This window comes from Gorilla gorilla, chromosome 8, assembly GCF_029281585.2.
Source record: "Gorilla gorilla gorilla isolate KB3781 chromosome 8, NHGRI_mGorGor1-v2.1_pri, whole genome shotgun sequence".
Taxonomy (NCBI): domain Eukaryota; kingdom Metazoa; phylum Chordata; class Mammalia; order Primates; family Hominidae; genus Gorilla; species Gorilla gorilla.
The window spans coordinates 68,582,057-68,725,914 of NC_073232.2; the positions used below are offsets into that span (position 1 = coordinate 68,582,057).

The 143,858-nt window shown below is 44.4% G+C and overlaps 2 protein-coding genes, 1 non-coding gene and 3 pseudogenes across 4 annotated transcripts; 3 read left to right on the forward strand and 3 right to left on the reverse strand.

Annotated features, from left to right (window-relative positions):
* Positions 1 to 8,101: 8,101 nt before the first annotated feature.
* On the reverse strand, positions 8,102 to 8,205 carry LOC129525196 (U6 spliceosomal RNA). Its single transcript, XR_008669321.1, has one exon. It is a non-coding gene; the product is annotated as a U6 spliceosomal RNA (small nuclear RNA).
* A 13,823-nt stretch (positions 8,206 to 22,028) lies between these two features.
* On the reverse strand, positions 22,029 to 23,118 carry LOC109028465 (uncharacterized; annotated as a pseudogene).
* A 539-nt stretch (positions 23,119 to 23,657) lies between these two features.
* Positions 23,658 to 25,507, reverse strand: LOC129524818 (dual specificity protein phosphatase 8-like; annotated as a pseudogene).
* A 10,039-nt stretch (positions 25,508 to 35,546) lies between these two features.
* On the forward strand, positions 35,547 to 94,454 carry LOC101143406 (arf-GAP with GTPase, ANK repeat and PH domain-containing protein 5). The gene is given in 16 exon segments (XM_063710104.1): positions 35,547 to 36,260; positions 37,787 to 37,990; positions 38,889 to 39,084; positions 40,357 to 40,436; positions 47,398 to 47,537; positions 59,169 to 66,254; positions 66,624 to 66,692; positions 68,991 to 69,059; positions 71,702 to 71,736; positions 79,283 to 79,383; positions 81,974 to 82,009; positions 85,302 to 85,353; positions 85,995 to 86,155; positions 86,157 to 87,458; positions 90,323 to 90,385; positions 92,557 to 94,454. Coding segments are annotated over 11 exon segments (2,121 nt in total). The 5' UTR covers positions 35,547 to 36,260; positions 37,787 to 37,990; positions 38,889 to 39,084; positions 40,357 to 40,436; positions 47,398 to 47,537; positions 59,169 to 66,031; the 3' UTR covers positions 92,567 to 94,454.
* Positions 94,455 to 94,510: 56 nt separating this feature from the next.
* Positions 94,511 to 111,961, forward strand: LOC101143885 (annexin A8). Of its 2 annotated transcripts, XR_010135215.1 has the most exons (14): positions 94,511 to 94,667; positions 95,943 to 96,050; positions 100,067 to 100,157; positions 101,328 to 101,422; positions 102,760 to 102,873; positions 103,637 to 103,727; positions 104,387 to 104,466; positions 104,955 to 105,014; positions 105,561 to 105,654; positions 105,894 to 105,989; positions 107,765 to 107,823; positions 108,572 to 108,694; positions 111,047 to 111,183; positions 111,564 to 111,961. XR_010135215.1 is itself a non-coding variant. In XM_055353063.2 (13 exons), exons 2-13 carry the CDS (start codon positions 96,030 to 96,032, stop codon positions 111,104 to 111,106), a joined length of 984 nt encoding a protein of 327 aa, XP_055209038.2. In that variant the 5' UTR covers positions 94,511 to 94,667; positions 95,943 to 96,029; the 3' UTR covers positions 111,107 to 111,961. The 2 variants fall into 2 exon arrangements, 1 of the variants encoding a protein (XP_055209038.2); XM_055353063.2 differs by having other exon boundaries at positions 111,047 to 111,961.
* A 24,556-nt stretch (positions 111,962 to 136,517) lies between these two features.
* Positions 136,518 to 137,085, forward strand: LOC109028466 (heterogeneous nuclear ribonucleoprotein A1-like; annotated as a pseudogene).
* Positions 137,086 to 143,858: the final 6,773 nt, after the last annotated feature.

The following is a 143,858-nucleotide window of genomic DNA, read 5'->3' on the forward strand; positions in this document are numbered from 1 at the left end:
ATCCTTGAGCATGAAATTTTTTCCATTTGTTTGTGTCATCTCTGATTTCTATGAGCAGTGTTTTGTAGCTCTCATTGTAGAGATCTTTCACTTACCTGGTTAACAGTATTCCCAGGTATTTTATTCTTTTTGTGGCAAGTGGAATGGGATTGCATTCCTGATTTGGGTCTTGGCTTCACTGTTGTTGGTGTATAGGAATGTTAGTGATTTTTGTACATTGATTTTGTATCCTGAGCCTGCTGAACGTATCAGTGTAAAGAGCTTTTGGGCCGAGACTATGGGGTTTTCTAGATATAGGATGATCTGCCAGCAGGAATAGTTTGACTTCCTCTCTCTTGATTTTTATGCCCTTTCTTTCTTGCCCTTGCTTGATTTCTCTGGCTAGGACTTCCAATATTTTGTTGAATAGAATTGGTGAGATAGGGCATGCTTGTCTTGTGCCAATTTTCAATGGGAATGCTTCCAGCTTTTGCCCATTCAGTATGATGTTGGCTGTGGGTTTGTCATACACAGCTCTTGTTATTTTGAGGTATGTTCCTTCAATACCTAGTTTATTGAGAATTTTTAAGGTGAATGGATGTTGACTTTTATCAAAAGCCTTTTCTGCATCTATTGAGATAATCATGTGGTTTTTGTCTTTAGTTCTCTTTATGTGACAAATCACATGTATTGATTTGTGTATGTTGAACCAACCTTGCGTCCCAGGGATAAAGCCTACTTAACTGTGATGGGTAAGCTTTTTGATGTGCTGCTGGATTCAGTTTGCTGAGTTTTGTTGAGAATTTTTGCATTGATGTTCACCAAGGATATTTGCCTGAAGTTTCTTTTTTTTGTTGTGTCTCTGCCAGGTTTTGATATCAAGATGATGCTGGCCTCACAGAATGAGTTATGAAGGAGAAGGAGTCCCTCCTCCTCAATTTTCTGGAATAGTTTCAGCAGGAATGGTACTAGCTCTTCTTTGTACATCTGGTAGAATTCAGCTGTGAATCTGTCTGGTCTTGGTAGGCTATTTGTTACTAATTAAATTTCAGAGCTCATTCATTATTGGTCTGTTCAGGGATTCAGTTTTTTCCTGGCTGTCTCGGGAGGGTGTATGTGTCCAGGAATTTACCCATTTCTTCTAGATTTTCTTGTGTGTGCATAGAGGTATTCATAATATTCTCTGATGGTTATTTGTATTTCTTTGGAGTCAGTGCTAATATCTTCTCCATTGTTCCTTATTGTGTGTATATGGATTTTCTCTCTTATTACTCTAGCTAGCAGTCTTTCTATTTTATTCATTTTTTTTCAAAAAAAATCAACTCCTGGATTCATTGATCTTCTAAATACTTTCGTGTTTCAATCTCCTTCAGTTCAGTTCTGATTTTGGTTATTTATCATCTTCTGCTGGCTTTGGGGCTGGTTTTCTCTTGGTTCTTTTATTATTTTAGTTGTGATGTCAGGTTGTTAAATTTAGATATTTCTAACTTTTTGATGTGGGTATTTAGTGCTGTAAATTTCCATCTTAACACCGCCTTGGTTGTGTCCCAGAGATTCTAGTATGTTATATCTTTTTTTCTCATTAGTTTCAAAGAACTTCTTAATTTTGGCCTTAAGTTCATCATTTACCCAAAAGTCATTTAGGAGCAGGTTATTCAATTTCCATGTAATTGTATGATTTTGAGTGAATTTCTTAGTCTTGATTTCTAATTTGATTGCACTATGTGCTGAGAGGTTGGTTGTTATGGTTTCCACTCTTTTGCATTTGCTGAGGAGTGTTTTCTGTACGATTCTGTGACCGATTTTGGAGTATGTGCCATGTGATGATGAGAATATATATTCTGTTATTTTTGTGAGGAGAGTTCTGTAGATGTCTATCAAGTCCATTTGATCCAGTGCTGAGTTGAAGTCTTGAATATCATTGTTAATTTTCTGCCCCAATGATGTATCTTTTATTGTCAGTGAGATGTTAAAATTTCCCACTGCTATTGTGTGGGAGTCTAAGTCTCTTTGAAGGTCTCTAAGAACTTGCTTTATGAATCTGGGTGCTCGTGTTTTGGATGCATAAATACTAATATTTAGAACAGTTCAGTTTTCTTGTTCAATTCAACACTTTACCATTACGTAATGCCCTTCTTTGTGTTCTTTGATCTTTGTTGGTTTATAAAGTTTGGTTTGTCTGAAATTAGGATTGCAACCCCTGATTTTTTTCCATTTTCCATTTGCTTGGCAGATTTTTCTCCATCCCTTTATTTTGATCCAATGGGTGTCATTACATGTGAGAAGAGTCTCTTAAAGATAGCATACCAATGAGTCTTTTTTTTTTTTTTTTTTTTTTTGAGATGGAGTCTTGCTCTGTCGCCCAGGCTGGAGTGCAGTGGCATGATCTCGGCTCACTGCAAGCTCCGCCTCCCGGGTTCACGCCATTCTCCTGCCTCAGCCTCCTGAGTAGCTGGGACTACAGGTGCCCACCACCGCGCCCAGCTAATTTTTTTTTTGTATTTTTATTAGAGACGGGGTTTCAACATGGTCTTGATCTCCTGACCTCATGATCCACCCACCTCGGCCTCCCAAAGTGCTGGGATTACAGGCGTGAGCCACCACACCCGGCCAATGAGTCTTAATTCTTTATCCAGATTGCCATGGTGTGCCTTTTAATTGGGGCATTTAGCCCATTTACATTCAAGGTTAGTATTGATATGTGTGGATTTGATCTTGTCATCCTGATGTTAGCTGGTTATTACACAGTCTTGTTTGTGTGGCACATTCAAGATTAGTATTGATATGTGTGGATTTGATCTTGTCATCCTGATGTTAGCTGGTTATTATGCAGTCTTGTTTGTGTGGTTGCTTTATGCTATCACTGCTCTGCATACTTCAGGATGTTTTTGTAGTGGCTGGTATGGTCTTTCCCTTTCACATTTAGTGCTTCCTTCAGAGCTTTTGTAAGGCAGGTCTTGTTGTAACAACTTCTCCCAGCATTTGCTTCTCTGAAAAGGATCTTATTCCTCTTTCACTTATGGAGCTTAATTTGGCCGGAAGTGAAATTCTCAGTTGGAATTTCTTTTTATTAAGAATGTTGAAGATAGGCCGCCAATCTCTCCTGGCTTGTAGGGGTTCTACTGAGAGGTCTACTGTTAGCCTGATGGGGTTCCTTTTGTAAGTGACCTGACCTTTCTCTCTAGCTGCCTTTAACATTTTTTTTTTTCATTTTGACCTTGGAGAATCTAATGAGTGTGTGTCTTGGGGATGATCTTCTTGTGAAATATCTTACTAGGGTTCTCTGCATTTCCTGAACTTGAATGTCGGTCTCTCTAGCTAGGTCAGGGAAGTTCTCATAAATGATATCCTGGAATATATTTCCCAAGTTGCTTATACTCTCTCCATCTCTTTCAGGGACACCAATAAGTCATAGGTCTGGTCTCTTTACATAATCCTTTATTTCTCAGAGGTTTTGTTCCTTATTTTTTTTCTCTTCATTCTTGTCTGCCTGTCTTCTTTCAGAAAGCCAGTCTTCAACCCCTGAGATACTTTCTTCCACTTGGTCTATTCTGCTATTAATGAAATTCTTGTAGTGTGTTTTTTAGCTCTATCAAGTTGGCTACATTCTTTTTTGCACTGGCTATTTTGTCTGTTGGCTCCTGCATTGTTTTATCATGATTCTTAGCTTCCTTAGATTGGCCTTCAACATACTCCTGCATCTTGATGATCTTCATTCCTATCCATATTCTGAATTCTATTTCTGTCATTTCAGTCATCTCAGACTGGTTCAGACCCCTTGCTGGAGAGGTGGTGTGGCTGTTTGGAGGAAAGAAGGCACTCTGGTTTTTTGAGTTTCAGAGTTCTTGCACTGATTCTTTTTTATCTTTGCAGGGTTATTTTCCTTCAATCTCTGAAGTTGCTGACCTTTGGATGGTTTTTTTTTCATTTTATCCTATTTGACGACCTTGAGGATTTCACTGTGTATAAGGTGGATTCAGTCAACTGGCTTCATTTCTGGAAGATTTTAGAGGGCCAACACTCAGCTCCCAACTCCTGGACTGTGTGCTGTAACGCTGGAGGACTTGTATTGAGCCCCAACTTTGTTCTGTCCGCTCGAGGTTAAGAATCCACTGCACTGGGTGAGCCAAGATGCTCTCAGACTGCTGGTCACTACACTCTAGTGGGTGGTGTCACCCAAAGCATTTAGTAGTGCAGAGACAGTGGAATCCATCCTCGTTTGCATGTGCCAGCAGTGGCAGCAGCAGCACGGCTGCAGTAGGGTGCTAGTGGGTCTTGGCATGCCTGCCTCTGTGCCAGCATTTACCACAGCAGCAAAGGGAACACAGCTGGAAGGTGGGAGCCCCTGCTGGTGACTGTGCACATGGTTGCACCGGTAGTGGTGTTGGCATGGGAGCAGGGTGCTGGAAAGCACTCAGGGTGGGGGAGAGTCAGCTGTTCTCTGTGCCTAGTTTCACTTGCGGCAGTGCTGGCAAATGGGTGAGGCACTGGCAGGGGCGGGGTTGGGGTTGGCTGGCTCTGTGCCCACCAAGGCTCTGACTACAGTGGTGGGCAGAGGGGAGAGTGGAGCAGACTGTACTCCTGTTGCAGCAGTTGCAGGGCAGGGTGTCCACATACACGCAGGCTGGCAGGGCAAGATAAGCAAAACCTGCCCATGCACACACGTGCTGGCAAAGCCATGTGGGGTGTTGCCATGGGCCTGGGGGAAGATGCAGTGTGGAATGAGTGTGCGGGCTGGTGTGTGGCCCTGGAGGCTGGCCCAAGGGAGCTCTTCGCAGGTCAGGCATGGTCCACCAGCACTGGAGCTATGATATGGGCCCCTAGTGCGCTCAAGGTTTCCCTGCAATCAGGCATGGCCAGGCTGGGCCCTGAGAGAGGCCAGAGAATCAAGGAGTGCTCAGGTAGGACCAGCCCTGCCTGATGAGTAAGACTACCCTGCGAAGTTCAGGCCCAACGGTTCCCCTAGGGCGAGAGTCTCCTATGGGAGCAAGTTGAGCCTAGGGCTGTGGCCATCCCTGGCTGTGCTCCACTACAGCTGCTCCCACACCAAACCCTCTGGGTTCATCAGCTGGCTGCTGCCCTGGCTGCTTCTCCAAGTGTCTCTCCCTTACAAATCCACTGTCGGTGGTGGTCAAAGGATCTTCTGCCAGGATTCCAGAGGCTGGTCGTAAGAAGCATTGCCCCTTGCCAATTCAACTCACCCCTTCCCCCAGAGTCATTGGGGGCCAGGAATGAGTTGCGGGGTGCAGTAGCCCCATGCAGGCCTCCCAGCTTCCTCCCCCCTTAGCCTAGCTTCTGTGTCTTCCCTTCATCCATTCTCAGTGCCTTCCCTCTGAAGATCCGTTAGGAGTGCACCAGTCAAATCAGTCCCTCGGTGGCAGCTGTTGCACCTGACTGCATCTACTTGGCCATGTTACATGTATATTTCCATAACTGATTTTTGTGTGTTGATTTTGTACCCTGAAATTTTGTTGAATTAAAATTAGCTCTAGTAGGTTTATTTATTTGTTTGTTTTTTTGACACTGGGTCTGGCTCTGTCACCCAGGCTGGAGTACAGCAGTGCAATCTTAACTCACTATAACCTCCACCTTCTGACTCAAGTGATCTTCCCACCTCAGCCTACTGAGTAGCTGGGACTACAGGTGTGAGCCACCACACCTTGCTAGTTTTTGTACTTTTTGTAGAGATGGGGTTTTGCCATGTTGCCCAGGCTGGTCTTGAACTCCTGGGCTCAAGCAACCTGCCTGCGTTAACATCCCAAAGTGTTGGGATGACAGGTGTGAGCCACCATGCCTGGCTAGTAGGTTTATGTATGTGTATATGTGTGTGTATGTATTCTATGGGATTTTCTAAATATAGAATCATGTCATCTGACAGTAGAGTTTCACATCTTCCTTTCCAATTTAGATGCTTTTATATCTTTTTCTTGTCCAATTTTCTTGCCTGGGACTTCCAGTACAACATTGACTAGTAGCGGTGAAAGTGAGAATCCTTGTTTTGTTCCTGTACTTAAGGGGAACGCTTCCCATTTTTCACCAATAAATATGTTAGCTGTGGATTTTTTCATAAATGCTCTTTACTATTTTTGAGAAGTTCCTTCTATTCCTAGCTGAATGTTTTTGTTATGAAAGGGTGTTGAATTTTGTCAACTACTTTCTCTGCATCTATTGAGATGATAATATGTTTTCCCCCTTTGTTTCACTAATGTGGTGCATTACATCGATTGATCTCTTATGCTGAACTCCTCTTGCATTCCTGGGATAAGTCCCACCTGCTCATGGTGTATATCACTTTTAGTGAGCTGCTGGTTTTGGTTTGCTAATATTTTGTTCAGTATTTTTGTGTGTATATTCATAAAGGATATTGGTGTGTAGTTTCTTTTTTTTTTTCTTTTATTTTTATTTTTTTGAGATGGAGTTTAGCTCTTGTCATCTAGGCTGGAGTGTAATGGCATGATCTTGGCTCACTGCAACCTCTGCCTCCCAGGTTCAAATGATTCTCCTGCCTCAGCCTCCCAAGTAGCTGGGATTACAGGCACCTGCCACCACACCTGGCTAATGTTTGTATTTTTAGTAGAGATGGGGTTTCACCATGTTGGCCAGGCTGGTCTCGAACTCCTGAACTCATGATCTACCCACCTCAGCCTCCCAAAGTGCTGGGAGTACAGGCACGAGCCACTGTGCCTGGTCCCCAGGTGTGTAGTTTTCTTTGCTTGTAGATGTCTTTGTCTGGTTTTGGTATCAGGGTAATACTGGCCTCGTGGAAAGTATTAGAAGTATTCTCTCATCTTCTATTTTTTGGAAGGGTTTGTGAAGGATTGTTGTTAATTTTCCTTTAAGTATTTGTTAGAATTCATCAATGAAGTCACCAGGGTCTGGACTTTTGTTGTTGTTGCTGTTGTTGTTTGTTTTTATTGTGGTAAAATATACATAACATAAAATTTATAATTTTAACCACTTTTAAGTGTACAGTTCAGGGCCATTAAGTATATTCTTATTGTTGTACAACTGTCACCACTATCCATCTCTGGAACATTTTCATTATTCCATACTGAAACTCTGTACCCACTAAACAGTAACTGCCCATTCGCCCTCCCCCAGCCCCTGGTATCCGTTGTTCCACTGTCTGTGTGTATGTGTTGGGAGGTTTTTGATTACTGATTAATCTCTGTACTTGTTATAGGTCTATTGAGATTTTCTATTTCTTCTTAAGTCATATTTGGTAATTTGTGTGTTTCTAGGAATCTGTACATTTTATCTAGACGTCTAATTTGTTGGAATACAATTTTTCATAGTATTGTCTTAAAAATCTTTAAAATTTCTGTAAGGTCAGTAATAATGTCTCCATTTTCTTTCTGATTTTAGTTATTTGCTATTCTCTTTTTTTTCTGAGTCAGTCTAACTAAAGGTTCATCAAATTTGTTGTTTTTTTCATGAACCAACTTTTTGTTTTGACAATTCTTTTTCCCCTATTCTCTATTTTGTTCTGCTCTAATCGCTAGTATTTCCTTCCTTCAGCTGGCTGTAGGTTTAGTTAGCTCTTCTTTTACACCTTAGGTCAAGCTTGTCCACCATGCAGCCTAGGACAGTTTTGAATGCAGCCCAACACAAATTCATAAACTTTATGAATAACTGAAAACATTATGAGATTTTCTTGCAATTTTTTTTTTTCAGTTCATCAGCTATTGTTAGGGTTAGTGTATTTTATGTGTGGCCCAAGAAAATTCTTCTTCCAATGTGGCCAGGGAAACCAAAAGATTAAACACCCCTTGGTGTAAAGTAAGGTTGTTAATTTGAAAGTTCATTTTTCCTTTTTTTTTTTTTTTGAGACAGAGTCTTGCTCTGTCACCAGGCTTGAGTGCAGTGGCAAATGTCTGCTCACTGCAACCTCCATCTCCTGGGTTCAGGTGATTCCCCTGCCTCAGCCTCCCAAGTAGCTGGAAATACAGGTGTGCACCACCATGCCCAGCTAATTTTTTGTATTTTAGTAGAGACGGGGTTTCACCATGTTGGCCAGGATGGTCTCGATCTCCTGACCTCGTGATCCACCCACCTTGGCCTCCCAAAGTGCTGGGATTACACGCGTGAGCCACTGCGCCCGGACTTTTTTTTTTTTTTTTTATAAAATCTGAAACACTTCACGAATTTGCATGTCATCTTTGCACAGGGGCCAGGCTAATCTCTGTATTGTTTCAATTTTAGTATATGTGCTGACGAAGTGAGCATGAGATTGTTCTTTTTTAATGTAAGCATTTAAAGCTATACATTTCACTGAGTACCACTGTCACACCATCTCATAAATTTTGGTATCTTGCATTTTATTTTGATTCATCTGAAAGTATTTCAATTTCTCTAGTCATTTCTTCATTGAGCCACTGGTTGTTTAAGAATGTTGTTTAACTTTCACTTATTTGCAAATTCTCCAGGTTTTCCTGTTATTGACTTCTAGCTTCATTACACTTTTGTTGGAAAAGACACTTTGTATAATTTTTTGTTTGTTTGTTTTGAGACAGAGCCTCACTCTGTTGCTCAAGGTTGAGTGCAGCGGCGTGATCTCGCCTCACTGAAACCTCTGTCTCCCAGATTCAAGCGATTATCCTGGCTCAGCCTCCCAAGTAGCTGGGATTACAGGTGCCTGCCTCCCCTTCCAGCTAATTTTTTGTATTTTTAGTAGAGATGGGGTTTTGCCATGTTGGTCAGGCTGGTCTTGAGCTCCTGACCACAGGTCATCCACCTGCCTCGGCCTCCTAAATTGCTGGGATTACAGGCATGAGCCACCAAGCCTGGCCTGTTTTTTTTTTTTTTTGTTTTTTTTTTTTTTGAGACAGGTCCTGCTCTGTCCTGCAGGCTGGAGTGTAGTGGTATGATCTCGGGTCACTGCAGCCTCTGCCTCCCAAGCTGAAGCCATCCTCCTGCCTCAGCCTCCTGAGTAGCTGGGGCTACAGGTATTCACCACCACTACACCCAGCTGATTTTTAAATTTTTTTTTCTTAGAGACAGGGTTTTATCATGTTGCCCAGCCTGGTCTTGAACTTCTGGGCTCAAGTGATCCGCCTGTCTCAGCCTCACTAAGTGCTGGGATTACAGCTGTGAGCCACCACATGTGGCCCTTCGTATAATTTTGACCTTTTAAAATGTATTGAGAATTGTTTTGTGACCTAACATATGATTTATCATGGGGAATGTTCCATATGCGCTTGAGAGGAATATATATTCTGCACTTGTTAGATGGAGAGCTTTCTATATGTCTGTTAGGTCTAGTTGGTTTAGTGTGTTGTTCAATTCCTCTAGTTCCTTATTGATTTTGTCTAGATGTTCTATTTACTGTTGAAGGTGGGGTGTTGACTGGGCGCAGTAGGTCAGGCCTGTAATCCCAGCACTTTGGGAGGCTGAGGTGGGTGAATTGCTTGAGCTTGGGCATTTGAGACCAGCCTGGGCAACATGGTGAAACCCCGTCTCCACAAAAAAATACACAAATTGGCTGGGTGTGGTGCTGTGTGCCTATAGTTCCAGCTACTGGGGAGGCTGAGGCTGGAGAATTGCTTGAGTCTGGGAGGCAGAGATTGCGGTGAGCTGTGATAGAGCCACTGCATTGAGGCCTCCATTATTGTAAAATTGTTTCTTCCTTCAATTTTATTAGTTTGCTTTGTGCATTTTGGAGCCCTTTTTTTTTTTTTGGTTCATATGTGTTTATAATTGTTACATCTTCTTGTGATTTGACTCTCTTACGAACATAAAATGTTTTTCTGTAACAGTTTTTGGCTTAAAATCTATTTTGTGTGGTATTATTAGTATAGCCACCCTGGCTCTCTTTTGGTTACTATTTGCGTGGATTATCTCTTTCCATCTTTTCACTTTCAACAAATTTGTGTCTTTGGGTCTACAGTGAGTATTTTGTAAGTTGCATATTTGGATTATGTATTACATTATTAAAAAAATTGATTCTGCCGATCTTTCCATTGATGAGATTATTTACATTGAAGTGATTACTGAAACAGAAAAGTTACTTGACCAAGCACAGTGGCTCCCGCCTGGAGGTGAGGCTGCAGTAAGCCATGATCGCACCACTGCTCTTCAGCCTGGGGGACAGAGTGAGATTGACTCAAAAACAAAAAACAGAAACTTACTTATGGTTGGACTCACGCCTGTAATCCTATCACTTTGGGATGCTGAGGTGGGCAGATTGCTTGAGCCCGGGAGTTTGAGACCAGGCTGGGTGACATAGCAAGACTCCTGTCTCTACAAACAATAGAAAAATAAGCTGGGCATGGTGGTGCACACCTGTAGTTCCAGCTACTCAGGAGGCTGAGGTGGGAGGATCAGCTGAGCCTGCGGAGGTCAAGGTTGTAGTGAGCCGTGATTGTGCCACTGCACTCCAGCCTGGGCAACAGAGCCAGACCCTGTCTCAAAAAAAAAAAAACAAAAACAGGCTGGATGCAGTGGCTCATGGCTGTACCCAGCACTTTGGGAGGCCGAGGCGGGTGGATCACTAGAGGCCAGGAGCTCGAGACTAGCCTGGCCAATGTAGTGAAACCTCATCTCTACTAAAAATACAAAAAATTAGCTGGGTCTGGTGGTGGGCGCCTGCAATCTCAGCTACTCAGGAGGCTGAGAATCACTTGAACCTGGGAGGCAAAGGCTGCACTGAGCTGAGAATGAAACACTGCACTCCAGCCTGAGTTACAGAGCAAGACTCTGTCTCAAAGAAACCCCAAAAAAGAAAAACAGAAAAACCCACACACCAAAGAACTTACCTATGTCATCCCGCTGTTTAGTTTCTACATAAAGTGTTTTGCTCCTCAGTACCTTCTTTTGTGTTTGGTTAATGATTTATCCTGTAATATTTTGATCCTTTCTTAGTTCCTTTTCTGTATATTTTTAAAGTTTTTTTTTTAGTGGATACTATGAAGATTTCAGTTAACATGCTGAGTTCTAAGTCTAGTTCAGACTGATACCAACTCAGCTTCAATAGCATACATTAACTCTGCTCCTTTCTCTGTCCCCTAGCTATATTGTTACAAATTATGTCTTTAAACAATTAGTGCCTATTAACATAGATGCATATTATTTCATGCATGTTTTTAAATCATAAAGGAGAAAGAGGAATAACATACCCAAAATACAATAATACTAGCTTTTATATTTAGCTATATATATATAGTTGCCTTTACCAGTGATTTTTATTTTTTCATATAGCTCTGAGTTATTATCTTGTATCTTTTCATTTTAGCCTGAAGGACTCACTTCAGCTTTTTTTTTTTAGCCCGAGTCTTGCTCTGTTGCCCAGGCTGCAGTGCAGTGGTGCAATCTCTGCTCACTGCAACCTCTGCCTTCTGGGTTCAAGTGATTCTCCTGCCTGAGCCTCCCAAGTAGCTGGGATTACAGGCACTTGCCACCACACACAGCTAATTTTTGTATTTTTAGTAGAGATGGGGTTTCACCATATTGGCCAGGCTGGTCTCGAACTCCTGACCTCAGGTGATCCGCCTGCCTCGGCCTCCCAAAGTGCCGGGATTACAGGCATGAGCCACTGCGCCCAGCCAAGCATTCTTTTTTTTTTTTTTTTTTTTTTTTTTTTTGAGATGGAGTTTCCCTCTTTTTGCCCAGGCTGGAGTGCAATCAGGTGTGACCTCGGCTTACTGCAACCTCTGCCTCCCAGGTTCAAGCAATTCTCCTGCCTCAGCCTCCCGAGTAGCTGGGATTACAGGCATGTGCCACCATGCCTGGCTAATTTTGTATTTTTTTAGTAGAGACAGGGTTTCTCCATGTTGGCCAGGCTGGTCTCAAACTCCCGACCTCAGGTGATCCACCCGCCTCGGCCTCCCAAAGTGCTGGGATTACAGGCGTGAGCCACCATGCCCAGACCAGGCCAAGCATTCTTATATTTTTATTCATTTATTATTTTTTTAGTGACAGGTTCTTGCTCTGTCAACCAGGCTGGAGTGCAGTGGTACGATCATACCTCACTGTAACCTCCAGCTTCTGGTCTCAAACAATCCTCCTGTCTCAGCCTCATGAGTAGTTGGAACTACAGATGCACACCACCATGCCCAGCTAATTTTTTAAATTTATATTTTGTAGAGACGGGGTCTCACTATGTTGTCCAGGCTAGTCTTAAACTGCTGGCTGCAAGCAATCCTCCTGTCTCAGCCTCCTGAGTAGCTAGGGCCACAGGCCTGAGCCACCTTGTCTGGCTAATTATTTTTATTTTGTAGAGATGGGGTCTCCTTATGTCGCCCAGGCTGGTTGTGGACTCCTGGCCTCAGGTGATCCCACTTCAGTCTCCAAAAGTGCTGAAATTACAGGCATGAGCCACCATGCTGAGCTTCCCCAACCCTGTTTTTGTTTGTTTTTTTTTTGAGATGGAGTCTTGCTCTGTCGCCCAGGCTGGAGTGCAATGGCGCCATCTCGGCTCACTGCAACTTCCACCTCCCAGGCTCAAGCAATTCTCCTGTCTCAGCCTCAGTCAGCTGGGACTACAGGTACATGCCACCATGCCCAGCACACCACCACTGCCTTCTGTACTCCGTGATTTCTGATAAGCAACTGTTAGTCTTACTGAAGATCCCTTGTACAGGATGAATCACTTATTTCTTGCTGCTTTTCTGTCTTTAGCTTTCTACAATTTGATTATAATGTGTGTCAGTGTGGATCTCTTTGAGTTTATCCTGCTTTGAATTTGTTGAGCATCTTCAATGTGTAGATTCACAACTCCCATCAAATGTGGGATATTTTTGGTCACTATTTCTTAAAAAAATCTCTCTAGGCCAGGCACAGTGGCTCACACCTGTAATCCTGCACTTTGGGAGGCCGAGGTGGGAGGATTGTTTGAGCCTGGGAGTTCAAGACTGGCCTGGGCAACATGGTGAGACCTTGTCTCTCCAAAAAATACAGAAATTAGCTGTGCTTAGTGGTGGTATGTGCTATAGTCCTGGTGCCATATTCCCAGCTACCTGGGAGGCTGACTATAGCTGGTGCTATAGTCCCAGCTACTTGGGAGGCTGAAGGGGGAGGATTGCTTGAGCCTAGGAGGTAGAGGCTGCAGTTATCAATGAGCCGTGAGATCACACCACTGCACTCCAATCTGGACGACAGAGCGAGACCATCTCAAAAAAAAAAAAAGATAGGGATATATCTGCATGACTATGGATTAGGCAATGGTTTCTTACATACAACCTAAAGCACACCAACCACAGGAAAAATAAATTATGCTTTCTCAAGATTGAAAAGGAGACTATCAAGAAAGCACAATGACAACTAATAGATTGAGAGGAAATATTTACAAATTATATACATGATAAAGGTCAATTATCTGGAATATATATACTTCAAAGACTCATTTAGAGACAGGGTCATGCTCTGCTGCCTAGACTAGTGTTGACCTTCTGGGCTCAAGTTATCCTCCTGCCTCAGCCTTCTGAGTAGCTGGGACCATAGGCCTATACTACCACAACTGGCTGTGGAGTATATAAAGAACTCTTACCACTCAATAATGTGGACAAAACCCAATTTAAAAATGAGCAAAGGCTTTAAATAGAATAAAAATGAAACATTTAAGATTGTTGAAAGTGGTTGCCTCTGGGGAGTGGAATATGGTGAGGCAGATGTCTGGATTGGAGGGGACAAGCTATCGTGAACAATAAACCTTGTATCACTATTTGGCTCTCTGGATCACAGTTCACAACAAGGGATGAATTTGCTCCACAGGGGACATTTGGCAATCTGAATATATTTGTCATTGTTATAACTGAGGGGTCTTCCTGACATCTAATGTGTAGAGGCCAGGGATATTACTAAACATCCTACAAGGCAGAGAGAGCCCCCATAACAAAGAGTTACATAGCCTAAAATGTCAATAGTGCTGAGGTGAAAAATTGTCTAAAGTATGTTTGAGGATGGGTGCGGTGGCTCATGCCGATAATACTAACACTTTGGGAGGCTGAGGCAGGTGGATCACCTGAGGTCAGGAGTTTGAGACCAGCCTGGCCAACATGGTGAAACTCCATCTCTACTAATAATAAAAAAATTAGTTGGGCATGGTAGCTCATGCCTGTAATCCCAGTTACGTGGGAGGCTGGGGCAGGAGAATTGCTTGAACCTGGAAGGCGGAGGTTGCAGTGAGCCAAGATCCCACCACTGCACTCCAGCCTGGGTGACAGAGTGAGATTTCATCTCAAAATAAATAAATAAACAAATGAAGTATGTTTGATAAAAATACAAATACAAGTCAATAAAAGTTACGTTAAAAACATTAAAAAATCATAAAACAATCTTTTGTACAATATCCACAGATTTACTTTTCTTTCTTTCTCTCTCTTTCTTTCCTTCCTTCCTTCTTTCTTTCTTGCTTTCTTTCTTTCTTTCTTTCTTTCTTTCTTGCTTGCTTGCTTGCTTGCTTGCTTTCTTTCTTTTTTTTTGAGTTTCACTCTTGTTGCCCAGGCTGGAGTGCAATGGCACAATATTAGCTCAATGCAACCTCTGCCTCTCAGGTTCAAGCGATTCTCCTGCCTCAGCCTCCTGAGTAGCTGGGATTACAGGCATGTGCCTGCTTAGTGGGGGTATAAGCCCTCCTTACCAAGTAGAGAAAAAGGGGAGAAAATCACATTGCTAAAGCAATTGTGTTAAGCCCCATATTATCTTTACTTGTGGAAGAATGCAGCTTTGACCTATTATTCGACACTTAGCACATACAAAATTTTAGGCCTTAGCTTTCAGTTCCTCAGATCATAGCAAATTGAAGTGTTAGGCTAACAAATTAGCTTACAGGCAATAACAGAAATCACTGACTGCACTACTACTGACGGCTACAGTAAGATCTCTGATAAAAACATGTTAAGTGATGCTCACTCAAATCCGTAAAGGTGCAGAAATACTCCTCTCAAACATAGTAAAAATAAGAACAATCTAATTATCTTGTATGTCAATTAAATGAACTATGGTATACCTATGCAAAGTACTAAACAGCCATTAAAAAGGATAACATATGCATGTAAATTACTTGGAATTATCACAAACATACATATGGAAAAAGGCAGGTTTCATACAACATGTATAACATGTTCCCACTTACAATTTTCTTTCTCTTCCCCATTCTCTCTCCCCACCATATATATATTGTTTATAACTTTCTATATTATTTCAACTGTATAATAGAAACTCATCTTTACAAAAAGAAAAACACAACTTTAAAAACGGTTAAACTATTAGGCTGGATGCTGTGGCTCACACCTGTAATCCCAGCACTTTAGGAGGCTGAGAGTGGATCACAAGGTCAGGAGTTCGAGACCAGCCTGACCAATATGGTGAAACCCTGTCTCTACTAAAAATACAAAAATTAACCAGGCGTGGTAGCAAGTGCCTATAATCCCAGCTACTTGGGAGGCTGAGGCAGGAGAATCACTTGAACCCTGGAGGTGGAGGTTGCAGTGAGCGGAGATTGCGCCAGTGCACTCCAGTCTGGGCGACAAAGCCAGACTCCGTCTCTCAAAAAAAAAAAAAAAAGGTTAAACTATTAAACCCTTATGTCCCCCTATAAAATAATTAAAGTTCTTTCTGAGGACTGTACTCAATTCTTCCTATAAATTTTACTTTTTAGTCGACGGAATCGGTATATTGTAATGTTTTTCTTTAACTCAGGGGCCCAAGGCCTAGATAATCAACTTCTTTGAACAAGTTGTGATATATTGGATACAGGGCTGGTATAAGACAACTTTGAAATGTTCAACGATTACTTTTTATACCCCAACCCTCTCCACCTCCCACCTAATCTGTAACTCTATGTCTTAGCACCCTTCCCTTAGTCACCTTAAAAATCTCATGAAGTCAACAAGGACAACAAAAAACTTAAAAACAGAAAAAATCTCATGAAGTCTAACCTGCCCAAACCTATCCTTCATGAGAAGTCTAATCCTACACAGCACTTGGAAAGATTAATGCCATATTCTAGCCTCATCCACTGACAAAAGGGCTCTCTGGTGCTCTCCAGCTCCTGTTTGCTCACTTTCCATTCCTTTAGTGACATGCCTCTGCTGGAGGTCAGTACAACTTTGTTTAACCACCCTTTTTCTCCCAATGTACAAATGACAAATTGGTCCTGAATCTTTCTAGAGGCATCTACGAAAGTATTATGCTTGCTTTAGGATTAAGTAAGCTTGTTACCTCAAACAACAATTCCAACTAGGCTGGGGCAGTGGCTTACACCTGTAATCCCAGCACTTTGGGAGGCTGAGGCAGGAGGATGGCTTGAGCCCAGGAATTTGATACAAGCCTGGGCAACATAGTGAGATCCCATCTTGATTAAACAATATATTTTAAAAACAAAAAAGCTGGCTGGGCACGGTGGCTCATGCCTGTAATCTCAGCACTTTGGGAGGCCAAGGTGGGTGAATAACAAGGTCAAGAGATCGAGACCATCCTGGCCAACGTGGTGAAACCCCATTGTAGACTAAAAATACAAAAATTAGCTGGGCGTATTGGCACGCGCCTGTAGTGCCAGCTATTCGGGAGGCTGAGGCAGGAGAATTGCTTGAACCTCAGAGGCAGATGTTGCAGTGAGCCGAGATCACGCCACGGTGCACCAGCCTGGCGACAGAGTGAGACTGTCTCAAAAACAAAAAACAATTCCAACTGGAGAAGGGCTCTGGCAAGTGGCCAGTCTGAAGCACACAGTTTGTAAATCACAAACATATAATGATAAAATCCTTCTCAAAAACAGTCTATACATGTTAAACATGAAACAGCTTCACCCACCCAAAACAAAATCACAAGGTTTCAATTATTAGGCTTACTAGTTTTCTGCTCCATACAAAACTAATGTATTGGGATGCACAGATTACAAGTAGTTCCTGAATAACAGATACATTCTTCTTTTTTTTTTTTTTAATTTTTATTTTTTTGAGACGGAGTTTCACTCTTGTTGCCCAGGCTGGAGAACAACGGCATGACGTCAGCTCACTGCAACCTCCGCCTTCCAGGTTCAAGCAATTCTCCTCCCTTAGCCTCCTGAGTAGCTGGGATTACAGGTGCCCACCACCACGCCTGGTTAATTTTTTCTATTTTTAGTGGAGACGGGGTTTCACCATGTTGGCCAGGCTGGTCTCGAACTCCTGACTTTAGGTGATTTGCCTGCCTCGGCCTCCCAAAGTGCTAGGATTACAGGCATGAGCTACCGCGAATGGCCTAACAGGTAAATTCTTATATAGAGAGCAGGGTCTGAGGCAGAAGTTCATCTTTTTTAAAAAAGCAACTTTTCTAACAGCATGTGACTATAGAGTAGGAGATGAAAGGGTAATTTTGGTGCACAGAGATATAAGGGGATGAGAAGGGTGGAGACATCAGGGTCCTGCAGAACTTTACATAGGTGATATTTACACTCACACAAGGGAATGAACACCGACCTTTCAAAAGCTTTTCCAAAAACAGAAGAGGAAGGAACACTCCTCAACTCATTCCATGAGGCTAGAATTGTCTGGATACAAAGACTAGACAAAGACATCATAAGAAAACCATAGATCAATGTCACTTAGAATAGCATTAAAAGGAATACAATACTTAGTTGTAAGACTTCTACAATGAGAACTACAAAACATCATTGAAAGAAATCAGAGACCTAAATAAATGGAAAGACATCTCATATTCAGCATTGGAAGGCTTAATATGGTTAAGATGGCAATACTGGTCAGGTGCAGTGGCTCATGCCCATAATCCCAGAATTTTGGGAAGCTGAGGTGGGAAGATTGCTTGATTCCAGGAGTTCGAGACCAGTCTGGGTTACGTGATGAGACCATGTCTCTACAAAAAATTAAAAGGTTAGGCACAGTTGTGCACGCCTGTGGTTCTAGCTACTTGGGAGGGTGAGGTGAGAGGATTGCTTGAGCCCAGGAGGTCAAGGTTGCAGTGACTGCTGCCTGGTACTCCAGCCTGGGTGAAGGGCAAAACCCTTTTGGGGCAGGTGGGGAAGACGGCAATACTCCACAAATTGGTGTACAGATTCAATGCAATTCCTATCAAAATCCCAGCCTCTTTTTTTTTGTTTTGTTTTGTTTTGCAGAAATTTACAAGCTGATGCTAAACACACATGTGATAGGATCAGGGCTCAGGCTCAGGTCTGAGCCTCAATCTGACACTCTCTGTGGAGTGTCAGGAAATAACAGATACATAACATCAAATTTGAAGGTTTGCCGAGAAGTGAGAGAAAAAACTCCCTTTGCCTGCCTCCTAGGCTTCAAAGCTGTCTGGGCCAAGACGTCAATTTAGCTGCATCATGGGTCAATGAGGCCTTTGCGAATTAGGCAAATAAATCAAGTTACTAGAGTTTAAGCTGTGTTTTCTTTCAGTATTCCAATGAATCACTTTTTGACCCTTGGAATTATTAGGTACTTGTCAAGACTGATAAAATTTAGCTGGAGATATTGCAGATATGGGCGATAAATGTGACTGAATAAAGTCTGAAACCATTCAAGACTATAAAATGTGTTTGAGATTTAGGCGAGGAGGAAAGACCTTTTGAAAATTATGAAGGCTATTAACAGGCTGAATATGACTTCAATTCACCATATCTCAGAATCGGTAGGCACTCCTATAAAAGTGTGAGTGAGATAGTTAACTCATGTTAACAGGCTCCGTGTAATGATGCACCAATTCACAGTAGTGCTGAGTATGTGGCACGTCAAAGGCCCAAATGCGTTTTATTATGAAAGACAGGCCAAATCTAGTCAAGTTTTAGAGTTACCTATACTTACTGTATTTCTATATTAGGTTATTTCATGACATTTATTTCATGGCTTTTTTCCTAAAAATGAATCTGAATAGCTTTATTTCTTTTCTCTTTCTTCTTGAGATGTGGTCTTGTTTTGTCACTTAGGCCAGAGTGCAGTGGCACGATCACAGCTCATGGTAGCCTCAACCTCCCAGGCTTAAGGGATCCTCCCATCTTAGTAGTTGGGACCACAGCCATGCACCATCACGCTTGGATAACGTTTTCATTTTTTGTAGAGACGGGGTCTTGCTATATTGCCTAGGGTGGTCTTGAATTTCCGGGCTCAAGTGATCCTCCCACCTCAGCCTCCAAAACCTCCAAAAATGCTGGGATTACAAGCACCAGCCACCATGCCCAGACTTTATAGCTTAATTTCATAGGCATTTGTCCATGGTGGGGGAAATGCTGAGAAAGAAAGTAGAGAAAAATACACTTTATTTCCTATTTAAGTAGACCTTATTTTGTTTAACTATACTGATACTGATAGGGCAAGTATTATATTATTAAGTTATTATAATATATTTATAATATATATTATAATATATTTATAAATTATAAATATTATAATTTGTAAATATATATATTATAATATATTTATAATATATATTATAAGTTATAATATAACTTATAATGTTATAATATTATAAGTTATATTATATTATTAAGTATTATATTATTAACATTCTATTAACTATACTGATAGGGCAAGCATTTTATTAAATAATTATGTGTATTGTATTCAAACAAATTAGAAGCCTTCTAGATTAAATATATATATATAGAAAGGTTTAAACTGCCTGAAAATTAGAAGGTAAATGACAAATATTTACATATCATAGAAAAGAAGATTCAGATCACACACAAAGAACATATAAACACAGATAATAGTAAGATACGAATACATCAAGCAAACGAAGATTAGTGTCTTCAAAAATGTTGTATGTTTGGCAAAAGCTCCTATAACAAATAGTAGGAGGCTGGGCATAGTGGCTCATGCCTGTAATCCCAGCTCTTTGGGAGTCTGAGATGGGTGGATCACCCGAGGTCAGGAGTTCAAGACCAGCCTGACCAACATGGCGAAACCCCATCTCTACTAAAAATACGAAAATTAGCTGGGTGTGGTGGCACATGCCTGTAGTCTCAGTTACTTGGGAGGCTGAGACAAGAGAATTGCTTGAACCCGGGAGGTGGAGGAGATTGCACCACTGCACTCCAGTCTGGGAGACAGAGTAAGACTCTGTCTCAAAAAAAAAAAAAAAAGATTTTTTTAGGTGTTCCCACTTTATGCCAAAATCTATGTGGCTACACATACCAATAAAGCCCTTCTTTGCTAGCTCCATGGTGAACCTCCTTGTGATCTTTTCCAATTCGTTATCCTGTAAAATAAGAAAACAATAAAAATAAAAAGATATAAAAATCGCTTGAGATTATACCTAGCATCTTATTTTCTATTTATAGTACATTTTCCTGTCTTCTCATCCTTAGAACAACTCATAAAGTAGGCAATGCCATTTTAAAGGTAAGAAAATAAGGGATCAAAAAAGTAGGTTATAAAAACAAGATAGTAGAACTAGGACTCAAATTCCCATTCTATTAATTCCCCACTGAAAAATATACTAAATCTTAATTAAGATTAATTGTAATGTAATTATATTCCATCTAAATGGTGAATTCTAAAGAGAATAAAAATCATATCTATTTATGTTGGTATATAGATAATTTAGTAATATGTAAAGCATTGTGACAACCAGTTTGAATTTACTTGGAACTGACAGGATAAAAAGTAAAGTTTTTATTGGCTTAGTTAAGATATTTGTCACTAGTATGAGATCCTGACCTAAAAACTTCAGATCACAGTAATACTTTTCTTCTTTCTTTTTGAGACAGAGTCTTGCTCTGTTGCCCAGGCTGGAATACAGTGGTGAAATCTCATCTCACTGCAACCTCTGCCTCCTGGGTTCAAGCAGTTCTCATGCCTGAGCCTCCCGAGTAGCTGGGATTACAGGTGTGCATCGCTATGCCTGGCTAATTAGATCACAGTGATTCTTTTTTTTTTTTTTTTTTTTTTTGAGACAAAGTCTCGCTCTGTCGCCCAGGCTGGAGTGCAGTGGCATGATCTCGGCTCACTGCAAACTCCACCTCCGGGGTTTACTCCATTCTCCTGCCTCAGTCTCCTGAGTAGCTGGGACTACAGGCACCCACCAACACGCCCGACTAATTTTTCGTATTTTTGGTAGAGACGGGGTTTCACTGTGTTAACCAGGATGGTCTCGATCTCCTGACCTCGTGATCCGCCTGCCTTGGCCTCCCAAAGTGCTGGGATTACAGGCGTGAGCCACCGCACCCAGCCAGATCACAGTAATTCTTAAATATGGGTATAGGTGTCTAATAATATGAAGATATTAATTACCTTTTAAATAAGAAAATAATAATACAAAAAGCAAAAAAAAAAAAGACTCATAAAAACAAAACCAAACAAAACAGAAAATGATAAAGGATATAGATATTAAGTAGGTGACCTTTATATGGCAAAACACTCAATGAGTTAATTCTTTACTTTTTGCATTCCATTTGAAAAGCAATGGGGAGTATTGATTTCACTGATATGGGGGATACAGAGAAGCCCAGTAATTTCAAGTCCTTCATAAATGCACTGTGTGCACAAATATCACTTTGAGGCCGGGTGCGGTGGCTCATGCCTGTAATCCCAGCACTCTGGGAGGCCAAGGTGGGCAGATCACCTGAGGTCAGGAGTTCAAGACCAGCCTGGCCAACATGGTGAAACTCCCTCTCTACTAAAAATACAAAAATTAGTCAGGCATGGTGGCATGCACCTGTAATCCCAGTTACTGGATCAAGGAGAATCGCCTGAACCCAGGAGGCGGAGGTTGCAGTGAGCCGAGATCGCACCGTTGCACTCCAGCCTGGGCGACAGAGCAAGACTCTGTCTCAAAAAAGCAAAAACAACAACAAAAACAAATGTAACTTTCATACTTACGGTATAGTTCTTGGGATAGATCTTAACACCAGCTTTAGCACCCCCAAACGGCACATCTGAAAGAGAAGGTTGATGGTTGCTATTCCATATAAAGGTTAAAAAAGTAAAATGACAGAAAGCGCCACACGATATTAGAAAAACGTGTGATGCTTTAAGCTTGAATTTCTGAAAGTTCAAGAAAGAAACCTACCATTGTTTTCTCAACTGTACTTTAAACAACATTTATTGAACAGGAATTGTTCAATAAAATTGGCTAGCCAAGTTCTAATATATATATATATAAAACATAATAATAATTAACCAATAATAATAAATACTTAAACCTCTAATCCATAGATTGCAAATGCAACAATGATAGCTTATTTTCTTGGGGAACAAGAGTGGGTGGGGACAGAGGGAATGGGAACAGGACTTTTGCTGAAAGGAGGGGTGACAGGACACAGGGCTGTGGGTGAAAAGAAGAACAAATAGAAGAAACAGCAGAGAAGGCGGCTGGCTGGGGTGGGGCGGGCGCCTCCCTGGCCCTGCTCCAGGACTCAGGACTGGGTCCTGCCTGGGCCGCCCCTCCTGCCAAGCCCCTGGCCTCTTCCCAGGGTGACTGGCCCACTCCTAGACCCTAGGACATCTGAAGGGCAGGGGTCCCAACGGCCTGAGAGGCTATGGGCCAGGAGCAGCAGGCTGACCCATCTGGGCCCAAAAGCCACCTGTGTTTGGGGGCTGGAATGCTGTCTAGAAAGAGGGCGCCCTGGGAAAGGGGCGCACGAGAGTTTCTCTCCTGAGAGGCCCCCATGCAGGTCGGGTCAAACAAGGGGGCTTTATCTGCCTTGAGGCAGCGCTCCCTAAGTGAAGCAGGCCTACCCCAGAAGCACAGGGGCTTGGCTGGCGCCTGAACTCCCTGTGCGAGGCAGCACCTGCTCATGGAGCCCCTCAGCCTGCAGGTGCACACCTGGTTTCCAAGTCCTGCCTGGGGCCTTGTTAGGTGGGGGACGGACCTGGAACAGGACCCTAAGCCCACCCCCTCCTCATACCTGGCGGTCCAGGGCTCCCCGCCCAGTGGAGCCAGCACAGGCTAGCCAGGCCCCCCTCCTGCCTGACCCCCGGAGGCCAAGCTCCTCTCCTGCAGTAGTGCCGCCCTGCCAGTCAGGTAGCTCTGGGGGCAGGGGCAAAGGAGAAGGAAGGGCAGCAGCCCTCTGGGAATGGCTTTTCTGAGGCACTCAGTGGCTGGACTGGGGCACTGGCAGGAGTTGGGGCATTAATAACACCCCCATCCTCCCCTGGGCTCCACCTCATCTGACCCTCCAGAACCCCCTGCCCCAAGCCCCTACACACTCTGTTCTATTCCTCAGCCCCTCTCAACGCCCTGGCACCATGGGGCCCAATGCATGTCCTCCCCTGAGAGGGAACAGCTCTGGGGCAACGGGCAGCGGGGTGCCCTCCCTGCCACCAAGGTTTGGTGCCTAGAGCTGGTGGAGGGCTGGCGGCACCTCTCTGGGGCACACCAGGTCCTGCTCCCCCAGCCTATGGCTTTGGGGCGGAGCCCGAAGGGAGAGAGCAGGGGCGGTGGGTGGGGGAAGAAGGGGTTTCTGCGGCTCAGTTTGTGGCAAGAAAGTTTTTTTTTTTTTTTTTCTCAACTTTTTCTTGTGTAAAAAGTTCACGAAAGCTCGGCAGCCTCTGCAAATGTCAGCAGTGTTTCCTGGGGCGGGGGAACTGGGAGGGGCCCCAGGCCTGGCCTGCAACTTGCGACTGAAGGTGGCCTCTTATTGCTTAGAAACGTGTGTTTCGGTTTAAATACCAGACAGTAAAAATAGAGCTCGAGGACCACCCGCACTGTTGCCAAATCAGTGCCAGAATGAACAGCTTAAATAAATAAAAAATCGAAATATTTACTTCTGGATAAAAATCGCAGTAAAACCATTTGCCTTTCTTTGCATTATATATAATATATATTTATAACTGCCCAGCTGCGGGCGGCGGAGCCGAGGGCAGCGGAGGGGTCAGGACATCTCGATGACCTCCACGCTGCCCAAGAAGCTCCCCTGCTTGCCCAGGGCGGCCAGCTCCTCGCCGCGCGCGCGCCCCTCCACCATGCCCTCCTCGAACTCCATCTGGCAGCTGCAGCACTTGAACTGCGAATCCGGGGCCAGCTCGTCTGACCAGCTGGTCCTCGCGTCCCGGGCTCAGCCCTTGCTGCCTCCCGCCGTGGCAGGTCGCTGCAGCCGTTGTTTTCCGGGGCGCCCGCCCGGCCGAAGGGCGCAAACAGCACCCCGCCCGCCCCTTGCACGCCCTCGGGGCTGAAGCACCAGGGCACGTCGGGCGACGGCGTGCCCGGGGAGTCGAGCGGTGGCGTCCAGGCTCCGGGGCTGGCCGGCTGGCCAGGGCCCGGCAGCCGCGTAGCCGAAGTTCAGGCCGCGCGCGGGGTAGCGCGCCGGGCCGTGGGCATGCCTGGGCGCGGCGTCCGGGCAGGGCGAGGGCAGGCCCAGCGTGGCCCCGACTGGCTGTCCAGCTTTCAGAGAGCTTCGGGGCCTCGCCGGGGTCGCTGGGCCCGGGCCGTCGGGCCGCCTGCTGGGGGCGTAGGCCGACTTGATGTCCAGAGAGAAGGAGGGCTTGAGGCGGCTGGTGTCCGGCAGGTGGTCCGAGGAGAGGTGCAGGCTGCGCAGGCCCTGCTGCAGCGTGCTGGTGGCCGTGGGGGGCGCCGGGGGCTCCCTGCCCGCGCTCGGGCCGCCCTCCCTGGCAGCCGCACTCCTGGTGGCAGCGGTCTCTGAGGTAGGTGGTGGCAGCCATGGCACTGGGGCCCCGGCCGCAGGGCTGGGGGGAGGCTCCGGCATCCCTGAGGGGGTGCCCGCGTCGCCCTGCACGGCGGCCAGCAGCTTCAGGCTGCTCTGGTACTCCAGCAGCTGGCCCAGGAAGTTGAAGTTGGGCGAGATGGACGGGCGCTGGTCCTTCACAAACCTGTAGGCGTCTTCAGAGGACATGCCCATGGTCTTCATGATGTAGGCGATGGCGATGGTGGCACAGCAGGAGATGCCGGCCAGACGGTGGACGATGACTTGGAAGCTGGACAGCTTGGCTTTATCGACGAACTCGATGGACTTGTCCAGCCAGGGCAGCAGCTTTTCACAGTAGTTGTCGTTGATGGGGACCCGCAAGAAGTGGCTCTGGTAGATGAAGTCAGGCTTGGGGCAGGAGTTGCTGGCATAGAGGACGTAGCTTATTCCATTCTGCGTCATCAGATCCTTGTTCAGGACGTCTTCCTGCGAGCCCAGGTAGAGGTGAGGCAGGATGAGGGTCAGGCCCACGCTGGGCACGAGCAGGCAGGACTGGGAGAGGCTCATGGGTAGCAGGGCAGCAGGCTCACCCTCGCAGAGGTCGGGGAAGCAGGAGGAGAAGGTGGCGAAGCCCGCCGTGATGATGGCCATGCTGTGGAAGCAGCCGGCCACGCTGTGGAAGCAGCCATCCAGCTTGCTCAGCAGGATGGAGAGGAAGCTGTCTGCGGCCGCGTGCTCTGGTCATAGACCACCACGTCCTGTGGCTCAGTGGCCTCCACCTGGCTGCGTGCGGCCGGCTGGATGAACTCCGCAATGGTCACCTTGCCCTTCTGCAACCGCCACTTCACCAGCTTGGAGCAGCAGATTTTGACGGAGCTGAGCACATGCCAGCTGTTGTACTCCAGGAAGGAGTGGCTGTCGATGACCAAGCCCCCCAGGCCCGCCCCGCAGCAGGCTGGCCAGCTTCTTGGCGTCCATCACCTTCCTGGGGAGCCGGTCCCCGGCCATGATGGGGCAATGGGTCTTGGGGAGGGTGACCCCTGAAGTGAGGAGGGGCTGCTCCGACGGCCCAAGTGTGGCCTCGCACTGGGAATAACCTAGCACATGGTGCCGGACCTTGCTTGCGCTCACCTCGGGGGTGCTCCGGGGACCCGCACCGCGCTCAAGGCGCCCGCTCGGCTGCGCAGTCCATGGGCCAGGCGGGGGCCCGCGCAGCTGGGGCGGGGGCTGGGGCTCTAATAAATATTTAATCAGTGCTCTTCACCACTTTAAAAAGATAATAGCTTATTTACTCTCCTTCTACTATAATTTGGTCTTATTTATAGAATATATTGAGGAATTGAAAACAAAGATCTAGACTTAAAATCCAATTAGCTCCTATTAAAAAAAAATCCCCCCGTAAAAAAAGGCTATATCTTAATTTAGAGTAATTGAAAAATGATGCAGGTCTTAAAGAGTACAACTTAAAAAAAATAAGTTCTGATAAGGTATATTTCTATAGCATCTTAACAGTAACATGTGTGTAAACATATTTCCCCAGAGTTCTCATTAGGTAGCAAGAAAAGCGATCACCTACCAACCACCGCACACTTGTATGTCATCAGAGAAGCCAAAGCTTTTACTTCATCTACACTCACATCAGTGCTATAACGGATACCTGGTGGTGTTTTTTAAAAAAATGTGTTGGGGTGGGTGAGAAAGAAGGGGATATATTTAGAACAAATTTCAGGAAGTTTCAAAAAAGAAAGCTACAAATTGAAAATATCCACTTTTTACATTTTATACCCAAGCTATGTCCAAAAACACTTGAAGCAGCTCATATGTCAGAACACCATAAAAAATGAATATAAAACGTTTAAAAAAGCTGCTAATAACAGTAACTATGATTTCACAAGACAAAAATCACCCTGCAATGAATTTCTGTACACTTTCCAGAAGGCTTTTTTATGTTCCTTTTACCTTTGGTTTGGGTGACCTGGTTGCAGAGATTTCAAGAATTCAGCTTGCTTTTTTGGGGGGTGGGTAGGGGTGGGAAACAGGGTCTTGCTCTGTTACTCAGGCTGAGCGTAGTGGCACAGACACCGCTTACTGTAGCTTCAACCTCCTGGGCTCAGGTAATCCTTCCACCTCAGCCTCCTGAGTAGCTGGGACCACAAGTGCATGCCACCATGCCCAGCTAATGTTTGAATTTTTTGTAGAGTCAAGATCTCACCATGTTGCCCAGGCTGGTCTCAAACTCCTGGGCTCAAGTGATCCTCCCACCTTGGCTTCCCAAAGTGCTGGGATTACAGGGATGAGCCGCTATGCCCGGCAAGAATTCTGCTTTCTGATAATTCACAAACATGGGCAATGAATAGTCACCAGGTTCAAAATACGGTATGTCTAAACAGAGGTTTTGGCTTCAAATGGGTATATTGAAAGAGATCCTTACCTGTTATTCTCCTCACCCACTGCCAACCTCTTTCAATTTGAAGATGAGAAAGCCATTTTCCCTTCCTGAGGCTGAGTGATTCCCTTCACCACTTCTGCAAGAAGGGGAGGTAGCCAAGCAGACAGGAACTAGTGCCCCTGTATCTAGTAGCCATTACGTGTTGGTATAGTGTATACAGAAAGTGGGGATGCCCACTGCTTTGGCATTGGGGGGTCTTGGTCAATTACCCTTCCAAGTTTTGGAGTGCTAAGCCACCTTTCTTTCTCTATAATCCATTGCTTCTCAATCCCAAGGAGGAAAGTCTGGGCAGGGTTGATGTTTGACTGCACAGTGCTTGGGGCACTGGGTGTTTGTGTGTGAAGTTTACCCACAAGAAGCTGCAGCATTTTTTCTACCCTCCCACTCTCAACAGATTCAGCCCCTCTCGAGGGGCTGGGTATGATTTCCACTGGGAGTCACAGGTAAGTAATGGGAGCCTCAGGGACAGCTCTTTTAAAGAATTCTGAGAATAAAAGTTTTTCAGATAGAAAATATACAATATCTCAGGGACTGGCAGTTTGAGAGAACTTCCCTAGTCAATTTTAAAAGCTAGCTTTTTTATATGTTTCTGAAAACATCAACCTTAATATTAATAATATTTTAAGAGAATGTATTTATTATACAGATCATAAAGAGCATATTCTAAGCTGAACATACTTATTTGGTCTACTGTAAAAACAAATTATATTTACAGGAGTATGTGCTTACAACTATATCTTGTATATAATTGATTCTCAAATTGTGAAATAAATGTACTCATTAAACTTTTAGAATGCAAAATTACAGGTAATTTTTCTAGCACACAGCAGATATCTGTATAGCTCACTCCCCCATTTCATTCAGGTCTCTGTTAAAAACTTCATTCTGAGAGGCTCTCCCTGACCACTGTATTTAAAAGAGCACCTCTTCCTCACTCCCACTTTCCTGCCTCTCCTACCTTGCTTGTTTCTTCATATCATTTATTATTACTGACTTTGCATTATACATGTGTTTAGTATCTGGCTTCCCTACCTGGCAAGTTAGCACCACGAGGGCAGACTTTGTTATGTTCACTGCTTTAATTCCTGGTTCCTAACATAGAAAATGGCATACATTAGGCACTCAAATACATGCTGAATTAATATACGAATATTCTGACTCTTAAAATTTAAAAAAGAAAGAAAAGCTATGGCCACAAAAAATTTTGACATACATGTACTTTTAAATAACTTACCATAAGCCTCCATACATATCATGAAAGGACTCAGTATACAACATTGGGGATGGGGGTGACGGGGAGATGATGGTCAAAGGGCACAAAGCCTCAATTAGACAGGAGGAATAAGTTTCTTTGAGATAAATTGCACAGCATGGTGAATACAGTAAATAATAATAGATTACACATTTGGCCCAACATGGTAGTTCACGCTTGTAATCCCAACACTGGAAGGCTGAGGTGGGAGGATCACTTGAGCTCAGGAGTTTGAAACCAGCCTGGCCAACATAGTGAGACCTCATTTCTACAACAACAACAAAAAGTACTGCACATTTCAAAATCACTGAGTAAATTTCAGATGTTCTCACCAGAAAAAATGATAATTATTTGCAATTGTTTCCAGTGGTGAACAGGTTAATCAGCTTGACTTAATTATGTAATGTTGTATTCATAAATCATAAAATTACTTTGTACCTCATAAATATATATCTACAATTTGTCAATTTACAATTTAAAAAATAAAAAAATTGAAAGGCTTTCCAGTCAGATGAGGCCCACAGAAAAGGAAAAAAAAATTGTAAATAATATTAAGATGAATCCTTTGTATCTTAAAAAAAATTGAGTTGGGTGTGGGGGCATGTGCCCGTAGTCCCAGATGCTCAGGAGGCTGGGGCAGGAGAATCGCTTGAGCCCAGGAGTTGCAGGCTGCAGTGAGCTACGCTCAGGTCACTGCATTCCACCCCAGCAACAGAGCCAGAACTTTTCTCAAAAAAAAATTGTTTTAACACTAAAATGTGCTTTTCAAATTATTCAAAATGCTTCTAAGTAATATCACATATTTAATGATAACTACAGTAAGCCAGGAAAATAGTCAGGTGCTGTGCCCAGGCGACCCAGCCTGCACCATCCGCTTGCATGGAGGGGTGCTAACGCCGCCCTCCTAGGATGGGCGTCACAACTGTGAGGAACATCGCACATGGGGAATCTGGCACGGTGCCCTGCAAGTGGTCAAACAGGCAAATCTCAGCTGTTTCCACTGCTATAACAAGTATTACAAAGCAATGGCATGTAACAAAGCAATTAAAAAGTCTAAACTGACAGGAGTTTGAACAAATGACTTAAACCTTGGTTTCATTACTTCTACATAAATTCACGGGAAGTGGTAAAACGATGTATTAATTAAGAACTAGTATTTCTTCTCCCACACATAAATCACTTTTTTCATTGCTCTTTTAGAGCCTGTGGAAGTCATCACTACATTATTTTTAATTTTCCTTGCTTTCTTAAGTGGAGGAAAAGTTATTTTCTTTTAACTTAGAAACTTAAAAATTTTAACTTGCATTTAGCAGGGAGCTAAAAACTGCTGGAACCAATGATATTCATAAATCAAACAGAAGCATTCAAATGGCAAGCCTAATATTCTAGAAATAGATGTTACTAAAAATTAGAAACCAGACCCCTCCTTCCACACAACAGTGTAAACAGAATGTCCATTTTATCATAAGTCATGGAATGATATGAGTCAGAAACTGTGTGTGTATAACAAAAGACATGTTCCGCTGGATGGAACCCAGGAATTCTTGTTTGTAAAGTTAAATTTTCTTTCCCAGCTACACCCATTTAGAGAGCTCAACCTGCTAAACAGTGAAGAGAAGCAGTTTCACAAATTACCTCTCACACCACAGGCATTTTCTGTAGGCTATGAACCAATAAAGGTTCAGTGAATGGAAGTACAGGAGGAGCTATAAAGAAAGTACCAGCTTAGTGGAAGAAGCCCTGGAGCCAACAGAGTAGGGACAAGGAGGGGATAGAAGTAAATGCAAGTGATATTGCCTGGGCTAAAGAAGAAAGATTTTCATTTTAAATTTCTAGTTAACCAGTGATACACACATGTTTTTAATTCTAGAAATTGGCAAATACCGAGTACTGGGCTACCTAAACTGTTAATCTGAAAAACAAAAAATTTTAAAGTGCACCCATTAATAAAATACTCTTCAGCAATACTTGAGACAAAACAATCTCCAATAAGACACAATGTACCCACACACAGAAAAAGCCGGTTACTCTTCCTTCTCTGGGTTTGGAAACCAAAGATAACTATCAAAAATATACCGTCACCTGAAAATTCTTAACTACATTCTAAGGCACATTAAGAGATTTAAGTAAGGAGGCCGGATGTGGTGGCTCACGCCTATAATCCCAGCACTTTGGGAGGCCGAGCTGGGCAGATCACTTGAGGTCAGGAGTTCGAGACCAGCTTGGCCAACATGGTGAAACCCCCATCTTTACTAAGAATACAAAAATTAGCTGGGTGTGGTGGCATGCTCCTGTATTTCCTAGCTACTCATGACGCTAAGGCGGAGGTTACAGTGAGCTGAGATTGCACTACTGCATTCCAGCCTGGGCAACGGTTTGAGACTCTGCCTCAAAAAAAAAAAAAAAAAAAAAAAAAAAGTAAGACTCCAAAAAGGAAGGTACTCTACTTAATGGATTGGGAAAAAATAGCACAACTGGAGAATGTGAAGGACAAAATGATGTGACATATACATACAAAGTTCTGAAAGGCAGGGAAAGCTTAGCACTTTTTAATGCCCATTCCCATTCAAATATACTCAATTTGAAGTTATTCAATAAAGTCAAATAATAGGTAAATACATACGCATATAAGAAACTCAGAAAATCTTAAAATATTTAATCCAAAATGAAGCAAGAAGGATCTTATGTGGTCTGAATATTGTCACTTTTTATAAAACCAAGCCTTTCCTCCTTCAGCAGAGAAGGCTGAAGGTGAACAGCACCAACAGAGATCAAACAGGGGCACAGAACAGAAACTAGGGGGAGGAAGGAAGAGATGTTTTATTCCAGAAATGGAGGAAAGTAAATTATATTTTTGTATCCCAAAGTCTTAGAGGGTTAGGCATGGTGGCTCATGCCTGTAGTCCTAGCACATTGGGAGGCTGAGGCAGGAGAACTTGAGCTCAGGTGTGCAAGACCAGCCTGGACAACGATAGTGAGATCCCATCTCTACACACACCCACCCACACACACACACACACACACACACACACACACATCTTAAAACTCTGTTAGACTCCATTGATGCATTACTAGTGTTTGGGATCAACTGGGTCTTTGGTCAACTGTGCTAGTAGGAATGAAGGTAAATACTTTTAACAAAGAGCAGGAGTCCACGGCTGGCTAAGCTAGATAGTGAATGGGCTTGGTACACAGGTGTCGGCCACAGAGCTGATGCCATTAGAAACATGGCCTAAAAATCAAGGCCACCCTGCTGACAAAGTAATCTGTGCATCCAGCTCACCAGAGGAAACTAAAGACACACCATCCATGACATTTATTATTTATCAATCTCAGTAAAGCTGGAGGAAGGGCTAGGGACAGAATGATGTATGTACTACAGTGGGAACTTTTAAATCATTCCTTCTATTCTGAACAGAAACCAACTAAACAGTTATTTTATGTTAACTGGTATCCAGATGTTTCCAAAGAATATTAGTGAAATGCAGACATCTGTAACTATATACAGCACAAAGCACTGATCTGATTTTTAACTTAATTACCACAGATATTCCTTAGTATGCTCAAGTCTAATGAGCAGTGCATGCTAAGTTTCTCTAGGAGAAATAAAAATCAAAAGCAGAAACTAGCTTAAGTTGCTACAGTGATGAAGAAAACAAACCAGCTCATTACTTTAAAAAAGATTCAGTGAAAACCACAATTGACTAAGCTTGAATTTTTCTTCCTTTTCCTAGCTGACTCAAAAGCAAACACACAAAAGCCTCCAGCTAGAGTCACTGTTTTTTTTATAATTAATCATTAACAAAACATTGATGAAAATTCAAATGGTTTTAAAATTACTTGAACCTGGTTCTCTTAATACGGTTTGATTTATTCATCAGAAATCTGATTTCCAGCTGTACTCTCTCACTTTTCAGGAACTATTTATAAAATAACCAAGAGTTCTACCACAAGCACAGAACCCCCAGAAAAGCAAAAAGGCCTCAGAACAACTCTTAATATTCATACGTTAACACTCTTGCCACTTACTCATCAGATCATATTTTTTCACTGAATATTAATGTACTTTCTAACCCACAATAATGTAGCGTAACTTAATTTAAAATGAGGAGAGGAAGGTTAGAAGCAGGGAGGAACTCTTAATGACCACCCGTAAGTAATGACCATCTGAAATACTATGTCTCAGATAAAAATTCAGACATTCAGCATGGGGAAGGAGCACTGCATATAGGAGCTAAGAAAAAGTACACACTTTAGGCTGGGTGTAGTGGCTCATGCCTGTAATCCCAGCAGTTTGGGAGGCTGAGGCGGGCAGATCATTTGAGGTCAGGAGTTCGAGACCAGCCTGGCCAACATGGTGAAACCCTGTCTCTACTAAACATACAAAAAAATTAGCTGGGCGTGGTGGTGCATGTTTGTAATCCCAGCTACTGGGGAGGCAGAGGCAGGAGAATTGCTTGAACCCAGGAGACAGAAGTTGCAATGAGCTGAGATTGCACCACTGCACTTCAGCCTGGGTGACAGAGTGAGACTCCATCTCAAAAAAAAAAAAAAAAAAGAAAGAAAATAAAAATTATACTTTAATTGCTTTAGCAGCATCAATGTACTGTTCTGTATAAAGTAGGCAAATACCATCTTAGATTTTTAATTCATTGTCTAAATCTTTTATTTTAACCTGAATAAATTTTGAAAAGACAACTAAGCTTTCTGGGAAGCAAATGTTTAGCTGATATTGGAAAAATATAATGTAGTGACAGATCAAGAAAAAAAAGGAAAAATACTTTTTTTCATTAAAAATTTAAAATTATAATACATATGTATGTATTTCTGTCAAAATTGAAATACAAAAAGAAAGCTGAAGACTCCCTTGACTACCACTTGTGACCCCAGTCTTCTCTAAGTGTATATCCTTCCAAATCATATTCCCTGCAGTTATATATGTACATATCCATAAAACATACAGCTTTCTTTTATGTTAGGTATTTAACTTACAGCCTGATGGATGGAAGATCATGCATTAAAAGGGGGATCTTGTTAATTTTTTTGGTAGATTCTTTTATTCTGATCTTGATTAACAGTAAACTTAGTTGCACTTTCACACCAAATACCTCTTGGAAACGGAAATGATGCTAGTTAAAATGGCGAATATAAAGTTGGACTTAGTAAAAGATAACACTAACTTGTTATTAAAAAGTTTCAAAGGGATAAAGGCTTGAAACCTCAGGTATCCAGTTTCATGTAAATTACTTACAAGTCTAGGTGATATTTGAGATGGGTCTTAAGAGAGGAAGAGGAATCCTAGGGAGGGGGAGGCGAGGCATGGACAGGCAGAAGGACTGCACTGTGCAAGGGCACGATGGAGAGAAGTACATGCCTAGTTTTCCAGTTTTCCTGAGGATAATTTTACACCAGATCTTCTTTATTTTAAAAATCCAATCCTTTTTCTTAATAAACCGTGTCTGTCCCTGATACCACCATTTTTTTTCTACCAGTCTCTCAGGCTAGAAATTTTGTAGTTATCTTTGCCTCTTCTCTCCATCCTGTAAATCCTACCTGTTGGGAATACATTACTGTCCTTTCTTCAAAATGTTCTATCTGTCTTTTCTTTTTCATCCTCTGCTATTAAGTATAACTTCATTCTCAGTTCCACTGCTGCCTAGCTTTCTGTGTCCTGCTAGGTTCATCATTATCCATCCAACAAACATAAAAGGAAAACTGTTTCTACTCACACACTTCTGAAACCAAATGTGTGGGTTTTCCACACTAAGCAGTTCTCCAGTTCTCTGCAGATACAAACTGGGTGTCCTGCAATTCACTTCTGAATTGCCATCAACTAAGATCATAAGACTGCTGAGCAGTTGGTTTGAGAGGGAAGATTCTGAGTTCTGTAGGGCATATCACTTTGGAAATGTCCATTAAACATCCAAATGGATATCTCATGGAGGCAGCTGGAGTTCAGGTTAGAGGTCTGAGTCACTGATAAAACTTTGGGAGTTGTTGGCAAATTATAGCATATTGGTCAGAGTCCAATTAGGAAAGAGAAGCCACACAGTCATTTGAACAGGAAAAGTGTACATAGGGAATTGTTAATTGCAACAGGGAAGTGGAGTAACCAGGCACAGACTAGTAGGAAGTATAGGAGGAGCAGCTACTAGTCTAGGGCTGAGGTAGAGAACTCAGGAGAGTCCTCCCCTCTTAGTGCCCTGCCCCTGCACCTCATCAGAGGACCCAGCCATGGCCCTCTGCTTGTCAGGAGAGTCACCGATGCTATACCACTGGAACTTACTAGAAATACTTCCTTAGGTGCTGGGGAAAGGAGCGGTGTCTCAGAAGAGTTACTCTATAAGAAAACTGCCTGGAGCTGGTGAGAGGAGTGGGACCTGCTGGGCACTGGCCACTGTGTCCCTGGAGAAGTCAACCGCCTGCAGGAGCCAGGCGAGGGAGCATAGGAGAACCGGTAGCAAAGACAGCTTTCACCTACAAAGTCTCTCCATTGCTCTAGATAGGAGGTGGTGGTCAGAGTGGGATACTGTGAGGGTTGCAGTCCTTGGACCTGACAAGGTCTAAGGTCTGATCATGGAGGGAGGGGGAAGCTGAGGTAGGGCATAGGACAAGAATGGGCTTCATGAGACCAAAAGGATGTTAGAAGGATTATTTACCCGGATACTGACATCTCCAAGAAGTAAGAGGCCTAGTGTGAAGAAGTTACAACATCCTAAGCTCTTCAGGGATAAGGGAAGCATGCGCCACGTAGGTAGCCTCCCTAGTCCAGCACCCAGTATATAGCCTATGCAGAGTGAATACCTGGGGGCTGCTGGGGGTGATAACAAGGTCACTGTGACAGGACCTGAAGCCTGGGGGTCTCGGTGACAGGAGTGGGCCTAGTTTTTTGATGTAGAATTCAGCCTTGCATGCACCGGTGGGATCATATTGAAAAGAAACCCTCCAAGACTAGAGGAAGATGCATCCTCTGACAATGTAGTCTCTGTAGGCGTCCCAAGTAGCTGGGCTGGGGATTAGATGGGCTCCAAGGCATTTCCTCAGGTGGCAATGGGTGGATCCCTGGGAAGGCAAAGCTGTGCAGGAAGAAAATGGCAAGATGCTACCTTCCCTCAGGGAAAGCCCCTTTCCCGGGAGCAGGGAAGGCGAGGCAGTTTAGGCTGAGTCAGTTTGTCCCTCCCCTCAGAGTCTGTTGGTCCCGGAAAAAGAGGGCCTTATTTTATTTATTTATTTTTCTTTGAGACAGTGTCTTGCTCTGTCGCCCAGGCTGCAGTGCAGTGGCACGATCTCAGCTCACTACAACTTCTGCCTCCCAGGCTCAAGCGATCGTCCCGCCTCAGCCTCCAGAGTAGCTGGGACCACAGGGACCACAGGCGCCCCGCCACGACGCTGGCTTTATTTTTATTTATTTATTTATTTATTTTTGGAGAGACGTAGCCTCCCTATGTTGCCCAGATTGGTCTTGAACTCCTGGGCTCAAGCAATCCTCCTGCCTCGACCTCCCAAAGGGCTGGGATTACAGGCGTGATCCACCGCTTCTGGCCAAAAGAGGGCTATAGGGCACCCCCAGAACGCGAGATCTCCCTCGTCTGTCATCTTTACAGAGGAGGAAGTGGACTCCCAATCCAGCCATAGTCCATTCGCCCCGGGCACGGTGACTCCGGGGCGGCCAGAACCAAATGTGTCTCCTGGCTTTTGCACGGCATCAAGTAACCCGCGCCAGGCCGCACAGCTGCCCTGGCCTTCAGCAAGGACTCCGCGAGCGAGGTGCAAGCTGCTGGGGAGTGCCACAGCAGGAGCTGAGGCAGCGGATTCCGAGGGCGGGGTGGGGCTGAATCGGGAGGGACGCGGACCCGGTGGAACGCACTGCGCAGACGGCGCCGGCGCCAGCACTCGGCTGTTGACGAGTCTTTCTTCCAGCTGTCCCCTGAAAGTCGTCCAGGCGGCGGTCCCTTTTTTTCTGCCTTTTTGTTTCCCTCCGGCGAGTCGGCGCGAGGGTGAATTTCCGTTTCCGGCGGTGTCCAAGCGGACCTAAGGAGTCGCAGTTGTGAACAGGTTCGGTGCCGCGGGCTGGGGTAGGCGGCGGTTGGGTCCGTGGCTCTGGGGCACTGGGAAGATCGCGAGTCGTGCGCGTGGGAAGGTCCTCCCCCGGTCCTCCGGGTCATCTTTGCTCCCGAGGAGCGGCATATTTCGCATCTGCCTGAGGTGTGCCCCGGGGTCGTTGGGAGAGTGACGGGATGAATCCCTGCGGAGAGCCCGGACTGGGAGGGAAGGTGTCGGGGAGACGTCGTTTCCTGGCGACGTGGTTCCGGCAGGCGACTTAGACCTGAGCCGAATCTGTTGACCCCAAATTGTGCTTTTCCCACCAAGAAGAAAAGGGAGAGAAACAGTACAAGTTCGGCAGTAAAATATAGTAGAGAAGCAATATAACCTCTGAAATCGCACAGCTATTCAGTTTCAAAGCGTTCCTAGTGCCCAGCTCTCCTAACTCCCGGCCAGTGTTCCTTGACATATGGTGATATATAAAGACTTTCTGTTTCCGCTCGTGTGTGTGTCTGTGGGAAGCCTCTGACTCACTTCTGTGCTCCAGTAGCACCCTGTGCAGCCTTGCAATGTAGCCCTTGTTGCATGGCACGGAAGATACTAGTTTGGATTTCCTCTGCCAATCAGACCATAGCTATATCCATTTTCTGGCACAGTGGCTAGCACATCATAGACAGACACAAACGTTTATTAAATGGAATGAATACAGGACCTTAACTGAATGAAATGGCACCCTGCCCCGCTTTTTCTCAATCAAGCTGTCAGATTTTATGCAGCCCGATATTCCAAAAACACTCACAGATTAAGTGACTACCAATTTATTGGCCACAGATTCCCAGGTACCTCAGAAATCACTGGAAGGGTCGCTGTAAGTCCATGGGGTCTCCAGGCATCATCTAGAACCAGTCATATCTCACACATACAGATATTGCTGTTTTTCAAATGTATGTAGATGAGCTGTAATTTAGAAGTTTTAGAGTCAACAGGTACTAAAAGTAATACTGCGATCCTATTGGAAGTTCATAAAAACGTTTTAAATTTTTTATTGAAATTTAAGTTTTAGTTTAAGTTAGGAAACCACTTCGTTAGTCCAGTCGATGTCTAGGTCTGAGCTGTCCAGTATGGTAGCCACATGTGACTATTTAGAGTTAGAATGAAATTAATTAAGAATTCATTTTTTCAGTTTCTCTGAAGTACATTTTAAGTAACCACATGTGGCTAATGGCTAAATGGCTGAAAAGTACAGATATAGAATATTTCCATCCTTGCAGAAATAGGTACTGGTGATGTTGACACTTGATATGAATAAAAAGTAACTTAACCATAGAATGTAACCTTAGCAGAGGTAACTCATCTAATTTATAGCATAACAGAGAGAAATGAAATTGGGGATGGTTAAGCAGTTTCTACCCTTGTTCAGTGAACAAATACATCATGTCTTCATAAAGAAATAAATGAAATTTAATGTTTTTCCCTGGGTATTGCCTGGATTGTAAAATGCTTCTCCCACCTCCTTACCCCAACCTTCTTCCTTGTAGGTTAGAGTTACTTGTTATTGGTAAATAGCCACTATGGAGACTAAGGACCAGAAGAAACACAGAAAGAAAAACAGTGGACCCAAAGCTGCAAAGAAAAAGAAGTGGCATCTGCAGGATCTCCAGCTAGGAGACGAAGAAAATGCCCAGAAGAGAAATGCCAATGCTTTTGCAGTTCAGTCTGCTGTGTGGATGTCGCGATCCTTTCACAGGTGTGTTTAGCTACAGTCTGATGATTCTTCCATTGAATCTTTTTAAATAGTTAGGAGCCTCTCACAGGTGACATTTGGATTCACAAGTCTAGTCCAGCTCCAAAGGACATGGAGATGCATGCTGTGTGGCTTTTACTAAAACGTGAGAAGACTTGCCATAGAAGCTGCCTTGCCTCCAGCATCTGCACACTGGTTGGTGTTTCTTGCCCAAGATACAAGAATTTATAGAATTTGATTCTTCCTAAACTTTAAACTGTTTCTATGGTGATAAGTGTGCTTTTTCCCTCTGGATATGTTTTACAAAGTTGTAATATAAAATACAAAAATTACAATATGTAATACTAACATAGCTTTATTTAGTGAGTCCTTATGATATTCTTAGCAGTGTACTTTAAACGTTATTCAACTAAATCCTTCCAGCAGCCTTACCAGAGTAGGAATCATTCTTGCCCTCATTTTATGGACAAGAAAACTGAGGTCAAGAAAACAAGTTACCTCCAATCATACAACCAGTAAGTCGGAGAGCCAAATTTAACTCCAGAGCCTCTGCTCTTATCTGTTATGATGCACTGCCTCAGTATTTACCTTTTGGTTTTTAAAAAACTATAAAAATCACTCATAAAACAGTCAGATTTAAGGAGTGTTTAATTTTCAACTCTATACTATTGAAGTCATCTTGTTACATCTTTATTGAACAGCAATTGATTTGGATAGGGGTCAGAAGTTAATAATTGACAAGTTACTTATATTTTTATATTGTCTGTTGTACTCTCTATAAAATATACTAAAGTACTCATATCTGTAATTATACTAAAAAAAAGTCTACTTATAAGGTTGATACCTTTTACTCTATTTTAAAAGTGAGTTTACTTTTTTTTTTTCTTTTTTAAATAAATAGGACTCTGGATTTGAAGACACAAAAGCATCATATTCCAGTGGTTGATGGAACTCCACTAGAGCCGCCACCAATAGTGGTAGTGGTAGTGGTGACGGGGCCTCCAAAGTTGGAAAGAGCACTTTGATATAGTGCCTCATTCGGAACTTCACCTGGCAGAAGTTCACCGAGATCAGAGGCCCTGTGACGATCGTGTCAGGTAGGAGATGCCGCCACAGACACAGACTTGGCGTGGCTGTTGTCATCTGAGGGACATGCGTGTGTTTGTTGTTTTCTTGAGTGGAACATGTTAAATATTGTCACATCATGTTACCTCTCTCTTACTTTTACTAAGTTAGCTATAACTTCATAAAAGGATAAGTTCCCAGAGATAAGGATGTGATACATACCTTATCCTGACTGCTCTATGGCTTTGCCAAGCATGTTCCTTGGAAGGGCCTGACAGGCCTGGTCACTGTGAACACACCATTTAACAGACAGCACGTACCTCCTATGTGCCAGGTGCACGTGCTTGCCCTTATGAAGCCACATGCTGGTGGAAGTGCGCGTTTTCTCTTTTTCCTATGAGAATTTGTCTGCTTTGGGAGATGGTGACCTTTCCAAGTTTGAGGGAAGATGAAACAAACATCCAGTGGTAGAATGGCAATGTACACTCGGAAATCTCTTATTATTGCAGTAATATAGTTGGATTGAGGCTTTTCTTTATCTTTGGCGCATCCATATTTTATTTTCCTTTTTTTGAGACAGAGTCTTGCTCTGTGGCACAGGCTGGCATGCAGTGGTGTGATTACAGCTCACTGCAGCCTCAACCTCCCAGGCTCAAGCAATCCTCCTACCTTAGCCTCCTGAGTAGTGTATACCACCATGCCTGGCTAATTTTTCTTTTTTTTCCTTTTTTTTAATTTTTATGTTTTTGTAGAGATGGGATTTCCCCATGTGGCCCAGGCTAGTCTCAAAACTCCTGGGCTCAAGGGATCCACCTGCCCTGGTCTCCCAAGGTGCTGGGACTACAGGCATGAGCCACTGTGCCCCGCCAATCATTTGCTTGATCATTTTCTTATTACCTTAATTTAGAAATAATTATTGTAAATATTCTGTTGCATTATGTTTGAGGATGTTTTTAGCGATAGTGGGAATACAGGAAATTTTGATAGAGGTGAAGACATTGGCCTGCAGCTGAACAGCAAGATCATGGTTATCGTGGAGCCTGTCTAGTCAGAATTTTCCCTGTTTTGAGCACTTTTATTCATCTGGGTAGGCTTTTGATATTATCTAAATTTAGAACACAGGAAGAAAAACAGGATGGAATTTATTTTACCAGTTTTTGCCTATAAAAATGAACTTCTGGTACACTCCTATAAATGTTATGTGGTGTTTTACTGGATGCAATTAAAAAATGAAAATTAAGAGTTGATGGTTAGAGTTTTTTCAGGGTCTTTTTAAAGTAAAACTTTCATCTTTTCACTTATAGGTAAAAAGTGCAGACTCACCATTATTGAATGTGGGTGTGACATTAACATGATGATTGATCTGGCTAAAGTAGCAGATCTGGTAAGTGAGCAGGGGCAGCCTGGGGTGCTGATGGAGACTTACAGCATTGTGATAGGTTATTTACCCTGTGATGAAGGGAAGAGAGTTTTGTGATTATTAAAGGAATCATCGTCATCATCAGAGATATAGTAGATGTGATTGAATTGATGATAATAATAATAGGAATAAATGTTGTCATATTAATAATACAAATGGAATGTGCACCATAAAATGTGTTCCAAAATCTAAAAGCAAATCACAGGATGGAGAAAACCTTTAATGAACACAGCTAATAAGAGCTCATTAACATGCATACATATATATGTACAAATATATCATAGTAAGTACCATTTCTTCTTGGATCCTTCCTGGCACTGTGCTAACTGCTTTCTACAAATTTAGCTTACATAAACCCTTGATACACCCTTGAGGTGAGTAGGCATTATCTATAGTTTACATAAGATGAAATAGAGCCTCCCAGCAGTTAAGTAACTTGTGTGAAGATGGGACCCTTGTTCCTGATGGTTCTAGAACCTTCATCCTTAATGATAATGCTAAAGTAAGTACATGAATTGCCTGAAGAAGTGGTCAGAGTTTATCAATAGAAAATTTAGATAGTACTCAGTGTGTGGAAAATGTACGTGCTCTTACATTTATGGGAATGATAATGTTCACTATTTCTGATATTCTGTGATCTTTTACATTCTCAAAAAAAAAAAAAAAAAAAAGGCCAGACACAGTGGCTCATGCCTGTAATCCCAGCACTTTGGGAGACCGAAGTGGGTGAATCACCTGAGGTCGGGAGTTCGAGACCAGCCTGACCAACATGCAGAAACCCCGTCTCTACTAAAAATATAAAATTAGCCGGGTGAGGTGGTGCATGCCTGTAATCCCAGTTACTTAGGAGGCTGAGGCAGGAGAATCTCTTCAACCCAGGAGATGGAGGTTGCGGTGAGGCGAGATCGCGCCATTGCACTCTAGCCTGGGCAACAAGAGTGAAATTCTGTCTCAAAAAAAAAAAAATTAGCAAAAAAATAAGCCATATTGATTAGGAAGTGTGGAGTGACAGATACCTTGTTTTTTTCATTTTTATTTAGTTTTTTCTAGAGCTACAGATTTTATACTTTGGCCTAGGAAGACTCCTAAAATATAAAGGAAAAAGTAATACAGATTTTAAAGTTGTGCCATTGTAATGTCAGAAAACTAAATAACATTCAAATTTTGAACATGTAATGCTACTATTAGTAAAAATAAGTGTAATTAATGTAAAGTTGTGTAAAGATTACTAAACTTGTATACTTGAAATGATTGAATAGTTCATAGAAGTCATTTGTTTCTCTTTTATTTAAAATGTAGCAAGTTTCTAATTTTAAATACATACATATTAAGAGATGCATTTACATTTTTTTATTTTTAGTTATTATGGATACATAATAGTTGTACATATTTATGGGGTACATGTAGTATTTTGATAGAAGCATACAATGTGTGATGATCAAATCAGGGTAATTCAGAGATCCGTCACTTCAAACATTTATCATTTATTTGTGTTAGGAACATTTTAATTTCATTCTTATAGTTATTCTGAATTATATAATAAATTATAGTCACCCTATTGTGCTGTTGGACACTAGAATTTATTCTATCTAACTGTGTTTTTGTACCTGTTAACCTTTCCCTCTTTGTCCCTCCCTCCCTGCTCCCCTTCCCAGCCTCTTAACCATCATTGAGAGAGATGCCTATGTAAATCTTAAGATTTTCAAAAGGAGCACACACATTTGGTAAAGCACTCTAACTGTAATGCACGGTACACACAATGCGCATTTTCTCTTTCCTTGCTGTAACCTCTGGTCTCTCAGGTCCCTGCAGAGCAGTATCCTTCCAGATACATATAAACACACATGCCACCCTTTAAAAACACAAACGGTAGCTTATTTTACACACTGTTCTATGCTTTGCTTTTTTTTGTGTAATATATCTTGAAGGTATATGATCAGTAAGTACTGTAGCTCTGCCTCCTTCTTTTTAATATAACATTCCATTCTGTGGATGCACCATAATTTATTTAGTCTAGCTTATGTTGATTGCTCTGCTCTGGGTTGTCAAAGCCTCCTGAGTACAGTAGAGGCACACACAATACGTGGATTTGGGTGTGTATGTGCGTGTGTGGATTAGGGGAGTAACACTGGCTTAGATGGCAAAGATTGGCAGCTGAGGGACTGTTTGCTCCCTTTTATTCCTGACCCTACAACCAGCTGCTTGTCCCTTGGCACTCTGGCATCAGATGTGGTGTGAGGATATTCCACCTGTTCTTTGAGCTGGTCCAGTGTTGCTGGAGAGCTCTGCTTGCTGCCTTGGTCTGCAGTGGCAGCTGTGCTTTCCTACAAGCCCAACTTCATATATTCTGTGGTTTTGGGTTTTGAATGTTTCCTAATTTAATCAAAGATGGGCATTTCTGTTTCCATTTTGTGTTATTTTTAGTTATCCATGGAAAGATAGAAACAGAACTATCTTTAATATTAAAATTACAAGTTTCCAGGAATCAGTTCTGAAATTATTTTGCAACTTTGAAGTGTCTTAAATTTTAAAAATTGGTCTTGGCCAGATGCGGTGGCTCACGCCTGTAATCCCAGCACTTCGGAGGCCAAGGCAGGCAGATCACAGGGTCAGGAGATCGAGACCATCCTGGTGAACACTGTGAAACCCCGTCTCTACTAAAAAAATACAAAAAAACTAGCTGGACGTGGTTGTGGGCGCCTGTAGTCCCAGCTACTCAGGAGGCTGAGGCAGAAGAATGGCATGAATCCGGGGGGCGGAGCTTGCACTGAGCCGAGATCGAGCCACTGCACTCCAGCCTGGGCAACAGAGCGAGACTGTGTCTCAAAAAAAAAAAAAAAAAAAATTGGTCTTATCTGCTTATATTTTCTTATAGACTACCATTCATCATAATCTTTCTGTTTTTTTACTTAATTGTAAACTGGTAGCTATTTCAAATATTTCTGAGCAATTGAGTTATACAAATTAACATACAAGATAGAGGTTTCCATTGCATACTTCCCAGCAAAAAAACAGTTTTTTTTTTTTCTGTGAGGAGATTGAAAGAAGAGGTTGGTTTTCTGTACCTATTTAATATATTTCATTGATTATCACTTTCTTCCCATTCTTTGGATGTCAGAGACCTGTTATTTGGCTTAAAAATACATTACAGAAAACTTGATTTCTTTAAATTAGGATTTCTTAGGTAAGGGCCAGGTTAGACCCAGCCTTTTCTGAGTTACTTCTCATGCATTAGAATTCTTAAAATGGATGTTTATATCCTAGTGGCCTTGTCTTATGGTTGCCTTTTAGAGCAAGTCAGAGGGTGGTGGTTTCTCTGTCTGGGTGATGCCTGTGTAGTCATTTGATTTAGTCTGGAGTGGGACTTTTCTGTCGAGGGCCAGATAGTGAATATTTTCGGCTTTGTGGACCATATCTTCTGCAGCTACTTAGCTCTGCAGTTGTAGTGCACAGGCGGCCATAGACAATATGTAAATGAATTAATGTGGCTATGTTCCAATAAAACTTTAGTTACAAACACAGGTGATGGGCTGGATTTGGCCCATGGGCCAGTTGCCAACCCCTAGTGTAGGTGGTCTGTTTTGGTAGTTTCTTCGAGAAATAATGTGTTGTGCTTGTAGGTACTGATGCTTATAGATGCCAGCTTTGGGTTTGAAATGGAAATGTTTGAGTTTCTAAACATCTGTCAAGCACATGGCTTTCCTAAAATTCTGGGAGTTCTCACCCACCTCGACTCCTTCAAGCATAACAAGCAACTGAAGAAGACAAAGAAGCGATTAAAACACAGGTTCTGGACAGAAGTTTACCAGGTAGGAAGAGAAATAATTGTTAGACACTAACAGTATAATCCTTTAAAAACAGACTAAAGAGGCCAGGCACGGTGGCTCACGCCTGTCATCCCAGCACTTTGGGAGGCAGAGTCAGGTGGATCACTTGAGGCCAGGAGTTTCGAGCTCAGGGCAATATGGCCAAACCCTGTCTCTACTCAAAAGGCAAAAATTAGTCGGGTGTGGTGGCATGCACCTGTAATCCCAGCTACTAGGGAAGCTGAGATGTGAGAATTGCTCAAAGCTGGGAGGCAGAGGGTGGAGTGAGCTGAGAGTGCACCACTGCACTCCAGCCTGGGTGACAGAGTGAGACTCCATCTCAAACAAACAAACAAACAAACAAAAAGACTGAAGAGACATTACTAAATGTCTCTCTAGGAATTGCCTCCTGAATTCCCTTTGTGTATGTGTTCCCAGTCTCTGGAAGGTTTCCCTCAAGAGAGTGGTTATTCTGGGCCTCTTGGTGTATCTCATTTGTCTCCGTACCTGCTGCACCAGGCAATGTCTGGGTGTTTTGAGTCGGGACTTAATAGAGTACATCAGAAGTTTCTCCCAGTTACAGGACCAGGCACTGCCCCTTCCTTTCCATACTGCTGTGGTCCATCGGCCACAGAACCGTTTCTGTGCTCAGAGGCCTCACCTCCCTCTCCTCACCATACTTAGACGGATGCCCCGGCTTGGTTGCAGAGCAGTCTGCCTCTGTGTGGTTCTAATAAGTCCTGAAAGAATCCAGCAAGGCTCTGGAAGCCTCAGGACAGTGGCTTTGCTGGAAGTCTCCCTTCTTAGGATTGCTTCTTGTTTAGAGCTTTTATTTTGTTGCAGTATTGACGAGAATTTAATTGAAATTTAATTTTTAATTTTCCTTTAATGTTTAGGTAGCCAAACTGTTCTACCTTTCTGGAATGGTGCATGGAGAATATCAAAACCAAGAAATCCACAATCTGGGCCACTTTATTACAGTTATGAAGTTTAGGCCTCTCATGGCAAACTTTTCACCCTTATATCCTGGCAGACAGGTAAAAAGTGATTGTAAACTTTTTCTTCCTGGGCCATATATTTCAAAGCTAAAAAGGCTAGAAAAAGAACAGTGATAGGATTTATTTTGTGCCTATTTGAATAGTGGGGGTAGAAGTGTAGTTGATGGAAAATGTCTACTTATATCATTGCTCAAAGATGTTGTGCCTTTGGGAGTAAATTAATTATGAGATGTTTAGGAAAATGGGAGGACTTGGAAGCATTTAAGGCTACAGGATGTGGCCCCATCCTACGTTCAGCCTCAGTTTTCAGTGATGCTGCCTTCGTGCCCGGGTGCTGGAGTCCTTCGTGCGTGCCTTCAGTTTCCTTCCTTTGTGCTCTTCTTTGTGCTGTGATTTTCTCAGCCTGGAATACCCTTTTTCCACCTGCCAGAATCCAAGCCACAGTACAAATCCCAGAGCACAGGCTCACCCTCTTCCAGAAACGGATTTTCTGAATGTGCTCTTCAATCTTCCCTGACCCCAAGTGGACGTCATCTCCCATCTGGTGTCTTATGGAATGAATGTCACTTTCAGCCTAGAGACACAGTTGTGTGCCTGCCCCTTTTCCTCTGCTGGATGGTGAACGGTGCTTCCTTATTTCTGCATTTTCTAGTTCCTAAGTGATGTGCTTAGTGGACAAGAGTGTGATGAGTCATTGACACATGAAAGGAGGTATAGGAACTTTGGCATTCATTTCTGCTGTATGATTGAGTTTATTTTTCTAGGATGGAAGATTTGACAAACCCAGAGGATATCCAAACAAACATCAAATGTGACTGGCAGGTGTCACTTTATGGTTATTTAAGAGGAGCACACTTGAAAAATAAAAGCCAAATTCACATGCCAGGTATTCTCTTGTTGTAGAACATACGAGAATTGCACATAGGATTCTTGGGATGGCTTCATTTCTCAGGAAAAATGAAAAATGACCAAACAAGGGAAGATGGCCTTGCTGGAGGTTTTAAACGTAAGCCAGCTATGTGTAGGCCTGCAAAGGTGTTACCGAATCCCTCTTCTCTGACCTCTTGTAGCTAGAGGGCCACTGTTCCAGTGTGGCACAATGCCCTTCTTTAGGGTCATGGGTTAAGCCCTTGGACTGTGGATCGTTTTTAACCCCCCAGTCAACAGTAGATACTTACTGGCTTCTTGTCAGTTGAAGCTGGCTTTTTGGGTCCTGTCTTCCAGGGGTAGAACATTTTGCCGTGAGTGACATCAGTTTCCTCCCAGACCCTCGTGTTCTTCCTGAATAACAAAAGAAGTGCTGTTTAGATAAGAAGGAGCAGCTGGTTTATGCGCCTGTTTCTGGAGTTGAGGGTGTGCTGTATGACAAAGACGCTGTCTGTGTTGACCTTGGTGGCAGCCACAGTTTTCAGGCATCAGTGAGGCAGGAGTCTTTGCTCTGAACTCTCATTATTCTTTCCGAATCTATTTTTTAATCAAAAAAAGTAATGTACTCAGCTTTTATTTATTGAAGATTTTTCTCTTGTACTTATAATAAAGGCCCAAATGCATATTGTCAATATGTAGAATAAAAAGAATACCATTTTTTCATTGTACCAAGCAGAAGAGTCCTGTCCTCCATGCCTCCTTGATCCGGGGCCCCAGCGCGGGCACTGCTGCCAGTGTGGCACCTGCATGGCTTATTTCTGTTTCTACAAAATCAGTGTGCTTTCCAGCTCTCATTTGTCTTTTTCTTTTTCTCAATCACAGTGGTCTCCTCATTATTTTAAAGTGGATTTCCAATATTTATTTCTTAGTTCTGTAGTTGAATTTTATTGGGTTAAAAGCAGGGTTATTTAAAAATGTTAGAAAAGCTAGCACTGTTGTAGCACTGGAACTGAGGTTTTTCTAGCTAGGTGTTTAGGTTATCAGGTTATATACTCACTGAGCTTTGGACAAGTTTAATGGAGATGGGGATCCATTTCAAGCTTTGTTATAAGGATTTTCTTCTCTGGTGTTTGTGGCATTAAGAAAGGTTCTCAGGAAATGTGTCTAAGATAATTTTGAGAAACTGAGTGAAACCAGTGTCTCTCCAGGATCTTTGTGCTTTCCTCACGTGCCCTTTCTTGGTGGCCTTGATAGGACAAGGTGGGGCTCACCCATGAGCTGGTCCAGAGTCTCATCTCCACCTACTCCACCATTGATGCCAAGATGGCTTCAAGTCGAGTGATGCTGCTTTCCAATTCCAAACCACTTGGGTCAGAGGCTATAGATAATTGAGGGTAAGTCTGCTTTTTTTCTATTTTTAATAAAAAGATATATTACAGAAGATCATATCACCCATAATTCTGCCATCATAACACATTTTGGTGGGATTCATTCTATGTCGTTTTGTTTTCTTTGTGTGTGCATGTGTCTCTGAGGGCTCTTCACTTACCTGACATTACAAGGGAGTCTTATCTTGAAAAAAATACAGGATGCATTTTTCAACAGACTTCAAATATTCCTCAAATACCACGCCATCTTCCATAGGTTGCTTTTTTGGTTTTTCAGAGACCTGAGGCCACTTGGCTTTCTTTTGATGGCCGAAACACTAGAGCAGAGTCAGGGAGTTTGTGGCTGTCCAGAAGCCACATGCCTTGTCTCTGAAAGTTTTATTTAGATTATGTTGTATTATCTCCCATGGGTAGGTTTCCACTGATGTGTGGCTTATGTGAATTATTTTTCAGTCTGTGTTGGGAATTTGTATACCTTTATGCTTAGTGGATGTTTGCAAAACATTGATTTTGTTGTATTGATTTATGACTCCCAGTAAAATTTATCTGAAAATCTTGAGATAATGTAGTATATAATTTGTTACAATGTGCATAAACTACCTACCACAGTGCCTGACATAATGAGTGTTATTAGCTGTTTTCATTTTTGCATATCCTTCTAGACATCCTTGTCTATAAGAATACTCTCTTCTAATATAGCTACAGGTAAAATATGTAATTTTATTTCTATATTCTGAGGATTTTTTTTCTATACAGTCTTTATGTAATCATGATTTTATTGTTACCAGTGTTTTTTTGTTATTGTGGTTTCTTTGTTTTTGTTTTTGTTTTTGTTTTTGTTTTTGTTTTGAGATAAGGTCTCACTTTGTCTCCCAGGCTGGAGTGCAGTGGCGTGATCTTGGCTCACTGCAGCCTTGAACTCCCAGGCTCAAGTGATCCTCCTGCTTCAGCCCCGCAAGTAGCTAGGACTACAGGAGTGCACCAACACTCCCGGCTAATTTTTTTTGTTCTGTTCTAGGGACGAGTTCTCACTATGTTGCCTAGGCTGGTCTCGAACTCCTGGGCTCAAGCAATCCTCCTGACTTGGCCTCCCAAAATCCTGGGATTACATATGTGAGCCACTATGCCTGGCCTGTTATTCCTGTATTCTAAGTTATCCATCCCTTATGGTATGATTTTTAGTTTTTTCTAATTTATGTTTTCATACTTTTATCTATTGTGCTACGTTAAAAAGCTTCATATAGTTTTCTTTCATCCAGTGATTTTAGCCCCCTGATAATCTTCTCTATCAGTTATGGCACTGGTGACTCAAAATGGATGTTATTCCTCTGTCATTCCTTCTAAGTTTGTTACCTGGCATTTTTAACAAAGAGCTTTCTCTTCTCCCCTTTGTTTCAGCATCACGGCTGACTAATGCACTTGCGTTTTATTCCATGGGTTATTTTCCATCACTGTCATTGTTCTTTCTGATGCCTATGCTGTCCCAGATTCAGCTGCGGGAGCCTTCAGCCTGTCTCCTGTGTCCCTTCAACTGTCTCTGTTAGTCTTTGAGCATTTCTTACTTTCTGACAGAACCAGAGGATCCAGGCTCATTTTGTCCTCTTCCTGCCTTGGGCCTGGACTCAGCCATTTCTCTTAAGGATCATGTGTTTTTAGCTTAGAAATTAATCAGCTTTCCAGAAGATCTATAAAACCCTAACTTCCCTTTTGAGCAATTTTTTTCTAAAATTAGATTTTTTTTTTTAAGGGTTATTCCTTTATTCTCTCTATAAGTTCTTTTGAAGTGTGGTGTTAGGGAACCATGCCTGAGTTTCCTTATTAACTCTTCCAGTGTTTATCAGATCATTTTTTCCCTACGCTATGTCATCTTAAACATCTTAAGCAATTCATTGACATTTTCTGTTTCTTTGTATTTTCATTGACTATCCTGCCACTTCTAGATTAGCTGATTAATGTACAAATTTAATTATTTTGCATGTCCTTGGTGATATAGGCTGTTGATGCCAAAGGAGGAAAAACAAATAGACTTGAAAAGTGGTCGAATGCGTCAGAAAGCCATTTTTGGAGATGATTCTGTGCGAACGTCTTCTCTCCTTTCTTGATCTCTTAATTTTTTTTTCTTATCCAAATATATACCAGCTGATTTTGTCTTTCTAGAAGATCCAAGATCTTTGGTTTAGAGATATATTCTCTTAATGTTAACTGGTATTAGAATACTGTATTTTCTGTATTTTATTTCAATGCATTTTAAAAATAGAAATGATTGCATTTTCTTTTAACTTGTGAAGTAGAGCATGGCATACAAATTTTGTATTCTCATTATTTCAAAAAATTTCCTTCTTAGTGTACAAGTTGTATTCAGCACATAAAGTCCATCCAGCTTTGTTGTAGATGCAGTGTGATTATTACATGTTGATAAGGTGTGAATTGGAGATGGGATCCAAAAGTACTGTACTTATTGTAATTTTTAAGCTAATTGTAGATTTGGTGGTGAATATTTTACTACTGCAAAATGAAAATGGCATTTCATCAGAAGTTGTTTTATGGTCTTTCAGGCATTTTATTTTATATCTTTGATGCTTTTTGCCCATGAAGTATCTCTTTTGTGTGTTTGTGTGTATGTGGACTGATTTGCTGTAAATTTCACAGTGCTCATTGTCAGGGATCATCAGAATCAGGCCTAGGCAGAGAGCTGAGCAGTACTCTCAGTATGTCTCTGTGTCCTGGTTGCCACATATCTCTGTTGTTTATTTATAAATTGGAGAACTCTGATGTGTAACAAAGGTTGGATAGATCAGAGACAATTGGAAGATGAATCCTCTACTCTCTTGTCACCTCTTCTTTTTCTATTCACACATGTCAGATGGAGACATGCGTGTTGTAAATTATTTTGTCAGAATGAAAGCCTGGCAGATTAAGTGATTTCTTCTCTTTTTGCTGTACTTGATATCGATCTCTTGTTCATTTCTTGATAATATGTTTGGTTATTTTTGTTTTCATTGCTTTTGGTGTCAGAGATGGCTTTGGATTCCCTGTTCTGTGTGCTCCTGTCTGGCTCCTGAACCCAGCTGGAGAGGTGTGTCAATCCCAACTGGTGAAGTACTGAGAGGAAGCTACACAAAAGGCAGCAAGGTGTTAATAAGTGTACCTCTGACATTTTAACCACCTCTGACTTTTCCATGGAATGGACAAGTAGTAGTCTCTGTCAGAGCAATGTTTTAAAGGAAAAAAAGAAACTTGAGGTCGTAAACTGTTTGTTAATTTATGCTGTTATTTTGTGTTTACTCAACTGATTTATATTGACTTGTAAATTAGTAATTTATGAACTACTATTCATCAATTCATTGCCTACATGTCAGCAAACAAGTTTTCTTCTTAATAAAGAATCCGGTGGCTGGGCACAATGGTTCACACCTGTAATCTCAGCATGTTGGGAGGGCAAGGCAGGAGGATTCCTTGAGGCCGAGAGTTCAAGACCCGCCTGGGCAACATAGCAAGATTTCATCTCTACAAAAAAATGAAAACATTGGCTGGGCATGGTGGCTCATTCCTATAGTTCAGGCTACTCAGGAGCCTGAGGTATGAGGATCACTTGAACCCAGGAGTTTGAGGCTGCAGTGAGCTATGATCCTAACACTGCTCTCCAGCCTGGGTGACACACCAAGAGACCATCTCTTCAAAAAAGGAATCTAGGGGCATCAGTGTGTGCACACAGCATGGCTTGTGAATGCGGAAGTGCCTGTGTGCATAGTTGTGCTCAAGAATGTGTTGATGATTATATCTTCTCAGCATGAAAAAAGTTGTTTTTTTTTTTGAGATGGAGTCTTGCTCTGTTACCAGACTGGAGTGCAGTAGCGCTATCTCTGCTCACTGCAACCTCTGCCTCCCGGGTTCAAGTGATTCTCCTGCCTCAGCCTCCTGAGTAGCTGGGACTACAGGCACACGTCACCACTCCTGGCTAATTTTTTGTATTTTAGTAGAGACGGGGTTTCACCATGTGGGCCAGGATGCTCTTGATCCCCTGACCTCGTGATCGGCCCACCTAGGCTTCCCAAAATGCTGGGATTACAGGTATGAGCCACCGTGCCTGGCCTGAAGTTCACGTTTATAAAGATCTCTCTACATCTTAGATTTGATTCTTCCTTTAAATATTTTTCTCATTGACATTTGAAAGCACCTGACCTTATATAAAATGAAGAATTTTCATAACTCCATAAAAGGAGAATTATGACATCATCTACTATTTCTTTCTCTTGTCTCATAAATCTAAACCATCAACCTGCTTATTTTTGTATACTGTCACACTATGTATTCCCTGCATTGAATGCCTTTCTATTGACATTGTCTGTAAAAATTGTGGGAAGTTTTCTGCACCCTAAATTTTCTGTTATGGGGATTAGATATCCAGTATCCATGTTTTTCCAAGTCTTACGTCAGAAAGGGTAAATACAGCCCTCACAGCAGCCTGTTGTTTGTCCCGCAATTGTGTTTCCATCACATTACACAAAGCCTCTTTGTCTTTGTGGTTGTACCCTGCTAATAAGTTTTTTTTAAATTATGTAATGTGTGTATATACAAATACCTATATGTATGTGTGTACACATACAGCTGATATCTACTGAGATTATGTATGCATGAACTATAGAATTAACTTGTAATTTTAAGAAAATAAATTATTTTGTAAAGATAAATCTCATGTTTAAGAAGGGGAATTACAATTGAATCATTTAGGGATGCCTCAGCCTAAACATAATATGGAAAAAGCCATAACCAAAAGTCATTTTAGAGTACTGCTAGGTTACTCAACCTATCATCACATTTAATTAAAATGTCAGTTTGAACCATGGCCAGTCGATTTTTGTTAATATGTTATTTAAATCAACTTGTGAAGTCTTCATTTTAGATATAGAATTTGTGTTAATGAACTGCAAAATAACATTCTATTGCTTGGAAGATGTGTTAAAGCCTAAATATTTATGACTTTGTAAAAGAAGAAAACCAGCTGGTGATCAGTTGGCATTAGTATATAAGGATGTACTCATATTTGATAATAGCCATTTTTTTCTAACAAGAGTAAGGGAGTTGGGAATGGGAGGCAGAGACAGGGACACAGATATATAAAAAATTGTAGACAAAACTGTATTGCGTTCTGAGTATGGTTCTGTGATCCATGGTTCAGTTTGAGAGGTTCCTGTGTCCCTTATGAGAAGGGACAGGAAAGCCAGGAGGACAGGAGTATGTTTGGGCCTGTGCCTGTGCTTCCACCGCAGAAGTCAGCAGCTCTACCTTTCTCTTTTCTCCTCTTTATCTAATAATTGTTTCCTCTTCAAATTTGGGAAATGAGCTTAATCAAAGATTTGTTGTGTTGTTTATTTGTTTGTTTTTGAAATGTGGCCTCAGTGTGTTTGCCCAGGCTGACCTTAAACTCCTGGGCTCAAGTGATCCTCCCTCTCAGCGTCCTGTGTAGCTGGGACTACAGGCATGTGCCACCACACCCAGCTAAGTTAATGCTAATGTGTAGTATATCTGATTCAGTTTTGAAGGGCAGGATATATATAGATAGTTATGTTGTGTGTGTGGTGGGGGGGTTAGTGTTTGTGTGTGTGTGTGTGTATATATATATATATATATATATTTATATATTACGTCCATTGCTGCTACAACAAACTACCAGTATGTCAGGGCATAAAATAAATTTATTACACTCCTGTATATCAGAGTGTGATGTGGATCTCACTGGGCTAAAATCTAGGTGGTGGAAAGGCTACCTTCATCTCTAGAGGCTCTAGGGGATCTTTTTTCTCACCTTTTCCACATTCTGGAGTCTGCCTGCAATTTTTGGCTTTGGGCTCTTCTCCACTCTCACCATTAGCAACCTTGCATCCCATGGGCCCTTCTTCTATGGCCACATGTCTCTGTGGCTCTTTCCTTCCCCCTTCTCTTCCACTGTTAAGGACTCATGTGCTTACTTAGTCCTGAATGGAGACACCGTCATCATCCACATGAGCCCACTGTCCTAATCCATACAGGCTGCTACAAGGAAATACATTAGACCAGGTAGCTTATAAATAACAGAACTTTGTTTCTCACAGTCCTGAAGGCTGAGAAGTGCAAGATCAAGGTGCCGGCAGTCTTGGTGTCTGGTGAAGGCCTGCTTTCTCATAGAGGCTTCTTTCTTGCTGTGTCTTCACATGGTGAGAGGAACAAACAAGCTCCCTTGTGCCTTTAATAAGGTGCTAATCCCAGTCATGAGGGCAGAGTCTCCCGTAAGGCTTAACCTCCTAATACCATCACCTTGAGGGTTAGGATTTTAACATATGAACATTGATGGAACACAACGTTCATTCCATAGCACCAGGGTAGTCTCCTCATGTCAAGGTCTTTACCTGAATCACATGCATGATGTAACGCTTTCATGTAAGGTTCTAGGAATCTGTGGACATCTTTGGGGGGCCATTATTTTGCTGATCACATATTACATATATTTTAACATTCTAGACTAGTATGAAAACAATGCCACTTCCATTGCTTTATATACATATATATATATACATTGTCTAATGCTATAATTAAAAAAAGTTGTAGACACAAATATACCCGTTTAAAAAAAAATTTTTTTTTGCTATTTTACTTCACACTGCCAACTCCTTTTTCCTGAAACTGCTTCAACTCTGGAATTCTTTTTTGCTATTAGTTTTATTTTATTGAAATATTCATGAATGAGCATACACTTGTATATGGATTTAAAATTCACAGTAATGTTCTCATGAATTCATCTGTGAATAACATTTTATAGACAAAATGTCTGCACTAGGACAAGAGAAATATCTATAATTCCTTTGTTCTAAGGTACCGCCATTCATTGTTATTATTTTAAAATACGAGTGTCGACTGATGTTAAAACACAAAATGGGGCCGGGAGTGGTGGCTCCCGCCTGTAATCCCAACACTTTGGGAGACCGAGGTGGGCGGATCACCTGAGGTCAGGAGTTTGAGAACAGCCTGGCCAACATGGTGAAACCCTGTCTCTACTAAAAATACAAAAATTAGCTGGGCATGTGTTGCGTGCCCATAATCTTAGCTACCCGGGAGACTGAGTCCGGAGAATCGCTGGAACCTGGGAGGCGGAGGCTGCAGTGAGCCGAGATCATACCAGTGCACTCCAGCCTAGGTGACAGATCGAGACTCTGTTCTTCCCCCAACCTCCCAAAAAAACACAAAAAGGGATAATTGGCCGGGCACAGTGGCTCACGCCTGTAATCCCAGCACTTTGGGAGGCCGAGGTGGATGGATCACCTGAGACCAGGAGTTTGAGACCAGCCTGACCAACATGGAAAAAACCCATCTCTACTAAAAATACAAAAATTAGCTGGGCATGGTGGCACATGCCTGTAATCCCAGCTACTCAGGAGGCTGAGGCAGGAGAATTGCTTGACTCTGGGAGGTGGAGGTTGCTGTGAGCCAAGATCGGCACCATTGCACTCTAGCCTGGGCAATAACAGCAAAACTCCATCTCAAAAAAAAAAAAAAAAAATTATAACTGGGCAGTGGAATTGAAAATCATTTTAAAAAATATCCAAAATACCTAAGGAACTTGTATAAATAAATAGGAAAAAAAGAGAGAAAAACATCAAGAAGCCCACAAAAAAGCAGATTTGTAAATGGGCAATGGATTTGAATAGACATTTAGCCATAGAAGGCATCCAGTTGGTGAAAAGGCATATGGAAAGGTGCTCAGCATCACTGATTATCAGGAAAATGAAAATGAAAACCGCCACGAGTGGTTTAGACCATAGCAGCATGCATGAAAGTTTTCAGACCTCCAGTTGTTGGGAGTGGCCGAGGAGATTGGGTAGCTTCTGTCTGAGTTGGAAGAGTGGAGTCTCAACAAGAACCAGTGTATTCTGGACATGTGTGTGCCCTGGAGTGTTCATGGCTGGATGCCTTGTCTACCTGTGCCTTACAGAGTGACACCATTGTGGTGTGGTCGATCAGAGGGGCAGGAGGCTTTCAGAGGGAGTGGGAAGTGGTGGGGCTTGGTTTGTTTGCCCATGGATGGCAGCAAAAGTGAGTTGGCTTCCCAAGAACTTTTACCAGTAGCCTGTTTTGCTACAATTCTAGACCCAGACTGGGGTCCCAAGGCATCATAGCCCACAGCTTCTTAGCAAGTGCATGTTCAGTTGGATCCCCCAGCTCAGCCTGGGTCATCCCCACCTTCTGCCTATTGGGCCATACATAGCTCAGCTCTGTACTGAGCCATCATCCCATGGTGAGCAAGACCCCATTCTTGGTCTTCAGTCTCTTTCCCTGCAGCATGCAATCAAGGTGGTGGCTGGAAGGGGCCAAGAGGCCACATGTCACAGTGCCCTGCTGCCTGAACAAGGACCAGAGGCCTGTGGAACACATGGCTCTCAGATTTCTCCCATTTGATGACTCATCAGCTGCCCCCACATGGCTTTCTAGCTCACAGCAGATCTAGCCTTCTCTGAGCAGTGAAGATGGGATGTTTTATGGTCATTTTCCCTGGTGTGCAGAGCCCAAGTGGAGTTCTTCAGCACACCCTACACCATCCCCTCACTAACACCCCCACCTGTCCAGTCTTACCTGCCTTCATATCAAAAGCACTCAGTTAACCCAGAGGGCTTCAGCCCTGCCCTGCCTGACTTTCTAGGAAACCCCTCTCTCCACCCACCCTAATCAGACACTGTCTGAAGGTTCCCCCTCATCATTTTAAAAGGAAGAGAAATTTTTCTGACACAGAGGTTCTGGTGAAGTGGCCAGCTCCCACATCACAGGGTGATGGCGGTTTGGGCTGGACCAGGATCAGACAGTGCTGTCCTGGGGCTGGCCATCTGATAAGGGGCTCCAGAAAGGGCAGTGGTGGACCCCTGGGAGGCTTTCTGCTCTCCTGATCACAGGTTTTTAGTGAGAGGACCTATTGGCCACTAGGGTGTCTGCGGGTGTGTGTGTGTGTGTGTGTGTGATGTGTGTTTACTTGGAGTGACTTCTTTCAGCATGAAGCCCACTGTTTTGCTGAATGTGTCTCACTGTTTCCTGAAACTCAGTACATTCAGCTGGCTTAAGGGTCCTGGGGCCTCGCTGTGTCATATTTGCACAAGCCTAGTGTCTGTGCAGACTGTACACTGGAGTTCAGTTGTAAGACCCTTTTGATCCCTTATTCTGTTCCTGTAATGGAAAAGCCATTTCACTCAATGGAATAGAAACCCAGATCTAATGGAGAGATGTTCTAATCTGCCATACACTGGGGCAGTGGCCAGTGATTTGGACTTTGTGGCACAGATGGAAATTTCCAGGTTCTCTAGGTGGTAGGCAGAGGCCTCACTTTTTAAGAAACTCCCCCACTCCACCCCGGCCAATGAGGACGTTGCTTAGAGGTATTTCTATCAGTGTTGAGTAGAAGAGATCATTTCTTGGTGTTGAATTTCAGGTAAGGATGCCAGCTTCTGCATATCAGGGTGGTGATGTTTGGGCTGCGACAGGTCTAGACAGCAGTCTGAAAGGGGGCTCAAGGAAGTAGCTGTGAAAGGCCCCTGGGATGTTTTCTGCTCCCCTTTCTGCAAATCCCCTGGAGGGAGATCCTGTTAGTCACTACGGGATGTGTGTGTGTGTGTGTGTGTGTTCATCACTTGTTGCTTGGGGGTGGGAAGAGAAAACAACAACCTACAGAATCCATTGTTCTCAGTTCATCTCCCATCCTAGTCCAATCATGGCCTAACATCCTTAGCTACCGATCACAGAGGAGACTGCGCATTTGTGTTCATGTGGCCTTGGATGTTGGCAGATTCAGATTGGTGCCCCAGGCATCTGTGCCTGTAACTGCAGTTTCAGCGGGCTCAGGACCAGGCTAAAGGGCCTCCAAGCTTCCTCCAGTTTCCTGGTGCATGCATGTGCAATATGCTCCCCTGGCCTGGATCTTTCCTGCCGCTTCTTGCCAGTTGGGTGTGAACTAGCTTATTAACCAGTTTTTTTTCTGAGCTTTAATCGAACTGGCTCCAACCAGTTGGAGACTTGAAAAGGGCTACATGATAGTTATAGATTTTTAAAGATATATTATTATTTTAGAGTAGTTTTGAGTGTACAGCAAAATGGAGTGCAGAGTCCAGAGATCTTATATGCCCTCAATTCCTGTATACTCTCGGGTCACTCCACCAACAACCTCCTACACCAGAGCCACTTTGAAACATTAGAAAATATATTTGAGCATTCAGAAATGTATAAACTAGGCAGCCCCAGACTGCAAGCAGCTCAGAGGTCCAACAGAGAGGCTTAGGGAGGGTGGGGGAAGAATTTTATATGGTGAATGTGGAAGAAAAAGAAAATACTTGATTGGGTAAAGTGGAGCAGTGGCCTCATTTGGAACATTACAGTGGAAGGTCTCTAGTTAGATGTTAGTTGGTGGTTTCTGATTGGTTAAGCTTAAGTTTCCTTTTATTATTTACACTGAGTCAAGTTTTGGTTTATTTAAGGAGGAATTGAGTGCACTGCAGCCACCTCAGCCTCATGGCCACCTGTTTATTTGATTATTTTTAACAGAGAAGATCCTTTTAAAAATATCTGTTACCCTGGCTGGAGTGCAGTGACGTGATCACGGCTCACTGCAGCCACAACCTTCCAGCTCAGGTGATCCTCCCACCTCAGTGCTCCCCACCCTGAGTAGCTGGGACTACAGGCATGTGCCACCACACCACCATGCTAGGCTAATGGTTTGTATTTGTTTGAGAGATGCAGTTTCCCTAAGTTGCTTAGGCTTCTTTTGAACTCTTAGACTCAAATAATCTGCCTGCATTGGTCTCCCCAAGTGCTGGAATTACAGGCCATCTAAATCTTTTATCTCAGATTTGCCATGTGACAAAAGGAGGGGTACTTTTTCTGACATGATGAGGCCGAGAAAGGTGAGGTGGGTGCATCCTGTGCATGTGATTTTCTCAGGTGATGGGAATATGGTCGGCTCTTGCCTAATGGGATATATTTTCTCTTTGAATGATTTGGCAAGATATCAGATGAGAGAAGTTGAATAAATGTTAGAAGAACATAGAAAAAATAGATTATACACGTTGGGTTTCTGAAGAAATGATGTCATTGGAGAAACAAAACTTTTATTGATTTCTGGAAACATTTAGGGCCAATTTTTTGTGTAAGTAATTTGAATTTATAATGATATCTCTGACCACTTTTTGATATTTTTTCTGGTTCAGGTGAGTGGTGTCATTGAGCAAACACAAAGTCGGGCTCATCCAAGGATGAGATTTTGCCAGAGAAAGGATGAGCAGCAAGTCAGGGAGCTTAAGGTAATTATGAGAAAGTGACTATCTAAAATTGCTTAGGTAGAAGGAGACAGATTGGATTTTTGTATGTTTGGTATTTGGGATAAGAGGGATGTGGGTGTGTACTTGAGATGTGTTGTTTATTCTCTCTCTCATTTTTTTCTTTTTTTTTTTTGAGAGGGAGTCTCACTCTGTCGCCCAGGCTGGAGTGCTGTGGCACAGTCTTGGCTCACTGCAACCTCTGCCTCCCAGGTTCAAGGGATTCTCCTGCCTCAGCCTCCCGAGTAGCTGGGATTACAGACGCCTGCCACCACGCCCGGCTAACTTTTGTGATTTTTTTTTTTTTTTTTAGTGGAGACGAGGTTTCACACTATGTAGGCGAAGCTGGTCTCGAACTCCTGACCTCAGATGATCCACCCACCTCAGCCTCCCAAAGTGCTGGGATTACAGGCGTGAGCCACCGCGCCTGGCCTGTTTATTCTCTTAAGAGAGAAAATGAGGGGATTAATGGACTGTAGTTCTGGACAAGGTGGAAAACTCTTAAAGTGGAAGTACTGGGGCAAGTGCTCTGACAGGCCAGGATGGTGCAGTCAGTCCCTTCACCCAGAAATCAGTAGAATGTTAGCATTTCAGACTCAAACCTTGTGAAAAACAAGTGGTGGAAAGGAAATCCCTCACAGCAACTGGCACCATAATCAAGACAATGTTTGCAGAATACATGGAGTTACCTGCTTTCAGCCCCAGGTCGTAGCTATTGTCTGCCCTGCTGATATGTGATAATAATTTGTGATCCTGTTGTCTTAAAATGGGGTCACTCATCTCCAGTAGAATTAAGTCCACAGTGAAGTTGTCCCCCCATCCCCAAAGAGATAAACATATATGAATGAACTCACGTGATAACAACTACTGCTGCCTGGGATCATGAGAGACCTGAACTGAACTGATAGGAAGTGAAAGGTGGCTGAGATAATGAGAATAGACCCATCTGCAGAGGATCATAAAACCAGCAAAGACAAGATCTTGTCTAAGATGCCTTCACAAACTTTGTCCATGAGAATTCTTAAGGATTTCACCAGACCTGTTGGCTGCTGCTGTGATCTCTGCCCAAGAGGAGCCTCTGACCAACATCCAAAGGGCTTCTGGACCCACTGGACTCCTCTGGAGGTACCTTGGTCTCCCGATCCATGGCTGTGGTTTTTTACTCCCTTTATCACTGCCTGTGTGTAGAATGATAATTGCACAATTGATAGTGTGAAGACCTCTTGATAAATGGTAAATCTGAGCATATGTATTTGGCTGACATGTCATTGTGAAACCTCACAGCTTCAGTCAGTGTCTCTCCAAGGACTGAACAATGGAAGACTGTAGAAGATGCTATTCATTAAGATATCTCAAGAATATGGAAGACTATTATTCGCTTCTCATGGGACAGGACTTTATAGGGCACCTGAAAAAACTCCCATGAAAAATCACTTTTACAAAATGTCAAGTTATGATATCCAAGATGAAACCAATGAGTCACAACATTCACATAATACACTGTACAACCCTGATCTCTTGACTGTCATCAAATGTTTCTTACCTCTAAACCAAAGTTTCATTTTATAATTTAATTTTTCTCATTTTTTCCATTCTCTTAGCTTAAGAAAAGATCATTACAAACTTTTTGTAAGTTTTTCATATATGCTTGCAAAGGGTTGTAAAACTTTATTGTGAGTATTCTTGCTTTAAGCTGAAACTTCCCTAATCTTTCTTTAGAGATTGTGGCATAGCATGTTAGTTTCTTTTCCATATCCGATTGTTTCCTGTAATGAATACAGAAATACGGGCACTATTTTGTAACTTTAAATAGACATCATCTCAAGTCTACAAGAATTATCCAAAATGGTATTTAATGACATTTCTAGGTCTTCAGACACTATTAATGCAGATTGTAGCCTCTAGGTCCTGAAGATTTTACTAGATACTGGTTACTGAAACTGAGCTTTCTTGAATTCTTTTTCCTTCCACTGTGGTTTCCCGCATTTCAACATATCATCTATTTTTGTCCTCAAAGGTTACTTAAATTTTTTCCACAGAATTAAATTAAATATGAATCATCCCTCCTCTGATTTTTGAAATGACCCTTTGCTTCCTATGATAATGATTCTTCTGGTCCGTTTTGTAGTTATATGTTAGAGTTTGTAAATAGTCACACATTTTGCAACTGCATATAATTTTCTTATTATTTTTTCCTCTTCCTCTAAAACTGCTGTTATTTCTTTTAACTTTTTGTGGGAAAAATTAAACCCATCTTTCACTTTGTTGATATACTTATTTATAATTGAACTCCTTGATTTTTGCTCGAATTGCTTTTCAAGTTACCCACATTTAGGGAAGACATTATTTGGGTTTTGTTTAGTGTATCAGGCTTTTTTTAGTTAGTTGTATCAAGAAGTGTAGACTTTTCTATACATAATATCCTTTTTCCCACAGTATTTTTTTTTTTTTTTTTAAGTCTAGCCGGGTGCAGTGGCTCATGCCTGTAATCCCAGACTTTGGGAGGCCGAGGCGGGCGGGTCACGAAGTCAAGAGATGGAGACCATCCTGGCTAACACGTTGAAACCCCATCTTTACTAAAAATACAAAAAATTAGCTGGACATGGTAACGGGTGCCTGTAGTCCCAGCTAATCAGGAGGCTGAGGCAGGAGAATGGCATGAACCCAGGAGGCAGAGGTTGCAGTGAGCCGAGATCGTGCCACTGCACTCCAGCCTGGGTGACAGAGCAAGACTCCATCTCAAAAAAAAAAAAAAAAAAAAAAAAAAATTCTGTTAAAATAAAGGTCATCGAAAGATCTTTTCCTAAACCTTTCCTTTACCAGAAATAGCTCTAGTGTCACATGGTCCTTTCTCCCTTCTTGCTTTTGTAGGAATCCAAAGCTAATCTGTCCCTGATCCGGATTGCACGCACCTGTGCCTTTTGGGGCCCTTCTGCATTAGTTCTTCCTTCTCTTCTAACCTCAAAAATGTGTTTTCTCTGTTGGCTCTTTCCCTTTAACATAGAAGTATACTCACGCTTTTGTTGAATCTTGAAATAAAAGGCTTCCTTTACCACATATCTCCCTTTAATACTACATCTCTCTTCTCAGCCAAATACTTGGGAAGAGAAGCCCTGAGTTTGTGTCATTGTTTTCTCACCTCCAGTTCACTACTTTGCCCACTGCCTGACATCCAGCTCGCTCACACACACACACAAGCCCAATCACTAAGTTGCCATAGCTAATTTGTAGCTTTCCTGCCTTCCTGGCAAAATTTGACTCTGCATTGGGATAATACATGTCGAGTACCTATTGAACAGGCACTGTGCTAGGTGCTGCTGTTATAGATATGAAAAGAAGGCATCATCTCCTTTCTAACAACTCACAGGAGCAGCCATTCCTGATTCATACACATCTCTTGACTCCCAGTGCTCACTTTTGCAAGCTTCACTTAATGCCGTGTAAATCACCCTATTCTCCAGGTCTTCTTTCTTCCCAGTTCTCCTTACTATACACAACTTCTCAAGGCAGTCACCTCCACACCCATGGCTTCAATTGCTTTCTCCATTCTCTGAGAACAATAGAATTTTAAATGGTTTTATTTCATGTATTAGCTTTATTTTATACAAGGTGCCTCACTTGCTGTAACCATAGATTCAGAGTTGCTCCATGAAAGTAATAAATGAAAAATGGTGATTTTTTAGCATGTAAATTTTAGGAAATTTCCCCAGTTACGCTTGATGGCTTGATTTAGTGTGTATGTTATTTTTGAAAACATATGTTGGGATGTCACAAATGGACTTAGCCTACAGAGATTTATATTCAACTTTTGACTAGAGAGTTCCATTTTAATGTGACACTGAGAGTAAAAAACAATCTTTTCCTCCTTACCCATTTCTCTTCCTACATTCTCGGCCAGGAGGAAGGCACTGCTACATACCCAGTCTTCCCCAGCAGAGCCTGAGCAGCTCTGTTTTCCTTCTACTTCCCCTCTTCTTTCACATCTCATGACCAAGCACTTCCTATTCTGTCTCCCAAATGATCACAGACTTTTTCCTCCACTTTTGTCACTGCCACTGCCCTTAGCATTACTCTGCCTTTAGAGAAAGTCTCTTAATTGGTTTGGTTGCTTCCTTCAGTCTTTATTATACAGACCACTACACGCACATCTGACAGAGACTTTTCACCTTTTTATGGTTGAATGACTGAAATTCCCAGAATAAAATTAAAACCACCCCAGCATCAAATTTGAGGTCAAATAGAGGTGGGTTTGTATCCCAGGTTCATATACTGTCCAGCAGTTTGGTCTCAGAAAACTGACCTCCTTAAGCCTTTGTTTGTGTATCTGCCTACACTCATTGAGAGTTGGGACTGTTTCACACATACAATGCCTGGCATGTAGAAGGGACTTAATCAATGTTGAAAGAAGGGGAGGCATTTTAAAATCCACATCAAAAAAATGTTGTTCTGTTTGGGAGTGGTGGCTCACGCCTGCAATCCCAGCACTTTGGGAGGCCAAGGCAGGTGGATCACCTGAGGTCAGGAGTTCGAGATCAACCTGAACAACATGGTGAAACCCCATCTCTACTAAAAATACAAACATTAGCTGAGCATGGGGGCGGGATCCTGTAATCCCAGCTACTTGGGAGGCTTAGGCTCATGCCTGTAGTCCTAGCACTTTGGGAGGCTGAGGCGGGCCTGACCAACATGGAGAAACCCCGTCTCTACTAAAAATACAAAATTAGCCGGGCATGGTGAGGCATGCCTGCAATCCCAGCTACTCGGGAGGCTGAGGCAGGAGAATCGCTTGAGCCCGGGAGGCGGAGGTTGCAGTGAGCCAAGATCACGCCATTGCACTCCAGCCTGGGCAACAAGAAGGAAACTCCGTCTCAAAAAAAAAAAAAAAAAAATAGTGTTCAGCAAGGTTGAAGCATAAAAGGTTAATAGCCAGAATCATTTATCAATTGTATTTCTATACATCTACAAGACACAATCTGAAAATGAAATTAGAGAAACAATTTCACTGGACATCAAGAGCAAAACTTCGTCTCAAAATAATAATAATAATAATAATCATCATCATCATCATCATCATCATCTACAATGTCATTTCCCATCCAAGCTTGACTTCTACCCTTACTTTCTGATATGGTTTTGCCATGTCCCCACCCAAATCTCATCATGAATTATAATCCCCATAATCCCGATGTGTCGAGGGAGGGGCCTAGGGGGAGGTGATTGGATCACGGGGACAGTTATCCTCATGCTGTTCTTGTGATATTCAGTAAGTCCTCATGAGATCTTATAGGGTTTTGTTTTGTTTTGTTTTTTGGGATGGAGTCTTGCTCTGTTGTCCAGGCAGGAGTGCCATGGCACGATCTTGGCTCACTGCAGTCTCTGCGTCTTGAGTTCCAGTGATTCTCCTGCCTCAGCCTCCTGAGTAGCTGGGATTACAGGCATGCACCACCACACCCAGCTAATTTTTGTATTTTTAGTAGAGACAGGATTTCACTACATTAGCTAGGCTGGTCTCAAACTCCTGACCTCAGTTGATCCACCTGCCTTGGCCTCCCAAAGTACTAGGGTTACAAGTGTGAGCCACCATGCCCAGCTGAGATCTGATGGTTTTATACATGTTTGACAGTTGCTCCTTCACATGTTCCCACTCTCTGTGCGGCCACCATGTAAGTCGGACCTGCCCTTCTGCCATGATTGTAAGTTTCCTGAAGGACTTCCCCCTCTGCCATGATTGTAAGTTTCCTGAGGCCTCCCCAGCCATGTGAAACTGAGTCAATTAAACCTCTTTCCTTTAAAAATTACCCAACTTCAGGTATTTCTTTATATCAGTGTGAAAACAGACTGCTATACTTTCTGATAATCATGCTTAAGCAATTGGGGAATTCAGACTACCTGGGATCAAACTGTGGCCCCACCCTTAGAAGTCATGTGACCTTGGGGAGGTTACTTACCTTCTCCGTCTCAACAACTTCTGTAAAATCTGTAACATGGGATTGTTTCTGAGGGTTAAATGAGCATAGCACAGTGGGGACACTGTCAGGCACACACTACTTGCCAGATGTCGAGTATTCATCTTTATTGAAATAGGACTGTGGTAAGCCACTTTATGGCTCTCGATTTTGTATGAGAAAATCATGCTTAGTGCCTTGTTAGTAAAAGAAAGAAAATCTGAAAGTCCCTGCCATGGAAGGAAGAAATAGCGGGGAGAAAAGGGAGTTGGTAAGTTTCAGCATTTCAGAGCTTGGAGGGACAAGTTAGGTTTCTATTTTATGGAGAAGGAGGTGGAGGCAGGATGGGTCCTAAGGTGTCATTCAAAACACACAGCCATAACTCTTTATTGAGAGTAGAGCTAGGGCCCCAGGGATTGCTGTGGTCAAGTTGCGGACAAAAATGACCACTCGTTGGAAGACAGGAGAGGAGTGTTTAGTTACAAAAGCAGTCAACAATTCAGATGTATCTATATTCAGTCAGCAAATAAAAGTTGTTCAACTTGGTTGCTAATGGGACCCACTCTACTGAGGCATTGTATAGAACTCATAGAGGAAGATGGCTTCAAGTAATGAACTACCCTGTGCTTTTCTTAGGACTAAAATCTCAGGAAGCTGGTGATGAATGAAAACCTTAGTCCCACTGGCACTGCACGAGGGGCCAGGAGAGCAGCAGCATCATAAGCCACAGGGTGGGGCAGCCAAGGCAGGGGCATTCTGAGCTGTTGGGGAGGGGTGGCAGGCAGGGTGGGGCACTGTGAGCTGTCGGGGAGGGCACTGTGAAGTGTGGGGTGGGGCATTGTGTGGCACATGCCTGGGCTCCCACCTGGGGCCAGTGGGCTTCAGTCTGTAGGTGACTACAGAAGGAGGAGGAGCTCCGTCTGTTCTCTCTTCAGGCAGTTGTTGTGTCTCTCAGCACTTGTTGGGTTCACAACCTATTAAATAAGCCGGCTGGTCTTCACCCTCCCAGACAAGTCAACTCAGGGGAGGCGGCAGGGTGCGGGCCTTGGCCCGCAGCCCTAGCCAGGGCCGGAGCCAGGGCTGGTGCCCGGGGCCGCGCTGTGAGGTGGGCAGGCGAGGAGCGGGAAGACCATCTCTGCAAGTGCAGCATAGCCTCGGCCTAGGACAGCGGGAGTGCGTGGCCAAAGCTGTGAGCAGAGGCACAGGTGGTGGCAGACAGTAGAGGCGCCCCATGGGGAACATACTGACCTGTCGTGTGCACCCTAGCGTCAGCCTCGAGTTTGACCAGCAGCAGGGGTCGGTGTGTCCCTCTGAATCTGAGATCTATGAGTCAGGAGCTGGGGACAGGATGGCAGGAGCGCCCATGGCTGCTGCTGTACAGCCTGCTGAGGTGACTGTTGAAGTTGGTGAGGACCTCCACATGCACCACATTCGTGACCGGGAGATGCCTGAAGGTAAGGAGGTGATAGGTGCCATCTACCCTCGGCTTGCCTCTGGCTGCTGCTGTCCCCAAGGTTCCCTTTGAGGCATCCCCCACTTCGAGCTCCTTTCTGCTTGTAGCCAGCTTTCCCGGGGGCTGGCCAGGAACAAAAGCTGGCTCTGCCTTGAATTCCCACCCCTTAGTCTTTCCCCACCGAGTCCAGTCAGTTTCTTTTCGCCTCCCCTCCCAATCGCCCAGTTCTTGCTCTCTCATCTCATTCTCCCAGGCTGGCAGGGGACCATTTATTTATGGCTCTTGTCGAATAAGCAGCAGTTGAATAAATGAGTTGATAAATTTTTATAAATGATTACATCTTTTTTCTTTTCTCCCTCTATACATATAGCTTTGGAGTTTAACCTTTCTGCCAATCCAGAGTCAAGCACAATATTCCAGAGGAACTCTCAAACCGATGGTGAGACAACAGTGTCTGTAGCTCTGTTTATTATCCTGTGGGACTTTGTTTAGGCTTCTTTGAGCTATTCTCTTCCTTTTCTCAATAAAAACTCAAATATCCCAACTTTTCAGTACCCATCTTATTTTTTCTTTGTACCTATCCAGATGGTACCTAAGTGAAGGAACCAGGTAAGTGCCTAATTGTTTCCTTTGTTAAAGTAGCCAAATCTCAGGACAGTTCCTATTCAAATATTTGGGGATTTCTTATTTAAAATCAGAATGGAGGTTGCCACGGGAGAGGCTATATGGTATTCTTAATGGGCTGCTTTAAGTCACCTTGATAGAAGCTGCTTAGTTTCTTCTAACTGTAATTTGAACACAGAAGGAAAAAGAAAAAAGGAGAGTGCTTAAAATAATTGTGAAAGGTGTAAAATGTCACAGCCGGGGCTGCAGAAAAATGGTTGTGTGTGTGTGTTTGGGGTTTCTCAAAGGAGTTTACCTATGAGGCTCTGATTACTTTAAAATTCTTACTTTAACAGAAAATGTGTCTCCAGATTTATTCTGGTGACTTAACAAACTTTACTTACCTCCTTGTTCTAAAAGAGAGGTGGGGATTGGTTCATGGTCAAAACTTTCAAAACACATGAAACGTCAATGTAGACTTTTAATGTGTAATATAAAGATGGCAGGTTAAAATGTCAGACCTTCCCTGTAAGAGCGTTTGTTGCCGTGGCTCCCCCTTTGTCCCTTCCCCTCCTGACAATAGCATCTTGTTCAAAGATAAGAAAGTTACAGTTTTGGCTGGGCTTGGTGGCTCACGCCTGTAATCCCAGCACTTTGGGAGGCCGTGGCAGGCGGATCACCTGAGGTCAGGAGTTCTAGACCAGCCTGGCCAACATGGTGAGACGCTGTCTCTACTAAAAAAAAAAAAAAAATACAAATATTAGCTGGGCGTAGTGGCGCATGACTGTAGTTCCAGCTACTCACAAGGCTGAGGCAGGAGAATTGCTTGGACCTGGGAGGTGGAGGTTGCAGTGAGCAGAGATCATGCCAATGCACTCCAGCCTGGGTGACAGAGCGAGACTCCGTCTCACAAAAAAAAAAGGAAAGAAAGTTGGAGTTTTTTAGTCTCTACGCTGCTGGCAGAGGCAGGGGATGGGAGCCAGTAGAAAAGAGAAAACAATTAATTGGTTTGCCTCTAAAATTTTGCAAAGAGATGAATCTAAGTAAAAGTAATTCTGGGTAATAATATGGTTCTTGAATAAAAACTGAAATTTTCAAAATAGAAAACATTGCATCATAAACATATTAAATCCAGTTGGCTTATTGGTTTCATTTAAATGCCAGAGATTTCATTACTGTAGAGGAAATGTCTTATAGCTCTTCTATTTAAACTTTGTTTGGGCTCTTAATTTTTAAAGAGGTAGGATAATTAAGACTCATTATGAGTGTGACTTTGTAACTTGGAAGTACTATCTTCACATTTCAAGATATTTAAGGATTGCTTTAGAATAAACAAATGCATTATGTGAATTAATTGATTGTACCTTTATACACAAAGCATGTAAGTACTTGTGTAAACTTATACTCTGCTTGGTGATGTTAGGAAAGCATGTAATGGATGTTACACAGCAGTTAGTAGATGGGTAGTGGTGGATGAGAGCCCAAAAATGGCTCTTTATTGTCATTCTTTAGGATTACAACACAGTTTATGTATGTCTCACTTGGCCCTTTCCAATACAAATAAGGCCTGTGTATGTTCTCCCTATGTATTGCTAATGAAGAAATGAAAACTTAGAGATATCACATGACTATGGAAGACAGCTACTCAAGTGAACTAAGGTTCTGTGTCCTCAGAATGAAATGGAAGTGACAGATATGATGAGTTTACTTTTTAAAAATTTTAAAAACTCTAGAATACATCTTATATTTTGCCTGTAAAATAGACCTGTCTTTTAAAACTTACTGCCATCTTGATTTATTTTATGCAAAGTTGATTTTACACAACTCAAAGCCAAAATTTACCTCTTCTTTTTTTTTTTTTTTAAATAAAGGAAGGTGTAATTGTGTTACTCATGCTGGCCTCAACTTCCTGACCTGGGTTCAAGTGATTTTCCCATCTCAGCCTCCTGAGTAGCTGGGACTACAATCATGTGCCATCTTGCCTGGCTCTATCTTATGTCTATACGTTCATTTCAATGAATGAGAATCAAAGTAGAGATAGTGAAATAGCCTAAATGCAGCAGTCAAATAAACGAGTTGATACATTTTTATCTATGATTACGTCTTTTTTTCTTTTCTTCCTCTATGCATATAGCTTTGGAGTTTAACCCTTCTGCCAATCCAGAGGCAAGCACAATATTCCAGAGGAACTCTCAAACAGATGGTGAGACGACATTGTTTTTTCCGCCAAGAGAAAGAATAAAAGCTCTTGTTTGATCAGGTTATAGAAAGTATTTAGAAAAACTCATATTGGTTTAAATGTTTCACATGTTCACTTGTCTTATTTTAATATGTGATATACTTTCCTTTAGTTGTTATGATGTTAGTGAAAACGTGTAACCTTTTTGTCTATACATTTTGCCATCTTTTTATCAACACAATTAATTTGTCATGTGATGGAGGAGTCATGGATTTCTCTTTATAATTCTTGGATTTATCTTTATTTATAATTAATGGATTTATCTTTATTTATAATCCCTTTTCCCTTGCTCCAAAAAGTACACTTTAAAGATGAATGGTAGAACTTAGGCTTCAGCTTGGTTTTCATTTAAACAAATTAAAAAACATAGTTGTTTATCATCAGGGATTGAATCTGTGATTTGGGCCTCCTCTTACACAGTCCTCTGACCACATTCATTTACGACATCCAAGTTCACGCTACTCAAAAGTTTTAGGTTATTAACTTTTTCATTTGATGTAATGTAAATTTAAACATGCCCTACTCCTGCTTATTTCCCTTAATGTTATGTTAAATCCTCATTTATTTGCCAACAAGCCATACACAGCCAAGTTTTCCAGTTGACTTAAACAGCAGGAATACAAGTGAGGGTTCTATAATAATGTGCGAAGTAATGTAGCACAGTAAAACACGGGAGTTTGTAACCTTTGTTTTTGTAGTTTGAGTAGACTTTGCCCATCTTGAGTCAGTCATTTCTGGTTAGAATTTGTCTTCATTTTTTACATTACTATAAAGAGATACCTAAGGCTGGGTAATTTATAACAAAAAAGAGGTTTAATTGGCTCAAAGATTTTCAGGCTGTACAAACATGGCTTTAACATCTGCTTCTGGTGAGGGCCTCAGCAAACTTACAATCATGATAAAAGGCAAAGGGGAAGCAGGTGGTTCCACACGGTGAAAGAGGGAGGAGAGAGGGGAAGGGGGAAGGTACCACACTTTTTTTTTTTTTTTTTTTGAAATGGAGTCTCACTCTGTTGCCCAGGCTGGAGTACAATGGCACGATCTTGGCTCACTACAACCTCCATCTCCCAGGTTCCAGCAATTCTCCTGCCTCAGCCTCCCGAGTAGTTGGGACTATAGGTGGGCACCATAACACCTGGCTAATTTCTGTATTTTTGGTAGAGACAGGGTTTCACCATGTTAGCCAGGCTGGTCTGAAACTCCTGACCTCAAGTGATCTACCCGCTTCAGCCTCCCAAAGTGCTGGGATTACAGGCTTCAGCCACCGCACCTGGCCAGTACCACAGTCTTTTAAATTACCATAATGAGAATTTGCTTATTACCATGGGGATGGGACCAAGCCATTCATAAGGAATCCACTGCCATTACCCAAACACCTCCCACTAGGCCCTGTCTCCAACATTAAGGGTCACATGTTAACATGAGACTTGGAGGGGCAACATATCCAAAACATATCAGAATTGTATTTCCCAGTTCCTTCCAGAGCCATGGGCTTCTCACACCTACAGAGCATGGAAGCAGTGAAAGAAAAGCTATTCCATGTCCCTCACTCTTCAGTGGTAGGAACTTTTGCCTACAAGGCCCTTCCAGCATCAAAGGCAGAGGCGGTGTAGGAAACAAAGCATGGCCCAAGTCCCTCTTGGGGCTTTTATTATTCTGGCCTCTTTTTAGAGGGAAAAAAATGATTTTTTATGCTGCAGACACCATGTCCAATTAGGTTTGTATACTCATTTTAAACATCAAAATTTAGGCCAGGCTCTGTGGCTTACACCTGTAATCCCAGCTCTTTGGGAGGCTGAGGTGGGTGGATCACGAGGTTAGGAGATCAAGACTATCCTGGCTAACACAGTGTAACTCTGTCTCTACTAAAAATACAAAAAACAATTAGCTAGACATGGTGGCACGTGCCTGTAGTCCCAGCTAGTCAGGAGGCTAAGGCTGAAGAATTGGTTGAACCTGGGAGGCAGAGGTTGCAGTGAGCTGAGATCCCGCCACTGCACTCAAGCCTAGGTGACAGAGTGAGACTCCATCTCAAAAAAAAAAAAAAAAAAAATTAAGATACGTTACTTTCCAGTTGTGTAAAGACCGTTTTTAAATTTTGATTTGTTTTTAGTGACATATTAGTAGATAACCACTAAGTGTGGTTCAAGATGCTTACAGGGATTCTGTTGCATCTAGAGATAGGTGCCTGGTCAGGAAGTAGTTCTTAGAGCTGTTAGCTCTTAGAGTCTGATAATTAAAGTAAGCTATGTGTAAATGCAGAATGAGAGAATACTAATGGATCATGGCTCATATATGCAACAGGTAAACTTTTTATTAGCTAAATTTTTCATCTGGCCTAATTTTTTTACCCTTTTCTTTTGTACATGAGGATTCTTTCATTTGTATGTAATAGAAACAAAAAGTAAACTAAATGAAAAACTAAGTTTTTAGATTTGACTTATGAAATTAATCATGCCAGATAATTTAAATTATAAATTATTGAAAATTATTTTTTTAATGGAATTTTGTCTCATTTTACCTAGGAGTAATCAGTAAGATGTTAACAACTACTTTTATTTTATGGTATTTGTATCAGAAGTGACCAGTTTTTTTTTTATTCTTAGTTGTAGAAATAAGAAGAAGCAACTCTACAAACCATGTAAGTAAACACTCAAATAGTTAAGAAATTGATAGTTTGACATAAAAGGATGTCTCTCTTGATTTCTTTAAATTACAATGTGGACCTGGTGGTGGTAGCATGGACCTCTTTTTGTGGATTTTCTAAATCTCTTCTGTTTTCCTGAGTGTTAAATTTATCCAGAAAAGTGTTTAGCTTAGCGTGTCCACCTTTTAAAGATTTCTGACATTTAAGTTAAATTTCAATAGTCTGGTTCAAAAGATCTGCCTTAAGGCTGGGCATGGTGGCTAACGTCTGTAATCACAGCACTTTAGGAGGCCGAGGCAGGCTGATCATCTGAGGTCAGGAGTTTGAGACAACCCTGACCAACATGGTGAAATTGTGTATCTACTAAAAATACAAAAGTAGCCAGGCGTGGTGGTGCATGCCTGTAATCTCAGCTACTCAGGAGGCTGAGGCAGAAGAATCACTTGAACCCAGGAGGCGGAGGTTGCAGTGAGCCAAGATCACGCCATTGCACTCCAGCCTGGGCGACAGAGCGAAACTCTGTCTCAAAAAAAAAAAAAAAAAAAAAAAAGCCTTAAATATTTAATCTTATTTTTAATGAAAGAACAAAAATAGAATAGTTAAGTTAATTGCCAGCACTGTCTATTGACTTTCTATCACAGCAGGTAAAAGCATACCTTCCCCGCTACACCATGATCTTATGTTTCTCCCTGTGTTTCTTCCAATTGTAGCACACTTTTTAATTAAATCAGTAATATTTACATGATTATGACTCTGCAAATATTATTCACTGCTAAGTCATATGGTGTTTTCACTGTGCCTCTGCATTCCATGTCCTTCATCCTGTCTCTGAAACAGTTCTGAAATCTGAGCACTTCTGCAATTCTCCTGGATCTTCTTTTTTCCTAGCCTATGTTAGTTTATCTATCCAAATATCGTTAAGTAGCCTCTGGGTGCTCTGTTTGCTTTCACATCCATTATTTTTTAGCATGAAGCTAATTTTCTGACTATATTCATTTGCCTATTTTCTAACAGCTGTTTTCCCCCCAAGTATTGTAGCATTTATTACATGCCTTTCAAAGATATTTTCCATCTGCAAAAACACATCTGTTCCTTTTTATGTGTGTGTGGGGGGCAACTTTCTTTGGCCTTTTGTCATCCTAGTTCAATATAGCGTGGGTTTCCCTAGATATGCTCGATGTCTGCTTTTCTGGGCTAACTCCTTAAAGTCTTTTGGGATCTCACGTAACTGCTGTCTTGTGTGGGATCACCTGAGTCCTAGATTCTGTGTTTCCTTCTGTCCTGTTATCGTCTCTAGTTGTACTTGAACACATTTTCCTGGGTGGAGATGTTAAAATCCCTCCTCTTTGATAGAGAGTACACCTCTAGGTTGAATCTAAATTGTATGGTTCTGAAGACATTTTGCAGTTGTGCTCTTATTACAGTGTTGTTCTTGAATCTATTGCCAGTGTGTGATATGTTATTTACAACCAGGTTTTAGTTATCTGCGGAAGCTTTTTAGAATCTCTCTCTCTAAGGTTCTGAAATTTTATAACAGCTTGTTGGGGATCTTTTCATTTTATTGAGGCTACTAAACCTGCAGACTATCTCTTCTTGAGAATTTTTTTTTATTTTCTCTGTTCCTTTTTTACTGATAGTCTTGTTATTCAGATGCTAGGCTGCTTAGACCAGTACGCCTGCATTGATTTTTAATTTTTCCCCTTCTATTTTTTTCAGTTTGTCTTTTTATTCTAGTTCTGGGATATTCAGTGACTTTATCCTCTACTATTTCTATTGAATTTTATATTTTTTGAAAGTGTTTTAAGATTGTTTTTTAAAGTTTTCCTCCTGATTTTGACTGGTCCTATCAATTCCTTGTTTCTATTGTTTTGATCTCTTTTCTTGGAGGCTTCCCTCCAATGTGTGGTGGTCCCTGGCCTGCTTTATTTGGAAGCAGGATTTCTGTTAACTGATAGCACTCAGTGTGAGGCCTTAGAAGCCTGACTAGCTTTTCATTTGGGAGACCTCAGTGTATTATCTGGGGATCTTTATTGAAGACATTTCAGTTTCTTCTGAGAAGGATTTCCCAATTTTCTGCCTGGAAAGTAAAAGCAGGCCTGGAAAGGAAAAGCAGAGTTAGCGAAGAAAGTTGGAGTTCCATTTTTGGTGTACAGTGTTCTTTATATCTCAGGTTTAAGCCATGGTATCTCTGAGCCAGAAATTCTCAGGTTTGATATATCCAGAGAACACACATCTAAGTTTCTTGTCAGATGGAAGGACAGGTGGACTTGGGGCTCTAGTTAGAGATTTGCAACTGACCTTGCTGGCTTTTTTTTTTTTTACATTTTACCCTACTTTCCAAAGTGCCATTTGCCTGTAAGTTCACAACCTGCCTTTAGTTCTGCAAGACAAACTGGCTCGCTTCTGTTCCAGTCACTTTCTGTAGGCACCAAAGTTGTGTTTCTGTGTTATTTACCACTCCTTTGTCTACTTTTTATGTCTCAGCATTTATTAAAAATTATCTCTGTCAACCTTCTGTGCTGGTCATGGGTGTAACCTTTATTTTATGACTAATGAGGCTTCCAGAGGGAGACGAAATAAATTTGTGGTCAATCTATTATATTTAATCCAAATTTAGGACCTATGTTTAAATCAAAGTCTAATTTGAGTATAATGATATTAAGCCAGAAAATTTTTTAAATTAATGTATCTATAATAAGCATATTACACTTTTCTCCTAAGGCCTTGTTTAATATTTTCATTCAAAGTTTATCCACTGCCATATGCTTCCCATTACTTCACAACATAAATGGAGCTGTTTTCCTGAATGCCCAAAGTGTTAGAAATATTTAAGTTAATTAAGATTTGTTCATTTTTAGCCTGGTCAACATAGCAAGACCTCATGTCTACAAAAAGGTTAAATAACAAATTAGCCAGGCCTGGTGGCATGCGCCTTTCGTATTACCTACTCAGGAGGCTGAGGCAGAGGATCGCCTGAGCTCAGGAGTTTGAGGCTGCAGTTAACTATAATTGCACCACTGCACTCCAGCCTGGGCAACAAAGGGAGACCCTGTCTCGGAAAAAGGAAAAAAGTTACTAATTCTTTAAAAACCTATCTAAAATTTGTCCTGCCCAAAAGGAGAGTGAAAAATATGAGCTTTAGTCTTTGTTTTATGTTTGCTGAGAAAAATGCTGTACTTTATTTATTTATTTATTATTTCCATAGGTTTCTGGGGGAACAGGTGGCATTTGGTGACATGACTAAGTTCTTTAGTGATGATTTGTGAGATTTAGGTGCACCCATCACCTGAGCAGTGTCCGCTGAACCCAATTTGTAGTCTTTTATCCCTCACCCTCCTCCCAGCCTTTCCCCCAAGTCCCCAAAGTCCATTGTATCATTCTTATGGCTTTGCATCCTCATAGCTTAGCTCCCACGTATGAAAGAGAACATGATATTTGGTTTTCCATGCTGAGTTATTTCACTTAGAATAATAGTCTTACTTCCATCCAGGTTGCTGGGAATGCCATGAATTTATTCCTTATTATGGCTGAGGTGGTATTCCTCATATATATATATATAATATATATATGTATGTATATCACAGTTTCTTTATCCGCTCATTGATTGATGGGCATTTGGGCTGGTTCCATATTTTTGTAACTGTAATTTGTTTGAGTTCCTCATAGAGTCTGGATAATAGCCCTTTGTCAGATGTATAGACTATGAAGATTTCCTCCCACTCTGTGGTTGTCTGTGTACTCTGCTGATTGTTCCTTTTCCTGTGCAGAAGCTCTTTAGTTAAGTCTCACCTATTTGTTTCTGTTGCATTTGCTTTTGTGTTCTTGGTCATGAAGTCTTTGCCTAAGCCAGTGTCTAGACGGGTTTTTCCAATGTTATCTTCTAGAACTTTTATGGTTTCAGGTCATAGATTTATGTCCTTGATCCATCTTGAGTTGATTTTTGTGTAAGGTGAGAGTTGAGGATCCAGTTTCATTCTCCCGCATGTGGCTTGCCAATTATCCCAGCACCATTTGTTGAATAGGGTTTACTTTCTTCACTTTATGTTTTAGGTGGCTTTGTTGAAAATCAGTTGGCTATAGGTATTTGAGTTTATTTCTGGGTTCTCTATTCTGTTCCATTGGTGTATGTGCCTATTTTTATATCAGTACCGTGCTATTTTGGCGACTATGGCCTTATAGTATAGTTTGAAATCAGGTAATGTCATGCCTCCAGATTTGTTGTTTTTGCTTAGTTTTATTTTGGCTATACCGGTTCTTGTTTGGTCCATATAAATTTCAGGATTGTTTTTTCTAGTTCTGTGAGGAAGGATGGTGGTATTTTGATGGGAGTTGCATTGAATTTGTAGATTGCTTTTGGCAGTATGGTCATTCTCACAACATTCATTCTACCCATTCATGAGCATGGGGTGTCTTTCCATTTGTTTGTGTCCATGACTTCATTCAGCAATGTTTTGTAGTTCCCAACGGCATATCAAAAAGATAATCCGGCCAGGCACGGTGGCTCACACGTGTAATCCCAGCACTTTGGGAGGCTGAGGCGGACGGATCATGAGGTCAGGAGTTCGAGACCAGCCTGGCCAACATGGTGAAACCCCATCTCTACTAAAAATACAAAAGTTAGCTGGGCGTGGTGGCGCTCACCTGTAATCCCATCTACTCAGGTGGCTGAGGCAAGAGAATCGCTTGAACCTCGGAGGCAGAGGTTGCAGTGAGCCAAGATCACCGCACTGCATACTCCAGCCTGGGCAACAGAGCGAGACTCCATCTCAAAAAATAAAAAAAAGATAATCCACCATGATCAAATGGGTTTCATACCAGGGATGCAGGGATGGATTAACATACACAAGTCAATAAATGTGATACAGCACATAAACAGAATTAAAAACAAAAAATCACATGATCATCTTAACAGATGCAGAAAAAGCATTTGACAAAATGCAGCATCCTTTTATGATTAAAACCCTCAGCAAAATCAGTATACAAGGGTCATAGCTCAATGTAATAAAGGCCATCTATGACAAACCCACAACCAACATAATACTGAAAGGGGGAAAAGTTGAAAGCATTCCCCCCGAGAACTGGAACAAGACAAGGATGCCCACTCTCACCACTTGTATTCAACATACTACTGGAAGGCCTAGCCAGAGCAATCACACAAGAGAAAACAATAAAAGGCATGCAGATCAGTAAAGAGGAAGTCAAACTGTTGCTGTTTGATGATGATATGATCATATACCTAGGAAACCCTAAAGACTCCTCCAAAAAGCTCCTAGAACCGATAAATGAATTCAGCAAGGTTTCAGGAGACAAAATTAATGTACACAAATCAGTAGCTCTGTTAGACTCCAGAAGCGACCAAGCTTAGAATCAAACCAAGAACTCAACCCCTTTTCTGATAGCTGCAAAAATAAACTAAACTAAAATAAAATACTTAGGAATAGACCTAACCAAGGAGGTGAAAGGTGCCTACAAGGAAAACAACTTTAGTATTTTTAATGGGTTAAAATGAGAGGCAGCAGGTACAGCAGAAGAAGTCAGTGCGTGGGCATCCGCATCCAATGGGTACTGCACCTTTGATGGTAAGGCTTTGGTTTTGACTTACTAAATTACTAGGTATGATTATTTTCTAGTTTTTGTCATTAAACCTTAAAACTACTAAGTAACCCCTTCCATTTCTTGTTAAATATTGTAAAATTTCATACTCTCATTTATGCTGACTGACGTTAGATTATTTGTTTCTATTTTGTGACTACCTTAAATAATACCTATAAACAGTAAACTGTTAGTGTTTTTGCTGTAATTAAATGTAGTAAGACTTACCTTCCAAATGATACCTGAATTGTCAAACACTTGTCGAAGTTTTGGATTTACTCAAAATTCTATGCTCAGCAGCTGGAGGTAGGAAGAGTAAGGGCCCTCCCTTACTCTTATGGAGAGGCATACTTTCTCATGAGGGGAATACTCTGCAGGAATTAGCATCTTGTAAGCAGTGGTGAATTCAACTAATTAGTGTATAAAAATACATTTTTTGGTGTGGCTGCCGACAAAGAGATCCAAGAGGGTAGATGGAGTTGAGCTTGCTGAAGCAAGGAAAGAGAAAAGCAGTATTCTAGGCAGAGAGCAGGGGTAGAGCAGGAAAATGGCTAGGTGCAGGTCAGATGATTTATAGAATGAAATTGATCAAGTTTTGAAGTGAATGCAAAGTATTCTCTGAGAGTCTCATTTGAGTCATGTCTTGGCAGTCTTATTTAAACATGAAGTGAAAGTTAGATTTTTTAAGTTGTCATTTGTTTTCAGGGTGTGAGAGAATATTTAAGTGATACTCCTTTTATCCTCCACATAAGAAAATAGGACTAGAGAAACCTATGGCTTCCTCACTTGTTGGTGGCCTAGCAGCCCTGGCACACAGAGCCTCTGAATCTGAAACACTTCTTTTGTAACAATATCACCTGAAATAATACATTTAGGATTAGTAATTTAGTAAATGCATTAGTCTTGTATTCACTGCAATAAAATGCTCTTGTAGCAGGATTATTTAATACACTACATTTTATCGTAGTAAATAAATAATAGAAGGGCTGGGCGCTGTGGCTCACACCTGTAATCCCAGTACTTTGGGAGGCTGAGGCAGGCAGATGGCGAGGTGAGGAGATCGAGACCATCCTGGCTAACACGGTGAAACCCCGTCTCTACTAAAAATACAAGAAGTTAGCCGGGCATGGTGGCAGGCGCCTGTAGTCCCAGCTACTCAGGAGGCTGAGTCAGGAGAATGGCGTGAACCCGGGAGGCGGAGCTTGCAGTGAGCCGAGATCGTGCCACTGCACTCCAGCCTGGGCGACAGAGCCAGACTCCGTCTCAAAAATAAATAAATAAATTAATTAATTAATTAAATAATAGAAATTCTCGGCTGCTTTTTATTGCTGTAGAAAAAAAATGAAATCTTACTTTAAACTTTTCTTTTTTTTTTTTTTTTTTTGAGACGGAGTCTCACTTTGTCTCCCGGCCTGGAGTGCAGCGGAGCGGCGGGAACTCGGCTCACTGCAAGCTCCGCCTCCTGGGTTCACCCCATTCTCCTGTTTCAGCCTCCCGAGTAGCTGGCACTACAGGGGCCTGCTACCAACGCCCGACTAATTTTTTGTATTTTTAGTAGAGACGGGGTTTCACCATGTTAGCCAGGATGGTCTGGATCTCCTGACCTCGTGATCCACCCGCCTCCACCTCCCAAAGTGCTAGGATTACAGGTGTGAGCCACCGCGCCCGGCGAAGCCGACTTTTCCCATTATTTTTAACAGTAATTCATAAAATCCTTGTTAGGTTTGATGACAGGTACCATATTAAGGGCAGCATTTTATAACCCATATCTTAAACATCATCTCTGGAAGTTGAGAGCCTCCAATGGGTTTTCTATAGAGTGCACATGATACCACACTCAGGCAGTTCATGGAGTGTAAGACATATCTTAGTGCTTTGTCATTTGACATTTTAACTGAGAAAAAAATACACTTTGATAAGTTTGACTTACACTTCCCTTCCCCTTCAGGTATCTACTGAGCGTTTCAGTCAACAATACAGCTTGTGTTCGACAATATTCCTTGATGACAGCACAGCCAGCCAGCATTATCTTACAATGACAGTAATATCGTGAGTACAACTATGCTGCCGAGGGACAGATTCCTTTATTCTGAAATTATTTCAGCCATTTGGTTGTCCTCTTCAGCAATCAGCTTAAGAAATTGGAGTCAACCATATATTGATATCCAGATTCTAAATATTAAGTATCAGTTTCTCTTTTAATCTTAGTCGTCATGGTGGAAGGAAAAATCAGTTAGCAAAGAAGCAATCCCAGAAACAGTGTATCTTTTTGATGCCTTTATGCCTTTAGACAATGTGGAACACAGTGAGAAGGATAGGTTCCCTTTATTGAATGTTTTTTGTGGAAACTTAGTTTTTCAATGCATCATAGGCCCAAATCAGTGTGCACTACTTTGGACATTATCCTTGGAAGAAGGAACAGCTTTTCTTCTTCTGGCACCACAGTGTATCTGCATTTGAATTTCTCCCATTGTGCATGAGCACCTCGTGGGCCACAAAGATGCGCTTTGAGAGCACCCTGAGATGAAGTTTATTTTAAAAGGAACAACAACCAACACCACCACCAGCTCCACAGGGGCCGTCCAGTGTACATTATTGTCATCTCCTTGGGTTATTAGTCTTGATTTTTAGAACACAGTTTGGAAAGTGCTAATTTAGAATATTAATGTCTTTATCTTTAATTTAACTTTTCATTCTGTAAACATAACTAGCTTATAAACAATTTTGTTTCAAATGCACTAGCCTTTTTAACTAATTCAATTGTCAATAACTTTTACTTCAATTAAAAGTGGCAAGTTTACACTCATAATAATGTCACTTTCCTCCCTCCCTTTTAACAATAGTTGAGAGGAAATTGTGTTTCGAACAAAAACTGGACTCAAACTCTGTCTCAAGTCCTGAGCTTTGGGACCTATTGAGTAATCACTAAATGTCTGTAGTCAGCCAAGTCTCTTAAATCTTTGAGCACACATACACAAAAATTACTTTGACTAGAGTCCCTGGCTTCTTCTGAGTTCCAAAGATTTTGATATGTTAGCATATAATTCAAAAGCAGCTTTGAAGATTAATTTTGCTGAAACTAATTTTGTGCTTTTTTCCTCATTATTCTACTTTTTAGAAGTCTACTTTTGAGAGTATAGTAAGTTTTAATTTGCCACCAGCAAGTTTGAGAAATAATCATTTGGTGTATTCACTATTGGTGAAATAAAGTTATTGAACAAATTAATAGGGCAAATTGGCTTCAAGAAGATATTTTGAAAAATGTTTTATCATGAATCAGTAGTGCACTGTTGTCAGTGGGATAGGTGGAACTCGCTGAGATCACTTATGCAAGGTTTTTTTCAAAATACAAGTCTGCAAACACATGTATCTTCCCATCTCCACTTTCCCTCTATCTCTAGGCACTGAGAAGCCTTTTAGGAAAATCGGGATGGATGTGAGGCATCTTTCTGTGAAGAAAAGCATCCCAGAAGATTCTGATTTTCACCCCAGCTCAATCATTCCAAACTTTGCTGCTGATTGAAATCACCTGGGAAACATTTACCAAGAACCTTGATGCCCAAAGCCATACCCAATACTAATTAAATTAAAATGTCTCATGTGGAAGATGAGGCAGATATTAAAGCTTCTCAGGCGATTTTAATGTGCAGCAAAGTTTGAGAACCACTGCTTAATTTGAGTTTAGGACGAGAAACTGCTCCTATTTGGTGGGACCTTGGGCAAGTCAGTTTTAAGGTCTGTTTCCCTGATCTGTAAAACGAGTGTTGAATTAAATGTCACATAAGGTCATTGGTCCTTTCCAGCATGTAACTTTAAATTCTATGATTTTAAAGTTATTTCAGAGATGAAAACTACTTGAAGCACTATAGACATATCCATCTTACATGCTAATGTTACAGGCTTTTTAAAAAGTGCTAATATTGTGTAGACCTATTAGTAGAATTGAGATTTGCCTTCCCTCAGTTGTTTTGAGCCTCACTCTACAAAATTAGCTGGGCATGGTGTCACATGCCTGTAATCCCAGCCACTTGGGAGGCTGAGGCAGGAGAATCTCTTGAACCCGAGAGGCAGAGGTTGTGGTGAGCCGAGATCACACCATTGCACTCCAGCCTGGGCAACAAGAGCGAAACTCCATCCACCCCCGCCCCCCAAAAAAGAAAATTATCTGGGCATAGTGGCACAAACTTGTAGTCCCAGCTTCTTGGGAGGCTGAGGCATGAGAATTGCTTGAACCTGGGTGGTGGAGGTTGTGAGGAGTCAAGATGGCACCACTGCAGTCCAGTCTGAGCAAGAGAGACAGACTCTGGGTCAAAAAATAAATAAATACATAAAATAAATCGCATGGGACGAAAGGTTTCATGGGTAGAAAAGCATATAACAGGGAAATCTGTTATTATTTATATATTGTAATCACCAACAGAAACGCGTCTTCTAACAGCATATTTCCTTGCATTTTGGTTCTCATATTTTTGTAAAAAACAAAGAAATGAAAACAAAGTGCCCTTATGGTACTGTTCTGAACTAGAAGATTTGAATTTCAGGGCCGCTAGGAGAGTTTCCTCTGCCCCCCTTTTAAAAAATGTCTTCAGGCCTAACAAATGATAACATCTATTGTTATGAATTTTTTTTCCTTCCACAGTGTGACCTTGGAGATACATCATCATATCACACAAAGGTGAGCTTTTTAGAAATCTGTCTTGTTATTCTAGCTAATTACTTTGCAAGATATCAAGCTCAGTGTTAGGTCACAGCTCTAGACATCATAAGCTGTATTGTGCCTACTAAAATATCGAAGCAAATTATTTGTATTTTCTTTGTTCCTTAAGACTCTCATAATTCTTAAGTGATTGAGAATCTCAACGAGTATGTGTTTATATTGATTATATTGATATTTAGTGTGGTAGAATTACACAATTGAAATTTTTTCAAAATCTATTTTTAGTTCAGATTTCACAGCCTTACCACTGTTGATATTATGGGCTAGATAATGCTTTGTTGTGAGGACTGTCTTCTGCATTGCAGAGACTTTAGCAGTATTCATGGCCTCTACCAACTAGATGTCAGTAGTAACCCATGACCCAGGTTATAACAACAGAAAATATTCCTTGAGAACAGTATTGTTAACAGAAATTTTTCATTGAAAAATAACTTTTCTACAACAAAAAGTTGAGTAAAAAGTGTGTCATGTATTTATATTATTTAAAGTCTCTCATGTTGAGCTTAATAGGAGACAAATGGATTCTCTAGAGCTTTCTTTGCAATTTGCTTTAAAGAAGCAATAAGAGGCTGGGCACAGTGGCTCACGCCTGTAATCCCAACACTTTGGGAGGCTGAGGCGGGTGGATCACAAGGTCAGGAGATCGAGACCATCCTGGCTAACACAGCGAAACCCCATCTCTACTAAAAATACAAAAACTTAGCTGGGCGTGGTGGCACGCACCTGTAGTCCCACCTATTCTGCAGGCTGAGGCAGGAGAACCGCTTGAACTTGGGAGGCGGAGGTTGCAGAGAGCTGAGATCGTGCCATTGCACTGCAGCCTGGGTGACAGAGCAAGACTCTGTCTAAACAAACAAACAAAAAAAGCAATAAGCTGGTGGGGCGCAGTGGTTCACACCTGTAATCCCAGCATTTTGGGAGGCCGAGGTGGGTGGATCACTTGAGGTCAGGAGTTTGAGACCAGCCCGACCAACATGGTAAAACCCGCCTCTACTGAAAGTACAAAAAATGGCTGGGCGTGGTGGTGCATGCCTGTAGTCCCAGTTACTCGGGAGGCTGAGGCAGGAGAATCGCTTGAGCCTGGGAGGTGGAGGTTGCAGTGAGCTGAGATCTCGCCATTGCACCCCAGCCTGGGTGACAGAGAGAGACTCTGTCTCAAAAAAAGAAAAAAAAGAAGCAATAAGATGACCTAACCTCATGCAAATATGTAGTTGGTAGAAGGTGTATTTTTAAAGTTTTCAGACAGTTGTGGGTATTTGTTAACACTAAATCAAAACTTCACAAGTGGTGGTTTCTTAAATTAGTTACGGTGGCGTTTTACATATTAATAAATTTATTCCATGAGTACTCATTGATCTTTCTTGCACAGTAAATGGATCTTTTGCTCCATACTTGCATTTATAATATCATGCATTAGTTACTTGGAATATATTGGTTTATGTTTTATTGTGTCAAAAATCACTTTTAGTTTAACCACCAATCTTACTTTAACACGCCTTTAAGTATTGAAAAGCTGCCAAGCCTACAGTAGAAGGAACAAGTTTTTCAAAGTCCACAGGAAAGCTTAAATTTTATCGTTGGGAACAAATGCGTATTTCCCTTGAAGTGAAAACCTCTCACTTCATTTATTTTTGAGAATGATAGTTGAACTGGTTTTTTAGACCGAGTTTCACTCTGTCACTTGGCTGGAGTTCATTGGCATGATCTCAGCTCAAGCAATCCTCTCACCTCAGGCTCCTGTGTAGCTGGGCCCACAGATGTGTGGCACCACGCCAGGCTAATTTTCTTATATGTTTGATAGAGACAGGGTTTCGTTATGTTGCCTAGGCTGGTCCCGAACTCCTGAAGGAGCTCAGGCCATCTGCCTGCTTTGGCCTCTCAAAGTGCTGGGATTTTACAGGCGTGAGCCACTGCGCTGGCCCAGTTGTACTTTTAAATAAAAATGATGTTCTGTGAAAAAAGTGATTTTTCAGTTCACAGTTAAATCACGGATTCTTTAAAAACAAAAAAAAAAAGCGCTTCTGGTTAACTTTCCACTTATTCAGAGTATTAGAGACATGTCAAGATTTAACAACATTAATTTTTACTGTTTCATCAAAGACGTTCTTAAGAAATTCAGGCTATGTTTTTTACCTGTAGGGGACAGTGAAGAATAGAATGACTACTAATGTAATTGGTACCACTGCCTTGATTTATGCTGAGAAACCAGCCATTGTACCCACTTTTGCTTTTATACAATCATGGCAAGTGTCAACGAAAAAGCAGGCAATGACTTTGTATTACTTTCACAAATTTTTAAAATTTTTCATCAGCTTTCTCAGGTTTAATTAGTATGATTCAGAACAGTGTTGGCCAGGCACAGTGGCTCAGGCCTGTAATCCCAGCACTTTGGGAGGCCGAGGCAAGCGGATCACCTGAGGTTAGGAGTTCAAGACCAGCCTGGCCAACATGGTGAAACCACATCTCTACTAAAAATACAAAACTTAGCCAGGAGTGGTGGCAGGTGCCTGTAATCCCTGCTACTTGGGAGGCTGGGGTAGGAGAATCACTTGAACCTGGGAGGCGAAGGTTGCCATGAGCCAAGATCGCACCATTGCACTCCAGCCTGGGCAACAAGAGTAAAACTTGGTCTCAAAAAAAAAAAGAACAGTTATGACCTCTTAGGCCTTCTGGAAGGGGTCTTCGGGATCCCGAGAGGTCCACAGAGCACATTTGGAGAACCACTGGTTTATACACAGGCACAATGCATTAGTTTTACAAAGTTTAAAGTTCATCAAAGACTGGCCTCTTAAAAAGGCAGATGAGTTTGTCATTCAAACAACAGAAAGTACATAAATACATCATGAGAGTATACTACAGAGAACTAAAGAGAAAGGAAGCTAGGAAATCTGAATCACATTTACATTTATTAAAGTTTACTACTACTGCTTTGTAGAACATTCTTGTGTTTCAATGTGTGGTTAGAAGAGTGAAAATATGTTTGGTTTATTGCCATGGCCTGTTAGGGAGAGTCAATACTCATGGGCATTTCTGACTGGTTATCATATAAAAGGCTTCACGGTACAGGCCATGATGTGCTGAGAAAGAAGAAGTCAGGAAACCCTCTGCAAGTCAGGATCCAGGAGAAGAATTCGTAAAAACTGCTTTGGTAAAGTAAACACCAAAGCACACAGGAGGAAGTATTTTACTAAACAAATATTATACTAAGATATTAACAGTTTTTGAAGTAATGCACTTTCTTATTTTATAGAGATGCAGATAGATCTTTGAGCATACTTGATGAACAGTTACACTCATTTGCGGCACTTTTATTGAGGTTGTAGTTTCATCGTACACTTGTATCTGTTTCATGCTGAAGTCAAAGCCATCTTTTTTTAAATCTTCCCCATTTCATGTTGCATTTAGTCATCTTAAGTGTTGTGAAAAGAATGTGCTGGGGTAAGAACTGATCTGCAGCTCTGTTTAGTTAGTGAGCTAGTATGAGTAAATATACTATCCAAACAACAGAAAATGTATCTTTTTTTTTTTTTTTTTTGATGGACTCTCTTTCTGTAGCCCGGGCTGGAGTGCAATCGCACGATCTTGGCTCACTGCAGGCTCTGCCTCCCAGGTCCCTGTTCAAGCAATTCTCCTGCCTCAGCCTCCTGAGTAACTGGAATTACAGGCATGTGCCACCATGCCCAGCTAATTTTTTTTTTCTTTTTTCTTTTTTTTTTTTTTTTTTTTGTAAAGACAGGGTTTCACCATGTTGGCCAGGATGGTCTTGAACTCCTGACCTCGTGATCCACCCACCTTGGCCTCCCAAAGTGCTGGGATTACAGGTGTGAGCCACCATGCCTGGCCCAGAAAATGTATCTTTTTAAAAGGTAATTGTGAGCTGTCTATAGGACCCTACAAGCCACTACCCAATTTTTGAAGCCATTCCTCCTTCTGTTCCACACAGGTTTCCACCGTGCACATTACGAAGAAAAGAAATGGAGGTGGGAGTTTAAATAACTATTCCTCCTCCATTCCATCGACTCCCAGCACCAGCCAGGAGGACCTTCAGTTCAGTGTTCCTCCCACTGCCAACACACCCACGCCCGTTTGCAAGCGGTCCATGCGCGTCCAACCTGTTTACATCTGAGAAAGGGAGTGACCCAGACAAAGAGAGGAAAGCCCCGGAGAATCATGCTGACACCATCGGGAGCGGCAGAGCCATCCCCATTAAACAGGGCATGCTCTTAAAGCGAAGTGGGAAATGGCTGAAGACATGGAAAAAGAAATATGTCACCCTGTGTTCCAATGGCGTGCTCACCTATTATTCAAGCTTAGGTGATTATATGAAGAATATTCATAAAAAAGAGATTGACCTTCGGACATCTACCATCAAAGTCCCAGGAAAGTGGCCATCCCTAGCCACATCGGCCTGCACACCCATCTCCAGCTCTAAAAGCAATGGCCTATCCAAGGACATGGACACCGGGCTGGGTGACTCCATATGCTTCAGCCCCAGTATCTCCAGCACCACCAGCCCCAAGCTCAACCTGCCCCCCTCTCCTCATGCCAATAAAAAGAAACACCTAAAGAAGAAAAGCACCAACAACTTTATGATTGTGTCTGCCACTGGCCAAACGTGGCACTTTGAAGCCACGACATATGAGGAGCGGGATGCCTGGGTCCAAGCCATCCAGAGCCAGATCCTGGCCAGCCTGCAGTCATGTGAGAGTAGTAAAAGCAAGTCCCAGCTGACCAGCCAGAGCGAGGCCATGGCCCTGCAGTCGATCCAAAACATGCGTGGGAACTCCCACTGTGTGGACTGTGAGACCCAGAATCCTAAGTGGGCCAGTTTGAACTTGGGAGTCCTCATGTGTATTGAATGCTCAGGAATCCACCGCAGTCTGGGCACCCGCCTTTCCCGTGTGCGATCTCTGGACTTGGATGACTGGCCAGTTGAGCTCAGGAAGGTTATGTTATCTATTGGCAATGACCTAGCCAACAGCATCTGGGAAGGGAGCAGCCAGGGGCAGACAAAACCCTCAGTAAAGTCCACGAGGGAAGAGAAGGAACGGTGGATCCATTCCAAATATGAGGAGAAGCTCTTTCTGGCCCCACTACCCTGCACTGAGCTGTCCCTGGGCCAGCGCCTGCTGCGAGCCACCGCTGATGAGGACCTGCGGACAGCCATCCTGCTGCTGGCACATGGCTCCCGTGAGGAGGTGAACGAGACCTGTGGGGAGGGAGACGGCTGCACGGCGCTCCATCTGGCCTGCCGCAAGGGGAATGTGGTCCTGGCGCAGCTCCTGATCTGGTACGGGGTGGACGTCATGGCCCGAGATGCCCACGGGAACACAGCGCTGACCTACGCCCGGCAGGCCTCCAGCCAGGAGTGCGTCAACGTGCTTCTGCAGTACGGCTGCCCCGACGAGTGCGTGTAGTATCTGTTTTATTTGACTGCAGTCTCCTTGGTGCAAAAACAAAATGGGAAAAATAAGGATAACTCAGAATTTCAAAAGGAAATCACAAATTCAGCTAGTAATAACATTTTCAGTACTTTTTGTAAACTAAGTAAATACACAAAATGTTGATTTTTCTGACCATAAGACATATTTTATGTCCTTTTGCCGAGGTGGATGTGTTAGTCTCAGGCCCTCCTGGCCACATTGCCCAAGTCACACAGGCTTCTGTATTATGTATTTAGATAAAATGTGTGAAAATATATTTGAAAAAAAGTTCATAAATATGCATTGATTTTTGTACACATGGCACCTCTTTTTCATTTTTATTTTTTATTTTTTTTGGACGATGTTTTGCTCTGCTGCCCCAGCTGGAGTGCAGTGGCGTGATATCTGCTCACTGCAAGCTCTGCCTCCCGGATTCACACCATTCTCCTGCCTCAGCCTCTCAGGTAGCTGGGACTACAGGTGCCTGCCACCACACCTGGCTAATTTTTTGTATTTTTAGTAGAGATGTGGTTTCACCATGTTAGCCAGGATGGTCTCAAACTCCTGACCTCGTGATCCACCTGCCTCAGCCTCCCAAAGTGTTGGGATTACAGGCGTGAGCCACCGTGCCCGGCCCATGGCACCTCTCTTAATTTATAAATTGAACTGGATGTGAGGTAATAATGTCAGCTAGTTGAGATAAGAGGGTTACAGGTCGGCTGGGCGCAGTGGCTCACACCTGTAATCCTAGCACTTTGGGAGGCCTAGGCGGACTGATCACCAGGTCAGGAGATCAAGACCATCCTGGCTAACATCATGAAACCCCATCTCTACTAAAAAATACAAAAAATTAGCTGGGCATGGCCGGGTGTGGTGGCTCACACCTGTAATCCCACTGAGGACCCGGGGCTCCTTTCTACCTGGGCTGGGGGGATCTGGGGCAGACTGGGTCTGTGGGAGGCGGATCTAAGTAGGCAGGTGAGGACCTGGGAGGAGGCCTTGGCCCCTCAGGAACCCTGGTCTCCTGCTCTACCAAGTCAGCACGGAGTTGAGGGGTGCAGACCTGGGGAGGTCTCCTGGGGGCAGGGCATGAGTCCTGGTGCTGGGTGAACACTGGCAGCTTGGACCCTTCCCTCTGGAAATCTGGGGAGCCTTTCTTGTCAAAACAGCCTATTCTGAATAACCTATGCAGGAAAAGGAAGATGGATTTTTATTTTTACCATAACTTTAAAGCTTCAAAGATTTCTTAACACGTCACCAAGTCTGTTCAAAGTCAAAAAGGGCATTTTCAATTTCATCCAAGTCCCCTAAAGCATGTTTATTTTTATTTTTATTTGTATTTGAAATGGAGTCTTGCTCTGGCACCCAGGCTGGAGTGTAGGGGTGCGATCTCGGCTCACTGTAACCTTTGCCTCCTGGGTTCAAAGTGATTCTCATGCCTCAGCCTCCTGAGTAGCTGGGATTACAGGCACCCACCACCATGCCCGACTAATTTTTGTATTTTTAGCAGAGACGGGGTTTCGCCATTTTGGCCAGGCTGGTCTCAAACTCCTGACCTCAAGTGATCCATTCTTCTTGGCCTCCCAAAGTGCTGGGATTACAGGCGTGAACCACTGCACCTGGTCCCGAAGTGTATGTTGTATTCAGAGGTCAGCAGCTATGTGTGGGGAGGCCCAGCCAGGCCCCACTCATGGGTCATCGTGTGAAAAAGTCTTGCCTGAGTTTGTGTCCTCTTTCTAAATGGCAGCAGACGCGTATTTTGTTTTTGGCTCTGCAGCTGGTGTGGACCACCTGCTTTGACCTTTCACTAGCCTCTGAGTTTTTTATGATTCCTGTTGGGAGAAAAGCTGAGTGTTGGGAGAGAAGCTGAGGCAGGGCTTGCTAGATTTGCTGGCTCCTTGCTTCTAGCACTCCCATTATCTCAAGTAGCCATATGTTTCTCATTCACCTGATACACCGTTTCCTTTCAACCTCCACATCCTCACCACCTGTTTCTTTGTTAGATCACCAATAAATAGCGTGGGCTCCCAGAACTCGGGGCCTTCGCAGCCTCCACACTCGCGATAGCGCCCTGCTCCTATTTTCTCTCTCGAACTGTCTCTTTCTCATTCCTTTGACTCCGCTGGACTTGCCGCCCCCGTGACCTGGTGTTGGGTCTCATCATCCCAACAGATTCCCATTCTAAAGATGAGGGAACCAAGAGGTGGAAGGTAAAGTTAGAATAAGAACCATTTCTTCTGACTCTGAAATCCTTCAGTTCTAGCACGCTACCACCCACACTTTAAAAAACTCTGAAGTAGGCAGAGAATTCCGTTTTGTTGGAGGAATTGCTTTGAGAGACCTGGTCTTACTGGATGAGGCTTTGGAAACCAACCTGAGGCAGGCGCTAGCACATCCTGAGAGGGGTGTGACCTGGAACACAGGCCCAGCCTGGGCTTCACGTCTCAGCTGGCAAGACTGCCTGCTCATTGCCATTCCAGGCCAGGCAGGGCCAAGGGGCTTCAGGGACCCATGCCCTCATGGGGCTCACTGAGCTCGTCTCCCGGCAGCCAAGGCCCTGGCGTCTCCAAATGAAGCCAGCTGTGGGGGAAGGTCCTTCTCATGAGCCAGTCTGTCCTGGCTGGGGGTGGCATCCCAGAGCCCCATCTAGGATGCCCAGGGATGTATAGGTCTGTTGTGAGGATAAGCCAGCACTGAGCCCTCACCCTGGACTGGGAGGGCAGTGGGCCTGCTCTGAGCCCTCACCCTGGACTGGGAGGGCAGCGGCTCTGCTCTGAACCCTCACCCTGGACTCGGGGGCAGCCGGCATGCTCTGAGCCTTCACCCTGGACTTGTCTCCTCTGTTCAGTTCATGCCGTGGAGGAAGTGGTGAAGGAGGTGGTGGGACATGCCAAGGAGACTGGAGAGAAAGGTACAGCCGGCTGAGGTCGGGCAGGGAAGGAGGGAGGGAGGAAGGGAAGCTAGGTGCTGGGCCAACCTGTTCTTTGACTAACCAGGTCAAACTCTGCCCCTAATGTTGCAGCCTTTCAGAGCCTCTTGGCTGGGGCAGTTACCTATGCTCATCAGAGGCCACAGACTGTACTGCGTTAGGACACTGTCTAGATGGTTCTCTCTGTGGAATAAGAAGACAAAGTCACACAAGACTATGTGACAGCACACTGGGACAAAACATTTAACATGGCAGGGCGCGGTGGCTCATGCCTGTAATCCCAGCACTTTGGGAGGCTGAGGAGGGCGGATCACGAGGTCAGGAGATCGAGACCATCCTGGCTAACACGGTGAAACCCCGTCTCTACTAAAAATACATAAAAATTAGCCGGGCATGGTGGTGGGTGCCTATAGTCCCAGCTACTTGGGAGGCTGAGGCAGGAGAATGGTGTGTACCTGGGAGGCAGAGCTTGCAGTGAGCCTAGATCATGCCACTGCACTCCAGCTTGGGCTACAGAGCGAGACTCGGTCTCAAAAAAAAAGAAAAAAAAAATTGCTGGGGGCGGTGGCTCATGCCTGTAATCCCAGCACTTTGGGAGGCTGAGGTGGGCGGATCATGAGGTCAGGAGATCCAGACCACGGTGAAACCCCATCTCTACTAAAAATACAAAAAATTAGCTGGGCACGGTGGCGGGTGCCTGTAGTCCTAGCTACTCAGGAGGCTGAGGCAGGAGAATGGCGTGAACCCGGAAGGTGGAGCTTGCAGTGAGCTGAGATTGTGCCACTGCACTCCAGCCTGGGCAACAGTGTGATACTCTGTCTCAAAAAAAAAAAAAAAAAAGAAAATTTAACGTGTAAAATTCTATGTTAAATGTTAAATTGATGTGTGTGAGCTATGAGTAGAACTATGTACAAAGCATGTGTATATCTCATTCCTTTTCAACAAAATAGATTCCAGGTAGATGAAGGACTTAAATTTACATAAATGAATTTATTAACTTACTAGGAGATAACCATCTTAGCTCAGGCTGCTATTATAAAATACCATAGGCCAGGTGCAGTGGCTCACACCTGTAATCCTAACCCTTCGGGAGGCCAAGGCGGGTGGGCCACCTGAGGTCAGGAGTTCGAGACCAGCCTGACCAATATGGTGAAACCCCATTGCTACTAAAAATACAAAAACCAGCTGGGCATGGTGGCACATGCCTGTAATCTCAGCTACTCAGGAGTCTGAGGCAGGAGACTCCCTTGAACCTGGGAGGCAGAGGTTGCAGTGAGCTGAGATTGCACCACTGCACTCCAGCCTGGGTGACAGAGCAAGACTCTGTCTCAAAAACAAAAACAAACCATAAACTGGGTGACTTAGAAACAACAGAAATTTATTTCTCACACTCCTGGAGGATGGGAAGTCCAAGATCAAGGAAGGCACTGGCAGATTTGGCATCTGGTGAGGGAGTCTTTCTGGTTCATGGATGGGCCCAGCTCTGTCCTCACATGCTGGAAGGAGCTAGCTCTCTGTGGTCTCTTTTATGTGGGTGCTAATTTCAACCTCCCAAAGGCCCCACCCCTTAATATCATTACATTAAGACTGAGGATTTCAGCATATGAGTTTTGAGGGGGAAGACATCATAAACATTTAGACATAGTGATAACATAAGAGACTTTGGCCTAATCTTGGAGAGGGGAGAATCTTTAGAACTATGACAAAAAAAACCAGCACCATAAAGGAAATATTAAGTAAATCTGACAATCCAAAACTGAAATTTTCTATAGCCAAAAAAAAACACTATAAACCAAGCCAAAAGAAAAATTACACACTGATGAAAAATATTTGTCATAAAAATGATAATCCAGTATAACAACCCAATATAAAAATGGTCAAAAGACATAAGCAGGCATTTTCCAGAAAAAAGGATAAGCAGGCAATGTACCCATGAGTAGATGCTCAGTCTCACCCACAGTTGAAGAAATGCAAGTTGTTGGGGAAATTAAAACCAAATTCAAATTCATTCTGCAGTAATCCTGCTGCCCTTGGTCCCATCGGGCCACTCCAGAGACTAATCCATTAAGATGGCCACATCCCACAGGCCACTCAAGGGGACACAAGTTCAGCGGGTGGATCACTAGGACATTCTTCCTCTTTCTTTCCAACAGCCATTGCTGAAGCCATAAAGAAAGCCCAAGAGTCAGGGGACAAAAAGATGAAGGAAATCACCGAGACAGTGACCAACACAGTCACAAATGCCATCACCCATGCAGCAGAAAGTCTGGACAAACTTGGACAGTGAGTGCACCTGCTACCATGGCCCTTCCCCAGTCTCAATAAAAAGCCACGACGTGTACATTGAGCACTGGATTTATTCCCATTTGGATGGAAACACTAGGCAAAGTATTTTCTTGTTGATATAACATATTTTACATATTTATGGAGTACATTTAAGTATTTATTACATGCACAGAATAGTGATCAATCAGGGTGTTTGGGGTGTCTATCACCTTGAATATTTGGTATTACTATGTGTTGGGTACATTTCAAGTCCCTTCTTCTAGCTACTTTGTTTTTTTGTTTTTGTTTTTGTTTTTGTTTTGTGACAGAGTCTTGCTCTGTCACCCAGGCTGGAGGGCAATGGTGTGATCTCGGCTCACTGCAACCTCTGCCTCCAAGGTTCAAGCAATTCTCCTGCCTCAGCCTCCCAAGTAGCTTGGACTACAAGTGCAGGCCACCACGTCCGGCTAATTTTTATTATTATTATTTTTTATTGTTTTTATTTTTAGTAGAGATGGGGTTTCACCATGTTAGCCAGGCTGGTCTCGAACTCCTGACCTCAGGTGATCTGCCTGCCTGGGCCTCCCAAAATGCTGGGATTATAGGCATGGGATACTGTACCTAGCCTTCTAGCTACTTTGAAATATACAATACATTGCTGCTAACTATAGTCACCCTAGGTGAAGTATTTTTCAACAGAAACACTTTGCATGTCCCCCGTGTCTCCTCTGCTGAGGTGGACACTGGCACTGGGGCCCCTGCTGCTGGTTGGATAGGTCCTCATGATGAATCAGATGCTTCTCTGTCATGCGAAGTAAGATCTTTCATGTCAGGAAGGGGCTCTTCTGGAAGAATAGTTAGTGTCTGTGCTACATTTCCTAAAAAACTGTTTCCCCAGAAACTATATACAACTTTCAGGTGCCTCAGTGCTTCAAGACATGCTAAGGGAGGACCCTCATTTGTCTTGCATGTTTTTGGGATTTTTCTTGAGATGTTCTTGCAGGACTCAGGGCAGATAACAGACCAGCTTGATGAAGAATTTAGCAAGGAAGGCCCCCACTGAGCTGCTTCCTGTTCTCGCAGAGATCAGATAAGCATTTCTGCTGGACGGTTACAGAATCTGGTCAAGGAGAGACTGAGTCACTGCTCATCCTAGAAGCTGCTGTTGATTTTTTTTTTTTTTTAAAGACGGAGTTTCACTCTGTTGCCCAGGCAGGAGTGCAGTGGCATGTTCTTGGCTCACTGTAACCTCTGCCTCCTGGGTTCAAACAATTCTCCTGCCTCAGCCTCCCCAGTAGCTGGGACTACAGGTGCCCGCCACCACTCCTGGCTAATTTTTTGTATTTTTAGTAGAGACGGGGTTTCACCATGTTAGCCAGGATGGTCTCGATCTCCTGACCTCATGATCCACCTGTCTTGGCCTCCCGAAGTGCTGGGATTACAGACGTGAGCCACCGCACCTGGCCCAGAATATTTATTTAGAGACTGATGTCAGGCCTAAGTGTTGATAGTGGGTAGTAGTGGGCAAGATGCCTGGCCCTCTCTCTTTCTTCTCATGAGCAAGTCAGTATCATAGAGGTTAAACATATCTTTAAGTAGCATTTAACTTAACATTTTTTTAATTAAAAAAAAAGAGAAGTAATTTGTAAAAATATTGCATCCCCTATTTCTCTTGCTGGAAGCTATTTGTTCTTAGCAGAAATGAGAAGCAAAGGTGTTTTGCTTAAAAAATAAATGAGTTGCTCACCATACTTCTGGATCTCATCTAGAATTGGACTCACAGTTTGTGAACAGCCCAGGTATAGCCAATGTCTTAGCTTTGGAACGCTTGCCACTTTCCAGCTACAGCTGAACCTTATATCCTGGTTTGGTTCCTGATGACTTTCAAATTCTCCTGACCCAAACGCAAGCTCAGAAGCACAAGCACATTGTTGGTGGCAGTACAGACTGAAACACCCTCTTTGGATGGCAGTTCCTCTCACAGGACTTTATTCTCCAGGTATGCACAGGCACACACAGGTGCCCAAAGGATAAACACACAGATCTATTGTAGCATATTTGTATTACTGAGAGATTAGAAACATCCTAAAATGTTAACCAAATCGCTTGGATGAAAAGTTTTGCTCTGCTTATTAGGTTTGGCGTACAATATGGAGGTGACATCTGTTACTTCCAGTGTATTATAGATACTTTAGCTCCAAAAATGATACCTGTACCTAGATGGGCACCAAAAGGGAATGGTTAACAAATATTGCATATACAGGGGTATGGGGTGGCTCCGGGGCTGGGGATGGCGGTGGCCAGGTTTGCAGCGGCTCCAGGATGAGCGGGTGGATCCCGGGAAGCGTGGTGAAATGGGCTGGCTCCCGAGCCAGCCGGGAGGATGCTTACTACAGCTGCTCAGAAGCACCACTGGAAGCTCAGATGTAGGTGCCCCAGCCAGAAGCAGAGAGGGGTTCAGAGAAGCTACAGAGAAGCCCCTCCTGATGCCCCAGGGAGCAAGCCAACTCCTTCCAGGCTCCAGGAACACCACAAAGCAATATGAAACCTGTTCATGAGAGGAACCAGGAATGCCTTCCACCAAAGAAACGAGACCTCCCCATGACCAGCTGCTCCACTAACCACACACCCTCCAGTGATGCCTCTGAATGGTCCCGAGGGGTTGTGGTGGCCGGGCAGAGCCAGGCAGGAGCCAGAGTCAGCCTGGGGGGTGATGGAGCTGTGGCCATCACCGGTCTGACAGTGGACCAGTATGGCATGCTGTATAAGGTGGCTATGCCGCCTGCCACCTTCTCACCAACTGGCCTCCCATCTGTGTGAATATGAGCCCCTTGCCCCTGGAAAAAAAAATTATATTGCATATGCAGTTGATTAAATGGCATACTCCATGGCTATTAGGAATGATGAAAATGGGCTGGGTGCAGTGGCTCACGCCTGTAATCCCAGCACTTTGGTAGGCCAAGGTGGGCAGATCACCTGAGGTCGGGAGTTTGAGACCAGCCTAATCAACATGGAGCTGTGTTTACTGAGTGGGGCTTTCGCAGTCTGGAGCTAAGAATTTCCAGTATGCGTAACAGCCACAGCCCAAATATCTGACAGTGAGTTGTGTAATTCCCCAGAGCAGGCCTGGGCAGTGTCTGGGTGGGGCCTGGGAGCCACAGGAGACGCCCAAAGCCAGGCAGAGCCCGGGGCGAGGGGGCGGCAGGCAGGTGTGGCGCTGCCCTGGGCGGGTTTGCACCCCCACACCCAAGTGAGCGGCCTGCTCACTCCTCAGCTGCAGGAGCCAGACGTGTGGAGTCCCAGCAGAGGCCAACCTGTGTCTCTTCATCTCCCTGGGAAAGGTGCCCCCGAGGTGAAAGAGATGGCCTGGTGGAAAGCCTGGGTAAGTGGGAGCTGGCAGGAGATTTGGGTTCCTGCATGGTGTTGGGTGCTGGTCACCAGGGAGTCCTGAGAAATGTAAAGTCGCCCTTGGCTGGGAGTGGCTCAGTCTACATTTGGCTGCCTCCTGGGCCAAGCATGGAGGGTGGGAAGGGGCCGAGAAGAAACAGTCCCAGGCCTAGAGTGCCCACAGCAGGGATGGGACCTGGGCCGGGAGACAGACTGATGAAGAAATCTAGAAATGCAAGGGGGAAGCTGAGGTTTGAGAAGAGTCCAGGGGAGGGACCCTTGCAGGGGTGGGGCCACTCAAAGGAGGGGGTATCGTGGTTGAGCCTTGTGTGTAAATGTGTATGGGGTGCACACACGTGTGCATTTGGGGAGAATCAGGCATACTGCTCCTGGCAGAGGGAACTGTGTGCAGAGGGTCAGAGGGCGGGGAGCTTGGCTTTGAGGGAAGCTGCTCAGCACAGCTCAAGGGTCCTGGTACCGGAGGAGATGGACCTGGGGAAGCAGGCAGGGCCAGGTCCTGAAAGGCCTTGCCTGGCAGGCTGAGGAGTTAGGCTTTACCTTAAGAGAAGTGGGAAGGCACTGAAGGGCTTTGAGCATGAGAGTAACCTGAACCTGCTGTTGGGGACCCATCAATGCCTTCACCTCGGGGATCAATGATGTTCATTTGTCAAGACTGGAGAGGGAAGAGGGGAAGCAGGAGGACTTGGCCTGCTAGAGCCTGGAGGAACCCGGGGCTCAGGGCAGCCCATCCCCAGCAGAACTGATGGGTTCTCGGGAGCTTTCCGTCTATGGTTGAGCCTGAGGCCATCGCTGTGCTAAGGAGTTGAATATCCAGAAGGGGACAAAGGTGACATCTCCCAGCTGCCGGCTCTGCACACCCTTTTCCTTTCCTCCCAGGCAGCCTCAGGATGTCAGGGCTGCACTTTCTGTTTTGCAGATGATGAAATGAAGGCTCAGAGACACTGAGTGACTTGCTAGGGTCCAATGGCCAGCAGGCTCCAGTCAGAGAGCAGTTGGGTCTCTCTGCCCAGCCCCAGGTTCTCTGTGAGCTTTTGTGGGATACCCAGGCTTGTCCAGCTTCAGGGAGTCTCTGGATCATAGATGTCGCAACCCAAGCAAGTGTCCTCAGGGTCAGACATGCTAGGTTCTGGACAGGTGGGACAAAGAGGAAGCCAGGGTGAGGTGGGGCAGCTGTCCTGGCCCCCAGGGAAGCAGCCTTCTTCCAGGACAAGGGGCCATGGAGGCCTGCAGCTTCAACCAGACTGCTGGGAACCTGCCTTTGAGGAGGTGGACATGGCAGGGAGAGCCCAGTGCTGGGTGGTTTCCAAAGTCAGTTGCTGGCCAAGGCAGTCTGGCACTGGGCCTTGCACCCAGTGCAGCAGGACAAAGGGCTGTCCATGTAGGGACCTGCCAAATTGACAGGATCACTGTGACACTCACTGAGTCCCTACTGTGTGGCCGGACCCTTCTCTAAGCACCTCACATTCAATATCTCCCTTGAACCTCACAAGGAGTCTATGAAGTAGACACCAGTATCCTTATCCACAGATGATGAAACTGAGGCACAAGTAGGCTAGGCAGGTGCCCGAACTCACTAGTAAGTGTCAGAGTCTGGGTGAGAATCTGAACAGCCTGACTCCAGGGCCAAAACCATACCCTGGTCGTCCATACCCCATGTGAGAGCTGGCTCGGGGTAGCAAGTTCACAGGTAGACCCCACCTGCAACAGCTGAGCTGCTAGCGAGGACCCAGTGTCCTCTAGGCACAAAGCTGGGCCAGGAACGGGATGGGAGGAGATGAGGGAGCCACTGGAGAGAGATCTGTCTGCAGGCAGGGCCCATCTGCACCTCTCTTTTTGGTGTTGCCTTTTCCTCTGTGTCTCTCATAGAGACAAACCCATCTCCCAGGCCTCTGGGCAGCCACATAGCAGTGGAAGGCCAAGGCGTGGCAGCTCCCCTGTGCCTGCCACAGAACAAGTTATATTAATAGATGTAGTCACAGGCTGGTCTGAGTCACCTTTTCAGTGAAAATGTGCCTGTCTGGACTAGCACGGCCCTGGGCAAGACCCTGCAGGAGCCTGAGGCTGACCCTTCCTTCTCAGCAGGAGGTCTGGAGCTCCAGGACTCCACACTGATAGCCAGGGCTCCGATTCCCAGAACACTTATTTTCTAAAACCTTAGAGTGGGAAGTGAGACAGAGGCTTCTCAATGCAGCAAAATCAGAACCAGCCCGGGAGCTGCTTACAAATGCTGCACCTGAGACCTACCGCACCCCTGCGGGACTGCATGCTCCTCAGGGATGCAGTTACACAGCCTGGCCACTCGCTGGTGCACCACAGCCCCCGAGTGCTGGGGCAGAGGGAAGCCGGCAGGCACTGAGAGCTGAGATGCCTCCCACATTCCCAGACGACCTGCGTTCCTGTGGGTGAAGCTTCCTTCAGTGGAACGTTCCAGGAACACTCATTGCCTGGGAAAGGTGGAGTCATCAGTAGGGCAGGGGAGGTAGATAGAGCTCAGCTTCTGAGTCAGGCTGGGGAGTCCCAACAGCATCGCTTACTAGCTGTGTAAGGGAGTCCAGCTCCCTTTCTGTAAAGTGAGGCATCAGTACTTACCTAGCACAACTGTTGAGGAAGCCATGACATAAGCATTGCTTCTAAAGCACGTGGCCCAGGTCTGGCACACACAAGGGGCTTGAAGTGCTAACAGGAGTAATAGCAGAGCATTACTCCACAAGCAAGGGATATCGTGTGTGTGGACACCGATGAGCAATATCTGGGACCACACTGGCTCTCTCTGGATGGAATTTCCATAGGAATTATTTCTAACAATTTCTGCTGTGAAACATGGTGCTAAGAAATGACTCAGGAGGATCTGTCACCAGACATTTGAAATTAAAGCAAAGAGTTCAGAAAGATGCCTTACCTCTTACTCAAAGGAAAGATACTTACAGATATACCATCCATGGGAATCTCTGTATTTTCACAATCTAACCCAGGGCTTGGATGGATGGATGGATGGATGGATGGATGGATGGATGGATGGGCGGGTGCATAGATGGATGGGTGGGTGGATGGATGGATGGATGTGGTAGTCAAATGGGTAAGTGCGTAGGTGGGAAAGTAGATGGGCAGATGATGGAGGTGATGGAAGGAATAAGTGAACAGGTAAATGGAAGACAAGACTGGATGGGACTAAACTCTTTTTCATCCTGGAGGATCTCTGAGTCTCCCTCTAATTCAATACCTATCTCCAATATCCCTCCATTCTCTACCATTCCTCCACCCAAAACATACTTATGTCCGTGTTAATCATCTGAGAAATTCTGCAGGGCACAAGTTTAAAGAGCCCTCAGGCAAGCCCTGAACTGGAGGCTTGGAAATCAAGGGCTCAGGCACTTGGTTATCTGGTTTATTTCACAATCTGCAGAGCATCGTGCAGGTTTTTCTAAACCTGACGCTCTGAGCCCCATGGGCCTGTGGACTTGCAAACACCCTGAACTATCAATATGCTCAGCTGGGCCCCTGCCCTCTAAGTTCCTGTAAGTCCCAACTCCCCAGGAAGAGGGCAGACTGAGCTCAAACCATTCCTCAGAAAGGCAGAACCATGCTCAACCTTCCAACCTCATCTGCACACTCTGAAGGTGGTGCATGCAGCTCCAGGAAGCCTTTGCTTAAGTGTTCTTTCCCCTCCTAACTTTGGGTGAGTTTGTCCCTTCCTGCTGCTGGTGGGTGATGCTGGAAGGAGCTGGGTGTGGCTGGGGCTGCTGTCTGCAGTCAGATGGCACAGACAGGGACAGGAAAGGTTTTGTGGCTTCTCCCCACAAGCTCTGGCTCTGGCTACTCCACCCTGTTGGCCAAGGGGCTGAAGGGCGGAGCACTGGCCTGCAAGGGCTGAGCAGATCTCCGTGCCCAGGGAAGGGGCTCACCCTGTCAGGGCGGGCTACAAGAATGGCTGGGAGCCTGCTCTGCCCTCCCTGTCCCTGCCTGCTTTGAGCAGGCCTGGTTCTCTTGCAGATTGAACAGGAGGGTGTCACAGTGAAGAGCAGCTCCCACTTCAACCCAGACCCTGATGCAGAGACCCTCTACAAAGCCATGAAGGGGATCGGTGAGTGGGTGTTGGCAGCCTTGCCACCTCTGCTCAAGACCCCTCCGCTCACAGCCCTGGAAAGTGGGTGCCAGGGGACATCTGGGGAGCTGGGGTGTCCCATGATACTCTGAAACTGACTCCACTACCCAGAGAATCACACAGCCCTCTGTTTCTGCAGTGAGGTCAGCACCCACCCTGCAAGACTGGACAGGAGGGTGCTGCTCTTCCCTGGGTAATGGGGGTGGGGAGGTGAGCTGTGTGTCTCTGTGAGTGACTTCCCATCAGTCTCAGCTTTCTCACTTGTAAAGTGGCCCCAAGAATTCTTGGCCTCGTGTGTCACATGAAGTGTGAAGGGGGTGGTGCTTTATGATGCCAGGCACAGAGCTGCTGGGGCTGTGAGGTATTGGGAGTTTGTGGGGCTGATTCAAGGCCCCCTTGCCCCATGTCGATGGCCATGGAGCCGGCTCCCTTCCCATCTCCTGCACTTGCCCAGTGCTGCCCTCAGCACTACCGTGAGTGGGCGAGGGCTGGCCTGAGGCCATATTTAAACAGCTTGCCCAGAAAGCCCTCCTGACCTGAGAGCAGAGCATGTACCCTGACCTCACCCCAGGTGGGACTGACCCCTTAGCCGGGTCTGCCTGAGGATCAGGGGCATTAATGAGAACTGCCGCTCCTGACAAGCCCAGAAAACGTTCTCATGCCCTCTGCTTTCTGTGAAGCAGAAAGTTATCTCCACTTCCCAAATGAGAAAACGGAGGCCCAGGGAAATGAGGCTGGCTGCCCAATGCCACGCAGTTGCTGGGCCAGGCCTCGGATTCAGGGGTTGGACTCTTAGTCTTGACCTTCCCCTACTGCGACCAACACAAAGGAGGGCAGGGCCAGAGATCTCACTTGGCCAAGCTCCAAAGGCCGGGGCTGATGTCCAGAGCCACCCAGGCCTCAGATTCCATCTTGTGAGGCTGGCCTTGGGCACGCCCCAACATTGTGGGGGTGTGGGGTGGGAAATGGGGAGGCAGATTTCCTAAGCGTCTTGTTTACACCACGAAAATGGTCCGGGGGTTTGGAACTATCCAGGTGTCGGGTCCCAACTGCTCAGCCACCAAGCAGCTGCCTTCGCCTTCCCCTCCTCCGCCCTCACCAGTGTGTCACCCTGGGGGCAGCAGGGTCACTTGTGCTGTATCCCTGCAGGGACCAACGAGCAGGCTATCATCGATGTGCTCACCAAGAGAAGCAACACGCAGCGGCAGCAGATCGCCAAGTCCTTCAAGGCTCAGTTCGGCAAGGCAAGGGGAAGGCTGGTGGGGGTGGGGATAGGTGAGCCTTGGGGTTGGGGGTACAGCCTGGGAGGCAGCTCCATTCTGGACGACTTTCCCCTAGAGCCAGCCCACTGGCAGCATGGGCACATGGAACCTGTTTGCACGAAAACAGTTGTTCTTTATTGAAATTCAAATGTAACTGGCTGCCCTGTGTTTTATCTGGCAGATCTACTTTTAGGTGTCAGAGCCCGGGCCGGGGGCTGGCCTTTCCTGCTTCCTTTCCTGCCTCCTCTCTCACAGCATTCCTTCTCATGCACCCAACAGGCCCCACTGGAGGTCTGTCTCCCTGCCCCCAGGCTATCTCGCCCTGCCCTCTGAGCCCAGACCACCTTCTCTTTCCATGCCCCAGGCATGCAGGCCTGGCTTTGCTCTGTTCTGGGGTGTGGGCACGCTTTCCTCAGTCGAGCTGCTTGCACCCACACCTCATCCCTTCTGCCACCTGGGAATTCTAAGAGCCTGGAGTAAGCATGCCAGGCCCTTTGTTTCTCCTCCCACCTGCACTCCACCCCTAGGACAAAGCCTGACATTTGGGGGTACACAGTAAACACAGGATTAAATATGTGCACAGCCATGGTTGCCTCAAGCCTCTAGTGACTCATATCATTAGTTTGGAGATGTAACGAAGGAAGATCAGCTCAAATATTCTCTTGGAGAACCCAGTATGCATTTTTACAGTTTCCCTCTCTTAGTCCTCACAGTGATACATTCTTTGTATTCAAACATTTGGGGAAACTGGCACTCAGAGAGGTTTTAAGTTGCCCAAGGTCCCAGAGCCTGTAATCAACAAGGTGGGGATTAAAACCCAGGTCTGACAAAGCCCTTGATCTCTCTGCTGCTCTGTAGATCAGCTGATGTAGCCTGGTGGCTCCTCGTAGCAACATGTGACCTTAGAAGGAGGCACATGTGAGACGAAGTCTTTAATTCAGGCATGCATTCACACATTGAGTGCCAAGTGACAGGTATTTTATGGTGATGCCATACTCAGAGCTTGCAGTCTAGCTAGCAATACCAATTTCATTTTACTGAGAGCTTATGATGTGCCCAGCACTGCACTGAATGCTGAATTGAGTCACACACAACCCCCTAAGCAACGGGATGAAGCAGGAGCACGTTTCTCTCCGTGTAAGTGGTAAAGATACTGATGCTAAGAGAAGCTAAGGAGCTGGCCCAAGAAACCCAGCCAGCACGTGGCAAGGCCCACGCAGAATCCAGCCCAAGCCCCTGGACCCAGCCACCACTCCGCTGCCTGCACTCAGGTGGGCCTGGCTTATGACAAATATCACCTTTCCCTGTTCCCGCATTAGGACCTCACTGAGACCTTGAAGTCAGAGCTCAGTGGCAAGTTTGAGAGGCTCATTGTGGCCCTTATGTACCCGCCATACAGATACGAAGCCAAGGAGCTGCATGACGCCATGAAGGTAACCAGGCAGACAGGGCAGGGGAGTGGCAGGGGTGCTCACATGACTGGGTAGGGGCAATGCGGGGATCGGGAACCTACAGCCCAGAGCTCCCCTTGAGCTACTGTTTGGAATGGCCATATGGGCCATAGCTGGGCCCAGTGAGCAGGCAGCCTGCTGCTCAGACTGCACCCAACACCTGGAGTCACTGGTGCCTGATTGACACATTGAGTGGCCGTGATGAAGCCAAAATCAGTACTTCTCAGAACCTCACGAGCTCAGGTGTACAGTGGTATTGGAAACCCACCTCTACAGTCCCAGGCACAGCCCCTTGGGTTTCCCTTTACCTCTCACTACTCTTTGCTTTTGCAGATTAATAAGGATGGGGACCCAGTAACTATAGTCATTTTGTTTGGAAAGACACTTGCTGCATGGGCACTGCCAGGCATTTTACACCCACGCTCCCTAATCTACCTTTGGTGCAGGGGAGGCTTCTTATTCCTGTTTATGGATCGGGGTGCTTAGGCTCCAGGACATGGAGCAGCCTGTCTGAGACCACCCAGCTAAGGAGGGAGAGCTGAGACAGGGCTTCCCCATCACAGCACTTGCCCTCAATGTTCATCACTGAAGACAAGCATGTGATTTTCTCATCACATCCTCCCACTTCAAGTGGGGCAGGGCAGTGAGGTCCTTCCTGAGGCTCAGGCATCTTGAGAAAAGAAGGTGTGGACAGAGCAGAAGGTCATGGCAGAGCACTCCAGCAGGCAGAGGTTTCTGTCCACAGGGCTTAGGAACCAAGGAGGGTGTCATCATTGAGATCCTGGCCTCTCGGACCAAGAACCAGCTGCGGGAGATAATGAAGGCGTATGAGGAAGGTAAGGGGTGGCACAGATGGAGGGGCTCAGGAGTGGCCACAAGCTTTGGCAGCCTCGCAGCGGACAAGGATCAAGAATTAACCTGGGCCACACTAGAAAGGACCCTTTGGGGACTTTTTTACCCACAGGTGCTGAGCACCTACCGTATGCCAAGATCTGTGCCTGATGGTGACACTGAACATGACTCAGACTTGATCTGTAAGCTCACCAGCTCCTCTTACAGGGGAGAGAGGCCTGTGACCAACTAAAATCTCTGCCCTTGAGGACTGTGCTAGTAGGGGGTGTGGACCCCAGGCTAGCAGAGGCCAGTCAGTCCTCCACATCATGTACCTAGTGGGGAGTTTTCCTGGAGGCTTTGGCTTTGCCAAGCCTTGAGATGAAATGGAGCTTGGTTGGCAGCCCCTAGCCTGGCTCTCTGACCTGGTCCATCTTGTGCTTTGAGCTTGGTTGGGTATGCATGTCGCTTCTAGTTGTGAACCACCACCCAGGCGACAGCCACTTGGACACCCGGGCATTGCATCCATGCCCTGTGCCAAGGACTTTCTTTCCTAGAAGGCTTTAATACGGAGAAGTAAGGGAAACAGGGCTGGAAGGAGGAAAGCAGGCCCCGGGTAGGCTGTGGGCCTCTGCTTGTGCCTCATGGTCCTGTTTCCCTGCAGACTATGGGTCCAGCCTGGAGGAGGACATCCAAGCAGACACAAGTGGCTACCTGGAGAGGATCCTGGTGTGCCTCCTGCAGGTGTCACAGCCTAGGCTCTTGGGAGTGCCTTGGTTTGGGAGTCCCAACAGCTCCACCCCAGGGAGCAGCCCTTGAATAGCGCCACAAGAGTCAGGGTAGGGGCATGGGATAGCCCAGCAGCCAGGGCTCATTGGGTGTGTCTCAGCATTGTTAGAGGGTCCCAACTGCAGAGCCCCCACACCTGTCCTTACTCAGCCATGTGAGAGCATCCTGGAAGCGGGAGGAGAGCAGGTCCTTCGTGCAGGCCTCATGCCAGGCACTTTGCTTACCTTAGCTCACTGAATCCGCCAAGCCTTATGAGGCAGTCCTTACCACCCCCATTGTACAAATGAGGAAACCAAGGGCTGAAGAGAATAACTGGCCTGTCGAAGTTTCCACAGCCAAAGAGCAGCAGAGCCATGCCTACCCTCCAAGCCCAGGATCCCCCCTGTGCCCTTAATGCTCTGGTCAGCTGGCCTGCCTTACAGAGCCACCTCCTCTGTTCCTAGGGCAGCAGGGATGATGTGAGCAGCTTTGTGGACCCGGGACTGGCCCTCCAAGACGCACAGGTGAGGCTGCGCCCAGCCGGCCATGTGGCCCCACCCCCTGCCATCTGGACTCCGGCTCCTCTGCCCACGGGGGCTTTCTCTGACACTAGGCTGGGACCCACCCAGCTCAGCTCCCTATAGGCCTTTGTCCTGTGGTGTCTGGGGAGGAGAGTGAGGGTGTTGGGAGACTCGGGAGGAAGGAGTGTGACTTGGGGGTGGGGGAGCACTAAAGCTCTGTCCTGGCAGGAACAGCCCATGAACCTGGGGGCGCTAGGCCCCAGTGCTGGACACAGGTGTCCGGGTCTCTGTAGGTCTGCCTGCTGGCAGAGGGAAGTCTGGGGACCAGGCAGTTCCTAGAGCAGCTTGTGGCCCAGGATAGAGAAAATATTCTAAGCCAGAGCTGCTAGAGAAAGGGGAGCTCCCTGTCAGAGACGACCAAGCAGGGGAGCATGCTGGCCTGGCAGAGTGGACAGGGCCGGGCCATGGCCACAGCTCTGGGGCTCTGGGGCTCAGTCCCTCACCTCCCTGGTCTCCCTCACTGGCTTATTGTGGGTGTCCCAATGCTAGGATCTGTATGCGGCAGGCGAGAAGATTCGTGGGACTGATGAGATGAAATTCATCACCATCCTGTGCACGCGCAGTGCTACTCACCTGCTGAGAGGTACCAGGGAGGGAGGGGCTGGGGCCAGGGCCACAGGGGGTGTCCTGGCCATAAGCCTCTCCCTCGTGCTTCTGCCTTGTCAAGTCTAGAGTAAGGGAGAGAGCCAGGGAACCCAGGACTGTTTCCCCAGCCACCAGTGGGAGGTCAGGGCGGCAAATTGATGTGCGATCTCTGATCTGAGACACTGAGGGGCATCACGAGGAGGTCTGACCATCCCCTGAGCAGAGCCCTCTCCACAGTGTTTGAAGAGTATGAGAAAATTGCCAACAAGAGCATTGAGGACAGCATCAAGAGTGAGACCCATGGCTCGCTGGAGGAGGCCATGCTCACTGTGGGTAAGAGCTCAGACTTGCACGTTTTTCAGGCCACAGGGCTCACCGTGGGGCAGCACCAAAGAACAAAGGGCCTAGGGATGCAACCACAAGAGAAAGAATCCCTGTGTCACCTTCACGGGATGTCCCCCCGACTCACACTCTGCCTGTCTCCCTCACCCAGGGACTGCTCCACCTCTAGAGTCCCAGTGTGTGCTGCCAAGGATTGTTCTCTGTGCTGCCCACGTGGTGCCCAGTGCTGTGTGGGTGTGTCTGCATGAGTGTGTGTGTGCATGAGAGTGTGTGTGCCTGAGGGTGTGTGTGCATGACTGTGGGTGGAATGTGAGTGTGTGTGTGTGAGACAGACAGTGTGTGTGTGTGCGCACACAAATGCATACGCCAGTGATTATGCCAGCCCCAACCCTGTGTGTACTCATGGCAGCCATGCAGGGAGCACTCTGGCTGTGGTTGTGAAGCCCTGGCCAGCACAAAGTCATCTTTCTGGACATGAACCAGGGGCCTGGCCCCTGCCTTCATTGCCAGTTGAAGAAACAGTGATGTGTGGCTTGAGTCCAAACTGAGTGACGGATGGTCTGATGCTGAGAAACACTGGGGATCTTCCCCACAGCAGGAAGTCAGGGCCACTCAGGAGGACCCACTCTAGAGCTCTCATGGGTTCCAGGGCTGAGATCACAATGGGAAGAGTCACTGCAGAGTAGAGAGCTGAGGCCCAGGGCAGAGGGATGTCTCTTCTCCCACTTACACACAGAGCCCAGGTCCGGACTCCTGGCCTGCAGCTCTCACCTCCACACCAGGCTGCCTCTGTGCAAAGCCCAGCAGCCAGCAGGCTCCCTGCTGTTTCCTAGCCTCTCTGGGTGGACAGGGCCATCTGAGACACCCCAGCTGGCCTTGGATGCTGTGATACAATCCGGTCTATGTCAGGGCATCTAATCACACCGCTGCTCCAATCTCAGCTTCCACCCCTGGATCTGGCCTGAACCCACCAAGAATGAAGTCTGCTAGCAGGGAATAGTGAAGCCATGCAGTGCTCCGTCATGCTGGGCCTTCCTATTCACTTCACCTTGAAGCCTCGCATCAGTCTCACTTCCCAGATGAGTCAGGGAGGATGAGTAATGAAGCCATACTGCACCATCAAGGCAGGAAGTGAACACATGCCTACCTCACTCAAAGCCCATGCTCCTTCTGCAGCCCTAAGTGAAAATGCCAACCTTCCCCACCCAGATGCCAAGTCTCTGAGCAGTACCCATGGGAGCAAGCATGGGCCCAGTCTCTGGACCAGACGCCCCAGGTGCCTTAGTCCTGTGGGGCCAAACTCCACTTGTCACATGGGAATTCAAAATGCAGGGTTCCTGCTGATAAGTGTGAGAGAGAGGGCACTCTGAGGCCAGCAGCCACCATCCCATGGTGCTTCTGTGGAGCTGAGAGGCTGGATTTTTGGTGGAGGTGTCTCTGGGTTGAGAGCCCAGGGCCTGTCCTGAGTCTGAGCTGCCCTTGGATGAGCTTGAGCTGGTGTCTTCAGACGAGCCCCACAGTCTGGTGCATTTCACATCTTACCCTTTTGCCTGCCTGCTTGGGCCTTTGGAGCTGTGCCCAGGGCCCCGGGCTACCTTCCCTGTCCCACGCCACCTGACACAAAGCCTCTCACATTGGGAAAGGCAGGGAACAAAGAAATATGCCAAGCCTTGCACAACACTGACTCTTAAGACCTAAGGCAAGACATAAAGTTGTAGGCAGTGCCACCTACCAGTTAACATTAACACAGCTTTCTTGTTTGCCAGTGAAATGCACCCAAAACCTCCACAGCTACTTTGCAGAGAGACTCTACTATGCCATGAAGGTAACTGTCCTGTCTTCTTCTTCCTGACGCTCACCCTACATAGCACCAAGTACAAAGCCAAGGAGCTCAAAGCCACCACGATCCTCCACACGGGGGAGTTATCTTACCCAAACCTGTTGTGGATCAGAAAGGTTTTAGTTCTCGGAGGTAAAATTGAGTCTGGGAAAGGGACGCTGCATCTCCAGAGGTGAATAATTCCCTGAAACTAAAACCATTGCCCATTTTCTCTGATTGATGGTTGCTGATATCCCCTGAAGTTAGTTCCACACCTGAAACCCAAGCCCTCTGGCCACTTCTGCCCAGGAAATGAGAGAGGGCATGCGATTCCCTTGGCCATGTGGCCCCAGCTGACATGAGACTGGTCAGGGATGAAGGTGAGCAGGAAGGCCCTGCCTGTGAAATTCCTGGCTGAGCTGATTGCTGCCATTGCTCTAGTAGGAAGTCCTGTTCCTGGAGCAGTGAGTATTTTGTGTCTAGAATCTGATGTGGCAAACCAAACATACTGCAGTTTGGAGCACTTGGCATCATAAAGGAAGAGTTCTGGGCAGTGGGTGAGAAGGAATTAAGGGAGTGGACACCCTAAGCCACCAAAGCTTCCCTCCTAATGCTTCCCTGGCTGAAGCACAGGCTCCTTCCCACATCTCCCTCTCTCTAAAAGCCCCAGAACCCAACCACACAGATCCGTCCATCACTCAGAGATGGACAGGAAAGGTGAGGCAGGATTGTTGATGGCTGCTGTCTTGCCCAGGGAGCAGGGACGTGTGATGGGACCCTGATAAGAAACATCGTTTCAAGGAGCGAGATTGACTTAAATCTTATCAAGTGTCACTTCAAGAAGATGTACGGCAAGACCCTCAGCAGCATGATCATGGTAAGCAGGCATTCCCAATGCTGAGGCCAGCCTGAAACCTAGACATTCAGGGAAACCTGGAGGCTGTGGCCAACACTACGTGAGCCCCTCCCTTCCCAGTGGGCACCATGTGCTTGCATTCATGACCATGTGGTGTGTGCAGGGAACAGCAGAGGTCAGTGTGGCTGGATCCCAAGGGGAATGGGGGGCAGAGGGGAGATGCAGAGACCAGGGCACAGAGGCTCCCCTGTGTCCCACTCAGAAAGTTGGTTTCACATTTAAGTTATGGTTGCTCCTTGGAAAAGACACCAAATCCTTGCAGAAGAAGCCACCTCTGAATAGTCAATGAGATGAACTAGTCCGGTAAGAATTGGGCCCACCGCTCAAATCCAGATTTAAGTAGTCCTGGCGGCCAGCTTCTAAGGAGATAAGTCAGATGAGCGCCAATAGACTATCTAACCAGATTCCAATTAGCAAAAGTTCTGGAGCCTTCAAAACACAAAGTGATTATCACGCTGCGATAATTGGGAGAAACAGCTCTTCTGGGGGTGTCTGCAAATTGAGGTCTTCATGATTTCATTAGCAGAAGTCACATTAGGACAAATGTATCCCCAAGTTTTCTTTGGCTACTAAGTCAAGTCTCTAGCTCTTCTGCAAATGTCGTTGTTAAGTGTACTTTTCAAGAAACACATAGCTGACAATAGGTGGAAAAGACATTTCTGTTTCCAGATGTTTCAAGATGGCAACATCTTGAAACAGGTGGGCAGGGGCAAGAGAGGATTGGAATTATTCTTGGTTTCATTTTAGGCTCCCCAGCCAATCTTGTCGGGAGACAGGAAGGCAAGGCACACACCAGCCTGGACTGTGCTGTCACCTGCAGACAGTCTGAGCTGATTGTCATTAACCCTTTTAACCACACATGGTAACTTATGGCATCAGAGAGATTTCTACAGATACATGAAGCCACCCTCTTCAAATTTTATCTAATGTTACTTAAGAAAATTGAGTTAGAATCATGAATACATTGACCAAACATTTTCTTTTTAGTGTAGACCACAGATGTCATTAAAGCAAAAATGGTTTTCAACACTAATATGAGTTAAAAACTCCTGCATTGAAATTAAGAGGCAAATATATAAACACTCCAAGTACAACTCATGTATTTGAAAAAGTAAACAAAATTAATGCTTTTCTTTCTAAAAACTATTACAAAAATTGTCTTCAAAATAATAAAAATCACCAGGCGTAGTGGCCCACACCTGTAATCCCAGTGCTTTGGGAGGCCAACGCGGGAGGATCACTTGAGCCCAGGAGTCCAAGGCTGCCGTGAGTTAGGACTGCATCACTGCACTCCAGCCTGGGTGACAGAGTGAGACCGTGTCTAGAAAGGAAAAAGTTAAAAATAATTTCATTGTAGTTTGAAACCCGTAATGAGATTTCAGGCTCAAAACAGGCAAATTTTACTAAATGGTGAAAAGTAGACAATAACCATGAGACCTAAACTGGTCCAGAGTGTGGAAAGTGGGTCTAGCCCCAGTCTACCCCTTACTCACCATGACATTGTGAATGAATTCACTCCCCTCTCTTGGCCCCGCTGTCCTCAACTGCATGAAGAAGAATCTGGGTGATCTGACCTGGCCCATTTCCCAGCTCTGTATGCAGACCCCGGACTAGCCAGTCCCATCAGGACCTACCAGTATCTAAGAAACAGGGCTCCTCAGTCATCGGACCACAAGGTCAGTCTCATCAAGAGACAAACACTGTGGACCCCATGTGAGCCAGATGCAGGGCAGACCAGCTCGCCTTCCTCCTGCTGTACCCTCACCACGTCTCAGCAAGATGCACAGCAGCACAGCATCAATCTCATTTCATAGATGAGTCCCACAGAGGTGAAGGGGCTTGCCTCGGCCACACCGTCAGGGTGCGATGGTCCAGGCTCCCTCCACCCCTGGCCCTGCCCCCAGGTGTGTGCTGATGCCTCACTCTCAGCCTTGATTCCCAAGCTGCCACAGCAGGTGTTGAATAATGATGCAACGTGTTGTGTAAATGAATGGCTGGGCACCCTGGCTCCCGAATAGAAGAACCCTGGGACAGCTGACCCCTTCCTTGTTTAGGAGTGGAACTGTCTCTGATTCATTTTCCACATCAATCCTGCATGTAGTTGGTAAGAGAATCAAAAGGAAATGTAAAGGAATAGCCTGAATTAAAAACAAGGAAAGAGGGGTGACGGCACAACCCCTGCGGCTAGGAATCCTGGAGGGCCGGGCCAGGTGCAGGCCAGGGGCACAACTCTTAGTCATAATAACACAGCCGCCACTGCCGAGCCAGGCACAAACAAACCCCTTCTCACGCTTATGTGCCTGCTGCCCACAGGAAGACACCAGCGGCGACTACAAGAACGCCCTGCTGAGCCTGGTGGGCAGCGACCCCTGAGGCACAGAAGAACAAGAGCAAAGACCATGAAGCCAGAGTCTCCAGGACTCCTCACTCAACCTCGGCCATGGACACAGGTTGGGTGTGAGGGGGGTCCCAGCCTTTCAGTCGTCTATTTCCCTATTTCCAGTGCTTTCCAGCCGGGTTTCTGACCCAGAGGGTGGAACCGGCCTGGGCTCCTCTTCCCAACTTCCTCCAGGTCATTTCCCAGTGTGAGCACAATGCCAACCTTAGTGTTTCTCCAGCCAGACAGATGCCTCAGCATGAAGGGCTTGGGGACTTGTGGGTCATTCCTTCCTCCCTGCAGGAGCTTCCCAAGCTGGTCACAGAGTCTCCTGGGCACAGGTTATACAGACCCCAGCCCCATTCCCATCTACTGAAACAGGGTCTCCACAAGAGGGGCCAGGGAATATGGGTTTTTAACAAGCGTCTTATGAAACACTTCTCTATCATGCAGCCAGAGAGCTGGCTGGGAGCCCTTTTGTTTTAGAACACACATCCTTCAACAGCTGAGAAACGAACACGAATCCATCCCAACTGAGATGCCATTAACATTCATCTAAAAATGTTAGTCTCTAAATGGATGAAAAATTCTCTCGCCATCTTAATAACAAAATAAACTACAAATTCCTGACCCAAGGACACTGTGTTATAAGAGGCGTGGGCTCCCCTGGTGGCTGACCAGGTCAGCTGCCCTGGCCTTGCCACCCCTCTGCATGCAGCACAGAAGGGTGTGACCATGCCCTCAGCACCACTGTTGTCCCCACTGAACGGCAACTGAGACTGGGTACCTGGAGATTCTGAAGTGCCTTTGCTGTGGTTTTCAAAATAATAAAGATTTGTATTCAACTCAAAGTATCTTTGGATGTTTAGCAGGGACCAGTGTAGGACCAATTTAATTTGTCAGAAACAGAGCTTTGGGGAGCCACGAAGCCTGAGCGCCTCGTGGGCATCTCCCAGTGGGAACACTGGATGGGCTGTACCTGAGTACCTTGTGGGCATCTCCCAGTGAGAACACTGGATGGGCTGCACCCACCGCTGCCCTGGGGACAACTCTTGCAAATGAGGGTAGATTCTATTCACCTCCTGATGTGTAGGCTACATCCTCGTATCTCAGGGTTAGAGAGGGATTTAAAGTCCTGTTCCAACCTGTGGCCTGACTACCCCCTTGGCATCCACCCAGGGGTGGTCCTTGGTGTGCTTGGGGTGCACTTGGGTACTCAGGGTGTACTGGCGGTACTCAGGGTGCACTTGGCTGCCTCCAAAGATGGGACTCACTGCGTCCTTTGACAGCCCGATCTTTCTCCAATGGATGTGACCAGCAAAGTTCTTGCTTTACCTGAACCAAAATCAGCCGCATCAAGCCCACACCTCTGCCATCTAGGGCCACAACACTTATTCCCTCCCAGTAACAACATTTTGGATATCTGAAGAAGGCCCACAAATTCTGCGATGACTTCTGTCAAAGCCCAGTGTCCCCAGTCCCTTCAGTGGTCCCTCCTGGAGCCTGTTTGGGGCCATCACCCCTGAACATGCTCCAGTTTGCAAACTTCCCCTCAAGTGTCCCTGAGGGGTAAGCGTGTGCCCAGGAACCAGCCTGATCAGGGAGATGGGAATAGCGTGGGCTCTGAATTCACTTGGACGGGAGGCAGATTCTGGCTCTGCCCTGCACCAGCTCCATGACTTTGACTGTGTTAGGCTATTCTTGTGTTGCCATAAAGCAATACCTGAGTCTGGGTAATTTATTTAAAAAGGGGGTTTAATTGGCTCACAGTCCTGCAGGCTATATAGGAAGCATGGTGCCGGCAACTGCTCAGCTTCTGGGGAGGCCTCTGGAGGGACCTTACAGTCATGGCAGAAGGTGAAGGGGGAGCCAACATCACGTAGCGAGAGTGGGAGCAAGAGAGGTGGGGGGAGGTGCCACACACTTTTAAACAGCCAGATCCTGTCAGAGCTCAAGATGGTGAGGACAGCATCAGGCCATGAGGGATCCGCCCCCTGACCTAAACACCTCCCACCAGGCCCCACCTCCAACACTGGGGATCACATTTCAACATGAAATTTGGAGGGGATATCCAAACTATATCAGTGACTGAGTCACTTACTCTCTCTCTGAGCCTCAGTTTCCTCACATTTCTATACAGGGTGGGCTCCCAGTTACAACTGCTGCCTTTCGAACCACCCCAGAGCCAGTAGCATAAAATCCTCATGTATAATGTTCACAGATTCTGTGGGTCAGCAGTTCTGGAGGGCACAGCAAGGTGCTTGTCTCTGACCCAACAAGTAAGGGGACTCAGTCTCAGTTGGGAAGACCTGAAGGTTGGGTGACTCTAGGGCAGAGGGGTGCAACCATCTGGATGCCTCTTCACTCACATGTTGGGCCCCTGGTGAGATGGCTGGAAGGCCAGGCTCAACTGGGACTGTCCCCTGCGCTCCTACACGTAGCTTCTCCAGCATGGTGGCCTCAGGGTAGCAAGTGGTAGGGCTCCACCATCTCCCAGTGGACAAGAAGGACACCACATTGCCTTCTGTGAGTTAGCGTCAGGAGTCACATGGCATCACTTCCCCGGTGCCCTATCAGTTGAAGACACCACAAGCCACCCTAGCTTCAAGGAAAGGGGACACAGACCCAATCTGTCAATGAGAAGAGTGTCAACGAATCTGGGGACTGTTTTTAAATCCACCACAAGTGGTGCTCAGAATATTTAACAACTGGTGCGGCACAACCCACTCACCTGAATGGCTGCTGTCTGCAGGGGTGGAGCAGAGCTCGAGTAGTGGTCCCTGCAGGGCCAGGCCTCAACCCTTAGTGCTGGATGGCAGGGTGTCTGTGGGGCCCCAGGGGAGGCTCCTGGGTGTTGGGGGTGCAGCAGCTATTCACCAACATGTCTTAGTCTTTTCAGACTGACATACAAAATACCATAAATAAGTGGCTTAAATAACAGACACTTATTTTGCACAGTTCTGGAGGCTGGGAAGTCTAAGATCAATTCAGTTCCTGGGGAGGGCCTCTTCCTGGCTTGTGGACGGCTGCCTTTTTGACACGTCCTCCCATGACCTTTCCTCTGTGCTTACACGTGGTCACGGGGGGAAGAGCTCTCTCTCTCTCCTGCTCTTTTCATAAGATCACTATACCATCATGAGGGCCCCGCCCTCATAACCTCATCTAACCCTAATTAGCTTCCAAAGGCTCATCTCCAAACACCAGCAAACTGGGGGTAAGGGCTTCAACAATACACAATCAGACTATAACACAGCAAGGCAGGGGCCCTTCGGGAGTTTAACAACCTTTTAGTAGTTGTATCAGTGTGCGTCTCTTGGATCCCAGCCCTGGGTGAGAATTCTTATTCCTTTTCTTTCAGTTCAAGTCCTGCTTTGTGTGCAGACTTGCTTTCAGTTCTGAGCCATTGCCTGGCTGCTTTCTGCCAAAACTCTTTAGAAAGGACTTAGAGGGGCCAGGCGTGGTGGCTCAGTCTGTAATCCCAGCACTTTGGGAGAAGGAGGCGGGCAGATCACGAGGTCAGGAGATCGAGGCCATCCTGGCTAACATGGTGAAACCCCGTCTCTACTAAAAAATACAAAAAAATTAGCTGGGCATGGTGGCGGGCCCCTGTAGTCGCAGCTTACTCGGGAGGCTGAGGCAGGAGAATGGCGTGAACCCGGGAGGCAGAGATTGCAGTGAGCAGAGATAGTGCCACTGCACTCCAGCCTGGGTGATAGAGCGAGACTCTGTCAAAAAAAAAAAAGAAAAAGAAAAAAGAAAGAAAGGAAGAAAGGAAGGACTTAGAGGATCTCTCTGCCCTGCAAGCTCCCCTGACCACTGGTTCGATGGGTTCTTTTGCAGCCCACCCCAAAACAGGCCTCATGTGGCCAAACAGGAGCCTTGAGAAGAGCTGCAGCCAAGGAAATTTGGTCAAGTCCAAGTACGTGCCCAGCAAGGGGATCTGCTTAAGCAGAGTCATGAAGTTGATCATCTCCCCTGATGGGGCAGAATGGACATCACCCCCACTGCCTCCCTGCCAGCAGAGAAATGTGGGACAGGCCTGGAAGCAAGAGGTCTCCTCAGATTAGAGGGGAAGCTCTCTCTGCCTGGGGTCAGAGCTGGAGCAGCATGGGTGTAAGGGGTCACAGCCCCATGTGCTGACTCCCACCAGGTGACCCCCATGGCACCTGGGGAAGGAAGCAAAGGGGCCCTGGCCAGGACACCAGCAGCATCCACAGCACCTGCTAATCATTTTTGCTGGAGTAACCTTTTGGGCACTTCTGGTAAAGCAGTCACACTCCACAGGTGCTTTTGCAATTGCTCTTTGGAATTTGTTAAAAACACACCAATGTTTTTAAAGATAATTTGGAGTCTGCCTAGTTTAATTTCAGCATAGGGGAAAAATAAGGGAATAGTGACAAAGTTTCTTTGCTTGAGCAAACTTGAGTCAGGCTCCTGAACCTTCTAGGCTCATCTGTGTACTTTCTTGTAAAATCCAATTTGAGCAAGAACCCCACTAAGTCAATTCAGCAAGAACTCCCCTTGTTCCTATCTGACCACTCCCAATATCTGATCAGGGTCCTCATCCTCCACCTTCCCAGGTGATGTCTGGTCACCCTGGCCTTTCTTCAGCAGGTCTCCTGTTAGGTCATTTTAGCCAGCATCACCCTCACCCCTGGCATTTCCTCTTGGTAATTTTCCATCTTTCAACTCCTACCTGCTCCATGGCTCCAAGTCTCAACTTCTCATGCTGTTTTTAGAATGAGCCTGACTGTATATTGAGGTCTCTTTTCGCTTATTGCAATAGTCCTGAATAAAATCTGGTTTTACTACTTTATCGTCTAGCTCTGGTTTTTCTTTGCCATAGGTATTCCCTACCTGTAGCCTTGCCATAGCTCTATCATCGTTGCTTTTTAATTCCCTCCAAGAGATGATATCTACATATACTCCCTCTCTATCCTCAGATCAATGTTTTGCATTTCCTAGGAGCTGAATTCCTTTTCCTCCATTGCAGCACTGGCTGGGAGAGAAGGCACAACATGGTCCAGCATACTGAGCCCCAAGTTTGTCCTGCAGCATGATTTGAGACACAGTGTTCGTGCCGCACAGAATTCTGTGAGCCGTCCAATAGCCTTTCATACATTTGTTTTCTGCTTAAACTACAGAGTAGATGCACTTGTCAGCACCTAAGAACACTCTCTATTACACAGAACTACACCCTAATGACATTTTATCTGTTTACGTGTCCTCTCAGAAAAGCTGTGAGCCCCTTGAAGGCAGGAACTTTATTTGTTTTTAAACATTCAGGGCTTAGTAGATAGCAGGCTTTCAACAAATATTTTTGAATAACAACAAACAAGAGTATGGACTTTGGGAACAGGAGAGCCTAGTAGCCAGCGAGCCTGAGCCAATCCTTGATGGCCTCCAATTCTGAGAAGACTCTCTGGGCCCCCTTAGGCTCCCTGTGGAAGAAAGCTTACCCAGTCAATCCTAATAAAAATACTTCTGAGACAGATCTAACAGGACAAAGTGGAGTCTCTCCACTCTTTCAGTAGCTCCTTCACCCCAGGTGCTGTTTGGGGTTCTGACACTGCCATGTCATGGCCAGCAGGATGGCCCCTAGGGCTCCTGGGGCTGCTCTATAAGAGCTTCCCACCCCTGACCTGCAGTCCATGAGGGCAAGGCCAGATCCGGGCACATGCCCATCCGTGTTGTTCTCATGCTCTCAGGGGGTAGAGCTAGTGTGTTGGACTTGGCATGTTTAGGGTCACCTCCCTGAGGGTTGACAACCTGGGCAAAATCAGCATTCCCTTGGCAAGGAATAAAGGGGGAATGGATTTGTGGTCAGCAACCCACATCGTTACCACCGCCAAGCATTCAGCCTGCAACAGCGTGGGGCTGGCCAGGGAAGGCTCCTCAGGGAAGGTGAAAGCTGTGCAGAGTTTTGCAGGATGACTCAGTGCTTATCAGGTAGACAGATAAGGAAGAACATCCCAGGGAGAGGGAGGAATGCTAACAACAGCAGGGGATCTGGTCTGTACTAGACATGCCAAAGGAATGGTGTGTCCATATCAACAGAGGAGGGAGAGACAGAAGAGAAAGAGCTTGTCAGGGCCTGAGTCAGAGCGGGCTCATGCTGTGGGGCTAAGAAGCTCAAACGATTTCCAGAGACAGTGGGGAAGCTTTACAGGGACAGGCAGGGGAGGATCTTAACCCGGCTTTCGTAAGCCTGTAGCTTCAGTATGGAAGGTGTGTCTGGGACAGGGAGCCCAGCGCCGAAGTGTTGCAACACTATAGGGAGACATACAGACCAATTCCCTCCCACCTAACAGCTCTGTGCTTTGGGGTCCTGGGTTAGTTTCCCGGGAGAAGGCTGGCCTTGGCTACCTCTGTCCTTGACCAAGGACATCGTTTTAAATATTTGTGATGTGTCCTAGGCCACTGCATCTCTGTCCCTGTAGTGAAGAGAAGATACTGATTCCTAAGCTCCTACTCTGAGAACACAAATATCTGCAATACCTCGGTAAGCCCTAGGCCTGAGTGTGAGGTTGCAGGCACTTCCATGGCCCCATGCAGGTGTCCAAGTTCCCTCGTGGTATTTGGCCAAGGGGGGCCCTGTGTGATGCCCTAGCGCGGTGACTACCCGTGTTCCTGGCCCATGGGCATCCTCCACGGAATTCTGGGCTTAGCCTGGGGATTCATGCGGGCGCATCTCTGTGATCTGCTCTGGAGCAGGATGTACATCAGGTCTCTCAGACCTGAGTCCCTGGTGCCTGGCGCTCAGCCTTGACTGAAGTGCTCGGCCCACCCTGCTGGGCCAGCCAGCTCCTGCTCAGGTCCACAGCCCTGTAACCACGGCTTCCTCCCCAGGACTCAGGAATTCTCCCACTCCGGAATGCCTTGCTGCTGGGGTGACCAGGTATTCACTTGTGAAACAGGAGTCAGCCACCTCAGCCCTGCGCCTGGCCTGGTGGAACATGGGTCACCGCCCCAACCTGGGGCAGCCGCCCCATCCCAACGCAGTTGCTGCCGCTCTCCATGCCTCCCTGTGCCCAGCTAACCGGGGGACTTGTCCCCTGGGAAAACCTGGGTACCCAGGCTGCCTTTGGTTTCAGCCCCTATTCCTCTCCCCGGGCTGCCTTTGCTCCCCCGACGGCCCCTTTCCCCGGGCTGTGTTCACATCGGCTGGGAAGGGTCCCTTGCAGACAGATCTTGGACGAGGTCGCGTCCCCCCTCGTGACCAGCAAACTCCTAAAAGCGGCCCTTGCCCCAGAGCCCCTGTAGCCTCCAACCGGCAGTCAGGAGGCAGCGCCGTCTCAGAGCCGCTTAGTGGCGCCAGGCGTGCCTGGAAATCCGCTTTCGCAGCGCCCCCTCGTAGCCGCCTCCGCCCGCAGAAAGGCGTTCCCTGGACAGAGAAGCGGGCGCGCGGGGGCGGGCGCGCGGGGCCTTGCCGGAGAACCTGACTCTCCGCAGCAGCAGTGGAAGCCGGAGTGACGCGTTCTGTTGAACACCAGTTTTCTGGAGCGCTGTGTGTTCTCAACAGCTGAGCAGTCTGTTTCTCCAATCAGGTTTCAAAGCCACTTCAACTGCACTGGCCCCTGTGGGTCACTGCTGCACCGCCCTGGCCCATGTGGGTCCCTGAGGAGCGACCTGCCGGGGCCACCTGGCTGGACGAAAAAGACACACCTTGGACTTAAGCCGTGAGAAAAAAAAAACTTCATCAGTAAGAAACAAGTCAATAGACAAGTAAAAGACTAGGAGAAAATATGCATAAAACATAAAAAAGTGACTTGATTCCTGATTCTGGAGTATTTAAGAATTCCTATAACTCAACAAAAAGTTCAGTTTTTTAAAATGAGCAAAAGGCTTGGGTAAACTATTCACAAAGGAACGTAGACAAATGCCAGTACACACATGAGAAGCGCATACACATCCACAAACTTCAAACAAGCCCACCTCATGTATTTCTAGCGAGTAAGGAAAAGAAAGCAAACACTTTTGAAAATTGTTTGGTTGTTTCTTGTAAATTTAAACAAATACCCTGTTATATTATCCAGCGAGTCCATCCTTAGGTTTTTATCCAAGGATAAAGAGGTGAAAACTCATATCTAACAGACTTATAAAAAGATGAAAATAGAAGCTTTATTCATAAAAGACAAAAACTAGAAATAACCCAAATATTCATTCACAGGAGAATGAATAAACAGACTAGGTTGAATACATACAGTGGAATGTTAGCAGACAATAAAAAGAAAATGAACTATTGATACCCCCTACTGCACAGCAGAAGCTCTGAATAGTGTTCCTGAATGAAATAAGTCAGGTATGAAAGAATAAACATTGTATGATTCCATTTATATGAAAACGAATCTGTGATTTAAAAATCAGACTAGTATTAGTTTCATGCAAAAGTAATTGCGGTTTTTGCCTTTTTTTTTTTAATAGTTGCTTTGGGGTTTATGGATGGAGTGGCATGGTAGAGGTTAGCTGAAGGGGGCATGAAATAACTTTTTGGGGGTGCTAGAGTGTTCTAAATCTTACAGTGGGGGAGGGACAGGAGTGCAGGCATTTGACAAAACACATTGAATTGTGAAATTTAAGATTTTTGAATTTCTTTGTATGTAAATTACCTGCCAATAAAAACATGACGGATAGAGCAGTTATGAGCATTTGTGTGTAGGTTTTTGTGCAAACTTAAATTATAATTTCTCTGATAAAAGCCCAGGAATGTGATTGTTGAGTAATATGGTAAGTGCATGTTTTTTGAGAAACTGTCAATCTATTTTTGGGAGTGACTGTGTGTATCATGTTATATTCTCACAAGCAAGGAATGAGAAATTTGGTTTCTCTGCATCCTTGCTAGCATTTGGTTTTATCATTATATTTTTATTTCAACTGCTCAAATAAGTGTTCAGTGATTTCTCATGATCTCAATTTGCATTTCCCCAAAGGCTAATGATGTTAAATATATTTCCACATGCTGATTTGACTCGGCCATGAAATGTCTCTTCATGTCTATTGCCCAATTTCTTATCAGATTTTTTTTTTACTGTTGAGTTTTGAGAGCTCTTTATGCATTGTAAATGTGAGTCCTTTGTCAGATACGCAGTTTGCAAATATTTTCTCCCCTCCATAGCTTGTCCTTTCATCATCTTAACAGAATATTTTGCAGAGGCAAAGTTTTTAATGTTGATGAAGTCCAATTTATCAATTCTTTCTTTAATGAATCGTACTTGGGTGCCATGCCTATGAACTCATCCTCAACTCCTAGGTCCAGATGATTTTCTCCTGTGTCTTCCTATCAGAGCCAGAAACTAGAAAAGAACCAAAATGTCCCTCACTAAGTGAATGCTTAAACTGACACATCTATGCCAATATTCAGCAATAAAAAGAAACAAATTATTCATGCAAATAACTAAATGGATGGATCTCAAGAGCATTAGGCTAAGTGAAAAAAACCAATCTCAAAAAGTCACATACTGTACGATTTCACTTGTATAACATTCTTCCAGGGGCAAAATTATAAACAGTGAAAACAGATTAGTGGTTGGCAGGCGTTAGAGGCGGTGGTGGGGAAGTGTGACTACAAAGAGGTAGCAGGAGAGATCTTGGGATGATGGGATAGTTTTGTGTCTTGGTGGTTACAGGAATCTACACATGTGATACAATGTAATAGAAGAACACACATTGTGCTAATGTCAGTTTCCTTGTTTTGATATTGTTTTGTAGAATGTAAAACGTAAACAGTGGAGAAACTGGGTGAAGGATATTGGGACCCCTTCACAAATTCTTGTCAATCTATGATTATTTGAAAATTTAAACGTCTAAACATGCATAAAATAAAAACCTAAAAGGCAAAAAAGTAATGCACGCACTTGATAAAAATCAAGTAGTACAAAAGAGTAAATGGTGAAAATAAATCTCTGCACCACTCTAGAGACCCCAGCCAAAGTCCTCTCCAAACTCTCTCACAGTTATTAAGTTTCTTGTATATGCTTCTAGAAATTCATCTTGCATATGCTTCTAGAAAATCAAGTAGTACAAAAGAGTAAGTGGTGAAAATAAATCTCTGCACCACTCCAGAACCCCCAGCCAAAGTCCTCTCCAAACTCTCTCACGATTGTTAAGTTTCCTGTATATGCTTCTAGAAATTCTCTAGGAATACGCACAAATATATGTACTTTCCCTACTTCTCTAGCTTTTGTCTAATGCTAGTCTTCTTTCTATTTTTAATTATATGTATTTAATATATCTTTAGGAAAAATTAATACTTTTTAATAGCAGTGTAAGATTTCATTGTGAATGTACCATAATTTATTTAACCAATCTCTACTCATTTAATCTGTTTTTGGTTGTTTAGGCTGGTTTCGGTAGCTTGTTATTGGAAGTTATTGCAATAAACATTCTTATATTACTTTGTATCATCATAGGATAGACTCCTAAAATATTGTGTTTAGATCAAAGGGCATGTGGAACTGTACTTAAGATAGATTTTGTCAAGAAGTCCCCATTCTCATCAGTACAGAAGGAAAATACCAATTTCCTAAACCTCTTACTAAGACAGTACATCTTCAAAATTTGATCCTCACTCATCTGGTGGACAAAGTATAGTAATTCAGTGTTTTAGTTTGACTTCCCATGATGACAAGTGAAGCTTTAAACATGATGCTTTTTATATATTTAAAGGCCTTTTGTGTCGTTTTCCTGTGAACTGTTGTCTCAGGTCCGTCCTTCAGTGGAGTTTAGTGAATCTGCCTCGTTTCCCTAATCAATTCTGTCTCTTACCACTGGAAAGGAATACTACAGTTGTTTACCCATTCGTTAGTTGACGGACATTTGGATTGTTTCTACTTTTCGGGTATTATGAATAATGCTGCTTTGAAAACACTTGTACAAGATATTGTGTGGATATAGGTTTTCAGTTCTCTTGGGTATGTATCTAGGAGTGGAATTCCTTGGTCATATGATAATACTACACCCAACTTTTTGAGGAACTACCAAATTGTTTTGCAAAGTGACAGCACCATCTTATGTTCACACCAGCAATGAACGGGGTTTTCAGTTTCTCTGCATCTTCACCAACACTTCTTATTGCCTGTCTTTTTCTATGAAAGCCATCCTAATGGGTGTGTAGTTGTATCTTATTGCGGTTCTATTTGCACTTTCCTAATGACTAATAATGTCAAGCATCTTTTCAGGTGCTTTTTGATCATGAGTATATCTTCTTTGGACAAATATTTATTCAAATCATTTGCCCATGTTTTAATTAGGTTATTGTCTTTTATTGCTGAATTGTTAGAGTTCTTCATATATTCTGGATACAAGTAGCTTATCAAATTTTATATATATATATATATATATATGATTTGCAAATACTTCTTCCCATTCTGTGGGTTGCTTTTTGACTTTCTTGATGGTGTCCTTTGAAGCACAAAAGCTGTCAATTTTGATAATGCCCCCGCTTATTTTTTTTTGTTTGGTCACTTCTGCTTTTGGTGTTATATCTAATAATCCTTTTACCAATCCAAGGTCATGAACATTTGCCTCTATGGTTTTATAGTTTTAGCTCTTACATTTAGAACTTTGGTCCATTTTGAGTTAAGTTTTGTACATGATGTAAGGTAAGTGTCCAGCTTCATTCCTTCACATGTGGAAATCCGGTTGTCCCAGCATCATTTGTTAACGCTTTTTTTTTTAATCCTCTTGAATTGTCTTGGCACCTTTGTCAAAAATCAGTTAACCATAAATGTGAAGGTTTAATATTGGATTTTCAATTCTATTACATTTCTAGTATTGGGCTATCTTGATTACTAGACGTTGGTAGTAAGTTTGGTTTTCTTTGGGGTTTGAGGGGGTTGTTTTGTTTCATTTTGTTTTTGAGATAGGGTCTTGTTCTGTTACCAAGGCTGGAGTGCAGTGCCTTGATCATAGGTCACTGCATCATGGACCTCTTGGGCTCAAGTGATCCTCCCGCCTCGGCCTCCCTTCAGGTAGTCCCTGAAGTTGCTGGGACTACAGGCACACACCACCACACCCAGCTAATCTTTTTTTATTTTTTGTAGAGATGGGGTCTCATTATGTTGCCCAGGTTAATCTCAAACTCTGGGCTCAAGCAATCCTCCCAACTCAGCCTCCCAAAGTGCTGGCATTACAGGTGTGAGCCACTGCACCCAACCTGTATTAAGTTTTTAAATCAGGAAGTGTAGTCCTCTCTCTTTCAAGATCATGTTGGCTATTCTGGGTCTCTTGCATCTGCATATGAACTTCTGAGAAAAAGGCACACAATCTTTCAATCAAGATTGCATTGAATCTGTAGACCAATTTGGGAAACATTGACATCTTAACAATATTAAGTCTTCCAAATCCATGAACATAGGATGTTTTTTCATTTATTTAGGTCTTCTTTAATTTCCTTCAGTGGTGTTTTATTGTTTTCAGTACGTACAAGTCTTAGACTTATTTGTTGAATTTATTCATAAGCCTTTTATTTTGTCTGATGCCATTGTAAATGGAATTCTGTTCTTAATCTTATATTCAGATTATTCATTGCTAGTGTGTAGAAATATGATTGTTTTTCATATTGTTCTTGTATCTGCAATCTTGCTGAACTCATTTATTAGTTGTAATAGTTATTTTGTGAATTCCTTAGATTATGTCATCTGTAAATATGGTTTACATCTTTCTTTTCAATTTGGATGCTATTTTTTAAATTTACATACTTATTTGCATAATTGCCCTAGCTCAGATCTCTAATACAATGTTGAACAGAAGTGGTGAGCATGGACTTCCTTTCCTTCTTACTGGTCTTAGAAGGAAAGTATCCACTCTTTCACCCTTTGGGATGATGTCAGTTGTGGTTTTTCATAGATGTTCTTTATTAGATTTCATAAATTCTCCTCTATTTCTAGTTTTATGAGTGTTTTATCATGAAAGGATATTGATTTTGTCAAATGTTTTTTCTGCATCTATTGAGATTAGGTGGATTTTGTCCTTCATTTTATTAATGTGGTGTATTAATTAGATTTATTTTATTATGTTAAACCAACTTTGCATTCCTGAAATAAATTTCACTTGATTGTGATACATAATCATTTTTATATGTTTCTGGGTTTAGTGTGCTAGTATTTTGTTGATAATTTTTGTATTAATATTCATGAAAGATATTGCTTTGTTCTCTTAGAATGTCTTTTGTTTTGGTATCATGAGAATAATGACATCATAGAATGAGTTGAAGTTTGTTTCTTCTATTTTTGGAAAAGATTGTGAAGAATTGACAATAATCTTTTTTAAATGTTTGGGAAAACTAATCAGCGAAACCATTTGGTACTGAGCTTTTTTGTGCATGGTGAGTTTCTTAATTACTAATTTAATCCCTTTACTTACTAAGGTCTATTGAAATTTTCTATTTGTTCTTGATTCAGTTTTTGTAGTTCCTGTCTTTCTAGGAATTTTTCCATTTCACCTAAGTTAAAATTTTGCTGTCTTACAATTGTTTATAGTATTCCTTTATAATCCTTTTATTTCTATGAGGTGGTAGTGGTGTGCCCTATTTCATTCTCTAAACATTAATAATTTAATAATTTAATCCCCTATACATTAATAATTTAATAATTTAATGTATAGGGAATGAAATAGGGCACATAACTTTTTTCTTGTCAGTCAAGCTAAAGGTTTACTAATTTTATTGCTCTTTTCAGTGAAGCAATTACTCTTGTTTTTTCCCTTAGTGTTTTTTCTATTCCCTGCTTTTTTATTTCCACTACAATCTTTATTATTTTCTTCTTTCTGCTTGCTTTGGGCTTAGTTTGCGCTTCCTTTTCTACTTTCTTAAGGTGGAAGTCTGGGTTATTGAGATCTTTCTTCTTTTTAATATAGGCATTTACAGCTATAAAAGTCTCCCTAAGTATTGCCTTGACTGCATCCCATACACTTTGATATGTTGTGATTTTATTTTCATTCATTTCAAATAATTTTGTAGTTTTCATTGTGATTTCTTCTTTGACCCATTGATTATTTTGGAGTGTGTCATTTAATTTCTACATATTTGTGGATGTCCGAAATTTCTTTCTGTTTTTGGTTTTGAATTTCACTCCGCTATTGTTAGAGAACATATTCTATATGATTTCAATTATTTTAAATTTACTGCATTTTGTTTTATGGATGAATATACATGTATGTGTTTTCTATTGCTGCCATAACAAATTACCACAAATTTGCACCTAACACAAATTTATTATCTTGTGATTCTGAAGATCAGAAGTCTGACATGTCTTACTGGGCTAAAAATAGGAATCTGTGTGGTTGTATTCCTTTGTGGAAATTCTCGGAGAGTTCCCTTGTTCATCCGAGTTGTTGGCAGAATTCAGTTCCTGCAAGTTGTAGGACTGAGATTCCCACTTCCTTGCTGGCTGTCAGCTGAACTGTTCCCAGCTTCTAGAAGCTACCCACATTCCCTTATTAATAGTCCCCTTCCTCCATCCTCAAAGGCAGCAATGGTGGATCAAGTCCATCAGTTTAGTAGTCACTTAAACCTTTCTCACACCTCAATTGTCTCCTCCTCCTTCCATTTCATCTCCCTACCATGGTTAGGAAAGTGTCTCCACTTTTAAGAACTCATGTATTTTGATTGGCCCCCCCCCAGACAATCCAGGGTAATCTCCGCATCTCAAGGTTTATACCCTTAATCATATCTGCAAAGCCCCTTTTGTCATGTAATATAACGTGGTTCCAGGGATTAGGGCAGGGATATCTTTGGGGGCCACTATTCTTCTCATGACAAGATTTATTCTTGAGAACATTCCATATACACATATAAAGAATGTCTATTCTGTTGGTGGTGGTGGAGTGTTCTGTGGGTAACTACCAGCTCTAGTGGGTTTACTGTTTTTTTTCAGATCTTCTGTATCCTTGTTGATCTTCTGCCTAGTTGTTCTATCCATTGTTGAAAGTGGAGTAATGATGTCTCCAACTATAATTGTTGAATTTTCTATTTCTCACTTCAGTTTTTGCTTCATGTATTTGGATCTCTGCTATTAAGTGCATATATATTCTTAATTGCCATGTCTTCTTAATAGATTGAAACTTTTACAATTATAAAATGTTTTTCTTTGTCTCTTGTAATAATTTTTGTCTTAGAGTCTATTTGGTCTACTGTTAGTATAGCTAGCCACTCCAGCTCCCCTTTGGTTACTACTTTCATGGATTATCTTTTTCCATCCTATCACTTTCGACCTATTTGTGTCTTTGAATGTAAAGTATGTCTCTTATAGATAACACATAGTTGATTCATTTTTTAACATCACAACCTCTGCATTTTGATTGGTATGTTTACTCTATTTACATTTAATATGATTTACTGAAAAGATAGGCTCTACACCTTCCATTTTGCTATTTTTATATGTCCTACATCTTTTTTGTTTTTCTTTTCCCTCATTACTGTCCTTTTGAATTCAATTGATATTTTCTAGCATATCATTTTAATTCTTTTGTTTGTTTTACCATATATTTTTAGTTATTTTCTTATTCTTGCCCTGGGGATTATAACATTTTATCATAAAACAATCTAATCCATATCAATCCAACTTAATTTCAACAATATATTTAAAGATTGCCTCAATATAGGTCCATTTCCTGCCCCCTTCCTTTGTGTTAATATTATCGTACAAATTACATCTTTATACATTATAAGCCCAACAACCCAGTTTTATAATTACTCATTTATGTAGCTATTTTTAAATCAGATAGGATAAGAAAAGAATTACAATTAAAAATACAGTATACTGTCTTTTTAATTATGTAATTACCCTGCAGTGCTCTTTATTTCTTTGTGTGGATGAAGTTACCATCTAGTGTCCTTTCATTTCAGCCTGAGAGACTCCTTTTAGTATTTCTTGTAGGGAAGATCTACTCATGATGAACTCTCTCATTTTTCATTTATCTGGGCATTTCTTCTTTTTTTTTCAAAGATACCTTTGCTAGATATAGAATTCTTGGTTGACAGTCATTTTGTTACAATACTTTTAATATGTTATCCCATTGCCTTCTTGCCTGAATGGTTTTGATAAGAAGTCAGTTGTTAATCTTATTGAGGAAGTTGAAGCTAGAGTGTATATGCTGAGTTATTTTTCTTTTGTAGCTTTCGAGATTCTCTTTTTGTCATTGGCTTTTGACAGTTTGACTCTGATGTATCTAGGTATGGATTTCTTTGTTTTTATACCACTTGTAGTTCGCTGAATTTCTTGAGCATGTAAATTAATGTTCTTCATCAAATTTGGGAAGTTTATGGCAATTATTTCTTCAAATATTCTTTCTGCCCCTTTATCTCCTCTTCTTTTGGGATTCTCATTATATACATATTGGTATGCTCTCTGAGGCTCTGTTCATTTTTCTTCATTCTTTTGACTTTCTGTTCCCTGGATTGTATAATCTCAATTGACCCATATTCAACTTACTGAATCTTTTTTCTGCCTGCTCAAATTGGCTGTTAAGCCCCTCTGGTTAATAATTTTTTATTTCAGTTGCACTTTCAACCCAGAATTTTATTTTTTTCCCTTTTTTATATAATTTTCTATCTCTTTATTGATATGCTGTATTTGGTAAGACATCATTGTCATGCTTTTTAACATTCTTTAAACATGTTTTCCTTTAGTTGTTTAAACATGTTTTTAAGACTTGTTCTAAAGTCTTTGATAGTAAGTCCAATGTCTGGGCTTCCTCAAGAAAAAGTTTCTAATGGTGGCTTTTTCCCTGTGAATAGGTCACACATTTTGTTTCTTTGCATTTCTCATATTTTTTTCTTAAAAACTGAATGTTTTAAATAAAATAATGTGGCATCTCCAAAAATCAGACCTCACCCCTCTTCACAATTTGTTGTTGCTTCTGTTTGTTGTTGTTGCCGATGCTGCTGTTTCTCTGTTTAGTGAATTTCCTGGACTAAGTTTTAATGTATACTTTTTGTCATGTGTAGCCACCGAAGTCTTTCCTCAGTTTAGTTGTCCATTAATTTTTGGACAGAGATTTCTTTAAATTCCTTGCACAACTAAATCTACCTACCTTTGCTGGGAAGCTTTGTTTGTGTTGAGCCATGCCTTCGATGCTTCAGCAAGCAGCTGACAACTCTGCCTCAGAGCTTACTTCCTGCTTGCACAGAGCCTCAAAGCCAAACAAAAGTTAAGCTCTAGTTAGATCTGTCTTGGACATGTGTACAACCCTGCACGTGCACATGGCCTTCTAGGTTCTTAAGAATATGTCAGAGCTTTTCCAAAGCCTCTATGAATACCTCATTCCCCAGTTTTTCCTTGTAACTGTTTTGGTCAGCCTCTTATTAGCCCTAACTGGTACTGCCATCTCAGGCAGTTGCAATGTCAAACAATTTTTGCTGATTGTTTTTGACAGATTCCCTCAGGATAGGGCTGTTCACACAGACTAAGCTCCAAACCATATTAAGCAAAGACAATCCCTGAGAATCTGCCTTTTCCAGGGAGCTGTCAGACAGATCAAATAGTAACAACTTTCTGAGGATGGGATTTTTGGAGAGCTCCAAACCTATTCTGTCCTCCCCAGTGGCTACCAGGCTGCTGGTTTTCACAGCTGTCATGGTTGTGAGAATGTTAATTTTTTTTTTTTTTTTTTTGTGTGTGTGTGTGTGTGTGTGTGTGTGTGTGTGTGTGTAAAGACAGAGGTTGTCTCTGTGTTATCCAGACTGGTCTCAAACTCATGGATTTAAGCAATCCTCCCATCTCAGCCTCCCAAAGTGCTAGGATTATAGGAGTGAGCCACCACGCCTAGCTGAGAACATTTATGTTCAAGTCTATCATAGAGCTTGGAAAAGAAGACTACGAATAAGGCAAATTAAAACACTACAAAATTTGCTATTCTTACTGAGATTCAGCTGTGTTTCTTGAATAAATCTAACTTGGATTGCTGAAAGCCTTTGGTTAATTTCCAGGACTCTGAAAATGTTAATTTTGACATTTTTGCCAGTGTTCTCATTGTTGTTAAGGAAGGATTTTCAGAAGTCCTTATTCTGACATTCTGCAAGTGTTTCTCTTGGTTTGAGTTTTCATGTGATTGTTTGGGGTAGTTGTTTTTATTTTTGTTATTGTCTTGATTGGTTTTTGGAGAGATGGTTTTCTACTGGATACTCCTAGGATTCTTTTCTTTGAAGGGAAACATTCATTTTGTTAGGATCTGTCATCTCAGCATTGACTTCTCTAAATCAATTTACCCTTCAGTCAGAAAATTCAAGTCTTCCTTTGTTTCAGGAAAGTTGTTCTGAATATTGACTCTAATTTTTTTTCTATTCCATAGTTCAGGTTTGCTAACCAGGGGACAGAATGTCCTCCCCTGCACTGAATGGCCTCTGCCTTTGTCTACTGAAGACTGCCTGAGTATCACTTGCAATTTAAAACAGGGCCTGTCTGTAGAGCCTTCTCTGTACCCAGGACAGTTTAGAGGCGTGTCTGTGTTTCCACACCAATAGTAATTATAGTAATAATGATTACTACAAGGTGAGCATCTAATGCTTTGAAATCTGATATCATTTAATGACCCCAGCTACCCTGTGAGGTGGGTATTATCTTCATTTGCAGATGAAGATACTGCAGCTTAGTCAGCAGACTAAGTCACCTAAATGCTCTATCAGAAGCAGAATTTGTACTCAGGAATGGCCAACTGCAAAGTCCATGTGCTTGAACAGTATGGCATACTGATACACGCACCTGCCATGACCTGAACACAATACAGTGATCTGGCAGCACTTCGTGGCTCATGATCTCTGCTATACTGATAACAACTTGAGGGCTGGACCTACTTGTCTTATTCAACAAGGATCCTCTCAGAGGTTAGGGTTGCCCAGTGCAAAGATAGCAAGTCATGTGACACATGGGCCACCTCACCCCTCCTGCAGCCATTGATAACTTTCTTTTTTGAACATGGCATTCTTTCTCTCTAAGCCCAGTTAAGAATTCAGAATCCTTCTAGGCCCAGTGTTTAAAGCAGCCACCACCAATCTATTGGTGCTGACATGAATTCAAAAGATACTTTCTACCCCTTATCTAAATAGTTCATAAGATGATGAGGCTGAACTATGGAACAAATGTAGTCCATCAGAGATTTCTAGAAAAAAAAACCAACTCTCAATAGTCCTAGAAGTTTGGAAATGAGTATTAATCACAGGATAATCCAGACACACCTTGTCTTATGGCGTGATGCCAAGTGATGTGGCCCTTATCTAATAGCACATTTGCATTTTAAATGAGTAAAGCTGGTTAAACCTCTTTTTCTAATTTCAGCTATTATTTTATCTACAGGGGCCTCATAGACATTCACTCCACCCAACAACCACAGAATATACATTCTTCCTATCTGTACACAGAACATATTCTCAGATCAACCATATGCTGAGTCATAAAGCAAGTCTCAATAAATTTTAAAAAATTGAAATTATACCAAACACACTCTTGGACCACAGTGTGATAAAAATAGAAACTAATATCAAGAAGATCTCTCAAAACTACACAAATACATGGATATTAAACAACTTTTTCGTGATTAACTCCTAGGTGAAAATCAAAATTAAGGCAGAAATAAAAAAATCTTTGAAAGTAATGAAAATGGAGATACAATTTAACAAAGTCTCTGGGATGCAGCCAAAGCAGTGTTAAGAGGAAAGTTTATAACGTTAAATGCCTTCACCAAGAAGTTAAAACAATCTCAAATTAACAATCTAACTTTGCACCTAGAAGAACTAGAGAAAAAGAGCAAACCAACCCCAAAGCTAGCAGAAGAAAATAAATAACTAAAATTAAAGAAGAACTTAATGAAATTGAGATGCAAAAATCCATACAAAAGATAAATGAAACCAAAAGTTGATTTTCAAAAAAATAAACAAGACTGAGAGACCACTAGCTAGATTAACAAAGAAAAAAGAATTTCCAAATAAGTACTGTCAGAAATGACAAAGATATTACAATTCATCTTCATTTGCAGATGAAGATACTGCAGCTTAGTCAGCAGACTAAGTCACCTAAATGCTCTGCCAGAAGCAGAATTTGTACTCAGGAATGTCCATCTGCAAAGTCCATGTGCTTGAACAGTATGGCACACTGATACATGCAGAAATACAAAAGATCCTCAGAAAATACTGTGAGTAATTCTATGCACACAAATTAGAAAATCTAGAGGAAATGGATAAATTCCTGGGAACATACAATCTCCCAAGATTGAATCAGGAAGAGACTGAAACCCTGACTAGACCAATATCAAGCTCTGAAATTAAACCAATAATAAAAAACCTACCAATGACAACAACAAAAAGCCCTGGACTAGATGGATTCACAGCTAAATTCTATCAGACATACAAATAACTGGTACCAATCCTACTGATTAAACCTCTTTAGGTTCCGCTTTTTGTATTGTTAAAATCTTCATTTTTGGTTTTCTAACAGTCTCCGATTCAACATTCGTTACCAGTAAACAATCCAGGTAGCCTCACCCTGAGTGGCAGCCTGGCTGGGTGAGTTCTAAAAATGCCCAGGACCTCCAAGACTAGGTGAGATCTGAAGTAATGAAATGCCTCCATACACTAAAGGCCTGAAATTGTCCTGACTGCCCCAGTCCCACGGACTAAGAAGAGCCTTTCAAGCTGTGATCCCAATACTTGTGACTGCTGTGAGAATAAGGAAAGCAGCCTAGGCCTCCAGTGGGAGGATCAGATGTTTGCCCTTCATACCTCAGAGAGCCTTCATCCAAGTAAGATGGGTGGTGAGGAGCTGTGGATGACAGCATGAAGGATGAGGACTGATGCAGCAGCCATAATTAGATTATAGGTTTCCATGGGATGTGCCATGACTGCTTACAAATGGGGCCCAGCCATGGAATTGAGTTATCAACTAAGCTGATTCCTGAGGCACAGATCATCCTGTCCTCCACAACATGATTAAAGACTACATGATGCTCAGGAAGACCTCTGCAGCTGTGTGCTTGGAAGAGTGTGTTTTTCCTGCTAAAGCATAAGAAAAAAGAGACCAGCAATTATTATCTTAGGCCTTGCAGCATCCTTTCTGGTCCCACAAGTTTGAGAAGGCAGGTGTGTGTGTGTGTGTGTGTGTGCGCATTTGTGTTTGTGTGTGTGCATTTGTGTTTGTGTGTGTGCACACGTCCACATGCATGCATGATCATACAATGGAAGTGAGTAGGCAAAAGTTGATTGCCTATATACCCTCCCCACAACCAGGTGTATGAGAGTGTTCTTTGAGAATGAGAAAGCAGGAAGGAGCACATCCCACACCTTAGCATTCATGTAGTCAATTAGGAACTCCTGAGCTCCCATGACATGCTAGACCCTGGGCTCAGCACTGGAGCTCAGACATGCCCCAAACCGCTCGATGGAAGTTGTGGGAAGCAACCACTCATGGACAGCTTCCCGTGTGCCAGGAGTGTGCCAGCATTGACATTATGCCGTCTCTCACTCCCGCCCTCCATCACATTAGTGATTCTGCCATGAGTGACTCGTTCCTTTGGGTTCCTGTAAGTTCCTGTGGAGGGGTCTAGCCACAGCAGGGGAAAGAGCACCGAGGGAGCTTTTAGGAAACTCTGCTCCAGGTCAGCTGTGCGATGCTGAAAAAATGGCTCACCCTCTCTGGACCTGTTTCCTCTTTTGCACAACAAGAGGGTGGTGTTCTCCAAGGTCTCCTTGAAAATCCGACTTATCCTTGGTCATCACTTTGCAGAGGGCAGGTCCTGTCCCCAAGCCCACCAGAGTGGAGCTGGGAAAAGTTGCATGGTGGAGAAAAGGCAGGGGACACAACTCTGAGAGTCATTCCTTTGAAGATTGAGCCCAGAAGGCTCAGTTTCTGGATTGCATGGGGCACTTTGGCTCTCTCTGCTGGAGCCACGCACCCCTGGTGCAGTAGTTTCTGCCCTGCCCAGACTCTGGTCCCAGAAGGTTGACATAATGAGGAGGGAATGAGCTTGCTAGCTCTGCCATGACCAGCAGGCAGCCTTGGGCAAGTGCTTCGCTTCCCTGAGCCTCACTTCCTCTGCCTCATCCCTTCTCAGAGACCACTCCTCATTTACCATCCTAAAGTCTGACCTGTTCTGACCACCATTATTCTCTCTCCATCCCCTGGTTTTTCTCTTTAGGACAGTTACTGCATTCTCTATCTCTTGTTGTTTCTTAGGTGGAGGAGGTACCTGCCTCCTCCCTACCTAGAACGTGAGCCTAGTAAAGGGATGGGCCTCACCTGTTTCAGGTTTGACCTCCAATGCCCGTCACATAGAAGCTCAACACCATTTCCAATGCCAGAAGTGACAGGACAACAGCAACAATAGCAATATTTCTGTACCACTCCCCTCACTTTCCAAAGAGAAGTAATTCCCAGCTTGGATCCTCCCTTGCTGGGAGGGGTGCCCAGGTGCGGCCTCTCTGTGACCTTGGACCCTGGCTCCGGCATATGCCAGCCTGGCCTTTCCCCAGGGTAGGGAGCTGGCACCCTGGGCATTCCCCAGCCAGCATCCAGCCTTCTTGGGCAGGGCGTTTCCACACCATTCCTCCCAAATCCTCACTGGCCCACCCTGGAACAAATGCAGGCGGAAGCTCGCATCCCCACCTCTGCTGTTTCTGCTGGGTCCCCAAAGAGCTTTCTTTAGGGAAAAAGCAGGCCAGTGCCTGCTCCTTTTAGACCCCACAGTGGGGCATGGGGTGGGCCTCGGTTGGCCTTAATTTTCCATTCACCTGAGGAGTGGCTCAATCCTACTCACTCCCATTGCAGGTGGATGTCAGCCAAACTGGATGCATAAGGTTTTTGTGATTTAGGAGTTGCAACAGGGGAGATAAAACGCCTAGGAATGTCTTCAGTTGGAAAAAAGGGGCATGATCCTCACATTCTGTAACCTGAGCACTTTATCTCCTCTCTCCCCTTCCTTCACTGATACAAGAAAGGAGACTCCAGCACTAGTTTCCTCAGTCCTTCTGCAGGGCGGGCCTTCTCACGGCCTCAAAGTCATGGAGAAGAGTGTGCACAGGACACCTCACTTTAAGCAAAGCCCATAGACCGTATTTGAGAAAAGGAGTTAAATAAAGAGGCAGCCACCAACAAACCAGAGCCCTGTGGTCACTCAGGTCCCATAGACTCTAGAGGTCAAAGGGCCTCTGAGCATTTGAGAATCAGAGAGGGCAAGTAACTTGGCTGATATCACATAGCACGAAGGTGGCAGAGCCAGGATTCCACCTGCTGGCCTCCCAGATGTCTTTCCTGTTCGACCCTGCTTGCTGGCCACTCCTGGCGGGGGTCACTCCACCATTAGTGTGTTCATCAAACTGACAGTTGTGGTCCAGATCCCCTGCCTCTGGTGTGCCCAGCACCTTAGCTGGCACCTCCCTCAGCAAACTCAGCCCTCGCCATCCTCCCAAGCATACTTCCCAGGGCTGTTTTGTCCATTACGATCCGAGAACATAAGGCCTTTGGGTTTTTTCAGGGCCTGTAAAAAGGTTTGAAACATGAAAAACACACTGGCAGTTCCAAAATTCTCAAATAAAACTGTAGAAATGCCTTAGGAATTAAATATGTAATAAGACGTGAACACTTCATTACACACCTACAATTAGTCACATGCCTACGATATGTGAATAATGTCAGGTCAGCTAGTGAACTGTTATATAGTAGTTGCGCACCACTTATATAGATATACACAAAGTGCACTTACTGACTTGGATGTGTGTGTTCATTGTTTGAAGTGGCGTGGATGGAGGCTCCAAAAGATAAAAGAATGTAGGGGAGGTGACTCTTCAAATGGCCCTCACCCACCCCTTACCCTCAGCTCACCCACCATGAAGCTTCCCCTTCCAAGGAGGAGACACCTCCTTTCCTAGAACATTCTTCAGTGCCACAAGCTGCTCAGTCAGCTCTGATTCTGGAGTCTCCAGTGAGCGAGGCCTGGGGTGGCCCCAGCGGGATGAGCCACACTCCCCACAGCACTCAGCCTGGATGTGGCACTGGCTGCACATAGCAAGAGGCAGCTATTGGACACCTGCTCGCCACATGTTATGTCTTATCCTCCCAGCAACACCAAGTGAGGAAGGGAGTGTTAACCCACCATTCACCAGGTTTACCAGAGACCAAGCCCAGGCTCTCCCCACTGCACACTTTTAAAAGGGTCCTTTCAGCTTCCAATTAAAGAGGTTTGTTCCTTTGTTCCTCCTCTCCTGTTCTTCCTAAGACATCATCACTGAAATTTAAGCTTATAAATTTAAAATGGAGTAAATCTATAAGGGAAAAGCATTAAAAAAGAGAGAAAGATGGCTTACTAATGGATGAGAGTCCAACACATTTCTGGAAGACAAGGTTCATGAGAGGCCTAGCACTGTGGCTCCCACCTGTAATCCCAGCACTTTGGGAGGCTGAGGCAGGAGGATCGCTTGAGGACAGGAATTCAAGCCTGCAGTGAGTTACCGTCACACCACCCTACTCCAGCCTAGGCAACAAAGCGAGACCCCATCTCTTAGAAAAGAAAAAAGAAGATTCACAAGAGGGTGTGGCAATATTAGACAGGCTAAGCCGCCAGGTGTACCCAGTGTAACCACAGGGGCCCTTCGGTGGAAGGGAGAAGCAGAAGAGGTCAGAGTGAAGCCACACCCGCTGTGACAATGGAGGGAGAAAGTGGCTAGCCAAGGAACGCCATCAGCCTCTAGAAGCTGGAAAAGGCAAGGAAACAGTCTCTGCCCGGAGCCTTATGGGAACACAGCCGCCTCATGGGAACACAGCTGCCCTGTGACACTGATTTTAGCCCCGTGAGGCCCATGCTGGACTTCTGGCCTCCAGAACTGTAAGATTTGTGATGCTCTAACCAAATCATAAATTTGTGGAAATTTGTTACAGCAGCAACAGAAAACTAGCACAGGCAGCCTACGTGCTAATTCTCATCTTACCTGAGGTGGGGTGTACAATACACCCTGCGTTAGTTGGAAAGCTGAAACAATTCTCTAATGCTAATACTGAAATTGTCAGGTCGGTGTAACTGTGACAGTCCGGAAGCAATGGAGACTTCAGTGAGCAGGACGAGCTGCCTTTCTCACCACCACAGCTTGATCTCTCTCACAACTTCCTCTCCACCTCCACTGACCTCTGGGTTGGTTTTCTCCTGCACGATCTTTCCACGTGTCAGGGGCCTGGAGGCACCCTACAAGAGCCGATTTTACATTTCCTTCCTAGAGGTAATCCCAGAACAAAAGAGAGCAGTTTTATTTATTTTTTTTCAAGAGAATTAAATTGTTTATTGATTACACATGATAATGGATGATACACAAGCTTCATTCCCATCTATAATTTAATCTGGTACCATTATTCAATTAGATATGTTGCATAGGATGTGCCAACAATTACTTTTATAACCAATAATTCCATGATTTTACTTGGGTAATCCCTTTTAATGGTAATTGAAATCATGACTGACCGAGGCAGTGGCTAGAAAAGGGGCTTTGCCTTTGTAACCTTTGACAACCATGACTCCGTCGATAAGATTGCCATTCAGAAATACCATACTGTGAATGACCACAACTGTGAAGTTAGGAAAGCCCTGTCAGAGCAAGAGATGGCTAGTGCTTCATCCAGCCAAGGAGGTCGAAGTGGTTCTGGAAACTTTGGTGGTGGTCGTGGAGGTGGTTTCAGTGGGAATGACAACTTTGGTCGTAGAGGAAACTTCAGTGGTCTTGGTGGCTTTGGTGGCAGCCGTGGTGGTGGTGGATATGGTGGCAGTGGGGATGGCTGTAATGGATTTGGTAATGATGGAAGCAATTTTGGAGGTGGTGGAAGCTACAATGATTTTGGCAATTACAACAATGAGTCTTCAAATTTTGGACCCATGAAGGGAGGAAATTTTGGAGGCAGAAGCTCTGGCCCCTATGGCAATGGAGGCCTATACCTTGCAAAACCATGAAACCAAGGTGGCTATTGGCGGTTCCAGCAGCAGCAGTAGCTATGGCAATGGCAGATTTTAATTAGGAAACAAAGCTTAGCAGGAGAGGAGAGCCAGAGAAGTGACAGGGAATCTACAGGTTACAACAGATTTGTGAACTCAGCCAAGCACAGTGGTGGCAGGGCCTAGCTGCTACAAAGAAGACATGTTTTAGACAAATACTCATGTGTATGGGCAAAAAACTCGAGGACTGTATTTGTGACTAATTGTATAACAGGTTACTTTAGTTTCTGTTCTGTGGAAAGTGTAAAGCATTCCAGCTAAGGGTTTTAATATAGATTTTTTTTTTTGCACCCATGCTGTTGATTGCTAAATGTAATAGTCTGATCATGTTGCTGAATAAATGTCTTTTTTTTTAATGTGCTGTGTAAAGTTAGTCTACTCTGAAGCTATCTTGGTAAATTTCCCCAACAGTGTGAAGTTAGAATTCCTTCAGGATGATGCCAAGTTCTATTTGGAATTTATATACAACCTGCTTGGGTGGAGAAGCCATTGTCTTTGGAAACCTTTGGTGTAGTTGAACTGATAGTTACTGTTGTGACCTGAAGAGAGCAGTTTTAGTAGTGAAAGTCCTGCAGGATTCCTAGTGGTCAAGATTGGGGAGCATGCCTGTATCCCACAGTGGCCAGGGCCCAGGACATATGCCTGGCCCTGTAACTGGCTGGTCATTGGCACAGGCCCCCGGGAGGGAGGGGAGAGTCCTTTCAGAAGAAGGGGAGGGTATGGGAACAGACCCAACCTGACCGCCCCAGACCGTTACCCTCCCTGAGGTGGATGGAATGCAGAATCAAAGTACAATTATATGGTTTAAAGTTTTAAAAGTAAATAACAGAAAACTAAAAATAATTATGCCAAAATGATAAAACTTTGGAAGGATGAAGGGAGGAAGCAGAGGTGCCTAATGAGGCCATTTCTTATGTTCCATCATAGGAGGTAGATAAATTTTCTCCAGATGAATAAAAAAATAAGGGTGCTATACATGCTACTAAGCATTGTGGAGGCACCCACCCGAAGTACTAAAAATGGAAATGTTTACAAGAAGTTGCCTCTGGAGAGTGAGGCCAGGACTGGGGAGGGGAGAGGATAGAAACTGTTTTCTCTCACCATAAACCCTTCTCTCATATTTGATTTGTTCCTATCTGTTTGTTTTACATTGATCACAAGATGTGCTGTGAGAGTGAAAGATTTTTAAATATTTAGATGGATGTCCTGAGCTTTGATATGAAATGCTGATCTGATCAATATCTAATATTATAACTCCATTTGGGACAAAATTTTAGGGTCATGGGAAAAAAACATAATTTGGAATCATCTTCATTCATATGCAAGTTATGCTTTTTAAGAAGGAAACTCCTTGATTCTCATCTGCTGTGCCGAATCTTTAGGAGTTTAACCTGCTATGTCACATGTTTCAATAAAAGAGAGATGTTCCCAGCCTGTTAAACAACAAACTCGCCTGCTTAAATCAAAAAGCAATTACGAATGAGTGAATGAACTCTTGTCATCACCCTCTCTCCAGGAGAGAGTAAGGCACATTCATTCTCACAAGAAGACCTGGCCTCACCCCATTTCTCTGTTTCCCAGGCATATGGCTCATCTGCGTCCAGTGTATGTTTGGCCAGGACACTGGACATGTCCCACTTGGCTCCTGCCTCTTGCCCCTTCCAGTCTGGCCTACAGCCGTGGGTCTGAGGGGAGGACTGGGAGCCATCAGAGACACCAGCTGGCCAGGATCTGATTTGCCTTTGCATCTCTGGGGTCTGGGTTGGAGCCCAGACTCTTTCCCTAGATCCCAACTCTGCTTGCCCAGAAGTCTTGGCCTGGGTTCCTGGTACCCAAGTTTCCTACCGACTCACAGGTCACAGCCACCCAAAGCCCCAAGGTTAGGAAGCTCACTAAGGCCACCTGCTCCCATCCACATCCATCTCTTACGTTCACATCCCTTCTTTATCAGCCCTGGGCTTTCAGACAGCCTGGAGCACCATCCCTCCTGGTGGCTGCTCATCCCCAGACATCTCCAGGTAAATCAACATTCACTGCCAGGCTTCCCTCCATTCCTGCAAGGGGCAGCACTAGGTCCAAGCTGTGGGAGCCACTGAGGCAGAACTCGGCCTGCCCTGCCAGCAGAGGCCCCAGGCAGCCAGCTGTGGCCCTAGGATGCTGGTCTGCCATGACCCAGGCCTAGTGCTCAATGCAGAGTTACTCTTCAGGCCCCAGCTCCTTCATGCAGGGCTCCTGGGCCACATATTCAGAGTCAGATTCCCCACCCTCCTCCAGGGATTCGGGTCATTGACTTACACCAAAGCTGGAAGCCATAAATCAGGAGACTTCATTGGTCTCATTCCTGAACCCACCCCTGCAACCTTTGGTCATCGCCCCATAGGCCAGCCCTGGCCATCCACCCATCTCCCTGATGCTCCCTCCATCCTGCTCTGGGACTCCTCTCCTTTCTGCTCTTCCGCCACGGCTGACTCTGCCTCTTCGTCACTGTTCCATTGGGAGGCCCATTTCAGAGCAAATGAGCCTTCTGTGTCATCAGCCTTTCTCTCCTCCCCTGGGGGCATACTCCTTTGCCCTAGATGGGGGCTTCTCACTCTCCCACTTCCAACTTGGCTAAGGACCCAGCAGGACAGGGAGCCTCTTCCTCTTCCCCTTTGCCCTCCTCCCGCATCCCATCATCTTTCGCTCTCTGGAGGTTGGGGGGAGGGGCAGGGTGGAACAATTCCCCTGGCTTCTCACTCCCAGGGCCTCCCCTCCGTGATCACCGTCTCCCTCTCCTCCCTGAGGCCGGAGGCCTGGCCATGCCCATAGGGACAACGTCTCCCCAGCTTGGCCTCGGTGCTCTGGGACCTCCCCAACTGCACAACAGTCTCCCAAGCCAGGAATGCTTTTGTCTCAGCTCCCCTCTAGACCTGGGGAGCCCTCCATGGAAAACCACAGTCGAAAAATGGATTTAGTATCTGCATTGTTCAGGGTCATGGCAAGAAATGGCATTGAATGGTTCAAATGATGAGACTTTAATGGCAGTAGTCCTTACAGAAGTGTGGCCAGGTGAAGAGGATGAACAGGGATGTTGAGAAGCACGAAAACAAACAACTCTAGGATGCTGTTACCCATGGGGCTAAACAGACAGAGAGGAATAGTGTTGCCAGAGCCAGTAAGAGCTAGAGATGTGGAGAAGGGGCTTCCAGCAGGAGCTGATGTCTTGGAGAGACACAGCCTTGGGCAGGGGCAGTGGGGACGGGGTGGGGAGATACACTGACCACTCTCTCTCTCTTCCTATACTTTTGCCTTCCAGCTAGAGTCTCCTACTGGCTAATTCCAACCTCTGCCCAGTCAGTAAGAAAGCCTGAGAGGCAGCTTAAAGAAGTCAGGTTCCCAGGGTCAAGCAGGACACATGGCTGTGGGGGTGGGGAAGGAGAGTGGGCAAACACCCTGAAACTAAAAGGAGAGTAGCAGTGCAGAATCCAGGGCCACTGAAAACAGTTCCCAGAGTCCAACTCCTTCGTTTTGCAAATGGAGAAGCCAAGGCTGGAAAAGGTTAGTGATTTTCCCGAGTCACACAAAGTTCGTGGCCAGGCTGAGCCCAGACCCCAGATCCCCATCCCCCCTGTTGCCTGTGACACAACAAAGGCCTTGACACCGACACTCCCTTCTGTGGAGTCTCTTGTAGTGTTTATGCACTAAAAATCATTTTTAAAACATTTTAATAGGGTATATTGCTTTGAATCCCTTCCCCAACAGGAAATATGCTGGCTGGCTGGCAGAAGGCTCAGCAGCTGACCTTGAACTCCCTTGACCTCCCCACATCCAGGCTGAGATTTTCCATCCAACGGTATTGCCAGAGCCCAAGCTGAATGGAGGAGGCTGGAATTAAACAGTAATAGCCCCTTCCAGTTATCGTTCTGTAGCCAGCAGCTAGATAAATATTCGGAAAAGATCGGAGGAGAAATCTAATTGAATTCAAACATAATAAATTGAAGCCAACTCACTGGATTTATGGTCATGTCTTCTGGCATCTTTTAATTTTGCATCACACTCATTTGGAGGCAATCAAATTAGGGAGCTCATTAGCGGCCAAGAGAGGGGAGGCTGGAGCCACACTCGCTGCGGTAATGAGATCTCTGCAGTGGGATGATTCAGAAGTCGGTTGCCGGGGAGGCTGCAAGGGCGCAGTGGTCACTGCCTCCTTTCAGGAAAGTTGTTGGGAGGAGCAGGAGGTTGATTGTAGGAGGGAGCAAGGGTGGAGTCCAGCCCGGCTACTCACCGGGTAACTGTGGCCTTCACCACCGACAGTGTCAGACTCCTCCTCGGTGGGATAGCGGCAGTGCCTGCCTCCGAAGGCTAAATGAGTAGGAAATGAAATAAGAGGTAGAAACGATGTCTTCCTCCAGCCCTCAGAGTTTGATAACCTCTGCCCTCTCATCCCATTATGGCCCCATGGACAAAGCTCCTTGGCCCCCGATTCTCACCCATGGACCTCTGGCTTGTACATGTGAGAAACAAACTTACCCGTCCAAACCCAAAGAATGGACTCAGATACCTGGAGAACAGCGAAAGTGAAACTTTTAATGATGAACTTGCAAGATCGGGTGTCTGATGGACAAGTACACCCAGCAGTTTCGACAAGCAGTTTATCCCTAGAGTACGGGTCCCTCCCCCAGTTGCTCATAGACTGAGTACTATGGGGTCACAATTTTCCCAGATGTTGCCTATTGATTGTTAGGCAGGGGCTTTAGGTGTTTTTTTTTTTAGGGTTGTCTTGCTGCATTTTGTTGCAGCTCACAATGCATTGCAATCCTAGTCAGCTCAGGGGCTCTTCAAGTGTTTGACTTATGGCCGAAGTAGCTAGGCAGGCTGACAAGAAGAGACAAATCAAGCTATCTTGCAGACTAATAAACTTTTATCTTAAACTTCTTTGGTTCAGGTGAGGGCAACTAAGGGGGTGGGGAAGAGGGAGGAAGGGGGAGGCCGAAAAGCAGGCAGCAGCTATCCAAGCAGGGGCCTGGTATGCTTCTATAGTTTGCTGACCTAAGCCGATTCAAGGCACTTGGTCTTGGAAATGGACCACTGTATACATTATTTCCTTCAGACACCCACCGTGGACACAATGCTCAGCTCATCCTGGCAGCCTGGCGAGATATGGCCTTGCCGCTAGAGCCGTTCCAGGCATCCCTACCCCAGACCAGGGGACTGGTCCAAGAGACCTGAGCTGGAACCTGAGAAGGACATCCAGGCAGCAGCCAAATAGGTGCCTGGCGCAAACAGGTGTTCAGGAAACACGGGCTTTCTCATCCACCCCAGTCCCTGCACAGGGCCGAGGAGGAGGAGGGCAGGCAGCTTTCTTGTCTGGCACAATCAAACATTCACTTATCGAATACCTCATATGCCTGTGGTGCCAGGCGGGATGCAGAATGTTATCCCGTTCCATCCTCACTGACCATAAGGGAAGTATGAACACGTTTCACTTTGTAGATGAGGAAACTGAGTCCCATTGAGAATAGGCATTTGCTCATGGCCACACAGCAGGTAAGAGATGGAGTCAGCAGTCAAACCCAGGTCTGACTGACTCCAGAGCCTGCACACTCTCTGACAAGCAGCTCCACAGAACCGTGGCTGCCCAAGCAGGTGACTCCACAAAGAGCCTGGAGCCTCTGGGACCTGGACAGGGAAGTAGATTGCAGCCTTGTGAGAGTTACGTCATGTGATGAGGGCTTTCTGATCCCACAGTCTACAGAGGGAACCACAGCTGGAGCTGAGCAAAGCCAGCTCATCTAGGCAGGGGCTCCAGTGAGTGCGCCCTGCTGCTCGCCAGGTGGTCAGCCTTCCAGCTTCCCCAGGGACTACCTACATGTCCCCCCAATGCTTACTGCCCACTCCCAGGAGGGGCTGCGTGTCAGAGCAGGCCAGAGCACCAGATGCCCTGTAAGGGTGTGTCTCTGTGTGTTTGTGTATGTGAGTGTGCACACACATGCATGTGGAAATGTGCGTGGGTGTGTATACACTTGTGTGCATGCACAGGACAGTGTGTGCTTATAAGTGTGTGTCTCTGTGAGTGTGTGAGACTGTGTGTGTGTAAGTGTGTGAGGTAGGCCAAGCAATTCCAATCACTTGTTTTCTGAAATGTCCTCAGATCCACCCAGGTGAAAGGAGCTAATAAATATGTCATTATAATCACATTTTCTACTGTTAAAATACAGTCCTGATTATATTTGCAATGACGACAGTTTACTTTACCCAACACAGTAGGTGATTCAATTACACCTCTCCCCATCTATCCTTGGGCAGCCAGACAGGCCAGCCTTTCCAGCCACAGGGAGAAGAGGAGGCAAAGATGACACTCCCATGGCCGCGTACTCTCTCATCACATTCTTGATGCTTCCCCTGTCTTGGTTTTTTGAGGCCCCCAGGGCTTGGCCAGGTGTCTGCTCATTAACATATTAGGCCTGAGTTCAAATCATGAGCCCCATGAGCAGAAATGCACTCCAGGCCCCCTCCCCACTCCACAGAGCAGTGCACCTGGAGCACAGACCTGACTGAGTGAAGAAAGTCTTGACAGTAACCACCTGATGTTAGCACCGATGCCACAGACTTAGGGCCCTGCAGGATGCCAGCGGCGTTCCCAGTGCACCCACACTTCCAATCACTGGCTACCAAGATAGAGGCTCCCACTCAGGGCTTCAAGTTGAATAAATAATTCATTAGAATGACTCACCAACCTCTGCACTTACAATTCCAGTTTTATTGATTGGTACAAATCAGGACAAGCTAAATGAAAAGATGCACAGGGAGAGG

Excerpts from the sequence above, each read along its gene's own strand:
- LOC101143885 (XM_055353063.2), top strand. The coding sequence starts at position 96,030 with ATGGCCTGGTGGAAAGCCTGG. Across the intron at positions 100,158-101,327 it reads CAAAGCCATGAAGGGGATCG|GGACCAACGAGCAGGCTATC; the intron begins GTGAGTGGGTGT and ends GTATCCCTGCAG. Across the intron at positions 104,467-104,954 it reads TCCTGGTGTGCCTCCTGCAG|GGCAGCAGGGATGATGTGAG; the intron begins GTGTCACAGCCT and ends CTCTGTTCCTAG.